Source organism: Acipenser ruthenus, chromosome 32 (genome assembly GCF_902713425.1).
Source record: "Acipenser ruthenus chromosome 32, fAciRut3.2 maternal haplotype, whole genome shotgun sequence".
NCBI classification, from domain to species: Eukaryota; Metazoa; Chordata; class Actinopteri; order Acipenseriformes; family Acipenseridae; genus Acipenser; species Acipenser ruthenus.
The window spans coordinates 14,377,715-14,518,604 of record NC_081220.1 but is presented as its reverse complement, the minus strand read 5'-3'; the positions used below and the strand labels follow the sequence as shown (position 1 = coordinate 14,518,604).

The 140,890-nt window shown below is 45.4% G+C and overlaps 10 protein-coding genes across 21 annotated transcripts in view; 2 read left to right on the top strand and 8 right to left on the bottom strand.

Moving 5' to 3' along the window:
* Window positions 1-7,030, bottom strand: part of LOC117971850 (ubiquitin-associated protein 2-like) — a 26,196-nt gene extending 19,166 nt beyond the window's left edge. For 4 of the 5 annotated variants that reach the window (XM_059006201.1, XM_059006203.1, XM_059006204.1 and 1 more), the window contains exons 1-6: window positions 6,633-6,945; window positions 4,151-4,298; window positions 2,848-2,925; window positions 2,156-2,266; window positions 1,837-2,008; window positions 599-691 (exon numbers count right to left, since the gene is read on the bottom strand). In XM_059006201.1, the coding sequence (XP_058862184.1) occupies window positions 599-691; window positions 1,837-2,008; window positions 2,156-2,266; window positions 2,848-2,925; window positions 4,151-4,258 (562 nt within the window). In that variant the 5' untranslated portion in view covers window positions 4,259-4,298; window positions 6,633-6,945. The other variant, XM_059006202.1, reaches the window with a different exon arrangement.
* Window positions 7,031-9,035: 2,005 nt separating this feature from the next.
* On the top strand, window positions 9,036-14,549 carry LOC117971841 (membrane-spanning 4-domains subfamily A member 8-like). The gene is made up of 8 exons (XM_059006248.1): window positions 9,036-9,103; window positions 10,002-10,046; window positions 10,138-10,354; window positions 11,218-11,328; window positions 11,604-11,660; window positions 12,472-12,624; window positions 13,294-13,413; window positions 13,528-14,549. Exons 3-8 carry the CDS (start codon window positions 10,175-10,177, stop codon window positions 13,672-13,674), a joined length of 768 nt encoding a protein of 255 aa, XP_058862231.1. The 5' UTR covers window positions 9,036-9,103; window positions 10,002-10,046; window positions 10,138-10,174; the 3' UTR covers window positions 13,675-14,549.
* An 8,308-nt stretch (window positions 14,550-22,857) lies between these two features.
* On the bottom strand, window positions 22,858-33,270 carry LOC117971852 (nuclear receptor subfamily 2 group F member 5). The gene is made up of 4 exons (XM_059006240.1): window positions 31,798-33,270; window positions 27,710-27,990; window positions 26,578-26,824; window positions 22,858-24,652 (listed from the first exon to the last, which is right to left on the bottom strand). Exons 1-4 carry the CDS (start codon window positions 32,186-32,188, stop codon window positions 24,330-24,332), a joined length of 1,242 nt encoding a protein of 413 aa, XP_058862223.1. The 5' UTR covers window positions 32,189-33,270; the 3' UTR covers window positions 22,858-24,329.
* An 18,036-nt stretch (window positions 33,271-51,306) lies between these two features.
* Window positions 51,307-56,125, top strand: LOC117395565 (bolA-like protein 1). 3 transcript variants are annotated; one of them, XM_033994534.3, is made up of 2 exons: window positions 51,307-51,465; window positions 52,532-56,125. In XM_033994534.3, the coding sequence occupies exon 2, from the start codon at window positions 52,562-52,564 to the stop codon at window positions 52,991-52,993; it is 432 nt and encodes a 143-aa protein (XP_033850425.2). In that variant the 5' UTR covers window positions 51,307-51,465; window positions 52,532-52,561; the 3' UTR covers window positions 52,994-56,125. The 3 variants fall into 3 exon arrangements, with proteins under 3 accessions (XP_033850425.2, XP_033850424.2, XP_058862238.1); XM_033994533.3 differs by having other exon boundaries at window positions 51,315-51,454; XM_059006255.1 differs by lacking the exon at window positions 51,307-51,465 and adding an exon at window positions 51,472-51,599.
* Window positions 56,126-56,451: 326 nt separating this feature from the next.
* LOC131703222 (synaptic vesicle glycoprotein 2A-like) lies at window positions 56,452-75,497 on the bottom strand. Its single transcript, XM_059006218.1, has 13 exons — window positions 75,294-75,497; window positions 68,610-69,464; window positions 64,701-64,881; window positions 63,620-63,771; window positions 63,214-63,347; window positions 62,707-62,796; window positions 62,417-62,527; window positions 61,702-61,790; window positions 60,690-60,854; window positions 59,797-59,930; window positions 58,648-58,851; window positions 57,877-58,036; window positions 56,452-57,615 (listed from the first exon to the last, which is right to left on the bottom strand). Exons 2-13 carry the CDS (start codon window positions 69,229-69,231, stop codon window positions 57,432-57,434), a joined length of 2,226 nt encoding a protein of 741 aa, XP_058862201.1. The 5' UTR covers window positions 69,232-69,464; window positions 75,294-75,497; the 3' UTR covers window positions 56,452-57,431.
* A 2,415-nt stretch (window positions 75,498-77,912) lies between these two features.
* Window positions 77,913-85,211, bottom strand: LOC117395401 (splicing factor 3B subunit 4). Its single transcript, XM_059006235.1, has 6 exons — window positions 84,989-85,211; window positions 83,321-83,449; window positions 81,405-81,947; window positions 80,387-80,578; window positions 79,354-79,518; window positions 77,913-78,323 (listed from the first exon to the last, which is right to left on the bottom strand). The coding sequence occupies exons 1-6, from the start codon at window positions 85,209-85,211 to the stop codon at window positions 78,151-78,153; spliced, it is 1,425 nt and encodes a 474-aa protein (XP_058862218.1). The 3' UTR covers window positions 77,913-78,150.
* Window positions 85,212-89,061: 3,850 nt separating this feature from the next.
* Window positions 89,062-103,569, bottom strand: LOC117971844 (myotubularin-related protein 11-like). 2 transcript variants are annotated; one of them, XM_059006216.1, is made up of 17 exons: window positions 102,952-103,569; window positions 99,213-99,282; window positions 97,569-97,702; window positions 97,023-97,095; window positions 96,578-96,711; window positions 96,261-96,360; window positions 95,305-95,452; window positions 95,103-95,190; window positions 94,016-94,104; window positions 93,635-93,759; window positions 92,947-93,025; window positions 92,334-92,404; window positions 91,913-92,085; window positions 91,456-91,626; window positions 91,127-91,342; window positions 90,503-90,781; window positions 89,062-90,063 (listed from the first exon to the last, which is right to left on the bottom strand). In XM_059006216.1, exons 1-17 carry the CDS (start codon window positions 103,006-103,008, stop codon window positions 89,794-89,796), a joined length of 2,277 nt encoding a protein of 758 aa, XP_058862199.1. In that variant the 5' UTR covers window positions 103,009-103,569; the 3' UTR covers window positions 89,062-89,793. The 2 variants fall into 2 exon arrangements, with proteins under 2 accessions (XP_058862199.1, XP_058862200.1); XM_059006217.1 differs by having other exon boundaries at window positions 96,276-96,360; window positions 102,952-103,567.
* A 4,625-nt stretch (window positions 103,570-108,194) lies between these two features.
* On the bottom strand, window positions 108,195-128,321 carry LOC117395499 (OTU domain-containing protein 7B). 4 transcript variants are annotated; one of them, XM_059006206.1, is made up of 12 exons: window positions 128,121-128,321; window positions 119,288-119,480; window positions 118,108-118,278; window positions 117,239-117,451; window positions 116,222-116,323; window positions 115,729-115,856; window positions 114,902-115,014; window positions 113,994-114,121; window positions 113,357-113,506; window positions 112,547-112,661; window positions 111,673-111,757; window positions 108,195-111,033 (listed from the first exon to the last, which is right to left on the bottom strand). In XM_059006206.1, exons 2-12 carry the CDS (start codon window positions 119,370-119,372, stop codon window positions 109,525-109,527), a joined length of 2,799 nt encoding a protein of 932 aa, XP_058862189.1. In that variant the 5' UTR covers window positions 119,373-119,480; window positions 128,121-128,321; the 3' UTR covers window positions 108,195-109,524. The 4 variants fall into 4 exon arrangements, with proteins under 4 accessions (XP_058862189.1, XP_058862190.1, XP_058862191.1 ...); XM_059006207.1 differs by having other exon boundaries at window positions 108,195-111,030; XM_059006208.1 differs by having other exon boundaries at window positions 117,239-117,448.
* Window positions 128,322-130,977: 2,656 nt separating this feature from the next.
* LOC117970827 (RNA-binding protein 8A) lies at window positions 130,978-136,579 on the bottom strand. Its single transcript, XM_034918595.2, has 6 exons — window positions 136,438-136,579; window positions 135,211-135,270; window positions 134,622-134,699; window positions 133,710-133,846; window positions 132,411-132,547; window positions 130,978-131,731 (listed from the first exon to the last, which is right to left on the bottom strand). The coding sequence occupies exons 1-6, from the start codon at window positions 136,499-136,501 to the stop codon at window positions 131,686-131,688; spliced, it is 522 nt and encodes a 173-aa protein (XP_034774486.1). The 5' UTR covers window positions 136,502-136,579; the 3' UTR covers window positions 130,978-131,685.
* Window positions 136,580-139,397: 2,818 nt separating this feature from the next.
* lix1l (limb and CNS expressed 1 like) overlaps window positions 139,398-140,890 on the bottom strand; it is a 9,373-nt gene continuing 7,880 nt past the window's right edge. The window contains exon 6 of one of the 2 annotated variants that reach the window (XM_059006242.1): window positions 139,398-140,417. In XM_059006242.1, coding sequence (XP_058862225.1) covers window positions 140,157-140,417 — 261 coding nt within the window. In that variant the 3' untranslated portion in view covers window positions 139,398-140,156. Of the gene's footprint in view, window positions 140,418-140,455; window positions 140,788-140,890 lie in introns of those variants that run through there. The other variant, XM_059006243.1, reaches the window with a different exon arrangement.

The window sequence follows — 140,890 nt, the reverse complement described above, 5'->3', positions numbered from 1 at the left end:
AACCAGCAAAATACGAGTCAACAACTTCAAACTGCACAAAAGAACACTCCCGTCACAAAAGAACAGGATCTGTCACAAAAGAACAGGATCTGTCATATTGTATTCTCTGCTGTTTAATCCACTTGGCATTATTACACGAGGGCGCTTTGGGACACTGTGTGAAAGGCGCTATATAAAATAAATAAACTTTATATACACAGTAGCGTGCAAATGTACTAGAACCACCCCACCCATTGGTTCTGTAGTAGTTTTGATTTGTTGTGTGTTTGAAAAGCAAACCCAGCTGGAAAAGGAAAATCTTGATATTGTTATAAGACAGATTAGCGCTTGTCTAATTGAATTGATAACTTTAATAGGCCACCCGTGCAATTGATTTAAAACAGTAAAGAGAAAAGGAACACAGAGCCACACACGGTAAAACGCAGGAGACTTTTTGGAAGTGGTTTAAGACGCCTGATTAAACCACAGAGCGGTGTGACATTTAAATAAATAAAATATTGTACCCTATGCACTTTAGGCAGGGATTGAAATATTAAGAATTTGGAGTTAAAACTGAAAGCACAAATCACCCAAAAAAAAATAAAATTTTAAAGTATACCTCTGCCTCGTCCTCGCCCCCTTCTCCCCCTCTCTGCACCCCTTCCTGTGGTTCCCCCACTCTTTCCATCGAGCCCGTTCTCCTGCCCACGGTCTGGGGGGGGGGAAGAGAAGCATTACGAACCACCGAACATTCAAATCAATCCGCAAGTGCAGGATCGTCCAGTCACAGTCCTGGCATGCAGACCCCCCTGTTCAGACTGCGCTTGTAGATCTCTGGATCCGCCCCTCCTGCTCTGCACTGGACTCGCCTGACCTCAGCACCACGTTACTGGATCCTCAGCTGATCTGCTATCCTTGCACTATTGCACTGCTAACATGTCACTGTAGATATAACTTGCTGTGATCCTAACTGGCTGCATCCTAGTTAATATTGTATTCTAGTAGTGTTATTATTATACATAGCATCCTAGTTCATATTGTATTCTAGTAGTGTTATTATTATACACAGCATCCTAGTTCATATTGTATTCTAGCAGTGTTATTATTATACACAGCATCCTAGTTCAGATTGTATTCTAGTAGTGTTATTATTATACAGAGCATCCTAGTTCATATTGTATTCTAGTAGTGTTATTATTATACATAGCATCCTAGTTCATATTGTATTCTAGTAGTGTTATTATTATACAGAGCATCCTAGTTCATATTGTATTCTAGTGTTATTATTTGCACTGACTGTAAACTACACTGTATTTAAATCTGAAGCTTGCATTGTAACCCTGTGCTGCCCTGCGACACCTGTGTGAGTCGCCTGGGATAAAGACGTCTGCCAAATAAATAATAATAATTTAGTGAAAGGTTGTGCTAAACAAACAGATTATTCGATTATCGTGATGGAGCTCTCCGCGGAAATCAGTGGTTGACAGTCAGGGTGAGGGTCTCTGGTGTGGATCGGGGGGCTGATTCACCGTTCAGAGTGAATTAAGAAACAGCTGCTTGAGTTTGTGATGATTTCATGCTGCTTTTCTGAGACTCTGTGGAGATCAGCGATCCACACAAACCCAAGCAGCCGTTTCTTACTTCACTCTGAACGGTGAATCATCCTGATCCATGCTAGCGACCCTCGGCTGTGGAGAGCTGGACCCAAATCAGTTTGTGCAGCACTGTTAAAGAGGACCTTTTTTTTTATTATTATTATTATTATTATTATTATTATTATTATTATTATTATTATTATTATTATTATTATATCTCCGTTGTTGAAAGCCCTCCCCCTCCCCTCCCCTCGTTACTCACACTCTCTCCCGCGGCTGGTCCCCCGGCCCCTCCTAGCCACGCCCCCTCGTCGGCGGTTCGCGTCTCGCTCTCTGTCGCGGCTCTCTTTGCCCTCCTCATTCGACTCCGACTGCCCGCCACTGTCCTTCTGCCCCGAGACCCCTTTCTTCTTCCCTACCATCTCCCACGAGTCCTGAGAGAGAGAGAGAGAGAGAGAGAGAGAGAGAGAGAGAGAGAGAGAGAAGGAGACAAGCAAGTTAACAAAACACTCTAATGGGGTAGGCCAGCCTTAAAAGCAGACAGGACCCTGCAGTGCAGCTGAACCCCTCAGGGTGCTCACCGTGTCAGGGTTCCCTTCCAGCAGCACATTGATGGCTCTGTTCACGTCTCCATTGCAGTCGTGCACAGCGATCATGCACTCATCCTGGTTCTTTCCTGTGATATCAACGAGCTGAAGGGAGAGAGGCAGGCAGACGGGCGATTAGGACCACAGCACAGCATCGTGACGGGCATCGTGTGGACAGCTGCACTGTGACACTCTACAGCCAAGAGCTTTGCAATCACCCAGAATTATAGCCTACAAGTACCTCCACTGTTTATTTTCAAACACACTTTCCCTTGAGAAGCGCATGTCAACATACCGACACACTGGGAAGTTGGCTCTTCTGAGCAAATTTTATATATATATATATATATATATATATATATATATATATATATATATATATATATAAACATAATTTTATATCTTATTTATCATGTTACAAAAAAGAACATAAAAAAAAATGCAAGATGTCGCACATTTCTACCGGAAGCCATGGTAGTGCAGTAGTATTTCATGTTCGATTTCGAAATGTCACATTTTTTTTTTCAATTTGTCAGGTTTTCCGTGAAGTATGACAAGGACAACTGACAAGGATTAAAACTAAACAGGTTAGTTAGTCGCGTTACATTTTGACACAGTCAATCAAACCAGGAACTGAACAGGGAAAGAGACAGACAGAGACGAAAAAGTCACACTCAGCCCATCACCTGATTTACTTTCTCCTCAAAATCGGCATCATTGTGGTCCGAAATCATCTGCGCCAGTCGAATCTGCTCTGCTGTGGCCTGCCAGAGAGAGAGAGAGAGAGAGAGAGAGAGAGAGAGAGAGAGAGAGAGAGAGAGAGAGAGAGAGAGAGAGAGAGAGAGAGAGAGAGAGAGAGAGAGAGAGAGGAGACAAGAGTTAACGAGCACAGCCAGCTGAACTGCAGCAATATTTTGCATTCCATCTCCCATCCCTGCATGGATGGAAATAATTGCTTCAACCTTTTTAAATCGTTTTCAGCTTTACACAGTTGCAGAGTTCGGGTTACTTATACAATGTCGTAGCCATAATGAAATCTACAACTGTTTAGGAGCAGAGCACAATTAAAGGTCTAATTAAACAGATGATCAGTTCAATTAAGGGTCTAGTTCAGGAATTGAGAGCTCAGTTGGATATGAAGACCAGCAGCCACACAGGGGGTCACCCAGGACTGGGAAGTGCTGGTCTAGAGTGTGTGTGTGAGAGAGAGACAGAGAGAACAAACCAATGAGGGGCAACGCTGCAAGCTAATGGGAGTTAAAGTGATTTAATATCATCTTCATTCGCGTAATGTATATTCTAGAATTTTTTACAATTTGGAAAGTTAATTATGCATGCAGCCGGGATGGGAATCAGACTCCTACTGCACAGCAGTGTGATCCAGTCCAGGTTTCACTGCTACCAGCTTGATCAGCCCCAGTGTGTCTAGCTAACAAGCTCAGGTGTGTCTGATTATTAAACTCCTAGTGAAACCAGGACTGGATCAACATGTGCAACGGGAGTCTTATTTCCCATCCCCTGTTATGTGAAGGAATTAATCAAATACATAAATAAATACATCCTCTAAACTTGAGAGGATTATCCATGCATGTTAACAAAATGTGAATGTTGATTTTTGCATTGTTTGTTATTGGTTTCATTGGGAGAGCAATGCAGTTCAACCAGCCACGGTTTTGCAAGGTCAGGTCGCATCTGGTAAGCAGCTCTGCAGTTTCTGTAGCATAACACTGTCCCCCCTTTTCGGCTACGGAGTCAGCCAGAAAGGGTCTACTGGTATGCAGGACATAAAATAAACATACATACACACACGCCTAAAACATAAGGCAGCTGTTGCACTACCAGCTTGATCAGCCCCAGTGTGTCTCGGTAACAAGCTCAGGTGTGTCTGATTATTAAACTCCTAGTGAAAGCAGGACTGGATCACACTGCTGTGCAGCGGGAGTCTGGTCTCCCTCCCTGATGCAGCGTCTTGTTTTCATCAGCGCTCACCTGTGGCCGCTGCTTATGCTGTGGCTGTGTCTGGCTCTGTGCCTGTGTCTGTGGCTGCGGCTGCTCCCAGGTTCCCCGGGCCCGGCTGCTGCCCACCGAAGTCATCATTTACAGTATATACAAATAACAGTATTTACAAGGAAAACACCTGCAACACAGCAAAGAGAGAGAAAGGATGTTACAAATCAACACTATACACACACACACATATGCATATATTTAAAACAGCAAAACACAAGGCTAACATAATGAACCAGCAAAACACAAGGCTAACATCATTATTATTTATTTAGCAGACGCCTTCATCCAAGGCGACTTACAGAGACTAGGGTGTGTGAACTACGCATCAGCTGCAGAGTCACTTACAACTAAGTCTCACCCGAAAGACGGAGCACAAGGAGGTTAAGGGACTTGCTCAGGGTCACACAATGAGTCAGTGGCTGAGGTGGGATTTGAACCGGGGACCTCCTGGTTACAAGTCCTTTTCTTTAACCACTGGACCACACAAAACACATGGCTATCATATACCGAACCAGCAAAGTGGTTGCATCTATGTTAAGGTTGGTTCACAGTTCAGAGCCCGACATAATCTGTGGTCTGAGTCGAGGGTCTCGGACCCTGGACGTCAGAATTACCTCATCTGCACTGCTGAGGCTTCGTGCAGCCTTATCTCACGCGTCTGCAAAATCGCATTGGGGTCGGATAATGTCGAAAAATTCATCCGCGACAGAAGAGTGAACCAGCCCTGCAGGGCTTCAGACCGGCAGCTGCTTCACTCAACACAACAGGTGCCGGGCCCACGAGGGCCATTTCTGAAATAATGTGCATTTGTTTTTTTAATAGTCTGGATCTAAATAAAAACTTACACCTTTTTTTAAGTACGATTTCTCGTGTGTTTTAATGTTCTCTCAAGTTAAATGAAGCCTGGGGTGGCTTCACAGACTCTGGGTAGCACCGATCGACCTTAAAGACTTACAGTGGGTAAGGCCACTTCAATGGCGCTTGGGAAATGATCGTTCGCCTTTATTTTGCATCGATTGGCTGCCAAGGTTTGCCAACGACTTTCGTTTTCAGAGTTTAGCTGTCAAGATTCTCGTTGCCGAAAAAAAAAAACCTGCATATTTACACACGTATTTTAGTTGAGGTGACCCATTTGTGCAAATGCAATAAAACCGAGCATTTACAGGATTAAAATAAAACACATGCAAAAAGTAACGCGTTCTTTGCTTTAAGATTTTTTAAAAAAATGGGGTAGGGCGATTTATATTACCGCCGTTTGTTAACAGCTAGCGCCAGTCCCCGCGATAAAAAATATCTCGTTTCTATTAGCAACGAACACCCAGCCGCCGGTCAATACTCTTAACAGAAATGTGTAAAATGACACAGAGAGAAAACCTCCCATCTCGGATCACCAGTTGGGCTGGGACACACACACACAGACACGACGCGATCTGTACTGAGAAACAATAGCCAACAGAAAGCGATCCATTGAAATCACTTCTAAAAAGACGTCAAATATTTAAATATATTTACACTATGTACCGAGCAACGACCAAGAGCGTTGGATATATGTTACACAAAAACAGCAATATTTACCACTTAAAAACTACTACTACTCACAAATAGCGAATCAATTTGTTTTTTCCGCTGTCATCCTTTTTTTGTATGTAAACATCAATCTCTCTTTCCTAACTTTCACCCTAACAGACCTCGGAGGGCTTGAACGCGTGTCGATTAGTTATTGTTTAGTTAGTCCAATAAAAAGGGTATCCGATCTCCTTCTCTTTGTCTCTCATAAAGTCGAATGTAATATCACTCCTATTAACCATGAAAAAAATCTCAGCTACTACTAGCTAGCTGTGTACTCGATCGCACAGCGCTGGCATACACGCCTAGAAGGCTTGCGAGCTACTTATATAAAATATTATTTATATACAGGGTCGGTGAATTAGTTGCATCGACAAAAAGGTAAGGAGGTTACATTTTCAATGTGGCAATACTGTAGCCGTACTATATATTAAATAAAAATAAATAAAAATTTAAAAAAGGCACTTTAAAATTTATCCCAGATCATGTTTATTTATTTATTTATTTATTTATTTAGGATTGTAATGTTTACAAAAAAATAATACGTCGCAACACAAAATCATTCATCGTTTTAATAACACTACCCTGCTCTACACAAACAAAACGATTGTACTGTTTCTAAAACGGCGATTTAAATGCGTGGTTGGCTTGTTATTTGTGTGGTCTTCATCCTGGTTTCCGCTTCATTATTTTATTTTTTATTTCCCCGGCCGTCTTCTCTGTGTCACTGCGAGCCTCATGGTCTGAACAGCGAGCAAGCAGCCATTTCGCTAACGTAACACCGCGCTTTGAAACCGAGAAAATAAAAACACCACCGCCACATTTCAGCACACAGGACTCCGCATCCCCATCCAAAATACAACAGAGAAGCCATTTCAAGTCTCTTTGCACTCACCCCCTGCGGTTTAGCCGTTTACTACAGTGTAAATACCCTTGCCCGCGCTGTTCCCGAATCCCTCTCCCGGCTCAGCATCAACCCGACACCGCGGCTTCGGCTTAGCCCGCTAGGCCCCGCTTAAACAAAAACAAAATCCTAAAACGAAATATGAATAGCCAGGGAAAACAAAACGCTTTTTTTTCGAGGTGTCAAACTAACGCAACAGCCTTAACGGCGATCTGGTTTCGGTTCGGAGCGTTTAAACCCTGCAAGCGAGAGAAATAAAACAGAAAAGGCAGGTTAGCGGAGACCACGAAACCGCCACCCCGGAGTTTACCTGAATCTCTTCCACTCTGACAAGCCCGGCGGCCGCGTCACGTGGTTAAAGAGGCCACGGCGGCTTCAGCAGGGAGACCCTCGTCATGTGACCAGCCGGTTTCCTCCACGTGACCCGTGTTCCCTTTGTTACAAAGAAACCCTCGTCTGGCTTCAACTGTCCCTTGTCATGTGCACCAATTATTATTATTTTATTTTCTACGTTAACTTTTTTTTTTTTTTTTTTTTTTACACAATGATGAAGTTCAGAATATAAGGTCTCACGCAAAATGTGCCTAGGTTTTTTTTTTTTTTGTTTTTAACACGCCAGAAGACATCAAATATTTATTATTATTATTATTATTATTATTATTATTATTATTATTATTATTATTATTATTATTATTATTTATTTCTTAGCAGACGCCCTTATCCAGGGCGACTTACAATTGTTACAAGATATCACATTATTTTTACATACAATTCCCCATTCATAGTTGGGTTTTTACTGGAGCAATCTAGGTAAAGTACCTTGCTCAAGGGTACAGCAGCAGTGTCCCCCCACCTGGGATTGAACCCACGACCCTCCGCTCAAGAGTCCAGAGCCCCTAACCACTACTCCACACTGCTGCCAATTATTATTATTATTATTATTATTATTATTATTATTATTATTATTATTATTATTATTATTAATAATAATAATAATAATAATAATAATAATAATAATAATAATAATAATAATTTTTTTCTTAACAGACATAATATCACATAGCAGCTATATTAAAAGTACAGTGAAATCAGAAGTATGATGCAAGTACTGGTACAACTGGGTGCCATACAGTCCAGTATAGTGGAGAGTTGTGAGGTTTACACGTGCTGTCTGAACAGGTGTGTCTTGAGGAGGCGCCGGAAGGTGCCTGAGCTGTACTGATATCCGTGGGCTGGTCGTTCCACCACTGAGGGGCGGGCTCTGGGTGTGCAAAAGTATTTATTCGAACAGAATAAAACCCTTGAGATACATATAAATCTCATTTTAAAAGAGGTCCTCTCGGCAAGAAATAATATTATAAAATTAACAAAGAGATGACGTCACCCGAACAGGACATAAACCTGCGGACAGCAGCATGCTAACGTCGAATGACGTGCACACTGACACCTGTCAATCACCAAAACCACGCCTACAACCATTTTTAACTGTTGAAGTGACGTCACCTATTACAAAAAAACCCGCGACTCTCCAAAACAATTAAAGCGACTCTCAATAAAACAAGCCCAATTATAAGCGGACTTGGTTATCAGTTACGTTGCTTCCACGTTGAAATGCAAAGTCGATTCAGCGTCATTTTTTTTCAACGTTGTGTGAACCACCAACCAACCCACCAACCAGCATGCAGCAATAAAAACGCTCAAGCAACATGGAAATCATTTGCAAACAACACAGCAACAAAAGCGACCTTTTTTTTGGTGCACGTGTTGCAGCGTGCAGGGGGTTAAGGTTTAGGGCTGGCAGGTGAGGCAGTCTGAACTTCAGGACATAAGCCCGGTTCTTTTGTACGGCGGTATGGGCGCTATGCTTCAGAGCGGGCGGTCCCGCGGGCTTTGCGTCCGCCTGCTTGCGGGACCCGAGGCACGCCTCATTGTATTTATTCACGACCCATTCCAAACACAACGTTGGATTTTGAAAAAGCCCCGTGAAATATCAGAAACTAAATAAACAAGTTCGATGGGTGCAAGTTAAAACGATCATAAAAACAGCAATACAAAACACAAGCACGACATACTGGAAGGAAACCATAATATTTGCACGGATTTCATGTTAGATTTCCAAATGTCGCATTTTTCCATATCAGTTTTTGGTTATACGGGGAAAACTACAACGCGCGTCATTCGATATGCTAAGGTATAACATTATTCAGCAGGTTTCCATTCGACTTTAGGAAGCAAAATTAGTTCATTCTACAGGGGGGGTGCAAAACGTTTTGTCCAGAGCTGTGTTGGTGTGCGGCTCGTGGAAACAACAGCGTCATATTTTCCTCTGTGTTGCTGGTAAACAAGGGCGCGACACTCCCTCGTGAACACACGGCTCAGGTAACGGAGCTCTGAGCGCACCTGAGACAGGACAGAGCAACCGAGAATCGCAATCCGTTTGCTTGCTTCTCGCAGAGCACCGGGTAAGGAACTGAAATATGGTTATATTGGGTTCAAACTGTACAGATCATGGAAGTGCAGTCAGAGCTAATATTTAGTTGTTATTAAACGGCATTATTAGTCAGGAACCCTAAGGGTATATTATTATTATTATTATTATTATTATTATTATTATTATTATTATTATTATTATTATTATTATTATTATGCTTTGTTGTTTTACTATTGTAAGTAACGTGGCATTTCTGATAGGGTTATATAGCAAATATTTCTGTCTTTCTTAAATATATAATTTTCTTTTTATATATATATAATTTTTATTAAAAAAAAGGAAAACGGGTGTGTACCAACAGGTGCAAAATGACAAAGAAAAAGGTTATCCAGGTAGACTACACAAAAAATGTGACTAGTTGATCTAAAATGTTTCTATCAGAACGTTTCGCACGACACGTCCTTCTCCAGGTAAAAGCCGTGTCGTTGATTTGATAAACTGTAGTTATTTAGAAGGAGCAAACCCCGATGTATCTTATATGGGCTTATATATAGTTTCGCGCATTTCCATTCTGCACGGCGCCCTCCAAGTTCAACCTGCGACAATCCGACAAGCCCAAGCCAAGCCGCGCATTGTGTGGAGATGCGGTGCGGCTGTCCGGTGTTAATGGCTGTGCGTGTGTGTGAGCGTGTCTGTGTGTGCCTGCATGCGTGGGTGTGTGCGTGCGTGCATGTGTGAGTGTGTCTGTGCGTGCGTGTCAGTGTGTGTGTGTGTGCGTGCCTGTGTGCGTCTGAGTGTGTGTGTGCGTGCGTGTCTCAGCACAGCTGCTCTTCATTGTAATAGAGCGCGATGCTGTTTAGCGTCCTGTTCTCATTAAGATAACAGTGGCGCTGTACTGAATAATTTAATCCTGTTCTGTTTTCATGAAGAAAGCTTTTTCTAGATTGCACCCGAACCGCAGCAGCGTTTCTTCGGTAAGTGTGATAAAGCAAACCTGTTGTATGTTTCTCACGTCAGTGTGTGTTTTTACTTGATCAAAACTCCCTGTCTTCCACACGGAACAAGACAGTACCTCTCTTCAGCTCCTCCGCTCCTGAAGACAATGTCCACGTCTGTCGGTGGGGTCGTGGTCGTCACCCAGTTTTACCCGCAAGCCCCTCCCGATAACGGCCCACCAGCTCCCGCTGGGGTTCCGAGGTGCCAAGTGGTCCCCAGCAGCACCCTGTGCCAGCCGTCAGGGCAGCTGAAGCGCTTCCTCAAAGGAGAGCCAAGGCCACTGGGGGTAAGCCTGTAAACCTTTATAAACGTTCCCCTGTAGCTCAAGCTCCTGATAATAACCATTTGGTTCCTGTCAGTCTGGTTAATAGCGTGCTGAAGACCGGTGACTTCACACAGCCAGGAACCTGCACTCCCCTGACTGTGTGACTCCCCCTGTACACCACGCGGCCGTGCCTTTACCAGGGGAGACCCTCGGGGACCCCTGCGCTCCCCTGACTGTGTGACTCCCCCCCTGCACACCACGCGGCCGTGCCTTTACCAGGGGAGACCCTCGGGGACCCCTGCACTCCCCTGACTGTGTGACTCCACCCTGCACACCACGCGGCCGTGCCTTTACCAGGGGAGACCCTCGGGGACCCCTGCGCTCCCCTGACTGTGTGACTCACCCCTGCACACCACGCGGACGTGCCTTTACCAGGGGAGACCCTCAGGGACCCCTGCGCTCCCCTGACTGTGAGACTCCCCCCTGCACACCACGCGGCCGTGCCTTTACCAGGGGAGACCCTCGGGGACCCCTGCGCTCCCCTGACTGTGTGACTCCCCCCCTGCACACCACACGGCCGTGCCTTTACCAGGGGAGACCCTCGGGGACCCCTGCGCTCCCCTGACTGTGTGACTCCCCCCTGCACACCACGCGGCCGTGCCTTTACCAGGGGAGACCCTCGGGGACCCCTGCGCTCCCCTGACTGTGTGACTCCCCCCCTGCACACCACGCGGCCCGTGCCTTTACCAGGGGAGACCCTCGGGGACCCCTGCGCTCCCCTGACTGTGAGACTCCCCCCTGCACACCACGCGGCCGTGCCTTTACCAGGGGAGACCCTCGGGGAGGCACTGAGTTTAGTCTTGGTTGATTTTTTCTTTTCACAGACCGTCCAGATAATTATGGGAGTGATAAACATCCTGTTCGGTGCGGTTCTGTCGAGGACGCTGTGGTCCATTGCAGGGATACTCGGAGCTCCCTTTTGGACCGGTCTATTTGTAAGCATTTCTAAACTGTCCTTGCTGTACCTGTGTCCTGTGCTGGTCCTATCACCGCCCTACTGACCTCGGGTGCAAATTACCATATATGGGCATATATATATATATTTTAATTATGCCTCGATTCTAAAATTCCAGGTGATGCAGATTTCTTTGGCCACAGCTGTAGAGCTGTGCAGCTCTTTTTAATCCTGAGCTGTCTGACACACAGACGCTTCACCTGGCTGTGTCTCGCTTCAGTATATCTGTAATAATACCTTCTTCCTTCCTCACAGTACATCATCTCAGGATCGCTCTCCGTCGCCGCGGACAAGACTCCCAAGATCAGCCTTGTGAGTAAAGTCATGCCGCTAGCCCTGGCATTAGCCCACTGTGAGCTCTGAGCCCACTGTATCATGAATGAGTCACTCAGCAGACGCTTTTATCCAGAGCGATTCACAGAGACTAGGAGGGTGAACTCTGCATCATCAACAACTGCTGCTGCTGCTGCAGAGTCACTTCCAATAGGAGCTTGTTTATTTTACGTCTCACCCGAAGGACGGAGCACAAGGAGGTGAAGTGACTTGCTCAGGGTCACGCACACCCACACACGCACACACACACACACACACACACACACACACACACACACACAGGGAGTCAGTGGCTGAGCCAGGATTTGAACCTCCTGGGGTAACAAGTCCTTTATGAAATATTGAAGGCTACATCTTGGGAACATTTTTTAGTAGGTAGTATTGGTCGTGTGTCTTTGATGACCTCCGTGTGCTGTTTTCATACCACTGATGCTCTAAGTTTGATTGTTTTTTATTGACAGAGCGATCAATACAACTGTACAGCTCTGGCCTGAAGTTCTGCATCACCTAGAATTTTATGATTGAGAAAAAAACCAAAAAACTATATGAACATAATTTAGGTTTTTTTATTTCACTTTTTTTTTTTTTTTTTTTCAGTATATGGAAAACTCTACACCGCGGCGACGGTGTGCAATTCAATATGTTAGTGTAGCGCTACTATCCCGCAGGTTTGCTTTCGACTTTGGTGATGCAGAAGGTTTCTCCAGCGCTGTCCGCCTCGTATTTAAACCAGAGGCTCAGAGGCGAGAGTTTGCTTTCCTCATCTTTCTGTCTTACTGATGTTTTGCAGATAAAGGGGACCTTGGCCATGAACATCCTCAGCAGCATCCTAGCGGGAGTTGGGATAATCATTTACCTCGTCGATCTGGCGGTGTGCAGCCGCTATAATTCTTACGCGTATCACTCCTATGACAGCGACACAGCTTCTCCTGTGCTTCTGAATGTGAGTTTGAGGTACCTCTTGTTGTTTTCTCGTCATCGGAACCCCTTGATGGAAATGACTTGTGTTATTGATTTTCACCGCACTGGGGTACATACAGCGATTAGCGCGACAGCAGAACCAGTCATGAGATCCGATCACCTCTATTAACCTGCTCGATAACGTTGCGGTCACATCTTGAATTACCTACAGCCGCTTTGTATAGTTTTTTTCCCATATACTGAACAAAAAACTGATCAAAATGGAAAAAACCGTGACACGGAAATACTGTAGCCTACTACTAACGGCTTCCTTGTGGTAGGATTTGTTCTTGTAGTTTGATTACATAATGTTTAAAAAAGTGAATAATTTAGATTTTTTTTAGCGATATCATTTTGTAGTTTCTTCGATTACATGATGTTTAAAAAAAGAGAATAATTCGGATTTTTTTCCTATCATTTTGTAGTTTCTATGATCACATAATGTTTTAAAAAAGTGAATAAATAATTGAGTTTTTTTTAGCGATATCATTTTGTAGTTTCTTTGATTACATGATGTTTTTTTAAAAAAGTGAATAATTCGGATTTGTTTTTTTTGTTTGTTTGTTTAAATGACTCTTCTAGTCGATGCAGATATCTTTGCCCGCGCTGTGCAGAGCGCTAACGCGTTGCTATCGCTGTTTCTTTCCCGCAGCGCACAGCTGAAGGGCTGAAGTCTGTCTTGCTTGTTTTCACGACGCTGGAGTTCTGTGTGGCGATCTCGCTTTCTGGCTTCGGGTGCAAATCGGTGTGTCACGGATCCCAAGATCAAACGGTATGACATCATCAGCACACCTCTGTCTAAAAACCCGCCCCCATGCTTTTTGGCTTGTCTGCAAACACCTCCAGCCAAAAAAATTTGCAACACGTTATTGTCTTTTTTTTCCAGCCTCTGGTGGTCATCCAGAGCGCCTACAACACAGCCAGAGCGCCCCCTGCTGGAGCGGAGAATATCTACAGCCTGGCTGCTCCCCCCTACAACCCGATTTACACACCCCAGCCTGTCGCGTTGAACCCTCCGCCCTATAAATCCTAAACGGAGCGGCTTGCATGGATTCAATCCGGAGCACACAGCGCGATGCCCATCAGACCTTCTTTAAAAATAATAATAATAATAATAATAATAATAATAATAATAATAATAATAATAATAATAATAATCATCATCATCATCATCATCATAAGGGCAGCAGTGTGGAGTAGCGATGAGGGCTCTGGACTCTTGACCGGAGGGTCGTGGGTTCAATCCCAGGTGGGGGGGACACTGCTGCTGTACCCTTGAGCAAGGTACTTTACCTAGATTGCTCCAGTAAAAACCCAACTGTATAAATGGGGAATTGTATGTAAAAATAATGTGATATCTTGTAACAATTGTAAGTTGCCCTGGATAAAGGTGTCTGCTAAGAAATAAATAATAATAATAATAACACACTTACATGAAGGCGCAAAGCCGTAGGTAGACTTATCTATAAAGAATATCCCCTTGAGTCACGGAGTGTATCATTTCTGGTTATGGCTGCTGGTCTCCGTATCCAACCGAGCTCTCAATGACTTAACTAGACCCTGAACTGAACTGATCGTGTGCTTAATTAGACCTTTTTAATTGTTCTCAGCTCCTACAGAGTTCCAGATTTCAAGTTGCTTATAAATGTTGTAGTTAAGTTGAACTCACCAACTGTTTAAGATGAAAACAATTAAAAAAAAAAAAAAAAAACGCTTAATTAAGCTGCTTAACTCAATTAAGAGTTTAGTTAAGAAATCGAGAGCTCAGTTGAAATGAAAAGCATTTGACACAATATGTTAAATAATAAAAAAAAATCAAATTGCAGTAAAAAAAAATACAAGCAAAGTAACCCAGCGATGATTTTCCTGTTGAAAGTTCATAGCCTTTCCAAAGAGCTTGTTGTGTGAAAAAATAAAATCTTTTGCCCCTGCCCGAGCCTCAGTGTTCTTTTGCCCCTGCCCGAGCCTCAGTGTTCTTTTACCCCTGTCCGAGCCTCAGTGTTCTTTTGCCCCTGCCCGAGCCTCAGTGTTCTTTTGCCCCTGCCCGAGCCTCAGTGTTCTTTTGTGTTGCCCGAAAAAAAGTTTGCTCGGGAGAAAATGAGTGATTCATTTCCATCGGGTTCAAGCGGGTCCTGGTTCTGTGCAAGTCCGGACCATCTTGAAGGAGTACGTGGGTCTGCCTGTCTGTGTGTCTCTCTGTCTGCCTGTGTGTCTGCCTGCCTGCCTGTCTGTCTGCCTGTCTGCCTGTGTGTCTGCCTGCCTGTCTGCCCGTCTGTGTGTGTGTGTGTGTGTGTGTGTCTGTCTGTCTGTCTGTCTGTCTGTCTGTCTGTCTGTCTGTCTGTCTGTCCGTATTTCAGTCACACCTGTGTTTTTTCATTTTTATGATCTTGGTGTTTGGGTGACTGGGATAGGGTTAGGTTTAGCGTTTGGGTTAGGGTTTGGTTTCTGGCCATGTTTAATTAAATGCTTATTAATTTGATTTTCTAATTTTACAATAAAACCATTAACATTTCCAGACACAATGGAGATGGATGATATTTTACACACACACACACACACACACACACACATACATACATGCATACATGCATACATGCATACATGCATACATACACACACTTACCAGTAAATATCCAGCAGACGGCGCTCGACGTGAAATGTAGACACGGCCGTCATTGCACTAGAGTTCCACCAGATGGCGCTATTTCCTAACTGTGCTTGTAGCATGACATACTGGGCCCGAGGCACACAACCTTGAGGTTTGTCAGCGTTGTTTTTGTTAAGGATTGTTTCTCGGAAGAGAGTGTCATTTATTTACAAAGAATAATAATAAAAAATGTAGATGTCTGTTTCTTTTGTAGTTTTTTTTTCTCTCACATATACCGGTATAGTATTTGGTGGCGCCTCCATTTGTTTTCCACCCCATCTTTCTGAAATGCCAGAATCGTCCGCTAATTACCCCTTACCCCGCTCCCCACACACCCTACCGCTTTTCAAACACGCCTCAACGGACTCCTATAGAAAATAATAACTATTAAAATAATAATAATAATAATAATAATAATAATAATAATAATAATAATAATAATAATAACCAAAGAGGTCTGGGGAATGCTGACAGCCCATATTGTCAGCTGGTTTAAAACAAAAACAAATCCACTCGCTTTTTAATCGAGGCTTGTTTCGGATAATTACCGTCCCGTACTGCGCCCCCCTCCGGCGCTGAGGTAGCGTGGCGGCCGCTGGGCCCGCATAATAGTCCTCACAAAGCCCAATTAAACCGCGGGAGAAAGCCGCTGTCAGCCCGGGCTGGAAAGTTTTAGCAAAATTACTGGAATCTCGCGGCTCTGTTCACGCATGCATAGTCAAGCTACCATCATCAGAGATGTGAGAATATATAAATAAATGAATACATAAATAAATGCCACCTTACACTATGGCACTGCAATGGCTACACCACCTGAATTTGTTTTCCTGCTCTTGTAATTATCACCCAGTCCCCTCTGCCAACCTTTCCAATTATTAAAAGGGGGTCGTTTTGAAGAGATGCGCTCTGAACGCGACCTCTATCCGCGGCGTGCAGACCCCTGACCCCTGCAGGGGGCGCCCTCTCTGCTCGGTGACAGCGTGATGGATGACGTCCCCAGCCGTTATGATTTATGAAAGAGCTTTTCGGAATCTCTCTCTCTCTCTCTCTCTCTCTCTCTCTCTCTCTCTCTCTCTCTCTCTCTCGTCTTATTTTTGTGCTTCTCTGTGTTATTCATTTCGCCTCACCAAAGAATTCTGTCTTGTTTCGTACTTGTGTTCGGTGCGTAGCTCTCAGTTTGTAGTATTTTTTTTGTGTGTGTGTGTGTGTGTGTGTTTATTCTAAAGGATTTGACACTCCGTTAGATTAAGGAAAGCTCTCAGTTTCTAAGCCCTGTTCTCCATTACGCTCGCACTTCCCCGGTCACCTCTGCCGTGTCTCCCAGGTCACAGTGCGTTCACGGCAGCAGACCCCCTGGATTACACTGTGGTGTATTTTTATTTTTGAACATGTTTTGTCTTGGGAGGCACTGAGGAATGCTGCTGGCTGGTTGAGTGAGATTGGGGGGGAGGGGGGGTTGGTTGAGGGGGGGGTGCTTCAGAGAGGCGAGACCACTCCATCAGTGGGGGTCTCAGAAGTAAAGTGTTGAAGCAGAAAATCCGATCCCCTCCATCGGGCTCTTAAGGCCTCACCAATTTGTGCGATTACACACTCTGCTGACTGACCGGGAGAGAGAGAGAGAGAGAGAGAGAGAGAGAGAGAGAGAGAGAGAGAGAGAGAGAGAGAGAGAGAGAGAGAGTGGAGAGAGAGAGAGAGAGAGAGACAGAGAGAGAGAGAGAGAGAGAGAGAGAGAGACAGAGAGAGAGAGAGAGAGAGAGAGAATATGAAGCATATTGTCTATGCTTTACCATGCCTCTCTCTGCTTTACAATGCTTCCCTATGCTTTACCAGACCTCTCTGTGCTTTACAATGCTTCCCTATGCTTTACCAGACCTCTCTGTGCTTTACAATGCTTCCCTATGCTTTACCAGACCTCTCTGTGCTTTACAATGCTTCCCTATGCTTTACCAGACCTCCCTGTGCTTTACAATGCTTCCCTATGCTTTACCAGACCTCTCTGTGCTTTACAATGCTTCCCTATGCTTTACCAGACCGCTCTGTGCTTTACAATGCTTCCCTATGCTTTACCAGACCTCTCTGTGCTTTACAATGCTTCCCTATGCTTTACCAGACCTCTCTGTGCTTTACCATGCTTTACCATGCTTTCACTGTGCTTTATCACACTTTGCTGTGTTTTTACTGCAGGGTAGAAAGGGGGCTCCTCTACTCACTGTAAGAGATTATTAAGTCACTGGCCATTAAGTCACATTAGCCCTTTCCAGCCCAGTGGAGTCGGGCTGGGGTAAGTGGCTCTCAATGCATTTAGAGGGAAAAGCCTGAGGGAGCTGAAGAATTAATCTTGTTTTGAAGACAACAGAGCAGCAGTCTAATCCTCAAATCCCACCTTCTGTCTCCTGAGGTCACTTCCTGTGTGGACAGGGCAGGACAGTGCTGTTTGCAACCAACTGTGCTCTATTAAATCATTACTCTATTTAATATCAAACAGTGTGTATTGTCATAGCACTGGTGTCTCAAAATACAAACATCTTCCCACTGGGGTCCCATTCTACCAGCCTCACCCCATTGTAGTGCTATTGAAGATCATTCAGGAAGGGTATAGTGAGCACACTGGGGTCCCATTCTACCAGCCTCACCCCATTGCAGTGCTATTGAAGATCATTCAGGAAGGGTATAGTGAGCACACTGGGGTCCCATTCTACCAGCCTCACCCCATTGTAGTGCTATTGAAGATCATCCAGGAAGGGTATAGTGAGCACACTGGGGTCCCATTCTACCAGCCTCACCCCATTGTAGTGCTATTGAAGATCATTCAGGAAGGGTATCGTGAGCACACTGGGGTCCCATTCTACCAGCCTCGCCCCATTGTAGTGCTATTGAAGATCATTCAGGAAGGGTATAGTGAGCACACTGGGGTCCCATTCTACCAGCCTCACCCCATTGCAGTGCTATTGAAGATCATTCAGGAAGGGTATAGTGAGCACACTGGGGTCCCATTCTACCAGCCTCGCCCCATTGCAGCTGCCCTATACTTGTGCTGCCATTGCCCCTCAGTGCAGAATCATTGCCACTGAATATAGGTAATTGTTTTCTTGTCTTGACTGAGCTGTGATGGGGAAAGTATGCTGCTGACGTGCATTCTGGGAAATGCAAGGATCTGATAAGTGATCTGTGTGTGTGTGTGTGTGTGTGTGTGTGTGTGTGTGTGTGTGTGTGTGTGTGTGTGTGTGTGTTTCATTCTAGATTATTGTATAATCCGACGGCTCAATTTTCCAAGGGAAAGAAATCCGAGTGGCATCTGTGGGGATAATTCTCTCTCCACCCCCCCAGGGGCTTCCCAAACCAGTGATCTCTGCCTCTTCTCTTGTCTCTTCTGCTCTTCAGATCACAGCTCGCTCTGAATTAAATAGAATGATCAGGACGCCCCCCCCCCGGCTAAGTGGAGGTCACGCCAAGGTCAAGCCCCATCGATCCAATCAGAGCCGCAGAGGTCAACGTTGGCCCGAGAGCGCGTCCCCTTCTTGGCACAGAGAAAATGATATTAACCTTTGCATGTCTCAGGTCATGTAAATACACATCGATTCTCTTTGTTATTTTTTCTGTCTCGCACAGAAATGTCTTTAAGTGAAGAGTCAAGCGGTAACCCAATTATGTCTCAATCCTAAAATTCTCAGCCACTGACTCCCTGTGCGTGTGTGTGTGTGACCCTGAGCAAGTCACTTCACCCTGGGAGTCCCATCCACAGTCGGCAATGGAATAGCCTGGACTCGAACCGGCGACGTCCACGCTATAGGGCGCATCCTGCACTCCACGCGGAGCGCCTTTACCGGATGCGCCACTCGGGAGCCCCCTGGCTGTGTTAAAACCCTGCTCGGTCGCGTCATGTGACACTCTGAGGTGGCACTAATTACCCGTCGAGGGCACTAATGAACCCAGCAGACGAGCTGTAAGAGAAAACCCAGCGGCTCGTTAATTTCATAAGACCACAGCTGCAGAACAAAACAAATTCGCTCCTCAGACGTGCAGCCGAGCGGAGAGAGAGCCAACGGTCGCTCTTCAAAACCCTCGCATCGCCTTTTTAAAAGAAACAGGTGCGATACGGATTCCAGCGCAGAGAACGGGAGCCTTGGAGCACCGCGAAGCAGGGAGAGAAAAAAAATAAAATCTACACCGGGTTGTGTTGAAAGTGTGTGCTAAGCTTATAACGGTCGAGATAAAGCTAAACCCAAGACGCTACTTCAGATTCAGCCCAGACAGAAGAACAAGAGGGTGTCAATGGAAGCTGAGTAGAGTTTCTCTCCCTCTCTCTCTTTCTCTCAGCTCTGTCGATCTGTATTAAGGTCAGGGCCTTGGCGCTTGGTGGACAGTCGCTCAATTTCGTGTTGCCTAGCGACGACCCTCGCTGCTCCTCTCATAAAATAAAGAAATTAAAAACTGTCTGGCCTACATGCACAGCTGAAGCCTGGGCCTTGATTTCCACCCCCCCCCTCCCCCCCTCCCTTTTTGTGATTGAGAGCGCTTTGACTGACACTGTGACCTTAACTCTGATCCCTTCAGAGCGTGGGTCATTTCACCTTGAACTCAATCACACAATGAGGTTACTTAACTGTGACCCGTCCGTCTCTCCCCTCGGCTAACGGCTTGAACAGAATAGCTGAATCAGGGCTCATGTTGTATTCTAGTAGTGTTATTATTATACATAGCATCCTAGTTCATATTGTATTCTAGTAGTGTTATTATTATACATAGCATCCTAGTTCATATTGTATTCTAGTAGTGTTATTATTATACATAGCATCCTAGTTCATATTGTATTCTAGTAGTGTTATTATTTGCACTGACTGTAAACTACACTGTTTAAATATGAAGCTTGCATTGTAACCCTGCGCTGCCCTGTAACACCTGTGTGAGTCGCCTGGGATAAAGACGTCTGACAAATAAATAAATAAATAATGTAAAAGCTAACCTTGTTTCTCAGAATCGGTGAGGATAAGGGTGGGGGAGTGGGGGTGGAAGTCACATAAAGGGAGCCAGGATGTTTCCAATATATATATCCACTCGCTGCAATGGCTAAGGGACTTAGCAGATACATATCTACACACATATACATACATAGACACAGAAACACACACTGTACAGACACACACTCACTCTAATACACACACACACAGACATGCACATTTACTCGGAAAACAGGAGCCAGTTGCCTGCCGTGGTGCCCTTTCGCAACCCTGCAGTAAAAATAACAGTGCAGTTTTAATACATCATTTCATTTGTGCTGCTTGATCCGACCAGCAAATCCCACAGCAGCCTGCTGACCTCGAAGTGAACCGAATGCTGAACTGCCGATGAACTCTGGACTTGAGAGAGAGAGAGAGTCCCGCAGACCGGGGGGAGGAGGGAGGGAGAGAGGGAGGGCGGAACACTGCAGAGCGCTCTAGCAGTATAGGAAAGAGAACTCCCCTCTCAACACTGCAGAGCGCTCTAGCAGTATAGGAAAGAGAGCTCCACTCTCGACACTGCAGAGCGCTCTAGCAGTATAGGAAAGAGAACTCCACTCTCAACACTGCAGAGCGCTCTAGCAGTATAGGAAAGAGAACTCCCCTCTCAACACTGCAGAGCGCTCTAGCAGTATAGGAAAGAGAGCTCCACTCTCGACACTGCAGAGCGCTCTAGCAGTATAGGAAAGAGAACTCCACTCTCAACACTGCAGAGCGCTCTAGCAGTATAGGAAAGAGAACTCCACTCTCAACACTGCAGAGCGCTCTAGCAGTATAGGAAAGAGAACTCCCCTCTCAACACTGCAGAGCGCTCTAGCAGTATAGGAAAGAGAGCTCCCCTCTCAACACTGCAGAGCGCTCTAGCAGTATAGGAAAGAGAACTCCACTCTCAACACTGCAGAGCGCTCTAGCAGTATAGGAAAGAGAACTCCCCTCTCAACACTGCAGAGCGCTCTAGCAGTATAGGAAAGAGAACTCCCCTCTCGACACTGCAGAGCGCTCTAGCAGTATAGGAAAGAGAACTCCCCTCTCAACACTGCAGAGCGCTCTAGCAGTATAGGAAAGAGAACTCCCCTCTCGACACTGCAGAGCGCTCTAGCAGTATAGGAAAGAGAGCTCCACTCTCAACACTGCAGAGCGCTCTAGCAGTATAGGAAAGAGAACTCCACTCTCAACACTGCAGAGCGCTCTAGCAGTATAGGAAAGAGAACTCCCCTCTCGACACTGCAGAGCGCTCTAGCAGTATAGGAAAGAGAACTCCCCTCTCAACACTGCAGAGCGCTCTAGTAGTATAGGAAAGAGAACTCCACTCTCAACACTGCAGAGCGCTCTAGCAGTATAGGAAAGAGAACTCCCCTCTCAACACTGCAGAGCGCTCCAGCAGTATAGGAAAGAGAACTCCCCTCTCGACACTGCAGAGCGCTCTAGCAGTATAGGAAAGAGAACTCCACTCTCCACACTGCAGAGCGCTCCAGCAGTATATAAAGAGCAACCTGCAATGGATCAAACTGCTGTGCAACAGGAGTCTTATTTCCATCCCTGAACACAACTTAATAAGGGGAAGATCCTGCCCACCTTGTTTGAGATGCTAATTCTAATTCAATTAGGAAATGAAAACCTGAACCGGCATTTCACTCTGCCAGACTGACATGTGTGGAAATGGGGCATCTCCCTCAACAAAAACAACAACAAAAAAAATCACACGCAGTCATAAACCTGCCTCCGTTTCTAGCTATGACCTTCCACCACTTAAGTGCCATTTTAGCTTGAAGCGATATCTGTCCCTTAGTCAGATCTCCAGTGATGCTGGTGATAAGACTGGGGGACAATAGACACAGCTGTCTCTCTCGTGGCTCCCCTGTTCTGTGCGCGTGAGAGATTTGGAAAGGCTGCTGCACCCAGGGCATGAAGGGTCAATCGTGCCCCCCGGTCAAGGGATCAGGATTAAGGGCTAATGGACTCCTGGACTGTCAAGGTTCAAAAAGCCAAAGGATTTCAAAACGGGGCTGTAAGCCGGCGAGGTGTCCGTTTCTGTTTAAGGACTGAAAGAGCGAAACGCTTTCAAACGCCAGGTGAAGTAGTAGAATCAATAACATTGGGAACATAACAAAGAAAAAAATGGATTAGTTAGTCACACCCCCACCCCAAACTTCTCTTTCTTCTTATAGATTTTCAGTATTAAGACCAGAGCGTTTTTTTTTTTTTTTTTTACTGAATATGAATAAAACAAACGAGCTCCTATTGGAAGGGACTCTGCAGCAGCAGCAGCAGCAGTTGTTGATGATGCAGAGTTCATCCCCCTCGTCTCTGTAAGCTTAATTAGACTTTTTTTTTTCACTTGTCTTAAACAGCTGCAGGTTTCAAGTTAGTTATAACATTGTTTGAACTCTACCACTGTTTAAGAGCTGAGCACAATTACAAAGGTCTGATTTAAGCAAATGCATGGGCTGCTTCTTACCAATACAATTTAGAAACAGTACATTTCAATCTGATAATAATTTAATTTTAATAACCGCTCACTGGTGTTCCTGGTCTACGATACTTCAATGGGACAAAAAGAAACTTTGAAATCTTTCAAATAAAGAATATATATTTATTACACCGCTTTTGCAAAACACAGAAAATATATTTTTTTCCATTTGCAGACAAACCAGCATTTTCACTCAAACATACTTTGCAAAACACACACATTTGAAAGGGGGGGGGGGGGGGTTGCAGAAATCTTAATAAAGGCAGAGGGATTTTCATTACCCCCCCCCTCCCCGTAACTTTAAAACAGATCTGAACAGAACCTTCCTTAATGACAGTTTAGAATGAAATCAGTAATTACAGCGCCGCCATAAATACGGCAGCGCTATATCTAGACAGTGCAAGAGGCGTCTCCAAAGCGGCCCCCTTTCACTCCTGCTCTGTGTTCCAAACCCTGTGCTATAAAGTTGTTTAATTGAACCAGTTAATTAAACCTCCATCCATCCAGACCCTGAAGTCGTTCACAATCTCATTTTACCTGGAATAACGGTCCCCCAGGACTGCGATTGACTGATTGATTGATTGATTGACTGATTGATTGATTGATTGATTGATTGGACACCCCCTGCTCTAGTGCCATGCAATATGATTTCTATCATTGTTAAATTGACATCAACAGCAACTGTAAGAGACGTCAGGGAACTTGAATGTGGCAATATAGATGCCTCCTACTGATGGCTCATAAGATAAGCATAAAGCTAGAAATGATGCCCAGATGGTGTTGCAACGTCCAAGCATTTAGTGTTCAAGTTGAGATTCACATTTCCTATTAAAAAAAACATCTCTGCAAAAAAAGTCCCCACTGGTTATGCATTCCAATAATAGGTAGTATTTCATTTTTTTTTTTACTGTAATTTTAATACATAACTGTTATTTTTTGTCATTACTGTACATAATAATTGTATTATTATTATTAGTAGTAGTAGTATTATTGTTATTATTGAAGATGGGTTTAATATTGACAGGAGTTATAAGGTATTTTGCAAAGGAAGATGTAATAAGTTTGTTTGTGTCTTGAAACTTTCACGGGATACAAGCGTTATAAAAATACAATAAAACAAAGTCAAATAAAATATTTGTTTTAAAAGCCATTTCCAAATACCCCTGGTGGGGTTCTGTCGGAGTTTCCTGTTTCAGATCATGCTGTTTAAAAGTTCCGGTTGAAAGGTTTTGGTTTAGGCTGCAAACCAATTAAAAAGAGGTTTGATTTTTTTTTTTTTTTTTTTTTAATATAATATACATTTCTATATACATTCCACACCCTACCGCCCCCACAATCCGGTATCCTTTGATTAAAAACAAAACAAAACAAAAAAATCAAAAAAACTGCACGATGCCGGAACCTGTCTCTCATTCGCAACCATACCGAAAGGGTTCAAAAACTCAAGAACGTAGCGTCTGTGCTTAGCTTTCCTCCCCGTCCTGTCTGTGATGCCCGCGTGTTTCCGTGCCTCTCTCTGCCTACGCAGTCCCAAGGCGGTGGTCCCAGTTCTGTTCGGACGGTCTGGCCTGGTATCAGTGGCCTGTCTCGTTGTAATGCAGCCCCAGGGCCCGGTCCCGGTCTCGCTGCATGGGGATGTAGGGCCAGTTGAAGCTGGATCCCGAGAGCAGCATGTCCCTCAGGAGGGTCTCGATGGGGGTCTTCCCCACCAGCCGCACGAAGAACAGCTGCTCGATGACGGGGGAGGAGACGATGCGCAGGGAGGGCAGCCTCAGGAGCAGTCGTCCGAACCTGTTGGGCTGGCTGGGGTACTGGTTCCGCACGTACTCCTCCAGAGCACACTGGGACTTCTCCTGGATGCTTTCCACGTGCGCCACGTCAGAGAGGCCCATTGCGTCTGCAAGGGAGCAGGGAAAAAAATAACGGTTAGGGTTTGGTTGAGGGGTTTCCCCCAAACCGTTTTACGGTATTGCTAGCAAGTGGATCATATTTAGTTTCGGACAAAAGCATTTTTAATGAGTCATTTAGCAAAAATTACAGAGACTAAGGGGTGAACAGGGCAGCAGTGTGGAGTAGTGGTTAGGGCTCTGGACTCTTGACAGGAGGGTTGTGGGTTCAATCCCCAGTGGGGGACACTGCTGTTGTACCCTTGAGCAAGGTACTTTACCTAGATTGCTCCAGTAAAAACCCAACTGTATAAATGGGTAATTGTATGTAAAATAATGTGATATCTGTATAATGTGAAATAATGTATAATGTGATATCTTGTAACAATTGTAAGTCGCCCTGGATAAGGGCGTCTGCTAAGAAATAAATAATAATAATAATAATAACTATACATTATCAACTGCTGCTGCTGCTGCTGCTGCAGAGTCACTTCCAATAGGAGCTCGTTTGTTTTACGTCTAATCCGAAGGACGGAGCACAAGGAGGTTCAGTGACTTGCTTAGGGTCACGCACACACGCACACACACACACACACACACACACACACACACACACAGGGAGTCAGTGGCTGAGCCGGGTTTGAACCTCCTGGTAACAAGCCCCTTTTCTTTTAACCGCTGGACCCCCCAGTGTCTTTAGCAGTGTGGGGATATTTACTTACGGACTATCCGTCATACTTCATCAAGAAGAAAAGTGGCAACGCACTGTTTTAATAATTAGCTTCAAGGATTTGATTGTATTTGACTAGTGAATTGAGGGGGTCTGTGTTTAATTCATGGTGACGGGACACGACACCCCCCCCTCCCACCCCCTCTCCTCCCGGGCTGCAGGGGTTATGTAGGTCACAGGAATCTAGTACTCTATGAACGATATGCATTATTCAGGCCGAGGAAGGGGGGGGGTCGCTTAAATTATGGATAGCAGCTCGGACAGAAATCATAGACAGAAGGGAGGAATGCATTTGGGATGAGCATGTAAAGGCAAAATATTTCTGACAAGCCAGCTTTTTAAAAAGCTCTCCCAGCCTGGCTAGTTTTCCTGAGTGCAAAATCGCCAGGATCAGTCATATTGTATTCTCCGCTGTTTAATTGACTTGGTAGGATTACACAAGGCACTTTTTGTTTTATTCTTGTATACACACGGCAGTGCGCAAATGTATCAGAACACCCCATCGCTTCTGGAGTAGTTTTGATTTGCTGTGCGTATGAAATCAAACCACTGGGACTGAAAATCTGGGAAAAATGTCTAGCAAATTAGTGATGGTCTAATTGAATTGATAACTTTAACAGGCCACCCGTGCAATTCATTTAAAACAGTAAAGAGAAAAGGAACACAGAGCCACACACGGTAAAACGCAGGAGACTTTTTAGAAGTGGTTTAAGACGCCTGATTAAAGCACAAAACGCACACACGAGTGTGTTTCTATATCACTGATAACTGAGCTGAGATTGAAATTCTCACACCCAGAGGTGTTTTCATGCAGGTAGGTATATAAAAGATATCAATGACACATCTGGAGGTGTTCGGATACATGTGCACTTGACTGTGTATATATATATATATATATATATATTTATATAACGTTTCAGCTTCTGCAGTCTTCAGATAATATGAAGATGAAATTAAGCTTACATAGGAAACATTATAGGTTTTCAATATAATTTATTAATTACTTCTAATCTAACGTGGTCATTTCCTGTGATTGATTTGTAATACATTTGCACACTGCACCACAATCCAGAAAGCAGCTTGCCATGTATTTTAGCAGCTAACCCCGATGCAGAACAGCTCCCCATGGCTTGCCAGCCCAGCCCTGCAGCTGCCCCTCCCTGCTGATCTCAGCCCCATCTCCCCCCTCTGCAGGACAGCGCTTACCGGAGGTGAAGAGAACGAGGGCCTTCAGGCAGCAATACTCGGCCGTGTCCACCTGCAGGGTCTTGAGCTTCTCCACCTGCTCCTGAAAGACCCGGATGTGATCCATGAAAGCCACAACCCGGTCCGCGGGCATGGGGGAGGCGTGGAGGCCGGCGGCGGCCAGCAGGGGGGCCACGTGGAGGGGCATGGAGCACTGCGCGGCGTTCAGGACAAACAGCTCGCTCCAGGTCATCCGCAACAGAGACACCTAGAGAGAAGCAATACAACACAATACAACACAATACAATACAATGCAGCTTAGACCTGTTATTATTATTATTATTATTAGAGAAGTGACGTAAAACCGTATACAGTAGTGTGCACATTTATTAGAACACCCCCAAACTATTTATTATTATTATTATTATTATTACTAATATTATTATTATTAATGAGTGATTTAGCAGAGTCACTTCTAATAGGACCTCATTTGTTTTATGTCTCATCCAAAGGACGGAGCACAAGGAGGTTCAGTGACTTGCTCAGGGTCTCACACACACACACACACATACACAGGGAGTCAGTGGCTGAGCTGGGATTGAACCTCCTGGTATCAAGACCCCTTTCTCTAAACCACCTGACCACCAAGCCTCCTTCTACAGTCTCTACACCCCTTCGAGTGCACAGCTCAGATGTTGGCTTATCTCTGTGTGTCGGCAGCATTTTGACCAGACCACTCGCTAGGACAGTTAAGGTCAATTCTGTTCATTTCATAGCCCCTTTCCCAGGCAATAAGACTCCCTGTCCCTGATAGCAGCACACACTGCTCACAAAACTTCATGCACCAATTAGGGTTGATATATTAAAAAATGACAAAAGCAGGGAAATGTGATGTTAGGGTTTTCAATCCTTACTCTGCCCTCCCCCCTTACAATCTGCAGAAGGGGCAAGGCAACACAAGCAACCACGGGCAGCCATTCTCAGTTAAGGACGAACAACACGCAACTCTCTGCAGATAACACAAGAGACATCCATCATCCATCATCCATCATCCATCATCCATCATCCATCATCCATCATCCACTGACACGCTTTCTCTCCTGTTCTCATGCAGTAAGCCCCCCCCCCCCCCCAGTCAACGTGGCTCAGGTACCTGGTCTGCGAGTTGCAGGTCTGGGAAGAAGGGGATGTTTTTCGCCCACTCCACAGCGCTGAAGAGCAGCCGGGCCGCTAGCTCACAGATATTCTCGATGCCCATCAGGTTGTTGGTCTGCATGCACTGGGTCCCGTAGCGGGAGGTGGGGTACGGCTCGGCCCGAAGGAGAAGGGAGATGAACCCCGACAGGTAGGCCTGACCATTGTAGGGGTCACTGCCGTTGGTCAGGTACTGTCCTGGGCTGGTCTGGGAGTTGGACATCCGGCCACGCTGGACAGCTGAGGGGAAGGACAGGAGAATGTTAGGGTTGGGGTTGGGGTTGTGGTTGGGGTTAGAGTTGGGGTTGGGGTTAGAGTTGGGGTTGGGTTTAGAGTTGGGGTTGTGGTTGGGGTTAGAGTTGGGGTTGGGGTTAGAGTTGAGGTTGGGGTTGTGGTTGGGGTTAGAGTTGTGGTTGATGTTAGAGTTGGGGTTGTGGTTTTGGTTGGGGTTAGAGTTGGGGTTGGGGTTAGAGTTGTGGTTGGGGTTAGAGTTGGGGTTGGGGTTAGAGTTGGGGTTGGGTTTAGAGTTGGGGTTGGGGTTGTGGTTGGGGTTAGAGTTGGGGTTGGGGTGGGTTAGAGTTGTGGTTGGGGTTAGAGTTGGGGTTGGGGTTGGGGTTGGGGTTAGAGTTGTGGTTGATGTTAGAGTTGGGGTTGCGGTTTTGGTTGGGGTTAGAGTTGGGGTTGGGGTTAGAGTTGTGGTTGGGGTTAGAGTTGGGGTTGGGGTTGTGGTTGGGTTTAGAGTTGGGGTTGGGGTTAGAGAGTTTTAACAGCTTGATAATTATTATTATTATTATTATTATTATTATTTATTTCTTAGCAGACGCCCTTATCCAGGGCGACTTACAATTGTTACAAGATATCACATTATACATTATACATTATTTCACATTATTCAGATATCACATTATTTTTACATACAATTACCCATTTATACAGTTGGGTTTTTACTGGAGCAATCTAGGTAAAGTACCTTGCTCAAGGGTACAACAGCAGTGTCCCCCATTGGGGATTGAACCCACAACCCTCCGGTCAAGAGTCCAGAGCCCTAACCACTACTCCACACTGCTGCCCCGATAACTATGCAATAGATTGCTGTAGCTGGCACGCAGTAACCCCTCCCTCGCCCCGTACTGTCTGTCATTAGGAGGCTTGATAAGGAGTTCTCGGAAACAGCACAGGCTATGCACAGTCCCAGATGTGCAGTTTGCATTGCGATGGGTTTTAATCATTAAACGATGGAGCCGCTTGTGCTGTGACTGGCTGGTTTAACCCATGAAGCGCCGTTGTCCTCATCTGAGGCCGGGCAACTTGTAATTATTTGGAGCATTTTTTTTTTTATTTTATAACTGCCGTCTATCTACCTGTTATTTAAATTTTCTCTTGAACTACACGATAACTTTGATCTGTTCTAAATGTAATTCTGCACATGCAGCCCTTCGGATGTTTTTATTAATGAGGCCTCGATATAAAATAAGAAACTGAAGCCTCAAAATGATCCATTTTTTGGTGTTGTCTTTCCACCCCGCAGTGATGATAAAGCAGCTCCATTTTCTATGTGTTGAGCTTCATAGCCGGCTTGAAATGTCACTGCTCTGAATCCAGGATCGCGTCTAACTTACTCCACTGTCCTCAAAACAGGACGCGGCAGTTTGTACCCAAAATGAAGGATTGCAATATATGTATGTGTGTATGTGTGTGCGTGTGTTTGTGTGCGTGTGTGTGTGCGCGTGTGTGTTTATAAATGTTCATTTAGAGCAGGGGTCTCCCCAGCCCTGGTCCTGGAGAGCCCCCATCCAGCAGGTTTTCTAGGTGTCTTTACATCATCAGTGGCTAAAGATCTGGAACATCTGTTAATCTTTACTAATTAAGCCAATAATTGGTTCAATTAAGTAACTGAGAGATTGGTTGAAATGAAAACCAGCAGCCCCAGTAGCTCTCCAGGACCAGGGTTGGAGAGCCCTGATTTAGAATGTATCAAATTTCATAAATACAGCTCGCGTTCTGATTTTTAATAACACTATACCTTTTGGTTATGCCGCGTAAAATAACAACAGGACATTTTTTTTTCCCCCGATAGAACTCCATAGTTGCTTTGTGGTCTTATTTTAAATTAGTTTATTTTACAGTCTCGATTGAATAACCGTCAGAGAACAACCTGCGGGGGTTCCACGGCTCGACCCTGCTTTGTGCATGGAAACCACGACGACAGTCTTTCCTCAGATTAAATTCTGCAGCGTTGTTTAATTCAACGTCGTTCGATAGTATAGCGTACGGGAAGCGGTGGACAGCCGTATAGTAATCATAAACATAAAAATCTAATAAAATCACATTTCATCGACACAGTGAAATTGCTGCTCTCGTTTTCTCTACTTTGACATTTATTTGGTAGTTTATAGACCCACGTATATTTTGAAGACTCTCCCGTTTATTTTGCTGTATAGTTTAGTCTATATTTTAAGAGGTCAGCGGCACCCCCTCTCTCTCTCTCCCTCCTCTATTAAATACTGCTGCGCGCCCTGTCCGTTATAAATACTGCCGTTATATAATGTAGGAGTTTGCAATATTTAAGATTTAATAAAACGTGTATGGCTTTCAGCTAAATATATATATATCAATCGCTCAGGGCTACAAGTTCATAACGTAAGCTAAGAAAACATTTCAAAACTAGTGGGACGTGTATTTTAAAAATCCAATCAAAGTGAAGCTAAATACATTCTGAAAACCGCGCTGTTATTATTATTATTATTATTATTATTATTATTATTATTATTATTATTATTAAATAATAAATACCGGTTTAGTTATTAAATGCAGATCGCGGTTCATGTTTTCGAGGAGGTGTATTATTTTCATCTCTTATTCCAAAGCCCCCTTCGAAACACATGTTTGAAAATTTTGCGAGTTTGTAGTTTTGCTTTGTGTGCGTCTGAAATCAAACCACTGGAACTGAACATCTGGGAAACTCGTCAATATAGGCACATTAGTAGCGATTGTCTAATTAAATTGATTACTTTAATCGGCCACCCATGCAATTCATTTAAAACAGTAAAGAGAAAAGGAACACAGAGCCACACACGGTAAAACGCAGGAGACTTTTTAGAAGTGGTTTAAGACGCCTGATTAAAGCACAAAGCGGTGTTTCTATATCCCTGATTACTGAGCGGAGATTGAATATATATATATATATATATCTCTCTCTCTCTCTCTCTCTCTCTCTCTCTATATATATATATATATATATATATATATATATATATATATATATCTCTCTCTCTCTCTCTCTCTCTCTCTCTCTCTCTCTCTCTCTCTCTCTCTCTCTCTCTCTATATATATATATATATATATATATATATATATATGGGATTTCAGAGGTCATTAAATATGAATCATAAGTCTTCTGCAAGGACCTGGTGTCTCAGTTTATATTTCTGAGCCAGCTCTAAGTACAGTGCTGTTTTAATGGGATATGAAACCCATACGGCGCTCCATCCACCGCTAGAACACAACCGAACACATCCCCAGCATAGTGATACACGTACGCCTTTAACTTTCACTTGGAAAGAAAGCATACACGTTTAAAACTGAATTCCTCCTGGACTCCGTTTAAAATAAGTTACATGAATAAATAAGTGGCATGCTTTGGAGCCAGGTTATAGGAATAGCAAGTTGCATTACATATTTATGGCTATTTAATACAGCTATCTCTCTAGATAAGATATATGTGTGTGACAGACAGAGATAGATCGGATAGATAGATAGAGATAGAGGGAGACAGACAATATCTAATAGGATAAGCAAGATACATTCGCATTATTTTGAAAAAATAAAAAAAAGACTGCGGGTTATCATCGAAAAATTCTGATTTTCACTATTATTATTATTATTATTATTATTATTATTATTATTATTATTATTATTATTATTATTGTTATATGTGTTTTTGTTGTTGTTATTATTATTATTATTATTATTATTATTATTATTATTATTATTAATTATCTACTCTACCTCCTCCACCCACCCCGTCTCCTCCTTTCCCCGGCTCACCTTCTCTCCTCATGCCGACTTTGAGGCACTTCTTGAAGCGGCAGTACTGGCACTGGTTGCGGTGGTGCTGGTCGATGGGGCAGTCTCGGTTTCCCCGGCAGGTGTAGCTCAGGTTCCGCCTCACGGAGCGCTTGAAAAAGCTCTTGCAGCCCTCGCAGGTAAACTGTCCGTAGTGCTTGCCGCTCGACTTGTCCCCGCACACCATGCAGTCGACATTGGGGGTCTTGTCCCCGGAATTTGAGTCATTGCCCGGCGTGGAAACAGGCGGGGTGCCCGGGGTTTGGATGGGAGTCCCCGCGGTCTCCTGGCCGCAGTGTGGGGCGGGGGCTGGGAGCAGGGAGCCGGGACCCGCGGAGATGCCTTCTTGCCAAGAATTCACTACCATTGCCATACTATCTAGCAGCGCTTTTATGGTTCATAAAACGTGTAGCAGCCTTTTTTGTTTTCTGTCTGAGATTTTATTTTTTATTTTGCGAGGTGGTGCTGATCCGTTTTGACGAAGTGAAAAAGGCGAGGTGTCCGTCCTGATATTAATCCAGCCTTTGAAATTACGAGATTTTTAATTCAGTCTTAATTCCTTTTGTCTCGGATCTCTTGACAAATCCAACGATTCTCTTTGTTTTTTTCAGTAGAAAGCAAGAAAACGTAAACAGAGAAATCCGTTTTGAAATTCTTCGATGCTTGCTTTTAATACATTTTTTAAAAAATATATTAAATATAATAAATCTCTCTCTCTCCCCCTCCCCAAAAAAATCCAAAACTGGACGAGAAAATGAAATCAGTTTCGCCAAGATAAGGTCCGTTCGACCCCGATACTGAAATCCATCTCTCCCGAGTTTAACTTTGGTGACGCTAGCCTGTCTGTAAATTAACAACGATAAAATACCGTTTGTGGTATTGCGATCATCTAAAACATAATGAATGAATTACCTTTATTTATTTTATTATCTGTGAAAAACAAAAACTGAACAAATATTTTAAAAAAGCGTCAAATACTTTACCCTATCGTTTTAACATTACAAAAACAGTAGCCTAATAAAACTAAAGCGGAACAAACAAAAAAAAAAAAGTTTTATGTTTGTATTATTTTTTATAAAATTTAAATGTAGTTATATAAGCGCTTATGCAGTAGCTTTTATTTGGTGGTAAAAGTCGAGAAACGTAATTTTCTCAATACTACTACAGCGATTGTACCACCACGCCGACTTCCTGATCACCGCAACACAGCCATGCACAGAAACATTTAAAAACCATTTATAATGCAGGTTTTGAATCGGATCCGACCCACCGAAATGTCCTGTTGTGCTATGAAAAGGATAAAAAACGTTGGGAAAAAAAAAATCTTTGCCTTTCTTTTTAAACCCTCTTAAAAAACAATGCACAAAAAAATAATAAAAAAAAGTTTACAGGTCTCAAGCTGTTGCCCCGACTGCTGTCAACTCCCTCACTATAACCCCAGTCCCGGGCAGCTCCTAAAAGTGACACTAAACATGCAACTCCTACACGTGGTCCAGCGGACACCTTCCTATTACGGGCTGGACCTCCTTATAAGGGCGTGGGCGGCTTCTCAGAACGGGTTTGACGCGTTCCGAAACAGCCGATTGGACAGGAGCGAAGAAAAGGGCGGGGCTTGTCCACAATGACGTCCAAGGATTCGCCTGCTGGTGATTGGTTAACAAGTATGTTATTTACGGAACACTTTTAAGTCCTAATGCCCGCCGGGTTATGAGAGCGGGATGCAGAAGCAAAAACGAACTAGTATTTTTTTCCATATTAATATTTTATTTTCTTCACAAAATAACAGCAAAACTACACATTACAGTGGTAAGTAGTTCTATGTAAACCCTATGGATTCTCATGAATTTCTTTGGAGCACTTACTTACTTGAACTCTTTCAACACCGCAAACTGGCCGTTAATAATGTGGGAAATAACATTAATCTTCGTTTGAGATTTTGTTTTCTAATTTGGAATGAATTCGTTATGGTGGGACAAGTCAATTTGCAAAATTAAAGACGTTAGGCACTCGTTACAACGCATTTAAAGCGCGTACAAATTATACATAATTGATTTTGAGAGTCGATATGGGTTCTTAGATTAACTGTTAAGGAGCCGGCACACTTTTTTTTGTGTAGGTTTAAATCTACATTTAAACAAATATAAACTTACATAATTATTCTTTTAACTTCTGAAGGCCGGCTGTGTTGTCCTCTCTCGTGGAAAGCAGATGTTGGTGAGTCGACATTATTTATGTATTTATTTATATTTTTTTTAGGTCAAAGTCTGGTTTTATAAACCAAAATATTCAAAGTACTGTATTTATGACACCCACGAGTATTTTCTAAACGTTTTTAACGGTTATTTTTAAATGACAGTTTTAAAAAAAAAAACCCTCGTGCATTGGAATGCTGGGTTTTCAACAGTCCCGCCATTAAATCGTTGCCATTAGCAACACAACAGTCTTTTAACAAAAATACGACAAAAACAATATCCCTGGTACGTAATTTCTTACTTGAAACCAAGTATTAGCCACACGTTAGTGTGTAAATGTACCTCTTATTAAAAAAATAATAATAGTTAACATTACACAGTAAAACGAATTGAAGGGTTAATATAAAAAATAAAAAATGATAATTGTCACAAATTTCTTTAAGTGTTTAGTTTAAATATCACTGTTAATTTTCAAATCACAGGAGTACTGTACCGCGTTATTTCTTTATTTCAACCAACTCACATTAAAAAAAATGCCAAAAGTAACAACTGAGCCCCGTTACAGTACTGAAGTCTTTGAAAATAGACCCCAAGACTACGCTGAAGAAAAAAAAAAAACAACAAAAAAACCAACGTATTTTTTCTAAAAGGATGTTAACTTTGAAATGCTTTAATCAGTACAGCGCATATATACTGTATGGTCTTTTGAAAAAAAAAGGGCAGAGAGACACAGGTTTAATTCACTAAATTTAGCCTCCTGGCTAAAGTCTAACCTTTCACTCTGTCTAATTGCATTCAGTTGTAACCCCAGCCCGCTCCCTGGCCCCCCAGCACATTTCAATTAGTCACCTTTCCTGCTTATAAAGAGCCCCCCGGTATAATTTAACTGACCAGTGTTTTTGCTTTAGAGACATTCTTTAGTGCCTGTTAAAAAAAGGTGCCAAATTGGAACCCTATCTCCTATTATTAGCACACTTACCAGTGCATCAGAGAAATAGAGAGGCTCTTATACTCTCTGAACAGCCTCCCTCTGCTCTGCGCTGGTGGATAAGAGAAAGAGAGGCTCTTATACTCTCTGAACAGCCTCCCTCTGCTCTGCGCTGGTGGATAAGAGAAAGAGAGGCTCTTATACTCTCTGAACAGCCTCCCTCTGCTCTGTGCTGGCGAAGCAGAGAAAGAGAAAGGGAGGCTCTTCTACTCTCTGAACAGCCTCCCTCTGCTCTGTGCTGGTGGATAAGAGAAAGAGAAATGGAGGCTCTTATACTCTCTGAACAGCCTCCCTCTGCTCTGTGCTGGTGAAGCAGAGAAAGAGAAAGGGAGGCTCTTATACTCTGTGGACAGCCTTCCTCTGCTCTGCGCTGGTGGATAAGAGAAAGAGAGGCTCTTATACTCTCTGAACAGCCTCCCTCTGCTCTACTGGTGGAGCAGAGAAAGGGGGGGGATTAAAATTAATTATTCTTATTTCAATCACTAAAGTATTGTGGTTATTTTTTGTTACTGTGTTAAGCTGCTTTGGCTGTGAGTTCATAGAAAGGCTAGATTAACTCAGCGCCATCTAGTGCACATCTAGTGTATTGCCAGCAAAACAGAACAAATCGTGCACCCAAAGTGGGCACTAGATGGCGCTGGCTCTCACGTCAATACAGACAGTTGGCCTACCCCTCCACCTATGGCATGGAACTAGAATCAAAGTGCAGCTGCTGAAATCAGGTCAAAACACAGTCTTATCAACAACAACAAAAAAGTATTTGAGCAATTGCGAAAGCCTCGGGAGCATCATAAAAAGTTCAGCAAACGACGACAAAGAAATTTCTCCCCAAAGGAAAAAAAAAAAAAAAAACACATGGGAGCTGTTTTTCAACAGGAGACCCGACACGCACACAAGAGCAACCATAAACAATGCCTCGACCCTGTGATTCGGAAAACAGGAAGACTCACATTGGCACGGTTTTCAATGTGGTGCCCCCTCACTGTCAACCCTTGGACTGTAGCCTTAAAATGACCCCCCCCCCCCCCCCCGCGGTCACGCGTGTGTAACCCTCAGAGAAGCCCTGCAGGAGACAGGACACAAGGGCACTGACAGCGGCTCTAAATTTAACAGCAGCAACTGTGTCCGAGCGGTGAGTGGGTCAGGCTGAGGGGAGAGGGGGGGCTCTGCTGATTTATTATCCAGGAGGCTGGTGAGGTCGGCGTCGCAGTACATTGAGAAGAGTCATGAGCACACGCTCTCGCAGCACAGCACGGCTCTCCCGGGGATGGGATAAAGAAGAATGCAGCCCCCCGATACCCACGGGCTGAAGTATTCCAGCCGTCGCCACTGCTGTCGTTCAGAGTGCAGAAGAAAACTTGGTTTAGTCTTTTTCAGAAGCAGCAGCGCTGGAAGAGTAAGCAAGCCAGGCAGCATTTTTTGGTTGCAAAAATCATTAAAAAAAAAAGTTAAAGGGAAGGGAAGGGGACAAGCATAAGAACATTGACGGATGTTTGCGGTTCTTTCCCAGCAAGCCTTGCGGCTAAGGTCAGATTCTGGCAGTACCATCCCAGCACGCCTTGCGGCTAACAGATTCTGGTACTTCTTTCCCAGCATGTCGTGCATCTGAGGTCTGATTCTGCCACTTCCTTTCCAGCATGCCTTGCGACTAAGGTCAGATTCTGGCGGTTCTTTCCCAGCATACCTTGCGGCTGAGGTCAGATTCTGGCAGTTCTTTCCCACCATGCCGTGCGGCTGAGGTCAGATTCTGGCAGTTCTTTCCCAGCATGCCTTGCAACTAAGGTCAGATTTGGGCTGTTCTTTCCCAGCATGCCATGCGTTTGAGGTTGCATTCATTTTAAAGAGAAAAGATAAACGCTGTCACTTTCCTTCCGATAATCCGAACAATTCTTTGGAGCTTTTTGACACACACAGACACACACACACACACACAGACACACACACACACACACACACAAAGACACACAACACACACACACACACACAGACAGACACACGGACACACAGAGACACAGACACACACACAGACACACACAGACAGACACACGGACAGACACAGACACAGACACACAGACACGGACACACACACACAAACACACACACAGACTCACACACACACATACACACACACAGATACTCACATCCCATCTCTGTCCCTAAGGGAACGTAACCCTAATTCAGCACATTATTAGATTAGTCAAAACATGCTCATATTTTCAAGTTGAATGCAAGAATAATAAACGATACATGAACTGCAGTTCAGCTTCTCTGAAAGCGATTGATATTCATTTTCCTCGCTCTGTCACGATTTAGGTCGCGAAGCGAACAGTTTTGAAAAAAGCGCGTGTTTTATCAAACCCGTGTTTCCAGGTAAAAAAAAACAAACAAAAAACGATACCTGGTACTACACTGGGTAAAGGAAATCTCTGTTTGCAAGCCACCCTTTCAGATTGCGTTGTACTTCCTGGGTCGCCTGGAGCGTGACATTCCAACCCCCCCACCCCCCCCCCCCCCCCCACCCCTGGAAGTGACTCTGCAGCAGCAGCAGCAGTTGTTGATGATGCAGAGTTCACCCCCCTGGTCTCTGTAAGTAGCTTTGGATAAAAGCGTCTGCTAAATGACTAATAATAATAATAATACACCATAGTGTAACCATTAAACTGTCCCCCCCTGCAACACCCTGTATTTTAGTTCCACTTCCATTAGATTTAGCACTGTTAAGGAAGGGGTTTCAGAAGATGCAATGAATCTAAGATTCTGCTCAGGAGGTGTTGGTCATTTGATGAAGTCGTTGATTTTTACACTGAAGCAAGACCTCCCCGGGAGATGACAACGCTTCTGGAAAACAGAGAAAGGGGCCAAAAAAAACAGCGGAGAAATACTGGCGGCAGGACGATACAGAGGAAAGCACCGAAACATCCCCCCCCAGTGCCAGGTCAGCACAGGAACATATAAATCTGACGAGTGGACGCCAAGCTTAGCGATATTTAACCTGGTAATTAACCCCCAGGCTTCGCGAGGAAACGATAGCACAATAACTTATATTTCTCCCAAATGAAAAAACAACCCACAAAAAAATACAGCAATCCCATGTTCCCACGCTTTGGGTTGGGGGGTCACTGCGGGGGCCAGCAGGAATTTCATGAGGTTGCGAATGAGAAAGTTTTGAAACTTTCGAATCTCCTTAGAATATACCCACAAGCATAATTCTATAATGAAAAGCTGTCGCAAATGAATGAGACTAAAAGTGAAGCTGTCTGTAGTGTGGCTGGTAAACGCTGTGAGGTAAGAATGACTTGCGAGCGTCACTTCAGAAGAGCAGAAGAAATACCAAATAGAGAGAGGACGAGAGGAGAGGAGAGAGAAGGAGAGAGGAGAAGAGAGAGGAGAGGAGAGAGGAAGAGAGGAGGGGAGAAGAGAGAGGAGAGGAGAGAGGAGGCTTAAAGGAAATAAATCTTCTTTCTCCTTCACTAGCTGGTCAGGTTTTCCCGGTTTTTGCTCACATGACAATCCTTGCGTTGAAAAAACCAAAAAGAAGGCCTTGTTCTGCCGTCGAAAAGAGAAAAAAAGAGAATTTCTTCTTGCCTGGGGCAAAGGTCACGACCCCCCCCCCCCCCTCCCGTCCCCGATTGCACCAATGATGTGTCGGGTCACGTTCCCGTTGAAACATTCCGGCCCTGCCTTTCCCCAGCAAGCAAAACCCTGCGTGTGGACGGGGGAGGGGGGAGCGGCCAGGACTTTTTTTGGTTTTCTGATTGTCGTGCCTCTGTCTGCCTGCCTGCATTGCCAGCGGAGATCGTCTGGGAAGGGTATAGTGAGCACACTGGGGTCCCATTCTACCAGCCTCACCCCATTGCAGTGCTATTGAAGATCATTCAGGAAGGGTATAGCGAGCACACTGGGGTCCCATTCTACCAGCCTCACCCCATTGCAGTGCTATTGAAGATCATTCAGGAAGGGTATAGTGAGCACACTGGGGTCCCATTCTACCAGCCTCACCCCATTGCAGTGCTATTGAAGTCATTCAGGAAGGGTATAGTGAGCACACTGGGGTCCCATTCTACCAGCCTCACCCCATTGTAGTGCTATTGAAGATCATTCAGGAAGGGTATAGTGAGCACACTGGGGTCCCATTCTACCAGCCTCACCCCATTGCAGTGCTATTGAAGATCATTCAGGAAGGGTATAGTGAGCACACTGGGGTCCCATTCTACCAGCCTCACCCCATTGTAGTGCTATTGAAGATCATTCAGGAAGGGTATAGTGAGCACACTGGGGTCCCATTCTACCAGCCTCACCCCATTGCAGTGCTATTGAAGATCATTCAGGAAGGGTATAGTGAGCACACTGGGGTCCCATTCTACCAGCCTTACCCCATTGTAGTGCTATTGAAGATCATTCAGGAAGGGTATAGTGAGCACACTGGGGTCCCATTCTACCAGCCTCACACCATTGCAGTGCTATTGAAGATCATTCAGGAAGGGTATAGTGAGCACACTGGGGTCCCATTCTACCAGCCTCACCCCATTGCAGTGCTATTGAAGATCATTCAGGAAGGGTATAGTGAGCACACTGGGGTCCCATTCTACCAGCCTCACCCCATTGCAGTGCTATTGAAGATCATTCAGGAAGGGTATAGTGAGCACACTGGGGTCCCATTCTACCAGCCTCACACCATTGCAGTGCTATTGAAGATCATTCAGGAAGGGTATAGTGAGCACACTGGGGTCCCATTCTACCAGCCTCACCCCATTGCAGTGCTATTGAAGATCATTCAGGAAGGGTATAGTGAGCACACTGGGGTCCCATTCTACCAGCCTCACCCCATTGCAGTGCTATTGAAGATCATTCAGGAAGGGTATAGTGAGCACACTGGGGTCCCATTCTACCAGCCTCACCCCATTGCAGTGCTATTGAAGGTCATTCAGGAAGGGTATAGTGAGCACACTGGGGTCCCATTCTACCAGCCTCACCCCATTGCAGTGCTATTGAAGATTATTCAGGAAGGGTATAGTGAGCACACTGGGGTCCCATTCTACCAGCCTCACCCCATTGCAGTGCTATTGAAGGTCATTCAGGAAGGGTATAGTGAGCACACTGGGGTCCCATTCTACCAGCCTCACCCCATTGCAGTGCTATTGAAGATCATTCAGGAAGGGTATAGTGAGCACACTGGGGTCCCATTCTACCAGCCTCACCCCATTGCAGTGCTATTGAAGATTTTCTGATTTCACAGCAAATCAGAACTCAGAAGCAATGGGCTGATTGTCCAATTGAACTGCTGACTGTAATGCTCAAGCACAGAGCGATGTGACATTTTCACACACAAGTGTGTTTCTACATCCCTGATTCCTGAGCGGAGATTGAAATTCTCACACCCAGAGGCGTTTTCATGCAGGCGGGTTTTTAAAGGATATCATTGAGAAATCTGGAGGTGCTCTAATACATTCGCATGCTAGTGCAGTAAAAAAAAAAAAAAAACAGTTAAGTACTCAAGCCATGGTCTCTAACTCTTCAGCTCTCCCGTCCCATAGAACTATGCCCTCCGCGTAACCTTAGGGACAGCCGACCCCCCCCCCCCACACCCCCCCAAATAGAACGCAACAGCTGTGGGTCAAGGGGTCGCCGTGCTGCTAAAGTCGTCGTCAGCAGGAATTTGGGAGAGAGAGTGGGGTCCTGTCAAAGCCAGGGGTCCCGTTCGGCTGAATAGGTCCAGTGTTTGCTCTGTCAAGGTAGCTCTTCTCTAAGTTATAAAAGTGCTACCAGGTGTTGTGGGCGGGGGGGGGGGGGGGGGAGAACAAGTGTTCGTTAAGGACTTTAACAACTGGGGGGACATTTTTTTACGGGGGCGCGTTACGACAAAGACAAGACGCGCGCTCGAGCCTTAGCCTACCTGGAAAAAAAAAAAAAGTTTTACTCCAAAAGAGAAAGAGACAGAAAAAAAATGTGATTTAATTAATTCGCTTACTTGTTAAAATGATCAAAAACCTGCACGTAAATATACCCGAGCCGTCTGAATGGTTCCACAGCCCCGATTTCTTTATTTCAGCTTCATCGACCCTTTCATGAGTGTTTGAACGTCTATCAAAAGTGTGTGATAATTTAGCAGCAAGACTGGAGGGGTGAGGGGGTGGGAGAGAGCCCTCCCCCTCCACCCCCCCAGTTGGTAATTCAATCTTTTGGCATGCAGCTCGGAATTCCTTTACAGCCCTGTGAGCTGACCCCTGACCTCTGACCCTGGCTTGTCGATTCGGAGTCCCTCCATCCCCCCCGACGAGTCAGCCCCTTCCCCAACGCGCGAACAAACGTCAGCCTGAATCCCTTCCAATTTTGGGGAGGGTCTCCTTCTCCAGTCCCTGCAGGGCAACGGGCAGAGGCACGCGCAATTCTTAAGCTCCGCAGTCTTCCGCGGATTCACCGTCTTCTGCAGCCACATCGTTCCCTCGTAATGATCAGAAACACTCCTGAAATATAGAGCTTGGCTGTCGGCTTCTAGTTTTGTTAAATCGACAGATGTTTTGTCTCCTATGAAAGGTCGGAGCTGATTAAAGGCTGGAGTCTTTGAAAAGGGTTTGAAAATTCATCTGACCGTCTCTGTAGATACGCTTGCTGTATTAAACTGGAAGCACATCACCCACACGCTGTTTGATGTGATGATGTTCACCTGATTCACGTTTTTAGAAGCCGTTTATTCACAGACACTAAAAGAGGCCGCGGAAAGCTACTGAAAATTCCCGCGGTTTTTTTTGCACATTTTCCCGTCGATTGGGACCGCCTCCTGCCATGGATCGGGCCAATCGGGAGACGGCATCTCAAGCGATGGACACACACCCCTGCACAGGACCTCCCTTTGGAATAGCCCACCCTGTCGTTCAGCAAAGTGGCGTTTCAGGCAAGGCAAACTCGCTTTAACCCTCCGATCAAAGCACGTCAACACTGAAAGCATATCTTACACCTGCGTTCCAATACCAGATCATATCATCCAGTCGTCGTGCTTGATATAGAAAAGCATATTAGATCTCAATTGAGGGATTTTTGAAGTAGGTACATCATTTGATCTTGGCGCACAAGTAGAGTTGCATGTCTCTAAAGCTGAAGGGACACGAAGCCACGACTCTGCGGCTTGGAGCTTGGTTTCAGGAGACTGTAGGTTTCAGGCCGCTGCGCGGCACACCAGGCAAGGAGATTGGGGGTTTGATACAGCAAACCTCAAACTAGGTCTCCCGGGGGTCTCCTGGAACCAGCTTTCAAGCTCCTGAAAAAATGGCTTCGTGTTCACCTCGGCTTTACAGAGATGTGAGGGAACTTGGAGCTTTTCCAGACTACTGCCGCCACAGAACTGAACAAGAGCTAACTTGCTTACATACCGAGATAGGTTCACGTTTCGAGACTAAGGAAATCGCTGGAGAGGGCAATTTATCAAGCTGTCCTTCACCGTGCATCCCTCAGAGCTGCCTTTTGTGTCCAGCCTAGCAATCCTTCACTGCCCCTCAATAGAGGAGAGCAGCCAGGCAGGCAGGCAAGCCTTTTGTTTCGTTGCATTGAAACACCCCCCCCTGAGAAGTGAACAGCGAAAGTGATGATTACCCCAGATAGCTTCATCACTGTCCCCTCCTCCCTCTTCTGGGACAAGCAGCCTCCCCACTCTTTTGTCGTTGAAGAACGGACGGGCCTTACTTAGTTTGAGACACACAGCTCTGCATGGTCTGGGACCCGGTCTGGACTCCCGGAGGCAGGGGAGTCAATTTATCAAGCTGCCCGCCCAGGGGTGCTTGCGTGGCAGGCGGTGGGGGAGCGGGGGAGCGTATACAATAAAATTATTATTTTGATAGTAAGAATATATATTGTTTTACTGTACATAACGTCAGGAACGTGTGGTTTGAAAGCTGGTTCCAGGAGACCCCCGGGAGACCTAGTTTGAGGTTTGCTGTATCAAACCCCCCAAGTCTCCCTGCCTGGTGTGCCGCGCAGCGGCCTGAAACCTACAGTCTCCTGAAACCAGACTCCAAGCCGCGGAGTGTCTCTGTGTTCCCTCAGCTTAAGGACAAGGATCTTAAAACTAAACAGGGCTAAACAAGAGTGGGTTCACAGAGGGGGCCTGAAGCCGAAAAGGGCTGCCCCTACAAATGCCTGACTGGATCCTGCCGAGGACCCCCCCCCTGTCCTGTTTGAAGTGTTAAGCTGTCGCCCCTCCCCTCAGACACAGGACAAAGGAGAGCCTCTTCATTAGCCCTGCACCCCTGCTGTGCTAATGGCAGGTTTCACCCCCCTCTCTCTCTCTCTCTCTCTCTCTCTGCTCGGGGGATTGCAGTAAACTCCCACCCAGCCTGGCTCGCTTCTGGGGGATACCCGTGACTCTCAGTGTCCAGGAATGTGTCTATACTGCACAGGCAAGCCCTACAGAGACACACAGTACAGGACTTGAGAAAATAACCTCCCCACGTGGCCAGCAAGGGTTTCTCTGGTGTATTATAATGGGATGGGATTTTTTCTTTTTCTTTCCTGTAAGGTTGATGTTGACTTTACACCGTTGTGATTAGCAGGGCCTGATAAGCATAGACGTGTGTGTGTGTGTGTATGTGTGTGTGTGTGCGTCTCTATGTGTGTGTGTGAGTCTCAGTGTGTGTGTGTCTCAGTGTGTGCGTGCGTCTCTATGTGTGTGTGTGTGTCTCAGTGTGTGTATGCGTGTGTGTGTGTGTGTGTGTGTGTGTGCGTACGTCTCAGTGTGTGTATATGTGTGTGTGTGTGTGTGTGTGTGTGTGTGTGTGTCTGTGTGTGTGTGTGTGTGTGTGTGTGTCTGTGTGTGCGTACATCTCAGTGTGTGTATATGTGTGTGTGTGTGTGTGTGTACAGCTCTGACCAAACTTAATCCGGGTGTTTCCACAAGAGGAAGTGAGCTAATCCCAAGGCGTGCGTCACGCTCACTGCACCCCCATAGGAAACGCTGCCCGGTCGCACGCGGTTCCGCTCCGCGCTCCAGCGCCAGGACCCCACCAGGTGCGCTCCCCAAATCCGGCAGCGACAGCCAGCGAGAAGACAGAAACGATCTCCAAAGAGGAGCCGTCCCGCATCTTAACGCGACCCGCGGCACTGCATTGAAATGGAAATGCAGGACCTGCCGCTTGACTGACGGCTCAAAGGAGAAGCCGGGACAATGGGAACTTTTCTCTGAGGCTGACGTGGGCGAGAGACCGTCCGCTGTCTTCATTTCATTGTGAAGACAGCTGATTCTGTAGCTTGCTTCATCTCTGAAGATGCTCAGCAACCTTGTGCAGCAGCAGCGGTGTTAGTTTTTTGAGATGCGTACCCCCCCCCCCCCCCCCCCCCAACACCCCCACACCCCCACACCCCCCCACACCACAGGGCACAGTATAGCAGTCCAGTTCGATGAACTGCTGCTGCCTGTTCTAAAAAAAAAACCTCTAAAGATTCTGCCTTCTAGAATCTTCCTTGGCATTCCAGTTCCTTTTGTTACCTCACTGTTGGAATGCCCTGCTAAGGACTGACCAGCAAGGCATTGACGCCCGCACAGCTAACAGTGGGAGCTTGGCTTTTTGCTTGGATGGGTTGATACAAAGAAGTGGAGGGGCGAGACCGAGGCTTCTGTTTTGTAAACAGGGGGAAAGCTAAAACGGGATTCCATTCTTCGGCCACTCAGAAGGAGAAGGGCAGAAATAAAGAGGCTGGGAGGGGCCGCGCCTCCGTCAGGGTGCGTCCCGTCTCTTTTAGGACCACCTTTTGGAATCACATCGTTCGGGTACTTCTCTGTGCTTTACAATGCTTCCCTATGCTTTACCAGACCTCTCTGTGCTTTACAATGCTTCCCTATGCTTTACCAGACCTCTCTGTGCTTTACAATGCTTCCCTATGCTTTACCAGACCTCTCTGTGCTTTACAATGCTTCCCTATGCTTTACCATACCTCTCTGTGCTTTACAATGCTTCCCTATGCTTTACCAGACCTCTCTGTGCTTTACAATGCTTCCCTATGCTTTACCAGACCTCTCTGTGCTTTACAATGCTTCCCTATGCTTTACCAGACCTCTCTGTGCTTTACAATGCTTCCCTATGCTTTACCAGACCTCTCTGTGCTTTAAAATGCTTCCCTATGCTTTACCAGACCTCTCTGTGCTTTCCAATGCTTCCCTATGCTTTACCAGACCTCTCTGTGCTTTACAATGCTTCCCTATGCTTTACCAGACCTCTCTGTGCTTTACAATGCTTCCCTATGCTTTACCAGACCTCTCTGTGCTTTACAATGCTTCCCTATGCTTTACCAGACCTCTCTGTGCTTTACAATGCTTCCCTATGCTTTACCAGACCTCTCTGTGCTTTACAATGCTTCCCTATGCTTTACCAGACCTCTCTGTGCTTTACAATGCTTCCCTATGCTTTACCATCCCTCCCTGTGCTTTATTACACTTGGCTATGCTTTTACTATGGTCTCTTTTGTAAGGGTTAGTTGGTAGACAGTGCGATGCTAAAGGGCTGGGTTGGACTTTTCCCTCTCCTCTCAGAGATTTATGACGGCTGGCTGTGTGGAATGCAGGGTCGTGCCCTGGGGGTGGGGGGGGGGGGTGGTGGTTAAGAGCGCTGGACAAAAAATTGAGAACACCTGTCCTAAAACCTGAAACTTGAATATATCAAGTCGGAATTATCGTTGTTTATTAAAACATATATAAATAAATAAAGCGTTGGAAATGATTCTGATTTTGGTTCAATTGCCCTGGCTTGGGAAATAAAACAGAGGCAGACCAGCAGCAAAATATTATATAAAAAATATAGAAGGATGGATTTACCCACAACAATTCCCATTTCTATAACACCCTTTCAACACAAGGATATCAAAGAGCTTCACAAGAGGAAGAAGAAGAAAAGACAATGGAAAAATGAAACCACCCCATTAAAAACCATCTATTACAGAATCTGAAGAAAGAAAGAAAGAAAGAAAGAGGGAAGAAAAGAAAGAGAAAGATAGAAAGAAGATAGAAGGCTGCAGTGTGGAAGGCGTTGGGTTTGAGAAGCTCAGTAAAGAAGTAAAGAAATTAAGAAGAGAGAGAAAGCGAGCGAGAGAGAGAAAGAAAGAAGAACGGGAAGGAGAGAAAGAAAGGAAGAAAAAAGAAAGAAAGAAAGAAAAAAGAAAGAAAAATAAGAACAGGAAGGAGAGAAAGAAAGAAGAAAGAATGAAGGGAAGGAGATAAAGAAAGAAAGAAAGAAAAAGAAGAACGGGAAGGAGAGAAAGAAAGAGGGAAGAAAAGAAAGAGAAAGATAGAAAGTGCTGGGCTGCAGTGTGGAAGGCGTTGGGTTTGAGAAGCTCAGTAAAGAAAGAGAAAGATAGAAAGTGCTGGGCTGCAGTGTGGAAGGCGTTGGGTTTGAGAAGCTCAGTAAAGAAGTAAAAAAATTAAGAAAAGAGAGAGCGAGCGAGAGAGAGAGAAAGAAAGAGAAGAACGGGAAGTAGAAAGAAACAAAAGGGAAGGAGAGAAAGATAAAAGAAAGAAGAACAGGAAGGAGAGAAAGAAAGAAGGGAAGGAGAGAAAGAAAGAAAGAAAAAAGAACAAAGGGAAGGAAAGAAAGAAAGAAAAAAGAAGAAAGGGAAGGAGAGAAAGAAAGAAAAAAGAAGAAAGGGAAGGAGAGAAAGAAAGAAAAAAAAGAAAGATGGAAAGAAAGCTGAAGGTAACTCAGCAGTCTCAGCATCCTGGAAATAAAAAAAGTTGCAGTTTTCTTTGTGCTGTTTCTCTTTGTGTCCCCCCCCCCCCCCTCCCCCCACTGATTAATGGGCTGCCCTCGGAGCTTTAATAAACACAAGGGGGGGGGGGGGTGAAAGTGAAAATCAAGCCGGCCTGGTCTCCCTTTCCAGTGTCCAGTCTCTCCTCCTTTCATGTCGGGTGAAAGCAGCCTAAAAACAACAGCTATCCATCCGTGTCCCACACTCCCTGCCCACCTGTCCAAACACGCTGAGCCGGTGTGCTTATCTTATCTGAGAGAGAGAGAGAGAAAGAGAGGGAGAAAGAGGAAGAGGGTGAGAGAGAGGGAGAGAGAGGGTGTAGGAGGGAGAGGAGAGAGGGAGAAAGGGACAAGCTTGACCTATCCTCTCTCAACTCCAGTGCCATCAAGACTTTTAAAAAAGTCCCTTCCCAGCCTTCTCTGAAGTGATGTGATTAATCAGATCCCTCCCCCAAGTCTATCTGCCTGGCTTCCCAGTTCTCTAGAATCACTCAGAAGACACACAGAGGAGAGTCAGTTCATTCTATGGGGGGGGGGGGGGGGGGTGCAAAACTTTTGGCCAGAGCTCTGCAGAAATGTTACCCCTCTTCCAAATAATCATCAGATCCTGGTACCTGTGTGTTTCCAAACGAACGCCCCGCTTGTGATCAGTGTGAACGGGACGCAAAACTAGACAAGCTGACATTTGCTGTCGTTTGCGTTTCAAAAACCTTGCTGGGGTCGTGCAAGAGCTCTGTGTGTGTGTGTGTGTGTGTGTGTGTGTGTGGGGGGGGGGGGGGGGTGTGTGTGTGTGTGTGTTTTGAAACAAGACCCTGTTGTCATGGTTACAAATGCCTCCCGCGACCAGGCCCTGGAGTTATCAGTCAAGCCAGCCCTGCCAGCCCGGGGCAGCCCCCCCCCCCCAACCTGTCCAGCCTGCTTCGGAGCTTCTCCAAGCACAGAATAAATGGAGCCTGTGACCTTGTGGGGAGCGGCTAGGCTGAGCCCTTCTCCCCACGGTCTAATCGCTCACCGCTCTCTCCTGCTCGGTGTCAAAACCCAGAAACCATCGGCTTCATATCCAACGCCTCCCGTTACAGCGCTACAGCGAAGGGCGTCCTGGTAACCTTTACCGAAGCAGAGCAGGGAAAAGAAAGAAAGAAAGAAAAAAGGATGCGAGTTTAGAAAAAGGTTTTGTTTCAAGTCTGTTGCAACCTGGAAAACCAGCAAGGGAACTGGAGTCTGGGGCTTGAGAAGCTGTTGCCCTGCTTCCCTCCCTCCCAGTCCCTCCTCAGCTCCACTAGAGCCACACTGCCTCCCTCCCTCCCAGTCCCTCCTCATCTCCACTAGAGCCACACTGCTTCCCTCCCTCCCAGTCCCTCCTCAGCTCCACTAGAGCCACACTGCCTCCCTCCCTCCCAGTCCCTCCTCTGCTACTCTAGAGCCACACTGCTTCCCTCCCTCCCAGTCCCTCCTCAGCTCCTCTAGAGCCACACTGCCTCCCTTGGCTTGTGTCCCCAGTCTCTCCGTCTGAACAATGAGAGAGGTCAGTTTGGCGCTTGCTGAGACACACAGATCACTTAACTCTGGTCCTGTCTCAGGGTTTTCTGTCTGCTTCAGTTCCACATGGCTGTCCTTCTGCTACCTGGAGTGAAGGAACTCACAAGCCCATTTGGCACATTCCACACACAGCTTGCGATTGGACTTTAATAGACCATTAACCACTCCCCCACCCCCCCCACCCCCCACCCCCCGAGGGCTGTAAATCAGCTGGAACAGGACCAGGCCGCGGGAGTGTATGTCCAGTACAGCTTACAAATGAATCGGTCCGCTACGGCTCACAAAACCAGCACCTTGTGCCAAATGATCTTCAGTGGCAATGCAGACAGACACACAGACAGACAGAGGCACTGCAATGGTTCTGTATTACACTGAGGGGCAATGGCAGCACAAGTACAGGGCAGCTGCAATGGGGTGAGGCTGGTAGAATGGGACCCCAGTGTGCTCACTATACCCTTCCTGAATGATCTTCAATAGCACTACAATGGGGTGAGGCTGGTAGAATGGGACCCCAGTGTGCTCACTATACCCTTCCTGAATGATCTTCAATAGCACTACAATGGGGTGAGGCTGGTAGAATGGGACCCCAGTGTGCTCACTATACCCTTCCTGAATGATCTTCAATAGCACTACAATGGGGTGAGGCTGGTAGAATGGGACCCCAGTGTGCTCACTATACCCTTCCAGAATGATCTTCAATAGCACTGCAATGGGGTGAGGCTGGTAGAATGGGACCCCAGTGTGCTCACTATACCCTTCCTGAATGATCTTCAATAGCACTTCAATGGGGTGAGGCTGGTAGAATGGGACCCCAGTGTGCTCACTATACCCTTCCTGAATGATCTTCAATAGCACTGCAATGGGGTGAGGCTGGTAGAATGGGACCCCAGTGTGCTCACTATACCCTTCCTGAATGATCTTCAATAGCACTACAATGGGGTGAGGCTGGTAGAATGGGACCCCAGTGTGCTCACTATACCCTTCCTGAATGATCTTCAATAGCACTGCAATGGGGTGAGGCTGGTAGAATGGGACCCCAGTGTGCTCACTATACCCTAAATGATCTGCAATGCAATGCAGACAGAGAGACACACAGACAGACAGACAGACAGTGGCACTGCAATGGTAACGCGATGGTTCTGTGTTGTAAGGAGGGACAATGTTTTCAACAGAAAGGCACAGAAGATCGTTACATCATTAACCACGTAGTAAATGACATCACAAACACGTTAGCAGAGATTTCAACAGATATAAGGGAGTGTAGCATCGAAAGCCTTCAAACGCCTCCGCTGTTTGTTTTCAAACACGCTTTCGCTTGACCGAGGCGTGTTCAACATCCGGAAGACAAACGGAATGCGTGTTAATATCAGCGATCGGTTAACATGCTGTTGAGGTCGGTTAAGTGGTGTTTGGCAGCGCTGTGATCCGTAAGGAGATCTATTGGAATATCGAGCGCTTCACGTTCTCTTGTGGCTATGGTTACTGACGGCGCGGATTCTATTCAGTCAAGCCTTCGGGTTCTGTTGTTGTGAGCGGTAACCCCCGTTGCAGGATCGCGGGGTGTAATTTGGATATAATAGGACCAAGACGAATCGATGACGACCCCCCCCCCCCCCCCCCTTTCTATTAACCGGTGTTCTATTAACTTGCGGTTTGACTGAAAAGCATCACTTTTAAAAGTTTAACATAAGCGACCCCACCCCTCGTCCGAGGTGAATTTGCACGGTATTTTGGCGCATTCCCCAGCTTACCGTACATTACAGTACAGTGCGCATTGCGGTGTTTGCCCGAGTTTTAAAATGCTGCTCTATTTAACTTCGCCTGTACGTTTATGTATGTGCTTATTTGACAGGGATGACGTAGAGTTCTATACATTTGTGACACGTCATCAGATGCACGGGACCCCCAGACTGAGCCGGGAGCTCGTTTTATTTAGCAGTCCCGGGCAAAACACAACAACAGAAAAAATACGAAAAAAAATAACATTTATACAGAAGAGAATAAAACAGAGAAATAAGATGAACAATGAGCTCACGAATAAAACAACCGAACAACACAGAACCCGCCTCGGCTCAAAACGAAGACATGTGTTCTGCCTTTAGTTGTAAATTCCTATTAATATATCTTTTTTTTTTGTATTTTCCTTTAGTTGGATTTATTTTTGTATATATTCTATACCTGTGGTGGCATTTTTATTGCCTGTAATTCATTTATATACTTTCATGTTTTGTTTAATTTCTGTACGTCGCTTTTGGATAAACGCGTCTGCTAAATAATTCAATAATATTAATTAATTAATTCGTTCATATGTATTATTAACCTAATAATAATAATAATAATAATAATAATAATAATAATAATAATAATAATAATAATAATAATAATAACATGAATAACATGTATGGTTCAGTTGACTGATTATTAAAACGAATGTGTTCCTAACAATTTGGAGAAATGCATTGTGACGTTTCGATCCCTGTTTTTGCAGATTCGGCGGTTTCTGTGCTACTAGGAGGCTGTGTGGTCCAGTGGTTAAAGAAAAGGGCTTGTAACCAGGAGGTCCCCGGTTCAAATCCCACCTCAGCCACTGACTCATTGTGTGACCCTGAGCAAGTCACTTAACCTCCTTGTGCTCCGTCCTTCGGGTGAGACGTAGTTGTAAGTGACTCTGCAGCTGATGCATAGTTCACACACCCTAGTCTCTGTAAGTCGCCTTGGATAAAGGCGTCTGCTAAATAAACAAATAATAATAATAATAATAATAATAATAATAATAATAATAATAATAATAATAATAATAATAATACTGCATTCAAATGCATCCCATTCGCCTCCAGACCGTCAACCTGCACATGCTGGCGTGTGCTGCCCCCACGCGGTCTCTCATAGAAACGCATCTCCAGTAAAATACCGCTCAGCAAATACACGCAAGTGCTAATAATGGTTTGAATCACAGACACCCCACCTCGTGGGCCCAAACGCGCTGTTACCCACATGCAGAATGTGGGTCATCTCACGTAAGACGACGCAGCAGGCAAATCGCCGCTCCTTCATTTGTAGTCCACGCGGTTTTGTTACAGCAGAACTACATTTCCCACGACGCATTGCGCGCACGCCTGCGACAACGCAGAGAACTCGTCTCACAAACAAGATATTCTGTACGCTACAAAAGCATAGACCGGAGCGCCACTGGGAAGGTGAGGGGATTGTATGTTTGTTAGCTTATTCGTTGTTGTTAATTAATTTTGCGATAACAGTTATTGATTTAGCTGCTGCGGCTGTATTACAATGTTTAAATCGTTTTGTTATTGGGTGTATGGCTGCGTTTTTTGTAACGTGAAGGTACGTTCACAGCGTCTGAATATATTTCTGTTATTTACTGTACTTAGATTTAACATACAACAAAAAATATACAACAGTTTGTTCCATTGTAATCCTGCATGTCGCCCAGTGTAAACTTTAATTAGGCTGATAAAACAGATTCAACGTTTTTTTGTTTTGTTTTGTTTTAAAATAATCGTCCTCTACACACATTCACATTGTCAAACGTGTGGTAAAACCGCCTGCGTTTGTTATAGCAACTTATAATAAATTCAACGGCGAAATATTTTTGGAAAAGACGCTGAAAAAGACTTCTCGTCGTTGAAAACGTTGTGTGTTGTTGAATTTATGACGTTTCTTTTCGTGTCTCTACATTTTCACAGCAAAATTGGGGGAGGGGGGAGGGGGGGAGGGGGGGGGGGGAGGTATGCACGTGCCTGCAACATTTTAAATATAATTATTTAACTCGTAAGTTGAAAAACTGAAATGACACAGAGAACTCGCCAAACCGAGCTTCCGGTCAAAGTAACTTCCAACTTGCATTCTGGGTAACGTAGTTCGAGCAGCACGTACCTTTGGAGGGAAATACAACTCCCAAGAGCTCTGCGGTTTCAAGCGCGCTGCGTCAAAAAAAAAAAAAACATCTCCACATTCCCTTTAGATCGGAAATATTTCTGGCTGCTTCATCAACAACTGCTGCTGCTGCTACTGCAGAGTCACTTCCAATAGGACCTCGTTTGTTTTACGTCTCATCCGAAGGACGGAGCACAAGGAGGTTCAGTGACTTGCTCAGGGTCACGCACACACACACACACACACACACACACACACACAGGGAGTCAGTGGCTGAGCCGGGATTTGAACCCCCTGGTAACAAGCCCCCTTTTCCCCCAGGTGTGGGCTAATGCATTGTCAATGCGATTGCTGTCTCAGTGCTGTTTGTCTCCCCACAGGAAGCTGTCTCTGTCTAGCTCTCCACTCTCATGCTGCCTCTCTTCCGATTGGCCCGCGGCCCCCTGACCAGCCTCAGACTCCTCCCCCTACGAGCCTGTAGCCACACCCCCATGGACCGACCCGTGGAGAGCTCCATCCGAGCCAAGCTGAGCCGGACCCTGGCGCCGACCCACCTGGAGGTCCGGAACGAGAGCCACCTGCACGCCGTGCCGGCCGGGTCGGAGTCCCACTTCAGGGTGCTGGTGGTGAGCCCGAGCTTCGAAGGGCTGCCCCTGGTCCAGCGCCACCGCCTGGTCAACGAGGCTCTGCGCGAGGAGCTGGCGGGCTCCGTCCACGCCCTCTCAATCCAGGCCAAGACCCCCCAGCAGTGGAGCTCGGACCCCAGCCTGGCCAAGAGCCCTCCCTGCATGGGAGGCTTGAAGCACGACCCTGGCATGAGGCTGCGGAGCGACAGGGAGTGAATCGGAGATGGGAGGGAGATCTGAGATCAATTGCAATCGCTTGTGGTGACTCCCCGTTGTTTGTTTGAAAAAAGTTATAATGTATTTGGTTTCACCCAGTCCAGGTTTTACTACCAGCTTGATCAGCCCCCAGTGTGTCTAGCTAACAAGCTCAGGTGTGTCTGATTATTAAACTCCTAGTGAAACCAGGACTGGATCACACTGCTGTGCAGCGGGAGTCTGATTCCCACCCCTGTAGATAGATAGCCATTGGTTGAAGGCTATATTTATATAGATAGATCAGGGATGGTAATCAGACTCCTATTGCACAGCAGTGTCACCCAGTCCAGGTTTTTCTACCAGCTTGATCAGCCCGCAGTGTGTCTAGGCAACAAGCTCAGGTGTTAAACTCCTAGTAAAACCAGGAGTGGATCAAACTGCTATGCAACAGGAGTCTTATTTCAAGTCAGTGTTTGGACATTAATTTGACATGCATTCAATTAAAATGCCAGCAGTAGCTATGAATGAATAACAGATATATGGGGACCATCTTCGGATTTAGTTCAGGCTGGTATTATATTGGTTCTCTCTGACAATGGGACTGAAGACTGACTAAAGCAATGCTATTGGTTTAGTTCTCTTCATGAAAATGCAGGTTCCAGTTTTCTCGGGCCGAGTCCTTCAGTGGTCTCTCGCAGGTATTAATGAAGCGAAGGGGAGCAAATCTTTGTAATAATCTGCCGTTTAGCACCGAGGGTGCTGAAAACGAAATGGAGAAAGAGATTGTGGATCTAGCTGAGGTATCGCGGTGTGTAACAAAACACGAACAGCAATAAAAAATGATGAGAAAAAACAAACAAGAAAACAGTTTTTTTACAATTATTTAATTTTTATTGGAACGCTGGTAAGCTTAACACAAGTAATGTACAAGAAAAAACAGAAACTAAATATATATATGTGTGTGTATATATATATATATATATCTCACACAAACCTTAATACTGCATCTGAACGGAGCTACACTGAAATATTTCTATATCTATTTATTTATCCATGTAGTCAATTTATTTTTCATTTACAAAACAGGCAAATTAAAAAGACAAACATACGATAGTAACCAGTCATTTTTTTTGTGTTTTTTTGGTTGCTTTTTCACAGATTTATACTTTTACTTAAACATCATATACAGCTACATCTCCACACGAGATAACGCGGTCGTATTTCAATCGCGTTAAAAAATAAAATTAAAAAATAAATAAAAGGCCACGTTTTTGACTTTAAAACAGATTTAGCATTCATGTTCTCTACCGTACCAAAAATACGACACACACACCTACCTACGGCTATTGTAGTATTATTATTATTATTATTATTATTATTATTATTGAAGAAGGAGAGAAGCCGAACGTAAAAAGTAGAAAAATATTTGGCAGTTAACAACAAAGTGACACAACATGCGTTCTGATTGTCACCAAATCGTCTGGTGACAAAAAAAAAAATCGGAAATGTACCTGGGGGGTTTGTTAAGGTGGCGCGCACACACACACACACACACACACACACAGGTGAATGGAGCGCGTGGGGGTGGGCGTGTCTAGCGACATACCTGTACAAGATACCTGCACTGCAACGGGTTTGGAGTTTGCTTATAGTTAGAGTAGCTACAGATTATATATCTCTTTTGTTTTTACTTTTCTGGCCTCTGAAGTCTGGATCGTTTTTTATAAATCGTTCCGAGCGCTGCAATCGTACAAAAAAAATAAATAAATAAAAATGTTATTTCTTTGATGAGTCTCTAAACTGCTTGGGGTACTTGAGCGCTTGTAGTGGTTTCATCTTAAAAATGTATTAATTATTATTTAGGCATTTAGCAGAGGCTTTTATCCAAAGCGACTTCCAGAGACTAGGAGGGTGAACTATGCATCATCAACAACTGCTGCTGCTGCTGCTGCAGAGTCACTTCCAATAGGAGCTCGTTTGTTTTACGTCTCATCCGAAGGACGGAGCACAAGGAGGTGAAGTGACTTGCTCAGGGTCACACACACACACACACACACACACACACACACACAGGGAGTCAGTGGCTGAGCCAGGATTTGAACCTCCTGGTATCAAGACCCCCTTTCTCTAACCGCTGGACCACTAAAGGCTACATTCGAGAGAGCGACTCAGGTATGACGAGGAGGAAGCTGACAATTCGGATGTCCAGTTCCGACCCGTCCCGTAAATTTTAAACCCTGTTTCGTGCCCCTCATTGCAAAAAATAAAAATAAAAAGGAAGTTGGCATAATTTGAGACGCAGATGAGAATTCACCTCGTATGTTGCTGGTATGTCCCAGGTGCTGAATAATCCAGATCACTTGTGCTGTCAGTTGATTTGAGGTGTCTTAATCTTAGCCCCTTATCTGTGCAGATTAGACACGTGTGCTTTTTGCACCCTGTTGAGTTTAGGGGGCGGCTCACCGGCTAGAACCCGGATGCCTCTGATGGGCCGAGCCCGTTTTGAGTTCTTGTGCTTTGCGTGGGACCGCGTCCGTGCCTCCCTGCGTGTGCCAGCCACGTTATCAAACCCCCACGCCCTTAAAATTAAAAACTCATTTACCGAACAACACCACCTACTATTTACAGGTTTGTTTGTTTTTCTGACGGAATATCGCGATGGGAAAACGAAAGGACCGCCGATGGACGATGAAATCCGACGATGAGAAAACCGCTGGGCTGACGTGATCCGGCGGATTTGGGAGACGAAGTAAATACTGTATCTCCCGCAACGCGATGTAAAAATCTACCATTGATATTTTTTCGACACCAGTTCTGTGAAATGCATTAGGACGTTTTTTTTAAAACTATAAAACATTACCGACTCTGCACGCACGCACTTTCAAACTCGTTTTCTTGGCAAAGACATGATACCGAAACAAAAACGTAACAAATACTGCGTGCCAACAAGATTTGACGTCTACCTACAAAAAAAAAAAAAAAAATTATGGAAGCTATCTAATACAGGTTACCACAAAACCTGATATCGTTTCTCTTTTTTTATTTAATTATAATTTAGTTAGTTCGTTTTATACATCCTTAAAACACTACTAGATTTTTAATATTTAAAATCTTTTATATTTATTATACGGCTACGGCATATCTACTTTTTTGTGCTCTTTTTTTTGTATATGTTTTGTGTTAATTAATCTTTTTAAATTAAATTTCCATCTATAAGCGTGACGGTGGGTGTGGCAATCAGGAGACAGCCCCCCTGGGGGTGTGGCTATCCAGCCACACCCCCTGAGTGGGTGTGGTTAAAAAGGAGCTTGGACCTCAAGCCCCGCCCCGAATTCTAAATTCCGAACATTGAAATTCCTTTCAAAAGCTACTGAACAATCCCGATAGTCAACAACAGCTTCTCCAGAGCGTTTAAAAATCAACATTACAAGCAGGGTGAAAGTGGAGCTCGTTGGTAGAAAACGTTTTTATTTTATATAAAATAAAATTTGAAGGTGTTACTTTGTGCTTTTAAAAGATGACTTTTTCCTGATTAAACATATAGCCAGACTCTCTCTCTCTCTCTCTCTCTCTGTAAGAGCAGTAGAAACTGTGCCATGATCAGAATCATGCCGACTGCAAATCTAGTTTACGTTTTTAAATGGATTGATTCAGTACAGACGGAGCATTAAGACGCTGGTGTCTGGAGTCAGCGTTACAGGTCCATTCGGACGACGGGCTTTCGAACTGGAGAGAGTTTACTGTTGTTTGAAATGAATGCGAGCGGGTTTGACCATTCCCTTCGCTTCTTTACCCCACACAGAGAATTATTCTACGATAAATACATGTGTGTGCGATTCAGGGGCAGTGTATGTTTTAAAAACCTGGTACAGTTAAATAGCAGACTTAACAAGCCCTCCGTCACTGGAATGTAATCAGAATTAATCCTTAAGCTGACTGCGGAGCTTGAAAGCTGGTTCCAGGAGACCCCCGGGAGACCTAGTTTGAGGTTTGCTGTATCAAACCCCCCAAGTCTCCCTGCCTGGTGTGCTGCACAGCGACCTGAAACCTACAGTCTCCTGAAACCTGAAGCTCCAAGCCTCAGAGTCGTGGCTTTGTGTTCCCTTCAGCTTCAAAAGACTGCTGGGGTGTTTTATTGCAGACTCCTACAGGCTTAGCAGTCCATAGGTTTAAAAAAAAAAAAAAAAAAAAAGTCAACGATGGCTTGTTTCACTGGGTAACCCTATGGACTGTCGTAAAGTTACGGGGGAGTGTGTGGGTGCGTGTGTGTGTGTGTGTGTGTGCGTGTGTGTGTGTGTGTGCGTGTGTGTGGAGGGGGAGTCAGGAGTGAAAAGATCACCACGTGTTGGGAGATCAGGGATGACGAAGGACAGATGGTTCACAGTGTTGACTGTTGACACTCTGGCTCCTGGGCCCTCCTGCCTTGCCCGCCCCACCCCCCCTGCTGGCGGATCCTGCTCTACTGCAGCACCCGCCCGCGCGTCTCGGGCAGTTTCAGTGCCAGGAAGCTGCCGACCCCCAGCGCGACCGAGGCGAACATGATGGGCATGGCTTTGGTGATGCCCACGAAGGAGGTGAAGATGCTGATGCCCAAGACAGCCGCCAGCTTGCACAGGGCGTTCAGGAATCCGAAGGCTGTGGTCCTGCAGAACACAAAGACACGCCTATCAAGCAGCAGCACAGCTGATAAAACCATTCCAGAAATCTCTGCGCTGTTGCATTCCCCCGCACCCCCCCCCCCTCCCCCTCCCCAAGACCTTTGACCCACAACAACAGAGGACGCTCTGTACTTTTATTCTCAGGTTACGGGTGCTTGGGTCACTTCGTCTCGGCGGGGGGTGGGGAGGCGTCTGGGGGGCAGTTCAACAGAGAGGGAAGCGTCCGATTGGCTGTTGCCAGGTTACCTGATGTCCGAGGGGTAGAGCTCGACGGTCAGCACATCCAGGGCGTTCCAGGACGCGATGCTGATCCCACCGAACAAACACAGCAGAGCGATCATCGCCGACTCACTGCTGCCGAAGGACAGGAAGAAGCAACTGATGCAAGACATGACGCTCGAGCCGGCTGTGGGGAGACAGACACAGTGTCAGGCAGTACACAGGCGCCACCTGCTGGTCATGCAGTGCACTGCACGGGCTAGAAACTCAAACGCTAGTCCTGCAGCCGGTCTGAGGGGTACGAAACTTACAAAGGGTACATAAGGACCTTTTTATTTTATTGTGTTACATATTCCCATGTGTTGATACAACTGTTTACGTACGGTGTGTGTATTGTTTTATTATTTTTTTTTACATTTTGACCACTTTTTTTAACTTTTAAATTGCATTCCCTGCCTCGAGATGGCTTCACATGTACCCGCATGGACCTCTCAGAACTACATTTCCCATCATCCTCCTCCTGCTCACATAGGTAACTGAGATGGATTTACCAGTGAGCAGGAGGAGGATGGGAAATGTAGTTCTGAGAGGTCCATGTGAAAAAAAAAAAGTTCCCCACTTTCTGATCTCAAAGAACGAATCAGAAATAATTCATGATTTAGTATTCTTGGAGATGGGGGTTGGGGGGGGATAAATGATTAGAGGGACACTTAAAATCCATTCGGTGACCCACTGGCAACCAACGCAAGGACCCCCGCACGGGGGTAATACGCTGAGGAAGACGAGACCGCTGCTCACCCAGCATCCTCAAGCGGCCGATCTTATCCATGAGGAGGGCGGAGACTATGTTGCCTGGCAACACCGCGAGCGTGCCCAGGAAGCTGACGAAGTAGATCATGTAGGCGTTGTTGTCGTCGCTGAAGTCCAGCATGCAGCCCTCCTTGTTGTGGAGGAACGTGCTGTTCACCAGCTTGCTGTCGATAAACCTGTATTGGAAGAGGTCTAGCGGGCCGACAGAGAGACAGACAGACAGACAGAGAGAGAGCGAGACATGCAGACGCAAGGTTAGTGAAGTGTTCATTACCTAACCCAGGCGTGTCAGACTCCAGTCCTCGAGGGCTGTAGGGTCTTCTGGTTTTGATTCTGACTTAGCCTCTCAATTAACTCATTTGATCTATTTATATGTTCAATTGGAGGTATTGAACCCTCCCCTCCCCATTATTATTATTATTATTATTATTATTATTATTATTATTATTATTATTATTATTATTATTTATTTCTTAGCAGACACCCTTATCCAGGGCGACTTACAATTGTTACAAGATATCACATTATTTTTTACATACAATTATCCATTTATACAGTTGGGTTTTTACTGGAGCAATCTAGGTAAAGTACCTTGCTCAAGGGTACAGCAGCAGTGTCCCCCCCACCTGGGATTGAACCCATGACCCTCCGGTCAAGAGTCCAGAGCCCTAACCACTACTCCACACAGCTGCCCATTATCCCTCCACCCCCCGCCCCCCAAGATCTTTTACAGAAACTTGGGTCAAGGTACATGATGACCTACGAAACATTTTGAGGCCTGGAGGTAAGCGTTTAAATGTGTCCAATCAAACAAATAATTAGACCAGTTAAGTAATTGAGAGCTTGAAGGCGGGGGGGTGGGGGGGGGTTGACGAAAGCCAGAAGACACCCCCCCACCAGGAGCCGAGTCTGACACCCCTGCGTTAACAAAACAAAAATTATTCTGCGTCATCTCGTGCAAGACAACTGGAGTGAATTCGTGCATTTTCTAGTGCCGCTGTCTACCTAACCACTAATAAAATGGGATCAACTGTTAGGGATGCCTGTCCGTGCTTGTCACTCGGGGCACACCCCTGCGGACCCGATGCCTCTCTCTCTGCGCTCGGGAAGGCTCTAGAGGCTCTAGGCTCCTCACACCTGTGTTGTAGAAGAGGCTGGAGACGAAGGTGCAGTTCTTGAAGAAGGTGTTGCTGGAGGTGATGTCTTCGAAGTAGCATTCTTCGAACAGGGTGTCTTCAAACAGCACGGACTTCATCTTGAGGTTCATGAACCTGGAAAGATGAGCAAGCAGCCGGGTAGCAACACCATTGACCATTTATTATTATTATTATTATTATTATTATTATTATTGATTTATTTGGCAGACGTCTTTATCCCAGGTGACTCACACAGGTGTCACAGGGCAGCACAGGGTTACAATGCAAGCTTCATATTTAAATACAGTGTAGTTTACAGTCAGTGCAAATAATAACACTACTAGAATACAATATGAACTGGGATGCTGTGTATAATAATAACACTACTAGAATCCAATATGAACTAGGATGCTGTGTATAATAATAACACTACTAGAATACAATATGAACTAGGATGCTGTGTATAATAATAACACTACTAGAATACAATATGAACTAGGATGCTGTGTATAATAATAACACTACTAGAATACAATATGAACTAGGATGCTATGTATAATAATAACACTGCTAGAATACAATATGAACTAGGATGCTATGTATAATAATAACACTACTAGAATACAATCTGAACTAGGATGCTATGTATAATAATAACACTACTAGACTACAATATGAACTAGGATGCTGTGTATAATAATAACACTACTAGAATACAGTCTGAACTAGGATGCTATGTATAATAATAACACTACTAGAATACAATATGAACTAGGATGCTATGTATAATAATAACACTACTAGAATACAATCTGAACTAGGATGCTATGTATAATAATAACACTACTGGAAAACCCCACACCCCTAATCAGTAGCCCCTGACCCCAGACCCACTTGTCGTTGAAGTACTCTCCGTTGCGGTGAACCTGGTTCTCCAGAGTGAAGTTGAAGGTGAAATGCTCCACTCTCTCCTTGACGAAGACCTTGGTGCGCAGAGCGTAGTCCTGCTTCTGCATGTGTTTGATCATGTCGGGGAACCACACTGTGAGGCCGTAGTAACTGCAGAGGGAGAGAGGGGGGAGGGAGAGACGGGAGACAGAGAGAGAGGGGGGAAAGGGGGAGAGAGAGAGAAAGACCCTGTCAGAGGCAGCCCTATCAAGCGGTTTGTATCTAATACCATTGCCATTGAAGATCTTCTTGTGTAGGGTATAGTGAGCACACTAGGGTCCCATTCTACCAGCCTCACCCCATTGTAGTGCTATTGAAGATCATTCAGGAAGGGTATAGTGAGCACACCGGGGTCCCATTCTACCAGCCTCACCCCATTGTAGTGCTATTGAAGATCATTCAGGAAGGGTATAGTGAGCACACTGGGGTCCCATTCTACCAGCCTCACCCCATTGTAGTGCTATTGAAGATCATTCAGGAAGGGTATAGTGAGCACACTGGGGTCCCATTCTACCAGCCTCACCCCATTGTAGTGCTATTGAAGATCATTCAGGAAGGGTATAGTGAGCACACTGGGGTCCCACTCTACCAGCCTCACCCCATTGTAGTGCTATTGAAGATCATTCAGGAAGGGTACAGTGAGCACACTGGGGTCCCATTCTACCAGCCTCACCCCATTGCAGTGCTATTGAAGATCATTCAGGAAGGGTATAGTGAGCACACTGGGGTCCCATTCTACCAGCCTCACCCCATTGTAGTGCTATTGAAGATCATTCAGGAAGGGTATAGTGAGCACACTGGGGTCCCATTCTACCAGCCTCACCCCATTGTAGTGCTATTGAAGATCATTCAGGAAGGGTATAGTGAGCACACTGGGGTCCCACTCTACCAGCCTCACCCCATTGCAGCTGCCCTTATCTAGCGATGCCCCCGGGACCCGGCTTCCCTTCTCTCTCACCTGAAGGACATTGTGAACCACACCGCCATCATCATGAGAGTGGTGCGGCGATATTCCGGGGAAAAACACTCCAGGAAGTTATTCCTGACCTACAGGGAGAGGGAGAGGAAGAGAGGGGGATGAGGGAGAGGGAGAGGGAGAGGGGGAGGGGGAGATATAGGAGGTTTGTTGGTACACACTGTTACTCCTTTCATATTAAAGCCCGTAGGCTTGTCTCTGAGTACAAGCGGCCCCAAATCTAAAGATCAGTGTCAATGCCAGGCGTGGGATCAGAAAGCTTGTGAATCTGCATTACTGTACAGCCAGCTCGGAAACACTGACCCTAACCCAAAAACTAACCCTAATCCCAACCCCAAACCCCCAACCACCAAACCCCCCACCCCCAACCACCAACCCCAACCCCATTCCCAACCACCAACCCCCAACTCCACCCCCACCCCCAACCCCAACTCCATCCCCAACCCCCAACCCCAACCTCCAACCCCAACTCCAACCCCAACCACCAACCCCAACCCCAACCTCAACCCCCAACCCCCAACTCCAACCCCAACTCCATCCCCCAACCCCATCCCCGTCTTTACTTCAAGCGGGTCCTCAATTAGTTAATGGCCTCTCAGCAACTTCAATGAACTATTTTGGAACCTGTGGGAGTAAAAACCTGGACTGGATCAGATCTCTAAGGAGCAGGATTGAGTAGCACCGTGTCGCACTGTACCTGGTGGAAGAGGCAGGAGAGACGCATCCTCCATCTCCGGTGCAAGGTTCCGGTATTGGCGTCCATCTCCACCAGCTCATCCAGCTGCTTCACCGTCTTGATGGTGGTGACCTGGGGAAGGGGCGGAGCAACACACAGAGGGGCGGAGCAACACACAGGGGGGGGGGCGGGTCAGACAGGAGAAGAGAAGCATGCGTTTCTAGGCTGTAATTCTGCGCTTTTATAAGAACATAAGAAAGTTTACAAACGAGAGGAGGCCCCATTCAGCTGCACAGTCAGGCAGTACTCACAGAGAAGACCCTCTCAGGGTGCCCCTTGGCTCTCATGTTGGTGTCATGGACTTGCTTCAGAATCATCCAGGCCTCGTCGTGCTTCCCGTTCTACCAGCGAGAGAGAGAGAGAGACACAAACCCCACTTCAGCACTGAGCACACTGATACAGACCTCAGAACAATCAAATAAGGTCAGTTTACCCTGGTTCCCTAAGCTTTACCATCCCTCTATGTGCTTTGCAATGCTTCCCTATGCTTTACCAGACCTCTCTGTGCTTTGCAATGCTTCTCTATGCTTTACCACACCTCTCTGTGCTTTACAATGCTTCCCTATGCTTTACCAGACCTCTCTGTGCTTTACAATGCTTCCCTATGCTTTACCAGACCTCTCTGTGCTTTACAATGCTTCCCTATGCTTTACCACACCTCTCTGTGCTTTCCCATGCTTTTGCTGTGCTCTGTTACACTTTGCCCTGCTCTCCCCTCCCCTCCCCGCTCTCCCGCCCTGCCCCCAGAAGGCACTGACCTCCAGGAAGAAGCGCGGGCTCTCTGGCATGGGGGTGAGGGCAGCGATGGCAAAGACCGACGGGAACGCGCACACCAGCACGAACACACGCCAGCTGTGGAACTGGTAGGCAGAGCCCATCTGGAAACTCCAGCCTGACAGACAGGGAGTGGAGCGAGAGGGAGAAAAGGGGGATGAGAGAGAGAGGGAGAGAGGGAGGGAGGGAAGAGGTGAGTGTTTGTTTATTAACTAGTAACAGCTGATCTTCAAAACGCATTGCGTCGAATGCAGTTGCTTTGCCAAACGGATTTGAAATGCAGATGCGGTGTACGTTTGTGGAACGCATTTAAATGCAAATGCACTTGAACCCGATCCTGATGAAGACCCAGCCCTGCTGTGCCCCTGTTGTGCCCAGCGATGCTCGTACCGTAGTGGGGTATAATTGCCCAGGCCATGGCAGAGGCGTAAATCCCTCCGATCATCCAAAACATGCAGAGCCAGCTGAGGTGCTCCCCTCGCTTCTCCTGAGCCAGGAACTCCGAGAAGTAGGAGAAGACGATGGGAATGGAACCACCGATCCTGGAGAGAGAGAGAGAGAGAGAGAGAGAGAGAGAGAGAGAGAGGGGGGGAGAGAGAGGGGGGAGAGAGAGGGATGGGGGGGAGAGAGGGATAGAGAGAGAGAGAGGGAGAGGGAGCGAGAGAGAGAGAGAGGAGAGAGAGAGAGGGAGGAGAGGGAGACAGAGAGGGATAGAGAGAGAGAGAGAGAGGAGAGAGAGAGAGGGAGAGGGAGAGAGAGAGAGGAGAGAGAGAGGGAGAGAGAGACAGAGAGGAGAGGGAGACAGAGAGGGATAGAGAGAGAGGAGAGGAGAGGAGAGGAGAGGAGAGAGGGAGACAGGGAGAGAGAGACAGAGAGAGAGGAGAGGAGAGGGAGAGAGAGAGGAGAGGAGAGAGGCAGACAGAGAGAGAGGGAGACAGAAAGAGTGGGAGAGAGAGACAAGACAGGGAAAGAGAGACAGCAGAGAGAGAGAGGGGCAGAGAGTGAGAGGGGGGACAGAGAGAGAGGGAATAAAGAATGGGGGTCAATTCCTGTTTTTCAATTTCCAATTCCTTTTTAATCAATTCCAACACGTCATCATTGATCAAAATTTGCAACGAGCGCCGTTCTGTTAAATAAAACGAGCTCCTCACAACAGTGGCAACAACATCCCTTCAAAACGAAGTCGCTGTTTGCGAGCCAGTTAAAACGGAAAGCAGTTGAACAAAATCGCAGTGATTATTAAATGTGTCTAAAAAATAAAATAAAAGTATCAATTCCAGTTCCTTGCAATTTGAATTGGGGGGGGGGGGGCTGATTTAAAAAAAAAATTGAACTAGGAAATCAGAAATAAATTAAAAGAAAAAACATTAGCAAATATTTGTTTCCTTTTGGAGGGGGGTACAAATATTCGCTGAATACTCGTTCCCGGGGGGGAACCAATATCCGGTTACACCGCGTGTGAGTTTCTTACCCGACTCCGGAAAGCAGGCGACACAACAGGAAGGTGCTGTAGCCCTGAACGAAGGAGGAGAAGAAAGCGAAGACGCTGTTGATGGACAGGGAGATGAGCAGACACTGTCTGCGACCGATCCGATCCGCCAGACCCCCCCACAGGAACGCCCCCACCATCATCCCCAGGTACACAATCAAACCTGCAGCAGCAGAACGGCCAATCAGAGGACAGCACACACACACAAGGGGGCGGGAACAAGACTCCTGTTGCACAGCAGTGTCACCCAGTCCAGGTTTTACTGCTACCAGCTTGATCAGCCCCAGTGTGTCGTGGTAACAAGCTCAGGTGTGTCTTATTATTAAACTCACAGTGAAACCAGGACTGGATCAAACTGCTCTGCAATGGGAGTCTGATTCCCATCCCTGTAGATAGATAATTGGTTGAAGGAGGATTTTATGGAGAAGACAGCTACAGTATTTTGGTGGTAGTAGTGGGATATTTAGACAGACAGATCAGGATTGAAAATAAGACTCCTATTGCACAGCAGTGTCACCCAGTCCAGGTTTCACTGCTACCAGCTTGATCAGCCCCAGTGTGTCTAGGTAACAAGCTAAGGTGTGTCTTATTATTAAACTCACAGTGAAACCAAGACTGGATCACACTGCTGTGCAACAGGGAGTCTTATTCCCATCCCTGTGATGATTTTAAAAACCTGTGTTTACCGCAGTAGTCCTGCAGAGAATGCTTATGAGGCAACATGACCCAGCGCTGTGGAACAAGAGAGACTGTACGTGTGAAAGCCACGCTAAAGGGTTAACGAAAGACCAAAGACCCCAGCTCGAGACAGAGACAGCCTCTATCCGGGTCTGTACAGAGGCAGCTAATTTTAGCCCCTTATTCTCTCTCGTTCAGCAGCTCGTGCGTCAGAGGTGACGGCCGCCGGGAGAGAAAACGCAGCTATTTTCTGTACAGAGGTCTTTGTTTCACAAGTTCGGAAAAAACGACCTTCTCTGCTGTTTTAGAGATTTTGCCTTTGATAATTTTAGTATCTGCTGTTCAGCCTTTCAAAGCCTTCTTGTTGGAAGGGAGCTTGCCTCCTTCAGAAAGTCATTCATCCAGACCTCTGCCACAGCGGTCCAGCTGGCTAATAAAGCCATAAGGTTTTCTGCCCTACCGTGATGTGACCTGCAGCCGTGTGCAAAGTAGTTATCAGAACACCCCGTTGCTTCTGTAGTTCTGATTTGCCGTGCGTCTGAAATCAAACCCCTGGAAACTGAGCATCTGGGAAAACACAGAGCCACATAATTGAAATTCTCACACCCCGAGCCCATCTTGCTTGTTTGGTTGTTAGTAGCTTATTGATCCCAGAATCTCATCAAGCAGCTTCTTGAAGGATCCCAGGGTGTCAGCTTCAACAACATTACTGGGGAGTTGGTTCCAGACCCTCACGATTCTCTGTGTACAAAAAGTGCCTCCTATTTTCTGTTCTGAATGCCCCTTTTATCTAATCTCCATTTGTGACCCCTGGTCCTTGTTTCTTTTTTCAGGTCGAAAAAGTCCCCTTGGTCGACATTATCAATACGACATTGTCTCCATGCAGGCGGGTGTATAAAGGATATCAATGACACATCTGGAGGTGTTCTGACACATATGCACACGACTGAAGGTCGCTTGTGGTCATATATTACTATAACTAAGAGCAGCGCTTTCTAGAAAACTGCAAGACCCAGAACGCAAGTCATCTGAGTGAAGCGTATTGGAAAAACGGAAACTACCAAGAAAGACAAACCATTTTCATGTTAAATAATGTGAGCAATTCACAGACATTTAAAAATGAATTAAAACATGAAATGGTAAATAATTTGGCTCGATGCGTCGCTGTGATGAATGAGGCGTCTTGCAGTATAAACTCCAGCCTAGCTCTGCATTGACAGCTTCTCATTAAAGAAACGCCAGGCTGAAGAATAACCTTGAATAGATTAGAGAAGGCAATCCCTCTCAGAGGCAGCTCTAATTTAGTAGTTAGTACAGTAGCTTCTCCTCCCTGCATTACTTGTAATTGTCTTTAAAGCCGAGTTGAACATGAAGCCACTTCCTCAGGATCTTGAAAGCTGGTTCCAGGAGACCCCTGGGAGACCTAGTTTGAGGTTTGCTGTATCAAACCCCCAAGTCTCCCTGCCTGGTGTGCCGCGCAGCGCCCTGAAACCTACAGTCTCCTGAAACCTGAAGCTCCAAGCCTCAGAGCGGTGGCTTCGTGTTCCCTTCAGCTTCAGTGTGATTGGGCTTGTTCAACTGAACACCATGAATCATTAACAGGCGTTCTGTATCACTTTAAAAAAATCCACAATTTGTTTAAATTACATTCCAGTGATAAGCGACAGACTCATGGAGATTTAGGAAGAGCCAAACATTAAAATGGAATGTAATTGAATGCTAGTGTGGTTTTCATTATTATTATTAATGAGTCATTCAGCAGACGCTTTTATCCAAAGCGACTTACAGAGACTAGGGGGGTGAACTATGCATCACCAGCAACTGCTGCTGCTGCTGCTGCTGCAGAGTCACTTCCAATAGGAGCTCGTTTGTTTTGCATCTCATCCGAAGGACGGAGCACAAGGAGGTGAAGTGACTTGCTCAGGGTCTTTAACCGCTGGATCACCAAGCCTAATTAAAACGGCACGCTTTTAAAACATGCATAGATCCGACTAGCTGGTTCAATGATAATGTCGGTCGATCTTTGTAGCGGTGCGAAAGGTTTTGTTTAGAAGGTGGGGTTCAGGCTGTGCGGTGCTGGAGTCAAATTTCACGCGCTGTAGGGTCACGGCAGCTTTGGAAAACAAACACAGAGCGACCATCGATCTGTTTGGAAGATAACTGCTGAGCTGAAGCAGAGAGGGATCGAAATCCACAACTCGTAAAAACGGCTTGGAGAGGCTCCAAAACGTCCGGTTTGAAATCGGGGTACGAAACAATCCATGCAAGGACAGAGATTTTGCACAGTCTTACCCAAGACGAATGTCTGTATTTTCATAGCGTTTCCCCCCCCCCTCCCCTCCCCAGGTCTTTATCAACAGCTGTTGTTTTACGAGGAGAAAACTCCATGTTAACAGAAGCAATTGGGAGGCCTTGAATTAATAAGTAGCTATAGCACAGAGTCTTCTGAACCTTGGTCCTGGGGATCCCTGTGGTCTTCCAACTGAGCTCTCAATTACTGAACAGAACCCTCATAATTAGCTTAATTAGACCCTTTTTAATTGTTCTCAGCTCTTAAACAGTTGCAGATTTCAAGTGAACTTTTTTCTGTGACTTGAAAACCGGCAATTTTTTAGGAGCTGAGAACGATTAAAAAAAAAAGGGGGGGTCTAATCAAGCAAATTAATTAGTTCAATTAAGGGTTAAGTGATTGAGAGGTCAGATGGAAGGAAAACCTGCAGAAAAATCGACCAAACAGCAGCCGTGATCGAGAAAACCACTGAATTAGAAAAAAGTTGCAAGTCAGACAGGCAAACGTCCTTTATAACTGCCTCCAGTGTACCGAACTCAGTGAACCGGGGCTGTGTGCAAGTCTATCAGCGAACAAACACGCCCTTCGTGAAGTGTCATTTACTTACTGCTTGTGTTGTGACTGGGGGTAAACTCAATAGCATTTCTGTAAATGGGCAGCAGTGTGGAGTAGTGGTTAGGGGCTCTGGACTCTTGACCGGAGTGTCGTGGGTTCAATCCCAGGTGGGGGACACTGCTGCTGTACCCTTGAGCAAGGTACTTTACCTAGATTGCTCCAGTAAAACGGTATAAATGGGTAATTGTATGTAAAAAATAATGTGATATCTTGTAACAATTGTAAGTCGCCCTGGATAAGGGTGTCTGCTAAGAAATAAATAATAATAATAATAATAATAATAATAAAATGGGTCGTCAAGCACTTACCCAGCATGCCCTTGTTGGAATCGGACAGACACATGTCCTTCTCGGCGCTGGGCAGCACGAAACCCACCACGAAGATCTCCACGCCGTCGGCCATGAGCGCCAGCCCCAGCACGAAGTAGAGGGTCCACTGGAAGCGGCCGTGGCCGCACTCCTGCAGGATGGCCTCGTACTGCTCCGCCAGCTCCTCCTGGTCCTTCCGTCGCTCCGCCGCCTGGGCGGCGAGGTCGCGGTAGCCGGGGGCGACGGCTGGCTGTCCGTCCGCTCCCCCAGCTCCGGCCCCCTTGCTCAGCCCGTCCGCCTTGGCCTTGGGGATCCCTTGATACTCCCCTTCGTAGATCTCGTCGTCTTCGTCGTGGCCCTCGGTGTCGTCGCTGGAGGCCCCCCCGCCGTCCCCTTCCTTGTCGTCGGCGGCCGCGTCCTGGTAGTAGCCGTCCCGCGAGGCGGGGTAGTCGTCATCGTCGTCATCGTCCTGCTCGAAACGGGTGTAGGAGCGCCTCGTGTATTCGTCCTGCACCTTGTCCACGCTTCGCCCCACTTTCTTGGCCGCGTGCCGCTTCACCTCCTTGGCGATGTCTTTGGCTCCCCGGATGAAAGCCGTCCGGTCCCTGTAGCCGTCATCCATTTTTTTCTTAAGTAAGTTACAAAACTTTTCCTGGCTTGCCTAGAAACTCCAAAGGCATGGACGGTGGTGTTCAGCACCTGGAGTGAAAGACAGCTCCCGAAGGGACCTCAGCACCCAGGATCGCTCCTCTGTTAGAAAAGGGGAGGGCTGTGCGATTATGCTTGACTAGCCGTCTGGCTTTCTTTGATCGAGTCCAACAGCTTGATTCAGCACCGGCTGGGCCTGGACAGCTCCTGAAAGGGGAAAAAAGGAAAGACTTCTTGATGAAGCGTGCAATATGTTAACAAGGGAACATTATTCAGCAGCTTTCATTGGACTCTATGAAGCTGAGGGAGTTCATTCTATATAGAGGGGGTGGAATTCAATATGTTAACAAGGGAACATTATTCAGCAGCTTTCATTGGACTCTATGAAGCTGAGGGAGTTCATTCTATATAGAGGGTGTGGAATTCAATATGTTAACAAGGGAACATTATTCAGCAGCTTTCATTGGACTCTATGAAGCTGAGGGAGTTCATTCTATATAGAGGGGGTGGAATTCAATATGTTAACAAGGGAACATTATTCAGCAGCTTTCACTGGACTCTATGAAGCTGAGGGAGTTCATTCTATATAGAGGGGGTGGAATTCAATATGTTAACAAGGGAACATTATTCAGCAGCTTTCATTGGACTCTATGAAGCTGAGGGAGTTCATTCTATATAGAGGGGGTGGAATTCAATATGTTAACAAGGGAACATTATTCAGCAGCTTTCATTGGACTCTATGAAGCAAAACCAGTTCATTCTATAGGGTGATGATGCAAAAACTTTAGCCAGAGGGAAAGAGAAAGGTAGACTACAAAGCTGCCATGCAGATGCATCTTTTTGTGCAGTCGTCATGGACTGCAGTACAGATATAAAGCAGGCACCGTTTCACAAGCACTAGATTAAATACACAGGATGCTTTTTGAATGGAACCTCCCTGGAATCTGCAGACTAAGAGTCAGTTGAAGTCTGCTGCACTGGATTTGAATTTCTGCAGCGAGCAACAGCTACAAAACGCCTCCTAAACTCCGATGGAATAAATCAGAGGCAAACGAGCTGGCGGCAAAAAAACATGCAAACTATTTTTATTGGCATTTCATCTCCCGCGTTAACGTGCCCTAAGAAAATGAAAGATATCTCAGAGCGTTTAATGTGACTGTGGAGTGTTTTCTTCGACAGCCTAGCGTTCCCAGCTGTGCAATATCTGTCCCAGTAAGTGGTGAAGGGTTTACTAGAGATGGAATGCTGGATAGCTCAACGGGGATTATGAAGGCGTGTGTCTCGTTACAGAAGATCTATTTTGGTTTTATTGCGTTGTTGCACAAGCTGTTCTGTGTCACGCACACGCTTCAAGTCAACGGTGTGTTAAAAAAATAATACTACTGGTCAAAGTCTTTTAAAAATAGAAAGACTTCCCCATTCTCTTTTATATTTTTCAACAAAATAATACACATTATTACACAAGTGCTGCCTTAACTACAGAGGTTCGATTAAAAAGCCCCAAAAGCTAAACATTCAAAGAACTAAACAAACATTTCTTACAAACCAGTCTGTAAAAGCAGGTAAGGACCTCACAGGCCTCCCTTAGCAACAACCAGGGCAGTGCGGGCCTTCCTTAGCAACTGCCAGAGCATAGGCCTTCCCTAGCAACAATCTCCTGACTCCAAGCCATACATTCTGAAATCCTGTCAATAACAGGACTGAGGATTCTCTCCACTCAATAAAGAAGCTGATGTGGTCTCTCCAGACTGCTGAACAGAAATATATTATTTACAGTTACAAGCAGCCGCACTGAAACGTCAACAAACTGCAGTATAGGAGGTTTGCTGGTCCAACGGTCAGAGAAAGGGTCTTGATACCAGGAGGTTCAAATCCTGGCTCAGCCACTGACTCCCTGTGTGTGTGTGTGTGTGTGTGTGTGTGTGTGTGTGTGTGTGTGTGTGTGTGTGTGTGTGTGTGTGTGTGTGTGTGTGTGTGTGTGTGTGTGTGTGTGTGTGTGTGTGTGTGTGTGTGTGTGTGTGACCCTGCGCAAGTCACTTCACCTCCTTGTGCTCCGTCCTTCGGATGAGACGTAAAACAAACAAGCTCCTATTGGAAGTGACTCTGCAGCAGCAGCAGCAGCAGCAGTTGTTGATGATGCAGAGTTCACCCCCCTAGTCTCTGTAAGTCACTTTGAATAAAAACGTTTGCTAAATGACTCATTAATAACAGTCAAGGTATAGGGACACTGGGGAGAGATTCTCAGATAAGAAATAATGCTGAAATACAATTCTAAAACCAAGAAGAAATAAAACAGACCATAATACCCATCTGAGTTTATTTCTGGTTAGTTAACGTTACAGACTTGTGTACCACAGGCCAGATCAGCCACAGAAGTAAAAGTCAGCACCGTCCATCTACTTTGGATCAAGTTTCCTTTTGTGTTGCTGGCAGTACCCTAGCTGTGCACTAGATGGCGCTGGAGCCACTGTAAAGACACTAGCCCTATGTTACATATGCACAGAATAAAGAGCAACCTCGGAACCCTTAATGAACAGACAGGCAGAGACGTCTATTCCGACAGACAGACAGACAGACAGAGAGACCGACATTCTGATGTACAGACAGACAGAGAGAGAGACCGACATTCTGATGTACAGACAGACAGACAGACAGACAAAGAAAGACTGACATTCTGATATACAGACAGACAGAGACAGAGAGAGAGACCGACATTCTAATGTACAGACAGACAGACAGACAGACACACAGAGACGTCTATTCCAACAGACAGACAGACAGACAGACAAACGGAAATTCCGACATAGACAGACAGACAGACCGACATTCTGATGTATAGACAGACAGAGACAGACAGCAGTTGCCAGACTCTGTGCTCTAATCTATCTGGAAAGATACAGAAGCAATTCTGCAGTGTCACGTTATTTTCCCCTCCCAAACTGCTTCCAGATGACGAGAGTCCCATTTATTTTTTATTTATTTACCACCTGTACTCCGCAGTCAGAAACCGCTGATAAGCTTTCAGCTGTGTGTGTGTGTGTGTGTGTGTGTGTGTGTGTGTGTGTGAGGTGACAAGCGCTGGGCTTATCTCTCTAATCCAGAGGCTTGCATTGAGCAATGGGATTAAACCTGGAAATCAAGGCAGACAGTTGCCTTCTGATTTCAAATCAACCCAGCGGCTTGGACTTTGATAGGGTTAAGGCAGTTTGCAGGACAGATGGGGGGACGCAGCTAATACTGTACATGGTCATGTACAGCTCTGGTCAAAAGTCTTTGCATCACCCTATAGAATGAACTCGTTTCGCTTCACAAAGTCGAACGCAAACCTCCTGATATTCTACATGATGCAAAACTTTTGGCCAGAGCTGTACTTAAAAAAACAAAACAAAAAGAACCAGATTGCACCATTAGCTCACAGCAGATGATCTTATTATAATAACTCGTAACAGCCTGATCCTTACACCGCTGCCAGATTTCAGCACGAAGCAGCCAGTGATATGCGGGACAGCAGCAGCCACGTGATTTCGGGGAGGCTGCAGATCAGCTATGCAAAGCCCGGCCACTTTATTAGGGAACTGATTTGGCATTTCGAGGTGCATTTACCTAGGCACTGGGACGAAGTTTATAGTAGTGAAACCTGGACAGGGTGACACTGCTGTGCAATAGGAGTCTTATTCCCATCCCTGATCTCTGTCTAAATATCCCACTTATACCACCAATATACTGTAGCTGACTTCTCACTAAAATCAGATAAAAACCTCCTTCAACCAACTATCTATCTATCTATCTACAGGGATGGGAATCAGACTCCCGCTGCACAGCAGTGTGATCCAGTTCTGGTTTAACTGTGAGTTTAATAATCAGACACACCTGAGCTTGTTAGCTAGACACACTGGGGCTGATCAAGCTGGTAGTAAAACCTGGACTGGGTGACACTGCTGTGCAATAGGAGTCTGATTTCCAGTGGTACTGGTTTGTGGGTTTGTGGGTTTAGATGTGCACGTGGCAGTGTGAATGCTCAAGTTATATATTTGAGAACGGGGTTGTATTATAAGGGTTGCACGGACAGGATGTTATTTAAAAACGCGATAAAAAATATTTCAAAATAACCAACAAGCTGACAGTGCCAATGAGATTGGATTTTTAAAGGCAGGGTTAGCGTTCCTTTAAGGGGAGTGAGTCATGGACAGCTCTCTCTCTCTCTCTCTCTCTCTCTCTCTGCATCACTGCCCCTCACGCTTTGCTGAAGAATGTCTCCAGCACTGAAGGCAGCTCAAAAAAAAAAAAAAAAAAACACAACAGTGTGCATGAGTATCCACGATTCGGAGAGGGGGGGGGGGGGGGGGGGGGGGGGGAATTGAATCATTAAACTCACAGGAAAACAGAAATCCCAAACCGGGAATCTGTCTGTCTGTCTGTCTATCTGTCTGTCTGTCTGTCTGTCTGTCTGTCTGTCTGTCTGTCTGTCTATCTATCTATCTATCTATCTATCTATCTATCTGTACAGCTATCTATCTGTCTATCAATCCATATGAAAAAAAATGTAACGTTTGTAAAGAAGCTATTGGGTTTATATACACTGGCGATCATTGTAGGAACGTTGCAAAAATACTGTAGAATACAGATGAGAGGAAAAACAAACGAGGTCCTATTGGAAGCGACTCTGCAGCAGCAGCAGCAGCAGTTGTTGATTATGCATAGTTCACCCCCTTAGTCTCTGTAAGTCGCTTTGGATAAAAGCGTGTTAAATGATCAAATAATAATAAAAATAATAATACAGCCGGATTGTAACCCGCAATCCTCTCCTCATCACAGTTGTGTGTCACAGGAGGATGCGTGTCTTGTTTGCAGAAGGCAAGGTCACTGGAGCGGAAAAGAATGGGGGGGAAACACACACACACACACACACACACACACTTCGGTATTATTGTATCAATAACCGCGTCTTTATAATAACGCAGGATAAACACAGTCTCTGTGTTTGTGTGTGTGTGTGTGTGTGTCGCTTCGCGCAAGGTCATTTAGTCCCGTTGAAAAAAAATTGTTAAGTAAATATCTATCTATCTCTCTCTATATAATCACGTCGCGATGTCTTTTGGTTGGCATTGTGTTTTTTTTCCTCTCCAGAACGCTCCACACGACACCGCAGAGCCGGAGCGGGTATCCATTATTCTATAGACAAGGTCACAGTACTGCCATACGAATGAATGAATGAATGAATGAACACGCAGAGCGCATATCCTATTTTACACGTTCAATCGACACATCCGACCTCCACCCACCCACACCGTACAACGACAAGCCACTTAAAAATAAAAACGCTTCACGCTTACAATATAAAAGCATGTGCAGAATTGCCTTCCCGTGAACAGAAATACCGCAGCGAACCGGAGCGGCGTGTACTCCGAAGAGCGATTCAAGAAGATATCATTTTCCATTGGGTTTATGGAAAAATACATATTCAAAAATACATATTTTTCGTCAATGCAGAAGCTATAAATAGCTCCAGTCTGACAAATAACACCTACTACGCAGGAGAGACGGGCTCACCTGCCGATTATAAATATGATAAAGTATAATTCAGTTTGAATCATCATTCCCCGCATATGCTAACGCGGTTAAACGCCAGTGAAATAAAATATTCATGCAAGCTGCCTGCAATCTTTTTATTTATTCATTTTTTCAAATAGGATTAAAATAATAATAATAATAATAATAATAATAATAATAATAATAATAATAATGGAAAAGTGTAAGTACATCGTTCTGCAAAAAGGGAAACGTTTATATATATCGTTGTTATATTAAATGCATTTTAATAAATTTAAAAATAAACAAAAAAACAGCAACGATTTAGCTGTACAAAATGGCTACATGAACTAGAATTATATATATATATATATATATATATATATATATATATATATATATATATATATATATATATATATATGTTTATCGCATTAAACAATTGGACTTTCAATTCATCTTTGCTTTCCTCGTTTATAATATAATATATATATATTTTGTTTTTACCTTGATAAGTTTCTCGTGCGGCGTTTCTGTCGAATCCGTGCGTCAGATACCGAGACGGCGACTGAGTGAGAGAAGGAGCCGAAAAATGCCGGTTGCCTTTTTTTTTTTTTTTTTTTTTTACGGAAGATAATGAACGCTTCACCAAGGCGACTGTAAAAAACAAAGGATGCTCTGGGTACCAGAATATAATTCAGCACGGCTCTGCCTCTCGCCTCTCTCTCTCTCTCTCACACGGCACCGGGGGACGCGCCACTGAGCGAGCAGGGAAAGGGGCGTTTGGGCTGGAGTTGGGGATGGGGGGCGCGTGTTAACGCCTATCCTGGTTTTTATCTCCCCCTCAGCTTGTGCACTAGTAGTATATTCGACGTATTTGTTGCAACATGACTTTTTGCACATTTAGTTTCATCCGTTTGCAGCTGCTGTGCAAAACAATTGCGAATGTGGAAGGGCAATTATTAAACGGTGCACGTTATTATTATTATTATTATTATTATTAGTTTATTTAGCAGACTAGGGTGTGTGAACTATGCATCAGCTGCAGATTGACTTGCTCAGGGTCACACAGTGAGTCAGTGGCTGAGGTGGGATTTGAACCGGGGACCTCCTGGTTACAAGCCCTTTTCTTTAACCACTGGACCACACAGCCTCCTATAAAAACCTGTATGCCAGCATCTTGATCTTTAATCGATATATGTGAGCACTCTTCATTTTTTTTTCAATGTGCATTTAGTTTAGCTGGCCCCGTCTTTTCAATGACGTTTTTCCTCCCGCATTTTTTTTGGTAACTGTTGACAGTCCAGTTGGTGTACATGCCCCAACTATTTATTATTTTTTTTTTAAGACATGAGGTCTGGTAGTCCAAGGGTGGCGCTCATTCAAGTACGTTGGATGGATTTCAACGTCCTCTGCAGCCATGGTCTTCCACAGCCAGTCACTGCACACTTCGGACCGCTCTCTTATCTCCTTAGTAAATCAGTCAGTTGCCATCTCCCTTAAAGTGCACCTCACAAAATTATCATCATTATTATTATTAATTAGTCACTTTAACAGGCGCTTTTATCCAAAGTGGCTTACAAAGACTAGGAGGGCGAACTCTGCATCATCAACAACTGCTGCTGCTGCTGCAGAGTCACTTCCAATAGGAGCTCGTTTGTTTTACGTCTCACCCGCAGGATGGAGCACAAGGAGGTGAAGTGACTTGCTCGGGGTCACACACATTGAGTCACTCAGTGGCAGGGGTGGGATTTGAACCCGTGACCTCCTGGTTACAAGCCCTGGACCACAATGCCTCCTCAACAAACTACTTCAGGGTCTGGATGGATGGAGGTTTAATTAACTGGTTCAATTAAAAGATTTACAGATTTGGAACAAAGACCAGGAGTGAAAGGGGGGGACCCCCCCCCCCCCCCACACTGCATTCGTCCAAACTCAAAAGATTAGCTCAGATGAACCCGCGGCAGTCTCTAGGTGTCGACGCAACACACACCGCTGTGTTCCAATTATCACCCCTCTGCAGCAGCGTGACTCTCTCTGCATAGATTAACACCCTCAGCCTGCTCGATGAACAGCGTTCAGCGCCAACGCGGTGTGTGCCCTGAAGAACACGGCCGAGGCTTTTCTAGCAGATGGATTGGACACCCTGTTTTTTTAAAAAGGCGGCTGGTGTTATCTTTTTCAAAGTCAGGTTGAAAATGTCGCCCTGGAGCTTTAGAGGTGCGAAGGATTTTGACAGGCAGGGCAGTGTGATTTGTTAATCGTTTAAACCTCTTGTGTACGTTAAAGAGAAAAAAAAAAAAAAATTCGTAGAGAGAAAAAATTATCGCCATCGGAAACAACACTGCCTGAACATTATTAGGACCAACATCCTGTCGCTGTCTTCTCTATAAAATCAGCTAAAAACCTCCTTCAACCAACAACTATCTATCTACAGCAGGGGTGGGCAATTCCGGTCCTGGAGGGCCGGTGTCCCTCCTGGCTTTTGTTCCAACTTTGCCCTAAATTACTTAATTGGAACAATTATTGGTCTAATTAAGTAATTTAGAACACAGTTGGAACAAAAGCCAGGAGGGACACTGGCTCTCCAGGACCGGAATTGCCCACCCCTGATCTACAGGGATGGGAATGAGACTCCCGCTGCACAGCAGTGTGATCCAGTCCTGGTTTCACTAGGAGTTTAATAATCAGACACGTCTGAAATCAGGGTTGTTGTGTGCAGGAGATGGGAGGGGTACCCACCTGCCACAACTCTCTCAATGGAAGCCAGATCAAAAGGAGCACAAATAAAAAATAAAAAAGGCATGCAGGTTCACAAAAGTGATACATATAAATTTCTTCAACAAAAATTAAAGTTGAACTAAACGGTGACAAGGCGAGACATGAAAAAAAAAAGGTGTTTTTTTTAAAACGTCATCGACCTCGTCTGCTGGAACTTATACCAAATCTGAACAAAACAAATAAATAAAAAAAACCACCCCCATCAGAGCATTACAATGCAGGGACCCCCCCCCCCCCACACAGAGCATTACAATGCAGGGACCCCCCCCCCCACACAGAGCATTACAATGCAGGGACCCCCCCCCCCCCAAACCACAACCCACAACCCACACACTCAGAGACTCATCCAAGTCAACACTGTATTAAAAGTTTTATTCCTTGACAACACACACATCCATCCATCCCATAATGTACGTGCGCTCGCTTGGTCTGTACAAGAAAAAAAAGCCGGCCGCCGCATTCCTACAAACAATCCGCGAATCCCTCCCAGCCGCGGCCGAGTAAAACAAAAGAAAAGGAGGGATGAACAGAAAAGCAGATGGATCATTAAAAAGATCGGGTTGAGGGGGCGACAGTCCGGAGTTCACTGGGGCGGGGGTCCTCTTGGGGGGCCCGGGGGCCGGTTGTTGGGTCGGGGGGGCATGGGCGGTCCTCTCTGGTAGCCGAAGTGAGGGGGCCGAGGGCCCCCGTAGCCTGGGGGGGGCATGGGAGGTGGGGGGCCCCTCATCCCTGGGTGTTGCATCGGGCCTGGGTGACCTGTAGAGGGGGGGAGGGGAACGAAAAGGTTAATCAAAACCTGCATGTGTGATGAAGGCATGACAGGAAAGACCTGGTGCAACTGAAATAGCACAGCAGTCATGAATATGAAGGACACAAGAAGCCTACTCTGCAAGGATTGGGAGGTATTGATGTTTCACAGCAGCGGTTACCTCAAACCCCAGTCCTGGAGACCCCCCCGGTCCTGCTGGTTTTCATTTCAACCAAGCTCTCAAATTACTGAACTAGCTAAGACCCTTAATTGAAATGATCATTTGCTTAATTAGAACCTTTTTCATGGTTTTTTTTTTTTTTTTTCAGCTCCTGAAAAAGGTCACAGCTGACTTGAAATCGCAAAGAGCTGAGAACTGGAAAAAAAAGGTCTAATTTAGCAAATTATTAGTTAAATGAAGGGTCTGGTTAATTTGAGAGCTCAGTTGCAATGAAAACCAGCAGAAACAGGGGCTCCCCCTGGACCGGGGGTTGGGAAACCCTGTTTTAGAGACAGTATTGCTGCGATCGTTCAATTCTGTTGCCTAACAACTGAAACTTGCTGCCACTGCGAGAAGCTAATTTTAACACAATACTGCAAATCTCAATTCTGATCACCGACGATGCGTTGGATTTGATGAAACAGGGACAAAGGGAATGGATTTTAAAAAGGAACTCCAGTCCTCCAGGGATGCACGGGGGGGTCTCCTGGTTTTCATTCCAACCCTAGCTCTCGATTACATTATTGATCTCTATTTGTTCAATTGGACAGGTTTAATATATATATATTTTTTCCTTTAAACAGTTGACTTCAAAAACACAGTTTAATCAAAGTGCGCTACTACCTATGATACATTAAGGTCTGGAGAGAAGTGGTTAAATTTGTCCCAATGAATCAAATAATTTGACCAGTTAAGTAACGGAGAGCTCCGGGGGTGGGAGGGGGGGTTGAACGAAAGCCAGGAGACACCGCGGCCCCCCTCCTCCAGGATCCGAGTTGACCCAACCGAATTCACATCAGAGAGGGGGTGCCACTTACCCATGTGTGGTCCGAAGGGCCCTCGGGGGTGCATGCCCATGTGTGGGGGTCCGGGGGGGTGCATGCCCGGCGGGTGGGGGTGGTGCTGAGCCTGGCCTCCGGATCCAGGGGGAGGGGGCACCATTCCTGGGGGGCCAGGGGGGTGCATCTGCATCTGAGGCATTCCTTAAAATCAGGAGAGAAAAGAGGTTCAGTCATTCACGGTCCCTTCACCCGCAGCATCTGGACCACGGCTGCATTAAAAAAAAAATAATAATAATTTAAGAACCCACCACGCGTTTACCACAGCCAAAAGTTTTGAGTCATATAGAATTTTAGGACTGAGCCCATTATTATTATTATTATTATTATTAATTTTTTTGAACATAATTTAGATATTTTATTTAACATCATGCAATCAAAGAAATTATAAAATTATATTGCAAAAAAAAAGTCTACTAGAAGGAAGTCTTCACAGCAGTACAGTATTTCATGTTAGATTTCAAAATGTCACATTTTTTAATGTCAAGTAAATGGAAAACTATTCAATATGTTAACAAGGGAACATTATTTAGCAGCTTTCATTGGACTCTATGAAGCTGAGGGAGTTCATTCTATATAGAGGGGGTGGAATTCAATATGTTAACAAGGGAACATTATTCAGCAGCTTTCATTGGACTCTATGAAGCTGAGGGAGTTCATTCTATATAGAGGGGGTGGAATTCAATATGTTAACAAGGGAACATTATTCAGCAGCTTTCATTGGACTCTATGAAGCTGAGGGAGTTCATTCTATATAGAGGGGGTGGAATTCAATATGTTAACAAGGGAACATTATTCAGCAGCTTTCATTGGACTCTATGAAGCTGAGGGAGTTCATTCTATAGTGATGCAAACGTTTTAGCCAAGCCTTACTATGCTTTCACTGTGCATTGTTACACTGTGCTGTATTTAAATACACATGCATATATAATCTGTTTTTTTTTGTATTTGTCTCTATCTGTAACAGTTTGATTGCACACACGTGCTAACAGAACAGGTGTAGCTCTCTGACCTGGGTGCATGGCTCCGTGGGGGAAGGGGGGCGGTCCAGGGGGGGGTCCCGAGCCTGGTCCTCCTCCTGTCGGGGGTCCCTGGACTCCAGAAGAGGGGGGCATCGAATGAGGGTGCATCCCGGGCATCATCCCGGGGGGCATGGAGCCGGGAGGGGGGCCCGGGGGAGGGAACGCGCCGGGAGGGGGCATGCCTGTGAACGAGGACAACGGCACGTCATGGGTTAAAGCTCCGCCCCCTCACGGGCGATGATGTCACACAGCTCAAAGCGGCTCAGTGGACTGCATGTGTTCTTTCTGTTGTTTAGATTCACTTAATGGACTAAAGCAGAAAGTGTAATAAAACCAGAGACAGAGAGAGTGAGGGAGTCAGAGAGCAAGAGAGACAGAGAAAGCGCCAGACAGACAGAGAGAGACAAAGAGAGAGACAGACAGAAGAGAGAAAGAGAGAGAGCCAGAGAAAGCCAGACAGAGAAAGAGAGCGACAATCAGACAGAGAGAGCCAGAGAGACACACAGTGAGAGACAGAGAAAGAGAGAGACAGACATAGGAAAGAGGCAGAGAGAAAGAGAGGCAGAGAGAGAAAGACAGAGATAGAGAGACACACAGCGAGAGAAAGAGACAGACATACGAAAGACAGAGAGGAGACAGAAAGACTTATTGATATTTGTAATAAATGTAAATAGTTAGATATAATATATATTATATATCTCATTTGTTTTATATGTGTTAACGTGTTCCAGGGATGGAAATCAGACTCCCGCTGCACAGCAGTGTGATCCAGTCCTGGTTTCACTGTGAGTTTAATAATCAGACACACCTGAGCTTGTTACCTAGACACTCTGGGGGCTGATCAAGCTGGTAGCAGTAAAACCTGGACTGGATCACACTGCTGTGTAATAGGAGTCTCATTCCCATCCCTGTGCTTGCAACTAGTTAAAATCTCTAAGCCGCCTGCATTACCAAACCCCTCCCCAACAAGGATTAAAAAAGCAGGTGGGGACGGGACAGGGGACTAACCTGGAGGCGGCATGCCGGGCCCCATGGCGGTGATGACGGGCGAGGGGGCGGAGAGGGAAGGGGGGGCGTCGGCGAACAGCTGGTGAGGCCGGTCGGCCTGGGAGAGCGGGTTCTGGGCGGCCAGCAGCCTCTCCGCTGCGGAGCCGTGCCGCTCCCCCTTGGAGTCCTTCTTGAAGGCGTAGGACACGGTGATGGGCCGGTTACACAGGTACTGCCCGTTCATGGCCTCGATGGCCGCGTCGGAGGCGTCGAAGCTGGCGTAGTTGATGAAGGCGTACCCTTTCGAGTTGCCCGTGTCGGGGTCCCGCATGATCTTGGGGGTCTGGAGGATGACCCCGAAAGCGCTGAAGGTGTCGTAGAGCAGCTTCTCGTCGATCTCGGGGTCCAGGTTGCCGATGAAGATGTTGGCCCCCACGTCCAGGTTCTTGTTGTGGGCCGACGCCTTGTTGACGCGGATGGGCTTCCCGTACAGCTTGATCATGTTCATGATTTTGATGGCGTAGTCAGCGTCCTCCTCGCTGAGGAACTCCACGAAGCCGTAACCTGGGAGACGAGAATAATAACAAATACAACATGAACCAGGATGCTCTGTATAATAATAACACTACTAGAATACAATATGAACTAGGATGCTATGTATAATAATAACACTACTAGAATACAATATGAACTAGGATGCTCTGTATAATAATAACACTACTAGAATACAATATGAACTAGGATGCTCTGTATAATAATAACACTACTAGAATACAATATGAACTAGGATGCTCTGTATAATAATAACACTACTAGAATACAATATGAACTAGGATGCTGTGTATAATAATAACACTACTAGAATACAATATGAACTAGGATGCTATGTATAATAATAACACTACTAGAATACAATATGAACTAGGATGCTGTGTATAATAATAACACTGCTAGAATACAATATGAACTAGGATGCTATGTATAATAATAACACTACTAGAATACAATATGAACTAGGATGCTCTGTATAATAATAACACTACTAGAATACAATATGAACTAGGATGCTATGTATAATAATAACACTACTAGAATACAATATGAACTAGGATGCTCTGTATAATAATAACACTACTAGAATACAATATGAACTAGGATGCTGTGTATAATAACACTACTAGAATACAATATGAACTAGGATGCTATGTATAATAATAACACTACTAGAATACAATATGAACTAGGATGCTGTGTATAATAATAACACTACTAGAATACAATATGAACTAGGATGCTCTGTATAATAATAACACTACTAGAATACAATATGAACTAGGATGCTATGTATAATAATAACACTGCTAGAATACAATATGAACTAGGATGCTATGTATAATAATAACACTACTAGAATACAATATGAACTAGGATGCTATGTATAATAATAACACTGCTAGAATACAATATGAACTAGGATGCTGTGTATAATAATAACACTACTAGAATACAATATGAACTAGGATGCTATGTATAATAATAACACTGCTAGAATACAATATGAACTAGGATGCTATGTATAATAATAACACTACTAGAATACAATATGAACTAGGATGCTATGTATAATAATAACACTGCTAGAATACAATATGAACTAGGATGCTGTGTATAATAATAACACTGCTAGAATACAATATGAACTAGGATGCTATGTATAATAATAACACTACTAGAATACAATATGAACTAGGATGCTCTGTATAATAATAACACTACTAGAATACAATATGAACTAGGATGCTCTGTATAATAATAACACTACTAGAATACAATATGAACTAGGATGCTATGTATAATAATAACACTACTAGAATACAATATGAAGTATTAAACGTTCGTCCGGTCAGCTTTGCTGAGCCCCGCTGAAGCAGGCTTACCTTGATGCTGCCCGGTCACTCTGTCTTTGGGCATGTGCGTGTTGACCACCGGGCCTGCCTGTAGGAACAGTTCCCATAGCAACGGCTCGGACACTTTCTCATCCAGACCTCCCACGTACACCGTGGCATCTGAACAGATCAAATAAAAACAGTAATTAGTGTAAACTAATCCACAGGCCAGCCAGCCAGCATCGGACTTAACACATACTGCGAGCATAAGGGTTTAGTGGTTAAAGAAAGGGGCTTGAAACCAGGAGGTTACAGGTTCAAATCCCGGCTCAGCCACTGGCTCGCTGTGTGTGTGACCCTGAGCAAACCTGCCGGATCATTTCAATAATACACCTGAACAAGGGGAGCTCTGAACCCCAGGACTGGGTGCAGCAGCAGCAGCAGCAGCAGGGCTAGTGTGAGTTTCTAACCCTGCTCAAACTCCTGGCTCCTGATCATTTCAATATTAATAATAATAGACTTCATTGAGGGGAGCTCTGAACCCCAGGACTGGGTGCAGCAGCAGCAGCAGGGCTAGTGTGAGTTTCTAACCCTGCTCAAACTCCCGGCTCCTGATCATTTCAATATTAATAATACTAGACTTCATTGAGGGGAGCTCTGAACCCCAGGACTGGGTGCAGCAGCAGCAGCAGCAGCAGGGCTAGTGTGAGTTTCTAACCCTGCTCAAACTCCTGGCTCCTGATCATTTCAATATTAATAATAATACTAGACTTCATTGAGGGGAGCTCTGAACCCCAGGACTGGGTGCAGCAGCAGCAGGGCTAGTGTGAGTTTCTAACCCTGCTCAAACTCCTGGCTCCTGATCATTTCAATATTAATAATAATATTAATAATAATAATAATAATAATAATAATAATAATAATTAGACTTCATTGAGGGGAGCTCTGAACCCCAGGACTGGGTGCAGAGGCAGGGCTAGTGTGAGTTTCTAACCCTGCTCAAATTTATTTACTACAGTATATTCTCTCCCCATTTTGTTCCCCCCTATACAAACGGGAATCATTTATAAACACACACGTTTTTGACTTCCTTTATAAAAGGTGACATCTTTAAACGCTTAATGTGAACAAACTCTCAACGTGGCTTTTAATATAACGTGCTAAAAACAAACGGCAACCGACTTTACAAATACCAAGCTCAGCGCTTCAATACTTTCACAAAAACGTGGGTTCTCTCGTTAAGCCAACAATAAAATCACATGTCCTTTCAAACAACCCTTCTATTGTGAAAACCGCTTTAAATGTGAAAAATGGCTTATTATTGTAGTTCAGTTCAACCAAAACCTCTCGACACCATGCAAATACTAGCTAAGCCAACACTTCCCAATACGACCCCTCGTATCCTAGTACTGTTATCGGGACGTGTTAAACTTATTTAAAAAGGTTTCTGGGTGTTTTGGTTTCGATTTAGGCACTTTCTTTTTCGGATAAGACACGAGAACAGCAGGCTAATCCCTAAAATAAAGTGACTATATAACAAAACCATCACGACAAAGCTTATCGTCAACCCAACAACACGGCGACCGTCCTCTGTGTGCTAAAATTACGCTTTCTTCCAAATAAAAACGTTTCCTTCGGCGCCCTGCTTAATGTTCGCCTCGTTTCCTTCCCCCGGTCGCCGGTGTTTATTTCATTCGTTTAGTTTATTAAAATCGTTACCTTGGTTTCGCTCCGAGATCGGTCCCGCTGCCATTTTGAAAGCTGCGTGCTGCCACAGCGGCGTCCGCAGGAAACGCTCCACAAATCGCCACGCCCGCCAAACCCTTCTGCCTCTGAGCACAGCGCCACCTGCAGGGCCGGGTGACTTCTTACAGCAATGCGAACACGGCTGCAAGTCGCACGCCGGCGCCGGATGAAACTCCATCTCGTTGGATCGGATCATATTATTATTTTTGAGAAAATAACATACTTTTTTTTTTCCCGACAACAATTTCAGGATGGCAACACCACCCGTAAACGCCGACACCTGCTGTTAATTTGGGAGTCGTAATTGTAATAATACAGTCGATGGTAAGGTAAAAAAATAAATAAACATATTATTTGCGTGCAACAATATTGTCTGTCTGAAACGTTTTTTTTTATGTATTTATTATTATTATTATTATTATTATTATTATTATTATTATTATTATTATTATTATTATTATTAATTGTTTTGTTAGATTATAAATGTTTAAAACAGTAACGTTAGATTTTCTGTTTTTGAGTGGACGCGTCTATTATTATTTGATTACTGTGTTTCGGCTATGCAGTAGAAGGATGCATTACCGGTAATGGATTTTGTATAAATAATTAATTCAATAATGTTTTTTTTTCTAGAATGAAATTCTTGTTGACGCATCGCCGCCGGGTTACATTAATTGACATGTCTCTTATGACGTCACAATTGCCGCTTGGCCGGGTCGTTTTATTCTGTATCGTCGGTTTGATGTTGATGTATCGAAGAGGAACCAAACCCTCGTCCTGTGTTTCTGAATAATTTCTTTTTATAAGCTTTTTTTTTATTATTATTGTGTATAAATCAAACGAGCTTTTGTTTTGTTTTGTTTTAAAAGCTTTAATATTTCGATTAATTTTCATTTTAATAGATTGTTCTCGTCCTCCCCACCCCAAAAATGTGCCGTGGTGTGTTTGATGAAGCGCGCAACCCCAGCGCCGACTCTCCCCACAGCCGTCATGTCTGCGGAAAAAACAACTCACTCAACCAGTTTTGTAGGAGGATCCTATCCGCGTTGACAATCGCCTGTAAAAGAACTTCTGCATCGGCCAATGCCACAGAAAGGTGCGTTACATTTATTATATTTTAAGATATATCTGTGACAAACAAGACGTAAAACAAACGAGGTCCTATTGGAAGTGACTCTGCAGCAGCAGCAGCAGCAGCAGTTGTTGATGATGGATGCATAGTTCACCCTCCTAGTCTCTGTAAGTCGCTTTGGATAAAAGCGTCTGCTGAATGACTCAGTAATAAGAACATAAGAAAGTTTCCAAACGAGAGGAGGCCCCCATTCAGCCCATCTTGCTCGTTTGGTTGTTAGTAGCTTATTGATCCCAGAATCTCATCAAGCAGCTTCTTGAAGGATCCCAGGGTGTCAGCTTCAACAACATTACTGGGGAGTTGGTTCCTAACTATAATAATAATAATAATAATAACAATAATAATAATAATACTACATTTGGTTCGGCCTGTTGTTTTACGAACGCACCCATTGTATTTTCACACCGAATATAACCCATATTAAGCGATTTTATTGATGAGATTATCAGAAAGGATGGAGGTTTGATAAACTATCTAAGTGGATACACCTTGCATGGAACTAATAATAATAATAATAATAATAATAATAATAATAATAATGTAATTGTATGTAAAAATAATGTGATCGTGTAACAATTATAAGTCGCCCTGTATAAGGGCGCCTGCTAAGAAATAAATAATAATAATAATAATACCATAGGCCGCATTTGCTTAAATGAACGTGTCTATCGTCATTATTATTATTATGATGATGATGATGACGATGATGACGATGATGATGACGATGATGATGATGACGATGATGATGATGACGATGACGATGATGACGTATCGAATCCACGTCATGTTCAGTAAGCAGGCTCTGTTGTTTTGCGCCTCCGAGCTGTGATGCATGTTATAAAATATGACGTCGTCCACAGAGGGGCGCTCGCATCGCGTGCACGTATCGACAACACGAACAATTCCGTGTTACCCCAAAAAACGCACGGCCGTTCTCTTAGGATTAAACCAACTTCCATAGTTCATAATGTGCAGAGAAAAATGCCATTTCATAGACCATTTGTCCTGTGGCTGTGAAATTAAGGGAGGAGTTTGATTAGCTGTACGGCTTTGTTACTGTATTAATTAATACTGTAGATGGGGGGAGACAATACACAGACGTCCTTATCCAGGGCGACTTACAATTGTTACAAGATATCACATTATTTTTACATACAATTCCCCATTTATACAGTTGGGTTTTTACTGGAGCAATCTAGGTAAAGTACCTTGCTCAAGGGTACAGCAGCAGTGTCCCCCACCTGGGATTGAACCCACGACCCTCCGGTCAAGAGTCCAGAGCCCTAACCGCTACTCCACACTGCTGCTAATAATAATAATAATAATAATAATAATAATAATAATAATACTACGACATTGTCATGGAATTAAGATGTTGAATTTAGTAATTAGTAATATCATTTTTAGTAATTATTTAATATTTATGTAATTCCCGGTTTGTCACATCTGTAAATTGTGTGTGTGTGTGTGTGTGTGTTTCACATGTACAGACCCGCTCGGGAGGAGATCTGTTTTAAAAATGGAGTCGGTTTGGAGCACAACGCTAAGAGCGGCTCCGGCGAGCCGAGTCTGCTGGTCCCCTGCCCGGCCTGCGAGGGGCCCCTGCTCGGGAAGGTCCGGAGGCTGGCGTGCGGTCACAGCTTCTGCCGCCGCTGTGCGCTCCGGATAGTGGACGAGGCGTTCAGAGACATCGAGGGGCTGTCCAACTTCCCGTGTCCCGTCTGCAACAGCTTACCGAGGGCCGAGATGTAAAGAAAGATTCAAATAATAACCGCCGTTAGCGAGTCACGAATTACGTACCGTGTTTGTTAGTGTGTGTGTGTGTTTTTTGCTTCTTTGTTTTTGTAATATATACAATTGTATTCTTTTAAAAAAAACATTTAAGAACACTTATTTCTACTTGTTTTTCTTATTTTTTTTTTAATTAAATGTTTGCATCTTGTATCGTGTTTACAATAAAAAAATATTAAAAATCTTTTTTTTTTCGTCCCAATATCTGTTTTAATTTTTGTTTTTTTAACTGTCATGCATTTATGGAGTAACTGTAACAAGAAAAAAACACTGTGAAAATAATCACAATGTATGGGATCGGTTTGTTCCAGTAATATATCCCGGGCATTGATACTGGTTTAAAAGCACGAATCTGGACGTGAAGTCACAATGTTCCGTTCTCTAGTGATCTGACAGCGATCGACCAAAAACCAACGCAACAAAACCTTGTTCATAGCAAGACCTTATTTTTCTTCTTTCTCTCTCTCCTTAAGAGAACACAAAAAAAGTCTTTAAAAAAAAAAAAAAAAGCACGGAATTTTAAAACAAAGGTGAAAAATAACACCATAAAATGATTTTTTACACATCACTATTATTATTATTATTATTATTATTATTATTGCTATATACAAAGTACAAGTCCATATGAGTACCAGCAATATAAAAAGTATATATTTTTGGATGAGAGTCACTTCACCTCCTTGTGCTCCGTCCTTCAGATGAGACGTAAAACAAACGAGCTCCTATTGGAAGTGACTCTGCAGCAGCAGCAGCAGTTGTTGATGATGCAGAGTTCACCCCCCCCCCCCCCCCCCCTAGTCTCTGTAAGTTGCTTTGAATGGAACGAGGGAGAGCGTTCGGAACCCGACGCTTGGAGTTCTCAAGGCAACCTCATAGCCCGACCCGGATTCAGAAAACTCCGGATCGGACCAACAGAACCGCCAACGACTGCAAACGCTCATCAAACAGTAAGCAGAATGCACAGGACAGCAATGAAAAAAGTGTGAGGCAGCAGCCTTAAAAAAAAAATCCATGCTTGCTATAACTAGGTGTTTCTTTCCAAAGTGCACATTTCAGAGCTCTGTACAGCTGTGGTCATAAGTTTGGCCTCACCTTGAATTTTAGAAAAAAACTAAAACATTGATATTTATGAACATAATTTAGATCTTTTTATTTAACCTCATGTAATCAAAGAAACTACAACATGATATCACTAAAGTCTACCGGACGGAAGCCATACCAGAGGTACAGTATTTCAGGTTAGATTTCAAAATGTCACATTTTTCATTAAGTATGTATGGGGAAAACTATACAGTATGTAATTCAATATGTTAACAAGGGAACATTATTCAGCAGCTTTCATTGGACTCTATGAAGCTGAGGGAGTTCATTCTATATAGAGGGTGTGGAATTCAATATGTTAACAAGGGAACATTATTCAGCAGCTTTCATTGGACTCTATGAAGCTGAGGGAGTTCATTCTATATAGATGGGGTGGAATTCAATATGTTAACAAGGGAACATTATTCAGCAGCTTTCATTGGACTTTATGAAGAAAAATGAGTTCATTCTCTATAGGGTGATGCTGCAAAACCTTTGGCCAGAGCTGTACGTGATGCATCGTAATACAGGTCTGTATCATTTGTGATACAAGACCACGGCATAAAGAACTACAGCTCCCATAATCCTTCACCACTGCTGCAGACGCAGAGGCATGCTGGGAGTCGTAGTCATATCCAGCAAAACGAGTTCACAGGGTGATGCATAGCTTTTGGCCAGAGCTGTAGCTATTGGAAGGGTAAGATTTATTGAATGATCATGCGTTAGCTTCAAACAGGACCCAGTCTTATGGCAACTTCACAGCCAGCAGCTGTGCTCAGGGTGGCAGTTTGGGGTGCTTCTGCCCCCTGGTGGGGGTCTGTGTGTAGCGCCGCTCCGGGCAGCAGCCCGTCCTGCCATTGCCATCGAACAGAAAGTTGTGGTTTGTGGTCTCCTGCCTGGGCTTCTGATTGGTCCCCCGGCTCTCCGCCCTCTTGCAGTTGCCGTGGCGATCCAGCCCCTTCGCCAATGCCAGCCTGCCTCGCAGGCGCTCCACCTCGCTGGCCAGGAAATCAACATGCAGGTGGGAGGAGACTGGGGGCGGGACCTGGCAGGAGCAACACAGCCAATCAGGAACATTCTACCGAGAGATCTACAAATCAGCAACAGCTTCTTTTCAATACAAATTGAACATACTCCAGAGGTTAGAGAAAGGGGGCTTGTTATTCCCAGGAGGTTCCTGGTTCAAATCCCGGCTCAGCCACTGACTCCCTGTGTGTGTGTGTGTGTGTGTGTGTGTGTGTGTGTGTGTGTGACCCTGAGCAAGTCACTTCACCTCCTTGTGCTCCGTCCTTCGGATGAGACGTAAAACAAACAAGGTCCTATTGGAAGTGACTCTGCAGCAGCAGCAGTTGTTGATGATGATGCAGAGTTCACCCCCCTTAGCCTCTGTAAGTCGCTCCGGATAAAAGCGTCTGCTGAATGATTCATTCATTACAGGTCAGGCCCCCTCTCCCCCTGGTGTATATCTCGGTGTCCCATCGTACCTGTATCTGCAGCGCCCCCCGCAGGTAGCAGCCCCTCCACACGCGCAGGCAGGGCCCCAGCAGGAGGGGCAGCAGGGGCCCCCGGGGTCCCAGCGGCTGGCCCTTGAGGGCTCTCTCCAGCCGAGGCAGCCCGTCACAGGAGGGGGCTCGACGGTGATTCTTCCAGCTGGAAGCCGCTCCTCCAGCATTCCTCCAGGGCAGGAGGTGAGGGGCCGGGACCAGGCTTCCCTTGGAGAACAGGAGGAGCAGGCCGGGCCCACTCCCACTGCAATCACTGAGCTGCAAAGAGAGAGAGGGGGAGGCTGGGTGAGGACTCTGCCGAGGACTGGAAACTCACACCTGCTGCTGCTGCTGCACCCAGTCCTGGGGTTCAGAGCTCCCCTCAATTAAGTCTAGTATTATTAATAATATAGAAATGATCAGGAGCCAGGAGTTTGAGCAGGGTTAGAAACTCACACTAGCCCTGCTGCTGCTGCTGCACCCAGTCCTGGGGTTCAGAAGTGGGGTCTAACGAGAGCATTGTATAAATCTCAGCATGACTTCTCTAGACTCTTGTTATAAACTTTTCGCAATGCTTTTCTAAGCAGTAACTTCAATTCAAAATCCAGCAGGTCTTTCTCTTGCCTCGTGGGAGGATGGCATTTCTGAATTGCCGTTCGGGGCGATCCCGGAAGACAGGGGGGCGTTGGAAGGTTTTCGGAAGCTGTCCCGCCTCTCCGGGGTGCAGTGCAGGGCCCAGTCCCACACCGACGGGAAAGAGGGGCCCCCCCAACCCGGAGCCAGACCCCCGTTCACCAGCTCCTGCCAACCATTCACTGGAGTGTAGCTCTGAGAGAGATGCTGAGAGGAGAGACAGACAGAGAGAGAGAGAGAGAGAGGACTGTACACTGGCCAACAAACTAATTAGAAAAAAGCCCTATTACGCAGCACTCTGTCTCCCCCCGGTGGCTCACCTGGGTATTGCGGCCCCGCTCGCGCTGGCAGTTGAACAGGAAGGTGCTGTAGAGAGGCAGGTGGGCTCTGTCGTGCAGGGTCAGCAGAAACACCTCCGTGATCTCAAAGCGAGAGGGGAACTGCTGAAGGAGCTGCCACACACAGTCCAGGAAGAGCAGGAACACAGGAGACTGGAGAGAGGGGGGGGGGAGAGACAGAGAGAGAGACAGAGAGACACAGACAGAGAGAGAGAGAGAGAGAGAGAGAGAGAGGGGGGAGAGAGAGGGGGTGGAGAGAGAGGGGGGAGAGAGAGAGAGAGAGAGAGAGAGAGGGGGGAGAGAAAGTAGCTTTAAATCATATTTTCTTATTTGACTGTTTTTTGCTCACACTGTCCCTTGTCCCCTGCCTCACCTCCTCCTTGTACCTGTCCCCTGTCCCCCTGCTTCACCTCCTCCTTGTCCCTGTCCCCTGTCTCACCTCCTCTTTGTCCGAGTCCCTGGTATAGTTGTTCCGGTGAAGGAACCGGAAGCCGGCAGAGACCCACTCTTTCTGAACCAGGTTCTGGAAGCCCGGCAGCGTCCGGCAATGCGGGTCAGACATGATCTGGACCAGACTGGAGACGACACAGTTCAGGTCCCGGTCTTCAGCCTCTGAGAAAGAGGGGCAGGGTTAGGGGCAGGGAAGGGGTTCGGGGGTTCCTCTGTGCCAGACCGCACCGGATCCGAGATCGACAGGTTAGGATCACAGCCGGTTCTATCTACAGTGACACGTTAGCAGTGCGATAGTGCAAGGATAGCGCATCAGCTGAGGATCCAGTAACGTGGTGCTGAGGTCAGGCGAGTCCAGTGCAGAGCAGGAGGCGAGGAGAGGAGGAGATCAGCAATAGAAGAGTCCTTACCCTGCAGCACAACAGCAAGATCCCCTTCTGCTAAGAGACAGGAGACCTCTGCAGATCTTCTGAGACAAGACCTGGAAGAGAGAGTGAGAGAGCGATACCTGGAGTGTCACAACATCTCACAGAACAGGGATGTCAAAACACAAAACACACACAGAAGAGAGTCTAATGAAAGCTGCTGAATAATGTTCCCTTGTTAACATATTGAATTGCACCCCCTCTATATAGAATGAACTCCCTCAGCTTCATAGAGTCCAATGAAAGCTGCTGAATAATGTTCCCTTGTTAACATATTGAATTCCACCCCCTCTATATAGAATGAACTCCCTCAGCTTCATAGAGTCCAATGAAAGCTGCTGAATAATGTTCCCTTGTTAACATATTGAATTCCACCCCCTCTATATAGAATGAACTCCTTTTCATTTTTTTTATTAATGTCTCAATCCTAAAATTCTAGGGGATGTGAAACTTTTGGCCACAGCTGTGTATATTACAATGGGCACGTTTCTCACGGGAATCGTGAAATCCACGAGAGAAATCCAGCCCGACTCGTAACAAGCAACGAAACAAACAGGCCTCCGAGCGCATCCCGAATCCCCAGGGGCCGGGTCCCTACCTGACGTGATCGAGCCAGCGAGTCGCCTCCAGAGAGGACAGCCACTTCTCATCCGGGACCGAGAGCGACGCAGGAATATCTGACGAGGAAAACGACAGACAGGAAATCCGTTAACCCCGTTACACCTGCAGAGGAACTGATTGGTGTATTGATTAGTCTAAATATTATTATCATTATTATTATTATTATTATTATTATTATTATTATTATTATTATTATTATTATTATTATTATTATTGAGTCATTTAGCAGACGCTTTTATCCAAAGTGACTTACAGAGACTAGGAGGGTGAACTATAATAATCATAATAATAATAATAATAATAATAATAATAATAATGGGGCTGGAATAAAGAGATTCCCATTCTTTCAGGTTAGCTGGTATCGATCAGTGCCCTAAGGTGGCCAGGAGACATTACGATTAGCTAACTAAAGCCGAGTTGAACCTCTTTTTCAGGATCTTGAAAGCTGGTTCCAGGAGACCCCCGGGAGACCTAGTTTGAGGTTTGCTGTATCAAACCCCCAAGTCTCCCTGCCTGGTGTGCCGCGCAGCGACCTGAAACCTACAGTCTCCTGAAACCAGGCTCCAAGCCTCAGAGCGGTGGCTTCGTGTTCCCTCGGCTTGCCAAACACCAGGTCTTTGCGGTGGAAGGTTTATCCCAGTGTTTCCCCAGCCCGCTGGTCCTACCTCCCAGGCAGAGGGCTCGGAGACGGGAGTGGGCAGCCTGGATCTCGGAGAGGGGGGGCATGTCCTCCCCCACCTCCACAATCACACACTGGGGGTGACGCCCGAACAGCAGAGCCTCCAGGTTCCTGAGAAACACAACAGAGAGGCAACGGGAAGATGAGAGAGAGAGAGAGAGAGAGAGAGAGAGAGAGAGAGAGAGAGAGGAGGAGAGAGACAGACAGAGATACAAAGAGAGAGACACACACACACACACACACACACACACACACACACACACACAGAGATAGATAAACAGACACACACATAGACACACTCTCTCTCTCTCTCGCTCTCTCTCTCTGCAGTGCGGTGGCGCCCCGCATTGGGCACAGCGTCTCTCACCGGGCATCGTGCTTCTCATGGTAGATGTTGCTCTGGAAGCTGGCGGCTCGGAGGAGGTCACTACCCTCTGGGTGGCGCCAGCACCAGCGCTGGCAAAAACAACAACACCGAGCTGTCAACACTCACTCAAACCCTGCTGGAACCCGTGCTCCTATACACATCATTACTATCATCATAATTATCATCATCATCATTACTATCATCATTACTATCATCATCATCATTACTATCATCATTACTATCATCATCATCATTACTATCATCATCATTACTATCATCATTACTATCATCATCATCATTACTATCATCACTACTATCATCATCATTACTATCATCATCATTACTATCATCATCATCATTACTATCATCATTACTATCAACATCATCATTACCACCATCATTACTATCATCATCATTACTATCATCATCATTACTATCATCATCATTACTATCATCATTACTATCATCATCATCATTACTATCATCACTACTATCATCATTACTATCAACATCATCATTACTATCATCATCATTACTATCATCATCATTACTATCATCATTACTATCAACATCATCATTACCACCATCATTACTATCATCATCATTACTATCATCATTACTATCATCATTACTATCATCATCATTACTATCTTCATTACTATCATCGTTAATATTACTATTATTATTATTATTATTATTAATGAGTCATTCAGCAGACGCTTTTATCCAAAGCGACTTACAGAGACTAGGAGGGTGAACTCTGCATCATCAACAACTGCTGCTGCTGCTGCTGCAGAGTCACTTCCAATAGGACCTCGTTTGTTTAATGTCTCATCTGAAGGACGGAGCACAAGGAGGTGAAGTGACTTGCTCAGGGTGACACACACACACACACACACACACACACACACACACACGCACACACACACACACACACACACACACACACACACACACACACACACACACAGAGGGAGTCAGTGGCTGAGCCGGGATTTGGACCTCCTGGTATCAATCATTTTTTTGTCTTGTTTTGGGGGGGGTTGGCACAGTGGATCACTGGGATATTATTGATCCTTCGTCTTACCGGAACACGCCCCTCAGTGAAGTGGGCAAACGATCTCTTCAGCTCGGTGTCCAGAATCCTCTGAGGAACCACGTTGAATTTGGGGAGGCTGCAAAAACAGGAAGAGACGCCTCAGACCGGGGACAATGAATCCACCGTCACCGATCTGCCTTTACTTCACTAAAACCAGCAAAAAAAAAACACAACAGGGACCCGCGCGTACCTCGTGGCCATTTCAAAACGATCGTTCACTGAGCTCACTCTCCAGGCAGTAGCCCCAGTCCGTGCCAGTTCCCTCTCCCAGTCCTGCAGCCCTTCAAACCAGTTCATCTGGGGGTCCGTGCCTCGATTACTGAGATACTGTTTCATCTCTGTGTAAAGAAACGGCCGGTCAAGGGGGCTGCACAGCACAGCGGATCAGTCCACTCACCTCTAACCCATAATACAGGCGTGACCCCTCACCCCCCTGAGAGAAAGGGGGCTCCCTCCAGTCCAGGGCAGGCTTGAGGCACGGAGACTGAACTGCTCCCTCCCTCCCTCACCCCCCTGAAAGAAAGGATGCTCCCTCCAGTCCAGGGCAGGCTTGAGGCACAGAGACTGAACTGCTCCCTCCCTCCCTCACCCCCCTGAGAGAAAGGATGCTCCCTCCAGTCCAGGGCAGGCTTGAGGCACGGAGACTGAACTGCTCCCTCCCTCCCTCACCCCCCTGAGAGAAAGGATGCTCCCTCCAGTCCAGGGCAGGCTTGAGGCACGGAGACTGAACTGCTCCCTCCCTCCTTCCCTCACCCCCCTGAGAGAAAGGGGGCTCCCTCCAGTCTGGGGCAGGCTTGAGGCACGGAGACTGAACTGCTCCCTCCCTCCCTCACCCCCCTGAAAGAAAGGATGCTCCCTCCAGTCCAGGGCAGGCTTGAGGCACGGAGACTGAACTGCTCCCTCCCTCCCTCCCTCACCCCCCTGAAAGAAAGGATGCTCCCTCCAGTCCAGGGCAGGCTTGAGGCACGGAGACTGAACTGCTCCCTCCCTCACCCCCCCTGAGAGAAAGGATGCTCTCTCACATATACCTCCATAACTACAGACATCCCTAGACTCTGATCCTCATAATAACCTGTGCATACAGACATCCAGAGAGACAGACAGACAGACAGAGAGACAGACAGACAGAATGCATTCCTCACCCACCCCACCCCTCCTCACCCACACTGCCCAGCGCGGATCTCTGGAAGGAGGAGAGGGATGCTGGGACAGAGGGCTGGTACACCCTGGCGATGGCGCTCGTTATCTGAGACAGAGAACACAGACTCTTATTATTTGTTAAAAAAAAATTAACATAAAATGAATACAATTAAATTAAAAACAACATGAATAAAGTATATTTTTTAATAAATAAATGTATATATTTTTTAAAAAGTCATTTAAAAAAAGCTAATAAAAATAATAAAGAAATAAAGATTTTTTGATTTTTTATTTTAATGACACCCCTCGGGGTCTCCCCTCACCTCGGCCGTCCCGGCGCAGCTCTTCTCAAAGTGGAACCGCAGCACCCGCAGGTCCCGACAGAACAGAACCAGCTCCTCGGGGCGGAACCGGAGCGACGAGCGGGCCGACAGAACCTTCCATCGGGACGGGCTCACTGAGAGAGAGAGAGAGAGAGAGAGGGGAAGGGGAGAGAGAGAGAGGAGAGAGAGAGAGAGAGAGAGAGAGAGAGAGAGAGAATCGTCAAACAACACTGCCTGAACATTATTAGGACCAATATCCTGTCGCTGTGTTCTCCATAAAATCAGCTAAAAACCTCCTTCAACCAACGACTATCTATCTACAGGGATGGGAATCAGACTCCCGCTGCACAGCAGTGTGATCCAGTCCTGGTTTCACTAGGAGTTTAATAATCAGACACGTCTGAAATCTGGGTTGTTCTGTGCAGGAGATCGGAGGGGTACCCACCTGCCACAACTCTCTCAATGGAAGCCAGAGCGACATCATGCTCCCCCAAAAACACAGGAACTGAATCCCTGTCCTGCACAAGGAGGATACAAACACGGCTATTATTATTATTATTATTATTATTATTATTATTATTATTATTATTATTATTATTATTATTATTATTTGTAGTGCTTTAGCAGACGCTTTTATCCAAAGCCACTTACAGAGACTAGGAGGGTGAACTCTGCATCATCAACAACTGCTGCTGCTGCTGCTGCAGAGTCACTTCCAATAGGACCTCGTTTGTTTTACGTCTCATCCGAAGGACGGAGCACAGGGAGGTGAAGTGACTTGCTCAGGGTCACACACACACACACACACGCACACGCACACGCACACGCACGCACACACACACACACACACATGGAGTCAGTGGCTGAGCCGGGATTTGAACCTCCTGGTATCAAGCATCCTTTCTTTAATCGCTGGACCCCCAAGCCTCCTATCTTATTCCATACCAGCAGATAAATGCTTTAAACGTGCGGTTAAAGCGAACAAACCAACCTCCGTCTTGGAGACGCCCTCCTCGGGGACAAACGCCACCCTAAAGGTGGTACACAAGAGGGCGCCGGTGAGCGAGCTTCCTCCCCCAGCACGGGGCTTCCGGACGGGCTGAGTGCGCTGAAGAACGCGCTCCCCTGGAAACAGAGGCAAGAGAGAAGAAAGAGAATTCATGAGCAAACGTGTTTAATGCACATTCGGATTTTACTGTGGTCTGGTCAGGGTCACCTCAAGTAACAGACAAAGTCCGAGGCAATAATAATATAAATCTATTGTGGTACAGCAGGGGGGGGGGGGGGGAGGAAAGAGGGGAAAATGTAGTCCGGGGGGGTTAGTACAGGACTACATTCCCCAGCATGCCTCGGGGCTATGAAGCCAATAACGAGGCAGAATAGCTTATCATAGACACATTGTTTGCTTCCTTTATCCTTTGTGTATTGTGACTTGTCCTGAATGAGCTAGGCCCCGTTTCCAAGGAGACGGAGCTCTCTGTTACCCACGGCGACAGGGAGAGGGAGAGAGAAGGCCATTGTGAAAGGGGGGGGAGGGGAGCATGACTCAAGCGGATTTTGTTTTGTAATCGTAACACACGGCAGGCTACTGTCCCACATATCAACACTGAAGCCCTGAGAAGCCGAGTCGTTCTGAACTTTCAAGAGACGTTGTAAAAGTTTACAGCTGCGCAAATGTAAAAACGCAATTTAATCAAAATTAAAAAGAAAAGGGGGCTAGGTTACGCATGCCGAACGTGAGGCAGTCCAGCTGCTCAGGACGACAGAATGCTTTTTAAAATCAATTCCCAGACGCTAAACACGCCTGTGCCAAGGGAAAGAGTGTCTGAAAATAAACACCAGAGGGGCTTGTAGGGCTCTGATGCCATGGCAACCACACTCACTTATTCATAGTGAAATCTGTTCATGGGCTTGTGAGGTCACTATACATATTTAGAGAGAGAGAGAGAGGGAGGGAGGGAGAGAGAGGGAGAGAGAGAGAGAGAGAGAGAGAGAGAGAGAGGGGAGGGAGAGGGAGAGGGAGAGGGAGAGGGAGAGGGAGAGGGGGAGAGAGAGGGTGGGAGAGAGAGAGAGGGAGAGAGAGAGATAAAGGGGGAGAGAGAGAGAGAGGAAGAGAAGGAGAGGGAGAGAAAGGGAGGGAAAGGAAAAGAAGGAGAGGGAGAGAAAGGGAGGGAGAGAGAGAAAGAGAGAGAGAGACAAACACAGTTTACACTGAGTAATGGAAACAATGGACAATTCATACAGCATTGAGAGAGAGGGAGGGAGGGAGAGGGGGAGGGAGGGAGAGAGGGAGAGGGGGAGGGAGGGAGGGAGGGAGCTGGCAGTTTTCGTGTAGAGGTGCCACTGCCAACACTTGAGTGAGGAGAGCACAGGTCAGCCCAGCAGTGCGGTCAATACAGCACCTCACAGCTCACAGCTCTCTCACACACGCACGCACGCACGCACGCACGCACACACACACACACACACACAGGGCTGCCTGACCTCGGACGAGCACAGACCACCCTGCACATGCACACCACACAGCGCTGCACACGCTGACCCCCACCACCCTGGAGAGAACCAAAGGGAATCAGTCCCACCCCGAAGGGGGAGGGCGGTGGCCTGCAGGTTTGTTGGTTTTGGTAGAACTCACCCGGGAGGCATGTGAAGTCCGACGTCTCTCCGCTCCGCAGGGCCGTGTTGCTGAAGTTCAGGGTTTTGTCCTGGAGAGAGAGAGAGAGAGAGAGAGAGAGAGAGAGAGAGAGAGAGAGAGAGAGAGAGAGAGGGAGTGTCAGGTATCGCAGCTGGAAAAGCAACGCAAATGTGGTTAAATTCGTCTGTGATGTCATCATTGCCAACTCTTACTCTCCTTCACAAAGCCCTTTCTATTTGGAGATATTTTCATGCCATGTCTATTTCCTCTTATTATGTAACTATTTTCCATCTCTCTCTCTCTTTCTTGCTTTCTGTTTTTACTTTCTTTCTCTCCTTTCTTTCTCACTTTGTTTTTAACTTCTTTCTTTATTGCTTTAATGTTCTCTTCTCTCACTTCTTTACTTTGTCTTTCTTTCTGTCTGTCTCTTTGTCCTTTCTTTCCCTCGATCTCTTTTCTGCTTTCCCTTCTTTCTCTCTTTCCCTCTCCAGTCTCCTCCCTGCCAGCAGTTCTTCACATTACAGTAATAAAACCCTGCGCTCGACTCTCTTGTATTTTATTAACCCTCTCATTTCATTTCAGAAGCGTGTTCTTCCCGGTAGAACACGTGTGAGGCGTGGAGACCCGTCACGGACGAAGCCTTGTTTTCACAAATTCTTGTTTCATAACAACAACAAAAAAACAGTGGGGTGTTTCAGTGGGTTAATTTCTATAGTTCAGTCTCCGTGCCTCAAGCCTGCCCTGGACTGGAGGGAGCCCCCTTTCTCTTAGGGGGGTGAGGGAGGGAGGGAGGGAGGGAGCAGTTCAGTCTCCGTGCCTCAAGCCTGCCCCGGACTGGAGGGAGCCCCCTTTCTCTTAGGGGGGTGAGGGAGGGAGGGAGGGAGCAGTTCAGTCTCCGTGCCTCAAGCCTGACCTCAAGGTGTATTTGATTAGGGTTTGGAAGGTGGGGGTGTGGTCTAATCAGTCCAAGCCTCTGGCACTTGGCTCACAGACTCTCCAATCCCACACGTGGCACATCTGCACTGTCTGAGCCGGTCAGACTCTGAGTGATCGATGGCTGGCTGGCTGGCTGATCCTTCTTTCTTCTACAGCTGGAACTTTCCAACCTCCTGCATTCCCGAGCAGCTCGGCATCCTCTCCCTAAACCCCGACCCGAGACGAGGAAAAGCAACACGCACCAGGACCGAATAACGTGACCAGCGTTCACACAGCTCCTAATAAAGTGACCAGCGTTCACACAGCTCCTAATAAAGTGACCAGCGTTCACACAGCTCCTAATAAAGTGACCAGGGTTCACACAGCTCCTAATAAAGTGACCAGCGTTCACACAGCTCCTAATAAAGTGACCAGCGTTCACACCGCTCCTAATAAAGTGACCAGCGTTCACACAGCTCCTAATAAAGTGACCAGCGTTCACACAGCTCCTAATAAAGTGACCAGCGTTCACACAGCTCCTAATAAAGTGACCAGGGTTCACACAGCTCCTAATAAAGTGACCAGGGTTCACACAGCTCCTAATAAAGTGACCAGGGTTCACACAGCTCCTAATAAAGTGACCAGGGTTCACACAGCTCCTAATAAAGTGACCAGGGTTCACACAGCTCCTAATAAAGTGACCAGTGTTCACACAGCTCCTAATAAAGTGACCAGCGTTCACACAGCTCCTAATAAAGTGACCAGCCTTCACACAGCTCCTAATAAAGTGACCAGGGTTCACACAGCTCCTAATAAAGTGACCAGCGTTCACACAGCTCCTAATAAAGTGACCAGCGTTCACACAGCTCCTAATAAAGTGACCAGCGTTCACACAGCTCCTAATAAAGTGACCAGGGTTCACACAGCTCCTAATAAAGTGACCAGCGTTCACACAGCTCCTAATAAAGTGACCAGCGTTCACACAGCTCCTAATAAAGTGACCAGGGTTCACACAGCTCCTAATAAAGTGACCAGCATTCACACAGCTCCATAGAAACATGGATTGCTTTAAAAAAAAAACAACACTCTCCCTAAAAATAGATCTTAGAAAAATGAGTTATGCTTTGCATGCGTTTCCATGGAGACTACCACAAGGTTATTAACTGGAATTCCATGAGCAGGCTCACGTGATAGACACAGACGGCTTCTGACTACTGCTTTCCCTCAGGAGCAAACAAGGGAATTATTAACAGCCAATTACCCAGGCCTGTCCCTTAGACAGGGAAACACCCGCCAACCGAACTCCTGCCATCACCCCTCCGTCAAAGTCTGACGGATCTGCTGCCTTGACCGTTTCGACTGGCCCAGGCCTGGGACAGGGAGATGCATCTTTTCTGTAATGCAGAGCTATGGAGGAACGAGGGACTGGCCACGGAAGGATGTGTAACATATGGCGGGTGAGTGGCAAGCTTTCTCTTTGAAGTGGGTGTGTGTGTCTGTGTGTGTGTGTGTGTGTGTCTGTGCCTCTCTGGGTCTGCGTGTTTCAGTAAGTGTCTGTGTTTCAGTATGTGTGTGTGTGTCTCTCAGTGTCTGTGTTTCAGTGTGTGTGTGTGTCTCTCAGTGTCTGTATTTCATTGTGTGTGTGTGTCTCTCAGAGTCTGTGTTTCAGTGTCAGTGTGTGTGTGTGTCTCTCAGTGTCTGTGTTTCAGTGTCAGTGTGTGTGTGTGTGTCTCAGTGTCTGTATTTCATTGTGTGTGTGTCTCTCAGAGTCTGTGTTTCAGTGTCAGTGTGTGTGTGTGTCTCTCAGTGTCTGTGTTTCAGTGTCAGTGTGTGTGTGTGTGTCTCAGTGTCTGTATTTCATTGTGTGTGTGTGTGTGTCTCTCAGAGTCTGTGTTTCAGTGTCAGTGTGTGTGTGTGTCTCTCAGTGTCTGTGTTTCGGTGTCAGTGTGTGTGTGTGTGTCTCAGTGTGTGTGTGTGTTTCAGTGCCTGTGTTTCAGTGTCAGTGTGTCTGTGTCTCAGTGTCTGTGCGTCTCTGTGCTTGGCTGATTTGACCAAACCAAGCTGTTCACCCGTTAGTAAAATAACGCATCTAATCTTTGAACCCGTCTGTCTGGTCAGCGTTATAAACTTCATTAATGTGTAACTCCACAGTTAGAGATTTCAAACCACTCTTTGCAAGACGCGGCATATTCTTTTCCTCAAAATCATAAAGGACCCGCGTAATGACACGTAGTTATATACGAATGACATTATTGACTTGGTACTCTGTGTGTGTGTGTGTGTGTGTGTGTGTGTGTGTGTGTGTGTGTGTGTGTGTGTGTGTGGGGGGGGGGGGGGGGGGGGGGGGAGAGACATAACAAACTCACAACAGAAGTAGCATTCTAGGGGGGGGGGGGGGGGGGCTGTATTTTCGGATACATAACAAAATAACACTACGATTAATGCCAAACGTAAAATATAAAAGTAACCAACACATTTATTAATTTGGCATTCGTTTATTTTGTATGTATTATTATATACCGTACTACAGCAAGTAGGTGACTATTGACCGCACTGCACACTGGGTAAACTACGGTACTCTTTCTATACCTTAGCATATGTCGTGTGGTAGTTTAACATTACAGACAGGTACAGACACAGACTATACAGTCTGGGGACATAGGAAAGTTTACAAACGAGAGGAGACCCCCATCCAGCCCATCTTGCTCGTTTGGTTGTTAGTAGCTTATTGATCCCAGAATCTCATCAAGCAGCTTCTTGAAGGATCCCAGGGTGTCAGCTTCAACAACATTACTGGGGAGTTGTAATATTCAGAAGGGCTTACCTTGAAGTCAGGGACGAGCTGTTTAATTTTGAATGAGGTTTTGGATCCCGTTAACATTTTTTGATCTTTTAATGCTCCATCATCATGTTTTTTTTTTTTTTGTTTTTTTTTTTTTGCGATTTACAAATAAAATAATATAAAATAATATAATAGAACTAAGAAAATCGAATCCAATTTAAGTAGTTTCTCACCGCGATCGCTCCAGAACAAAGCTCCATTTGTAGCGAGTAAGTTATAAAAGACAAACGGTTTTTTTTTTTGTTTTGTATTATTATAATTATTATTATTTTTTGTCGTTTCTTCCCAACTTCGGTTCACAAAGCAAAGCTGTTTACAAATAACTGGCGCGCACGCACGCACAAGCTGTGCCGTCGTTTAGTGAAATATTCCTTGGGGGAAAAAAGTAAAGAAATTAATGACGAAAGCATTTCGGCAACTCCTCCTTTTAAAAACGCCGAGCTCTGCGGTTTGTAACAGGACGGTGTTAAGTACGTGTGTGTTTTCCCCCTCGAGTCGCCTTGTTTACACGCTCGCCACAAAGAGACGGACTCTGTCGTTCCAAAGCTACAGTCCGACCCACATAGCGCGCTCTCCGCGTCTTAAAGGGCCAGCAACACCCTCCTCGCCTGTATTATAATCACGTTTTTATTGCTGACAGATGGTACAGGCGAGGTTTGGGGAGGTCTCTGGCCCGTAGCCAGATCCAAACTCTCTCCTCTGAGAAGTTTTTATAGGTAGCCAGCTGTAATAGTTTTTTTTCCCCTTCTTCTTTACATATCAACAAAAATCTCTGTTTTCTCAAAAACAGCCTTTTCAGCTTTCTCTAAGTAGGCTAAGGCAATTTACTGTGTGTATGTTCATGACAAAACCAGAAGCTAAAATTAACACGTTTCCACACTTCAAGTTATAAATAAGTTATTATTATTATTATTATTATTATTATTATTATTATTATTATTATTATTATTATTATTATTATTATTAAATGTGTGCCCCTAAGAATTTCGTGCGATGATTATGACATAGTTTAGACGCCCCATATACCAGTATAACCAGAATCCTTATCCCAGTCAAGTCAGACGCTAGTGAAACGAAACGGGTCCGACCACAGCTCCTGAGTGACAGCCATAACTCGCGGTGCTGCATTTAACATTCCAGAACACACGGAATCAATTACGTCACCGCCGCACACACCAAAAGCCTCTATTATAAAAGCGAGGTCTGTCATTAATACAGTCAGTATAGACTGGCTGGCATCGCCTCGGCGCTGCTTGTAAAACCAATCGCGACACACCCTGTCCCACAGCCTCAGGAGGAAACCTACCCCGCCGCTTAAAAGATATTTCAAGCCAGTACTGCTGCCTTTTAAATTATATATATATATATATATATATATATATATATATATATATATATACACACATACACACACACATTGTCACGTGGTTTGAATGGAACGCGCAAGCAGCAAGCCCAGAAATTCAGGGTAGCGACAGGACAGAGAAATATCATAACAACGCGATATCTGGAGTCACAGGACGTGCAGCGGCTCAGAATAACTGATAACAGTATTAAAACAAACAAACAAACAAAAACGTTTATTCCTCGGGAGAATGGAGCGACTGTGTAAATGTACTGCACGTTTGTTTCTGTCGCCCCCTTGTGGCTACTCTGCGTATTTATTATTTGCACATACTGTAAACTACACTGTATTTAAATATGAAGCTTGCATTGTAATCCTGTGCTGCCCTGTAACACCTGTGTGAGTCGCCTGGGATAAAGATGTCTGGCAAATAAATAATAATAATAATAATAATAATAATAATAATAATAGTTATTTGTCTTGGCATGTTAACTGGCCGTGCTAAAACCCGCGTGCCTGGCTCAATGCAACCCACCTGCAACTCTGACTTCTCTGAAAACATTTTAAGGGTTAGAGAAGCAGGGGTGTCGGCAGACACAGCGGTATGCCGTCGTCATCATCCGCCCAGCAAGGGAGAGACAACGCGAAGGAATTCCAAAGCTGGCGGAAGAAGAAAGCGATTTCTACCCAGCCTCGCCGGCCCGCAGATGCGAGCCGATCTGCAAGCGACGGTCATTGGAATTGCAAGCAATCCAGCCTCGCCACAGTCTGTTTCCGAAGCTCTATGAACTAGTATAATAAAAAAGCAAGCGTGTAAGCAGTTTGTAAAAGAAAAGAAAAAAAAAACGTTTGATAAAATAGAAGCTAACACAGCGACTTCCGTTTAACGTGTGGCCGCTGTTGCGAGAAGCTCATTTGAACTGCATGCTGCGGATTGCAATTCTGATCAATGATGTTGGAATTGATTAAAAGGGTATTGGAATTCAAAAGCAGGAACTGACCCCAACCCAGGAAATAACTTCAACAGTATGTACTGCGGTCTGGCGCTCGCTTGTAGTTCTTTCGCAGTACGCTTTTGCTCAGGGCTGTGTGATGTTTTTCATATATTTACATATAATCTCCCGTTTTTCGTTCCACCCCGAGTTCTCAGTTACTTGACAGTCGATCATGTTCTTACTTGGTCAACGCTAACAGTGCTTGTCCAGACCTTTAGCCATTGAGAATTTAGAGACACCCAGAAAACCTGCAGGATGGTGGACCTGCAGAACCAGGGCTGCCCCGCTCCACCTCCCCCTCCTGATCAAGTACATTCCAGCATTGATTTGCATTGAAAAGACACAGAAAAAACAGATTCGATGCAGTAGTATTTTATTAATTTTGAACCACACGCCCCCCCGCCCCTCATTGCAGTAACACAGGTGCGCTAAAAACCGCATGACAAAAAACAAATTAGTCTGCATAGATTATACTTCAAACTTCTATATACAAAGATGCATTGCTCAGGGAAAAAAAAGGTTGCATTGTATTATAATTATTATTATTATTATTATACAAACATTAGTTAGAAAAGTGAGGACAATGATACAGTATCCAGAAGGTCTGCAGACAAAAAAATAAGTTCTTGTCGCTTTATAATAACATTGTGCAGGTTTTGTTTTTTTTCAATCCTTTCAAAAACTTTCTCCTCGTCTCTATAAAATAAAACATGCCCAGTAACACACACACGCACTCTCTTTTTTCTTTCTTAAAAATAATAATGATAATAATAAAAAATAGTATTTGTTCAAACTTTTCAACTTGGAGCCAAACACACGATATTACATTATTTTCAAACACTCTTCTGTTATATATATATATATATATATATATATATATATATATAAATTCCCTGGCATCTCATTGGTTAGTACCCTTGGCAACTTAACTTTCAATAGATGCCCGGGAAATAAAGTTTCAGCACACGTGTCTTTTCACCTGGACAATCCTTGAGCCACCTCATTAAAACCACAAAACTGGTCTTTTTTCGCCCTATAAGTTCCCCATTTTCTAAGCGCACAGACCCCCCCAAGGCGCTAGAAGCCCCTCTGCCTGGGTCGACGGTACGGCGGCACCCTCAGCTTTCACGAGAGCCTGGGGCGTTCATCTCCGGTTGCATATACATTTTTCATACAACACGCTGTTATAAAGCGTGGGATGGAGTGGTGAACATTTGGCTTCAAAGAGAAAGTCACTTCACTTTCTTTTGTTTAAGCAGGTATCTTGTGTTCAGAGCATCGCTATCTTCACTAGGACGTGTCTGTTTATGGTTGTGTAGATTACGCACGCACGCACCGTTCAAACGCTCGTCTTTCCATTCATTCAGCATTTGTATGTATTTATTTACATATCCCGAGGTACTGGATTCCAGTCTTGAAGCGAGACTTGATTTAAACTGTGCAAAACTTTGGAGAGAAAACACTGAAACAGACATCCTTCCCTTGAACCAGGGATGGAAATTAGGCTCCTATTGTACGACGCGCTTGATCAGCCACAGTGCGTCTAGGGCAACAAGCTCAGGTGTGTCTCGCTGGAGCTCACAGTAAAACCAGGAATGGATCACACTGCTATGCAACGGGAGTCTGATTTCCATTAAAGAGAATTAAAATAAACAGATAGAGGCCAGTTTTAAAAATTACAAAAGGCAGCCAGTCCTCAAATAAGGACGACGGCACGTCATGGGTTAAACCCCCCCCCCCCCCCCAAAGGCGATGACGTCACACAGCTCAAAAAACGGCTCAGTCAAAATGAACTGCGTGTGTTCCAGAGTGAAACGATTTCTCTCTTCTCCATATATACACAATCAGACAGCACGATCTCTCTCCATTCTCACACTGAGCACAGAGTCAATAGCATTCTGCATTGCTAACTAGCTCGACTCACACACACACAAGTTTAGTGTCCAACACGATACAATCTTAAATCTTTTTTTTTAAACATTCGTCACTTTTTTTCTTCATTTGTTCATAAACAATACATGTTTATATCAACCATAAACATCACACTGTCACTTTACTTAGATATATTTTAAAAACACGCTTTCAGTAAACTCTGCACCCCAGTCTTCGTCTCTCCCTGCTTGCTGTGTCAAAAAACAGCATTTCTTTTCAATGCGCACTACTGCATTCCACCAGCAGGGGGGAGTGTGTGAAACATTCATCCTCTTCGTGTGACAAGCTCGCCATCTGCCGGACACATGGTTGAAATGCACATCGCTAGAAGTACTAATATTATATATATATTTAAACCAATTACAATCCTTGCCAAATTCGATTCAAATTTCCCCTTTCCTGGATTTTAAGGAAGAATAAAAATAAACTAAAAGAATAAATACCCTGTCTGACCAGAAGCTTTGGACTAGAGGCTACACACCCCGCGACAGAAACCCAGTACAGACTGTGCACCCCACCGCCCTCACCCTCACCCTCAAAAAGAGCTTAAGAATTATTGCTTTAAAAAAAAAAAAATTGAACACAGTAAAATGAAAGCAGCCAGGCGAGGAGAAGCTCAGGTGTGTTTTGAATCAGGGAATTGAATCAGATGGATAGTTTTCGGAGTTGGACTGAATGGAATTCAGACAGACTGGTTTGCTTGTCTGGGCTCGTGTTTTGCAACAGCAGGTCGACTTTTAAAATGAATGTAAGGGATCGTGTACAAACTCCAACACTTTCAAGTAACGTGTGAAATCAAATTATATATATAGACTTTGTATAAAAAGATAATATGGAAGGTTTTGCGATTGTTTTAAAGCATATTGGGGTCTTCTATCATTTATCACCCACCAGAATTGAGAAGTAACGTCATTAATATTTACTGCACCTGAAATTGTCTATTTGAACCCCCCCCCCCCCCCCCATTAAAAAGATGAAACAATCAGGGCTAATAGTCTAAACCTTTACAAGTGAATCTTTTATCACCTGTTACTTTAACTACTCGTCAGCTATATTGCTCCGATAACCTACTTGCTCATTTCTGATAACCGCAGAAGCTAGCATCTATATGCAACGTATCAAATGACGTCAATAAATACTTAGATTTTTTTCAATTAATAATTAAATTACATTTTTAATCACATGGGTAAGTCGTCTTTTTACCGCACCCTCTCATTTTATCAACTTGAAAAGTTATTTTACCTACTGAAATGTAATCTGAAAAATCAGCCTCACCTATCCGCTCTCTCGTGCACTTCACTTTAGCCCCATTAGATGGTGCTAAACTGCAGGTAGAGATTCATAGCGCCACTAAAAAATACAGTCAGGTTTTGAATACATACGGGCTAGTGTTTGATTTGTACCAAGTACAGCAGCCATAACACACAGTATGTTATGTCTGGAAACCCCCAATGTTAAATTCAGTAATATCAAATGGCAAATTTAAATCAGGAATCGCACACGAAATACTGCCTTTTGAATGTAATACTACACATATAAAATGTTAAAAATATGAAATGCTTAAAAATGTCCCTTAAATAAATGAATTTAATTTAAATATATATATAATAAATAATAATAAAAAATAAAAAAAACTTAATTTTTTGTTGTTGTTCGTCTCTGTGAAAATGTTGCAATTTGTACACGATCCCTGGAAAAATATTTTTTTGTTTGTTTGTTTTGGGGGGACGGGACAGACAGATCAAGATACCGTTGAAGAATTAAACTTTCAAATCCCTAGAGATTTAAAAACAGCAATATTAAAACAAATCACCGATTACTAATGGGTGTAAGGGGAGGGGGTGGGGGGGAGGGGGGACATTTAAAAAAAAAAAAAAAAAAAAAAAAGATTGTCCTTGAGTGCGCGTTACTAACCCCACTCCCAAGTCCCTTTCTGTCATCCAAAACTTCAAAAACTCTCAAAATCAGAAGGTAAAAACTGCAACAAAACTCAAAAGGGACCCTGTCACGTCCTGGTGTAGTGATTCACACAGCGCAAGTCAGGCTGCAGACGTGTGTCTCTCTCTCTCCATCCCCCCCCCCCACTCCCCCATCATTAGACTTCATTATTGCATTTCCCTTCATCCGTAGAAGGGTGGGCGTCCTGTATGGAAGGAAGCGGAGAGGAATTCAGAACGACAAAACCGTTCAAGCCTAACTAAACCCTCCCCGTCCCCCTCTCTCTCTCTCTCTCTCCTCCTCCTACAGAGAGAGAGAGAGAGAGAGAGACAGAAGGAGGGAGTTTCAGAACCTGTGCTCCAGAGACTCTCTTTCCCTGCGGTTCATCTCCTCTCTGTAACAGTACGAGCAGTAGTGGCCCGTCTCCGGGTGCCCATAGTAGTTGCAAGCCGGCATTTTGCATTTCGTCTGCTGAGCAGCGTAAAAATTCCTGCCGGGCGGGGTCGCGTTTCTGTCCGAAGAAGAAGAATAAGAAGCAGGAGGAGGAGGAGGAGGAGGAGAGGAGGAGGAAGGGGCGAGGACCCCACCTCGCACATCCCGGTACCCGTTGCTGTACCCGCCTCCTCCTCCCCCCCCCGGCACTCTCTCCTCCTGCCTGTAATCTGGAGGCTGATCCTCCTCCTCCGTCTCTATCGGCGAGCAGCGTGACGGCCGAGCGGGGCTGCCCGCCGCGGCAGGAGGGGGGCGGTACTGGGAATGAGGGGGTCCGAGGGGGCAGCGTCTGGGCAGGGTGGCGTACGATGGGAGGCAGCTGTAAGAGGAGGAGCCCCCAGCCAGCTGCCGCCTGGTCTCCTGGCTGCAGGCAGGGTGGGCCGCGGGCAGGCTGGAGTGGCCGAGCAGGCTGGGGCGCAGGCTGGGTCGCGGGATGGTCAGAGTCCCCGAGTAGCTGTTGGCGGGGAAGGGGGGCGGTTTGAGGCCGCTGTGGTTGAAATGGGGGCCCTCCGGCTCCTCTTTGGGGTCGAAGGGCTGGCGGTAGCAGTCAGTCGGGTCTTTCCTTCCCAGGGTCCCGTTGGAGATTGCCGCGGCTGGGGCGGAGACGGGGAGCGGCGCTCCTTTCCTCTCCGCCTCCCTGTGCTGCTCTTGCTCGGCTAGGAAGCGCTCCTCGGCGTCCGCGAGATAGCGTTGGATCATCTCCTCCTGGAAGGGCTGCCGGCTGCTGGTGGTCAGCAGGCCGGCAAAAATGAACCTGCGTTCCCCTTGCATGGCGGCCCGCAGGATTCCCAGACTCACCTTGACGTCGCTGCCATACTTGCATGGCTCTTGCTGCTGCTGCTGCTGCTGCTGGGGGGAAGAGGTTTGTCTCTCGTCCCCACCCCCAGCCCCTCTTCCCTCGCCACCGCTGCTCGGAGACCCTTCCTGGCTCCCCTTCCTCGAGCCTTTCATCATCATCATCTTTTTCTTCTTCTTCTTCTCTTTCTCCTCCTCCTCCAGGCTCTCCTCCCCCTGCTTGCCTCCGCCAGCTTTGCCGGTCATCAGCCCGCCCATGTTTTTCTTCAGCCTGCTGCCCAGGGTCTTGCCAAAGCTGCCCAGCTTGCTGCCCACCGAGTCGGCCCGCTTCTTGTCCTTCTTGGCTGCCTTGTCCTTCCCCTCCTTGCTGCTGCTGGTGCTGCTGCTGCTGCTGCTGGAGCTGCTGCCCCCAGAGGCGGTCTTGCCCCCTCCCGCTCCTCCTTCACCCCCTGTCCCGTTGGAGCTGCTGCAGACAGATTCCTTGTCGGACTCCCCCGAATCGGGAGGGGTGCGAGTTTCGTCTCCAGCAGAGGCAGTAGGGGACTCGGGCTGAGCCAGCGGGGCCTGCTGTGGAAGAGAAAGAGATGAGAGACGAGAGACGGGAGAGCGCAGCCCACGAAACGCTCTTTCTGGTTGAAATACTGGATTGTTAATTGGAAAAAAAAACAAACGAAAAAAAACTACCTTTTATTTTTAATTTCGATGTGTTTTTATATAAACTGGAGCTTACAGTTTGCGGCTTGAAAGGCGCTATATAAAAACACTCGTGTATTGTATTGTATAAAATGCTACGGCAACTGTTTCAAGTCGATTGTCGCTTCTTTGAGAATAAAAACCGCATGTACAGCTATGGCTAAAAGTTTAGCATCACCTATAATTTTAGGATTGATATATAAATAGAAAATACTTATATATAAATGTATAATTTAGATTTATCATGTAAATCAATTATACTGCTTAAAAGTCTACCGGAAGGAAGCCATAATAGCAGTACAGTATTTCATGTTTCGAAATGTCACATATTTTCCATTTCAGTATATGGGGGAAAACTATACAGAGTGGCTGGTGTGTAATTCAATCTGTTAACGTGACATTGTTTTCATTCGACTTGATGAAGCTAAATCGGTTCATTCTACAGGGGGATGCTAAACTTCTGGCCAGAGCTGTGTGTAAAAGACAGACCATCGTCGAATGCTGGCGACATACCTGGGCTTCGCATGGGAGTTGCAGCCACGTCACAGTCATGTAGGTATGCAGCAAGCTCAGTTTAGCCTCCAAGGATAACGTCACACTGCAAAGACAAGAGAGGAAAAACTAAAAACACACTTCGTTATCAAAACCAAGCTCAATCAGAACTCTAAACCCGAGGGAACACGAAGTCACCGCTCTGAGGCTTGGAGCTTCAGGTTTCAGGAGACTGTAGGTTTCAGGTCGCTGCGCAGCACACCAGGCAGGGAGACTTGGGGGGGTTTGATACAGCAAACCTCAAACTAGGTCACCCGGGGGTCTCCTGGAACCAGCTTTCAAGATCCTGAGAAAGTGGCTTCGTGTTCAACTCAGCTTAAGGGAAAACAAAGAAACTGGACGGACTAGATTCTCAAAGTTTGATCTCATACAGCTGACTGTGATCTAAATCAAGATCTGCTAATTTGTTTTGCATTAACCCATTAAGTATCCAATAAATAACATGTTCTTTGAAAAATAATAATAATAAATAAAATCAGATAACTAGCTATATTTATGTCATTTGACACGTTTCCAATAATTTTTTGCCAGTTATCATAACGATGTAGTTACAGGAGAAAATTAAAATCAGCAGCGATAGACGGCAGTAAAAAAATAAAATAAAAAAAAAAACAACAACACTCCAGAAATTTACAGAAGTAGCCCGTCCTCAAATAAGGACGACGGCACGTCATGGGTTAAAGCTCCGCCCCCTCACGGGCGATGATGTCACACAGCTCAAAGCGGCTCCGTGGACTGCATGTGTTCTTTCTGTTGTTTAGATTCACTTAATGGACTAAAGCAGAAAGTGTAATAAAACCAGAGACAGAGAGAGATGGGGGGGGGGGTTCTGTACTTGGCCAGTCGGGCGTTGTCGTTTTCGTCTTTGCCCCAGTCCCAATCCCGACCCGGATCCACGGCGAAGTGAACGGGAAGCAGCTTGTGTTCGGAGTCAGTCAGCGGGATCACGGCTAGGGAACAGAGCAAGGCGTTCAGAGACAGAATATTATTATTAATATTATTATTATTATTATTATTATTATTATTATTATTATTATTATTATTATTATTATTAATGAGTCATTTAGCAGACTCTTTTATCCAAAGTGGCTTGCAGAGACTAGGAGGGTGAACTCTGCATCATCAACAACTGCTGCTGCTGCTGCTGCAGAGTCACTTCCAATAGGAGCTTGTTTGTTTTAAGTCTCATCCGAAGGATGGAGCACAAGGAGGTTCAGTGACGTGCTCACGGTCACACACACACACACACACACACACACACACACACACACACACACACACACAGGGAGTCAGTGGCTGAGCCGGGATTTGAACCTCCTGGTATCAAGGTGTGATAATAAATAGTTGTGATGTTCAGCTGCTTCTTTCATTGGAAGCCAGTTTAATTGACTCACAAACAGCGACTTCAATTGAAGTCATGCGTTTCCGCTGTTGTGAGACGGTCATCTTAACAGAATGCTGTGAATTGATTAAAAAAGGGAATTGGAACTGGGAATTTGTGAGGCTGTTTTAGCTAGCCACGTTTCCAGACGGTCAGTATTTTAATGCTGGTTTGATTACAGGGATGGGAATAAGACTCCTATTGCACAGCAGTGTCACCCGTTCCCAGGTGCAGTCTTATTCGCCCCGTCTCCCAGTGGGTTACCTTGCTCTCTGCAGTTGTCTCTCTGCTCCATGGAGACGAGGGCAGAGAAGTGGGCTTGGTCGTACGCCAGGACCAGGGGAGAGCGGTGGCACTTGGCGGAGGGCACCTCCAGGGGCAGGTAGATTCCTCCGAACGGGATGGGAGCGAAGGCTGGGAAAAGGGGGAGGGAGCGTCAGCACACGGATCAGATCACAATTCATGGAATACTGTGAAACTTTTATTATTTTGGACAAAAAAAAATTTGAGAAGCTTATTTTTTAGGTGTTAAGTTATACACACACACACACACGAACCAGGTTTTCATTCAACTTTATGAAGCAAGAGGAGTTCATTCTATAGGGGGATGCAAACATTTTTGGCCAGAGCTGTCAACTACTGCTGTGCAGTCATTTAAAACACCAGGTACATACATTAGGGACACTTGATTAGGACCTGAAGCTAACGTTTGGGAAGGGCCACCGTTTGCCCGGATCACAGCCTTGACAGCTTGGCACAGACTCCACAAGCTGCTGGAAGGCGTCGTCTCAAAGGGAATGCTAATATTTCTAAAGCCTCTCATACGATCGACGAAGCTGGAGGACTAGAAAGGCAGCCAGCGTCTGTGCAAGGCTGTGATCTGCAGGGGAGAGACTCTCACCTTCCCCACCGGAGTCCCTCAGCATGGTGTCAGCCACCACCACGATGGGTCTCCTCAGCACGTGAGCCAGAACGAAGACGTGGAACTCCTCCAGACTCTCATAGACAGGCTCCTCCGCCTGCTCCGCTCTGCGCGCGCACACACACACACAGAGAGACAGAGAGAGCGACACACACAGAGAGAGACAGAGAGAGCGACACACACAGAGACACACACACACACAGAAACAGAGAGCAACACACACAGACACACAGACAGACAGAGAGAGCGACACACACAGAGACAAACACACACACAGAAACAGAGAGCAACGCACACACACACACACAGAGAGACAGAGAGAGCGACACACACAGAGAGAGACAGAGAGAGCGACACACACAGAGAGACAAACACAGAGAGTGACACACACAGAGACACACACACAGAGAGAGCGACACACACAGAGACACACACACAGAGAGACAGAGAGCGACACACACAGAGACACACACACAGAGAGAGCGACACACACAGAGAGACAAACACAGAGAGAGCGACACACACAGAGACACACACACACACACACAGAAACAGAGAGCAACACACACAGACACACAGACAGACAGAGAGAGCGACACACACAGAGACAAACATACAGACACGAACACAGAAAGACAGACAGACAAAACACACACACGCGCACACACACACAGAGAAACAGAAAGAGAGACAGACACACACACACAGAGACACAAAGAAAACACAACCAGTGGTCATTTTTCTGCTTCTCAATTATTGTAATAAACAATTCTAACCGAATACCCCCCTCCCTCCATCCTCCCCTCTCCCACTCCCCACTCCCCACTCCCCACTATCCTCCACTCTCCCCCTCTCTCCCTCTCCCCCATCACAGGCTTCCTCCCTACCCTGCACAGTTGTTTGCGTTGGTGCTGTAGTGTATCCTGGGCTCGCTGGACGCCAGTTTGATCAGCTCGTTCCACTCCTTCTGCCACTCCTCCTCGGTGTACACCAGTCCTGACTGCAGAGCAGGGATCAAGGAGAGGGGAGGGGGGCGTTATTACAGCATCCAGGAGGCTTGGGGGTCCAGCGGTTAAAGAACAGGGGCTTGATACCAGGAGGTTCAAATCCCGGCTCAGCCACTGACTGTGTGTGTGTGTGTGTGTGTGCGTGTGTGTGTGTGACCCTGAGCAAGTCACTTCACCTCCTTGTGCTCTGTCCTTCGGATGAGACGTAACACAAACGAGCTCCTATTGGAAGTGACTCTGCAGCAGCAGCAGCAGCAGCAGTTATTGATGATGCATAGTTCACCCTCCTAGTCTCTGTAAGTCGCTTTGGATAAAAGCGTCTGCTAAATGACTGATTCCTTAATTAATCCAAGCACTGGTCGAATAGGCTTTGATGAACCTGTGCAGTTTGGTCTTGTCAACCTTTCAAGAATTCTTTGCACTTTTTTTTTCACTCTGCGCTGCAGTGGACAAATAAAAACTACCAGCACTGTCCGTAACGGTCAGTGAACCAGACCGATTTGTAAGTTAAATCTAACCCGGGGGGGGGGGGGGGGGGGTCAAACTCGGTTCCTGGAGGGGGCCCTCAAGGAATGGAGTCTGACACCCCTTGATCTCGCAGGTTTTTTTCATCGAACACGAACGATGACTCCCGATGCGAGCTCTGTCTGGTTTTGAAAGCCTGTCCCCGGACCCTCTCCCCTCCCCGATTGCTTTCTGAGAGTTACCTCTTTGTTCTGGAGGGTCTGTTGCCAGCGCCACCTCCTCAGAAGACCCTCCTTCTCCACCCCCTTGTCCATCAAGCTGTGAAGGGACTTCCGCAGCATCAGATCCCGGTCATGGAACCCCCACATCCCTGACGATGGAAACCACAGGGGGGGAGGTTAGGGTTTGGGGTTCGGGCACACCCTCCGACATGAATACCCCCCAAAACGGGACCTAGGGCTCTTCACATTTCCAAAAATGTTCTTCAGAATCTAAAATGCATACTGCATTCCAGTACATCACAGGGATAGAAATAAGACTCCTGTTGCATAGCAGTTTGATCCATTCCTGGTTTTACTATGAGTTTGTTAAGGCTGGGCTAAATTAGTCTCAATACTAAAAATTCTAGGCGATGCAAAATTTGGCCATAGCTGTAGATTAAAAAAAATAAATAAATAAGGGTTTGCCGATGAAGCACCCTGCCCTACTGCAATAGTAACACAGCGGACCCCTTACCCAGTGAAGCCGCATGCAGGAGGCAGTTCCCATCTCCAGTGGTGGCTAGAGGAAGCAGGGTCTGACAGCTTGCACCGACGCTGGTCCACCAGTTCAATCGACCTGCACGAGACAAGGGCAGGAGAGGAACGTCATCTCATCTTTAGCAGAGCGCCCACAGGCTGACGCGATTACAAAATCGTGGGCGTTCAGGGGAGCTGAACACAAAGCCTGCTTATTTTTTTCCCAGAAAAAACAAGCAGGCAGTCATTTCAATATTGCTTTGCATTGATGGAAAGCAAGCCACTGATCAAGTTATTCAGCTTTCATGTCTGCACAGCTCTGGCCACAAGTTTTGCATCTCCCGATAGAATTAACTAGTTTTGCTTCATAAAGTCGAATGCAAACCTGCCGAATAATGTGACGTTAACATACTGAATCACACACCACCGCTTTGGATAGTTTTCCATATACTTAGCAAAAAAAACTAACAATTGAAAAATGAGACCTTTTGAAATCGAACATGAAATACTGTACTACTATAATAATAATAATAATAATAATAATAATGAAATAACATTCCAGTATCATTTTGTAGTTTCTTTGATTGCATGACGTTACATAAAAAGATCTAGGAGGCTGTGTGGTCCAGTGGTTAAAGAAAAGGGCTTGTAACCAGGAGGTCCCCCGGTTCAAATCCCACCTCAGCCACTGACTCATTGTGTGACCCTGAGCAAGTCACTTAACCTCCTTGTGCTCCGTCTTTTGGGTGAGATGTAATTGTAAGTGACTCTGCAGCTGATGCATAGTTCACACACCCTAGTCTCTGTAAGTCGCCTTGAATAAAGGCGTCTGCTAAATAAACAAATAATCTAAATTATGTTCATATATATATTTTTTTCATTATGTCTCAATGGTGATGCTATGCTACTGGCCGCAGCGGCAGTGTGAATGCCAGGGGAAGCGGCAGTGTGAATGCCAGGGGAAGCGGCAGTGTGAATGCCAGGGGAAGCTGCTGAGTTTTTGCAGAGCGGGTACCTGCGTGCTCCAGAGCCAGCAGCATGGCCTGCTCGATGAGGTCTCTCTCGATGTAGCTGCGGAAGTCATCTCTGTACACAGTGAGGTCGGGCAGCTGGAAGGTGCACAGCGGGGTGTCCAGGAGAGGCTCGCTGCAGCTGGAGACGTGAGAGCGAGCCAGGGACACGATGGAGGAGCTGGCGTGGGAGATACCGCGAGACAGACGCTTCTCTGCTAGAGAGAGAGAGAGAGAGAGAGAGAGAGAGAGAGAGAGAGAGAGAGGGAGGGAGAGAGAGAGAGACGTGAGAGCGAGCCAGGGACACGATGGAGGAGCTGGTGTGGGAGATACCGCGAGACAGACGCTTCTCTGCTAGAGAGAGAGAGAGAGAGAGGGAGGGAGAGAGAGAGACGTGAGAGCGAGCCAGGGACATGATGGAGGAGCTGGTGTGGGAGATACCGCGAGACAGATGCTTCTCTGCTAGAGAGAGAGAGAGGGAGGGAGAGAGAGAGAGACGTGAGAGCGAGCCAAGGACATGATGGAGGAGCTGGCGTGGGAGATACCGCGAGACAGACGCTTCTCTGCTAGGGAGAGAGGGAGAGGGAGAGGGGGAGGAAAGAGAGCGAGAGGGAGGGAGAGAGGGAGAGGGAGAGAGAGAGGGAGAGGGGGAGATGGAGAGGGAGAGAGAGGAAGACAGAGAGAGACAGGGAGAGGGAGAGAGGGAGAGACTCAGTCCGAGCTGAGGGAACACTCCCGTTGCATAGCAGTTTGATCCATTCTTGGCTTTACTAGGTGTTAGGCCACATGGGGGAAAACCTTCAGGCAGTTTTACAACAGAGTCGTTCAGTACGGGGGGAAAAACACAAAACATGGGCTCACTCAAGGACAGTACCTTGCACTGCGTCATCCTGCCTGTTCAGCAGGGGGCGCCCCACTCTGGGCATCTCCTTTTCGGGGGGGCGGAAGCCCCTCTCCTCCCCGAAGGAAGACTGCAGCGTCCCAGCATGCACCTGGCGGAGCTGCTCAAAGTCATTCAGAGCGGCACAGAGGTCCCAGTTCTTCCCTGCAGAGAGAGAATTCCTGTTTCTCACTTGCTTTTTAGAATCAGTTCCAATTCCCTTTTAGAATCAATTCCCAATTCCTCTGAAGGAACTGGAATTGATATTTTAAGAGGACGTGATAATTGAACACACATAGAACAGGGTGAATCGGGTACTTTTCAAAAAAAATCTTATTTTGACAACAAATTCAAAAACACAGTACCAGCTCGATAACGTATTGCGTCTTCCATTTAGTACGGATTTATATGTAGAATAAAAAAGGATCTTCTTTTTAACTATACCAATCAAACACTACATCACAGGAATCATTGGAAGCAAATGTAAAGCTTGCAAGATAAAGAAAGAAAAGAGAAGAAAAAAGAAAGAAGAATGAAGAAAAGAAAGAGGAAGAGAAAGAAAAAAGAATAGAGAGAAAAGGAAAGAAAAGGAAAGAAAAAAGAAAGAAAACAAAGAATAAGGAGAGAAAAGGAAAGAAAAGAGAAAAGAAAGGAAGAGAAAGAAAAAAGGAAAAGAGAAAGAAAGAAGATAGAGAAAGAAAAAAGAAAGAAAAAAGAAAGAAAGTAAAAGGAGAAAGAAAAACAAGAGAGAGAGAGTGAGTGAGAGAGAGACACACGTTTCGTAATTCATTAATAAGGCAGCGGTGTGGAGTAGCGGTTAGGGCTCTGGACTCTTGACCGGAAGGTCGTGGGTTCAATCCCAGGTGGGGGACACTGCTGCTGTACCCTTGAGCAAGGTACTTTACCTAGATTGCTCCAGTAAAAACCCAACTGTATAAATGGGTAATTGTATGTAAAAAATAATGTGATATCTTGTAACAATTGTAAGTCGCCCTGGATAAGGGCGTCTGCTAAGAAATAAATAATAATAATAAAGTCTGTGTAGCTGATGGACTCCATGGCAGTGATGGCTGTGGAGCTGATCGCTGTGTGCTCCTGTAGGAAGGGCAGCCTCCTCCGTGGGTCCGCTCAGCGGGAACGTAACCCAGCAGGAGGGGCTTCGTCCCACACTCACCTTCCAGCAGGTCCCTGGCGAGGCCCGGATCAGCTCCCGTGGATCGAACGAAGTCGGACAGGACCGCGTCCATATCCAAGGTCATGTGATCATGAATTCACACTGCACGGCCGCCACCGACAAAAACGAGAAAAAAAAACAACACAAAAACGCAGCCTCCTGCAAAGACAGGCCAGCTTGCTCACACTCGAACCTGCACAGACAAGAAAAGAAAAAGGACTCGCGTTATTTTACAATCTAAATCTTTTTTTAGATTTTGTTATTCAAATTTCATGACGTTTGATTTTATTGATACAAACTTTTTTTTTTTTTTTTTTTTTACACTCATACACTCGCTTTTTTTAATTGCTGTTTTAAACATCTTCATTAATAGTAACAATCTAATTGTTGGTAGCTTTGTGTGTGTGCGACACGCCTTGGGACCCTCCGACAAATGCATTTTATTGTGATGTTCTTTGCTTTGTATTGTACAATGCTTTGAAAGACTTTTTTTTAATATGAAAGGCGCTCTATAAATACAATTTGATTTGAGATCTATGGCTCCTTCATAGCTTCTAACCAACACACAGTTTCATTAAAGCTGATCTTCAGAGTCTCAGGAAAGCAGCGATCATCACAAACCCAAGCAGCTGTTTCTTAATTCACTCTGAACGGTGAATCAGCCCCCCGAGCCACACCAGAGACCCTCACCCTGATCGTGAGCCCCTGATTTCTGCGGAGAGCTCCATCACAATAATCCAATAAAACAGGGGTCTCCGACCTTAATCCTGGGGGGCCGGTGTCCCTTCTGGTTTTTGTCTTCTAACTGTAAACTAATTAAATGGACCAATTCAGCTTCTAATAAGCACTTAGAGCTGGTTCAATTAAGTTATTTGGGGTACAGCTGGAGAACCCAGCAATACGCAGTGGGTGCAGCACTAGTATCTAAACACTTAGGGCTGCTTACTAAAACAGCTGGGGACTCTGAAAGCAACGTGATAGTGCCCGAAGGACACGTACTGAACGAGACCAGCATGGCACGTACTGAACGCGGGCACACTGGCATCGCAAACCGAAACTCCTGCTGTGAGACGAAGGATGCTTTCCTAATAGATTTATTTTATTTACAGTGGTTTGCAAATGTATTAGGAACACCTTAAGATTTGTCATTTTATGAAATGCCTTTTTTAAAACACCGGCCTGCATGAAAACACTTCTGGGTGTGAGAATTTTCAATCTCCGCTCAGTAATCAGGGATATAGAAACAACAGGCACTCGTGTGTGAAAATGTCAGACCGCTCTGTGCTTTAATTAGGCATCTTAAAACGACAACTATGAAATCTCATGCATGCAGGCAGGGAGGAAGGCATGCAGTGAGGCAGAGAGGCAGGGAGGCAGGGAGGCAGGGAGGCAGGCAGGGAGGCAGGGAGGCAGGCAGGCAGGGAGGCAGAGAGGCAGGCAGGGAGGCAGGCAGGGAGGAAGGCAGGCAGGGAGGCAGGCAGGGAGGCAGGCAGGGAGGGAGGCAGAGAGGCAGGGAAGCAGGCAGAGAGGCAGGCAGGGAGGCAGGCAGGGAGGAAGGCAGGCAGGCAGGCCACTCCTCTGTGTGCAGGAATGCCAGTGGGAGTTATAAACTCGCAGGAAAACACCCGTCTCGAAGAGGGAGCTCAGCTTCAGAAATACAGCGCTTCCCAAAAATCAGAGAAAACCTTCAACTCTGGACAACAGAACGCAAAAAAAAAAACACACCCACAGGCAACGGTTTGTAAGCTGCGGGGCGTTAGTTTTGTGAGACCAAACTAACTAACTAAGTGTCCCACTCAAGGCTAAATTGAGATCACATCTAAAACAGAGTGAATTTATTACGTGAAGAGGTTTATAAAGCATGCCTCGATTTCAGTGCTCCATGACTTCAGTGAGTCATCTACAGTATGTAACGTAATTAAGAAATGAGACGCTGCAGTCTTACAGGTATGAGCGATTTATGCTTTCCAGGGCGGTGACATTAGTAAGCTATTTCAATTCTGTCTTCATAAAAAGAGCCTTTGAAAAGAAATCATTCTGTAAGAAGCAGTCAGACTGGATCACGTCAGCAAATGGCCAAAAGTTTCGCATCACCTAGAATTTTAGGATTGAGACGTCATTTAAAAAAAAACACAAGGACGGAGCACAAGGAGGTTCAGTGACTTGCTCAGGGTCACACACACACACGCACACACGCACAGTGAGTCAGTGGCTGAGCTGGAATTTGAAAAACAGAATGCGTGTCAATTCAAGTCAGATGAACTCACAGATCTCCCTTTCTTATCTATAAGGACTACGTGCGGGTCACTGTCAGTTTTAGTTAGCAGTGCATTCTTTGAGAGAGATTCAAAATGCTGCAACTTCCTCCCCAAGTGCCTAGCTGCGTTCTTAAATGCTTTCGTGGTTTTAAAGGTTCCATTCTGGTTAAGCGTTCGGGGCGGGGGTAGGGGGGGGTGCTGCAGCCAGGCTACTTGCAAAGTGCAAGACCACTGACAAAACAAAACATCAACCAGACAAGAGCACAGAACTGAACACGCAGCAAAAATCAATATCCACCCCCTAGTGAAAGACTGCTGCTTTTTATAATCCCGGTTCTTTTTAAAATTCCCTTTTCTTTTTTTTTTTGGTTTGGATTAAAAAGGATGCTAGCCGCTACATCCGGGGTACTCAAAAAAAAAAAAAAAAAATGACTTGTTAAGTTTTTAATGCTTAAAACCTACAGTACGCACTGTACTCAAAAACACGACTGTGGTTTTATCACGAAGTTAAACAACGACCAAAATGATATGAGAGAGAGAGAGAGAGAGAGAGAGAGAGAGAGAGAGAGAGAGAGAGAGAGAGAGACTTCTTTCTCAAAGGAAGTGGAGCTACCTTGTCCAGCGCTGTGTGAGGGGTGAGCTGTAATGGGTTGGGTAACTTGGCAACATGACCTGAAGTGATCTCACTGGCTGCTGATGCACAGAGTCTGGAGCTCAGCACTGAGGCCAGTCTGCATGGGGGGCTGTGTGTGTGTGTGTGTGTGTGTGTCTGTGTGTGTCTGTGTGTGTCTGTGGCCAACAGTTCTGCATCATCTAGAGTTTTAGGATTCAGGTATCATTAAAAAAAAAAAAAAAAAACCTATATGAACATAATAATTTAGATATTTTATTAACATCATGTAAATCAAAGAAATGAGAAAAAAAGTTTGACTTTATAAAGCAAAATGAGTTCGTTCTGCAGGAGGATGCAGAGCTGTATGAGTGTGCGAGAGTCTGAACCGATTCCTTTGAATTTAAAGCAGACTCCTTTGATCGCTTTCCGTTTGATTCGCACTGTAAAACAAAATCTCTGCTGCAAAAGAAACCAGTCTTGACATTGGACTGACATTGTCCTCCTGACTGTGCATAGCAAGCTAGGGCTGAGCTACCCCGCCCTCCGTCTCCCGGGAAACGCATCCCCTGACTAACACAACCACTTCTCTGACGCCTGGAGCTCCTCCCTGGCTGGGGCTCGTTCGGAAGAGACTGTCTGGTCAGAGTTGAATTTTTCAGCAAAGCTCTTAAAGCTGAAATCGACCCCGCCTGCCCTACAGATCAGACTTTGTAAACACTTACCAAAGGGCTTTTGGAGGAGCCCCAGGCAGCGCACTCAAAAACCAATAGGTTTTGCAGCAGAATATTTTTCACAGCACGGCTGCTTTTCGTTCTTGTGTTACCACAGAAACGGCGCACGCCTCCACTACGCTGCGCTCTCCAAAGAAAGCACCGCGGTTCACAGGCACAGAGGCTGCTTCACAGTGCAGAGTGTCCCACGACTCTGTAAAATCGCTAGCACTGCAGTAAAAACTGAAGGGTTATAAATAAATACATTTAAAAATACAGCATTTATCTCTGCCTATCAAACCCGCCTACACCACTGACTTTGTATCGAAGCGCTACAAACTCCTCCACTTCTCACCCAGCCTCCGTGCGACTCAACCCACGCGTCTCCGTCAAGACCAAGGCAGACAACGGTGTTGATTTCCGTGATGAAACTGGGTGTACAGGTGAACTGAAAGAGAGCTCGCTGATACGCCAAGCAAGGACAGCGCTGCACTGCGCAATGCTTTCACAACTGTAGGGAAAGAACGGCTGCACTGGGCAACAGGAAAGCCATTTCTGTGTGGAGCTCCCAGCGAGAGGTTGAGTAGCTCTGTTTAAAAACCAAAAAAAAAAAAAAAGGGGGGGGGGCCTGTCATCTCCCAGGTACAGATCACACACCCGCCTCTTTAAAAAGAAAACCTGCCGGCTGGCTGTGTTTATGGTTTAGAACATAACATAAGAAAGTTTCCAAACGAGAGGAGGCCCCATTCAGCCCATCTTGCTCGTTTGGTTGTTAGTAGCTTATTGATCCCAGAATCTCATCAAGCAGCTTCTTGAAGGATCCCAGGGTGTCAGCTTCAACATCATTACTGGGGAGATGGTTCCAGACCCTCACAATTCTCTGTGTAAAAAAAGTGCCTCCTATTTTCTGTTCTGAATGCCCAGAAAATACGACGACAGGGCAACCCTGGTGGCTCAGTGGTTAGAGAAAGGGGGCTTGTTACCAGGAGGTTCAATCCCAGCTCAGCCACTGACTCCCTGTGTGTGTGTGTGTGTGTGACCCTGAGCAAGTCACTTAACATCAACGTTATAAAAAGCTGCCTGACTGGGTAAAAAAACTACAGCAGCAACTAAAGGAAAGTCTGGTTTCAGTGCGGTCTGCTTGCAACATTCCTGTCTGCTCCCTGCTACAGAATACGCTGCAGGGTCATTCCATTAAAACGCTCCGTTCGTGAAATGTCATCGACATCCGAAGAACACAATTGCCTGCTGTAGGTCCTTCTGTAATAAAGAGGAGGTTCAATCCCGGCTCAGCCACTGTGCGAGACCCTCAGCGAGTCACTGAACCTCCTTGTGCTCCGTCCTTCAGATGAGACGTAAAACAAACGAGCTCCTATTGGAAGTGACTCTGCAGCAGCAGCAGCAGTTGTTGATGATGCAGAGTTCACCACCCTTAGTCTCTACAAGTCGCTTTGGATAAAAGCATCTGCTAAATGATTAATTAATTAAGTATATTCCATCACAGCACTGTGGAGTAGTGGTTAGGGCTCTGGACTCTTGACCGGAGGGTCGTGGGTTCAATCCCAGGTGGGGGACACTGCTGCTGTACCCTTGAGCAAGGTACTTTACCTAGATTGCTCCAGTAAAAACCCAACTATATAAATGGGGAATTGTATGTAAAAATGAAGTGATATCTTGTAACAATTGTAAGTCGCCCTGGATAAGGGCGTCAGCTAATAAATAATAATAATAATAATAATAATAATAAATAAATTGCATAACTTTGCCATAATTATGAACATAATTTAGATACTTAAATTTAACATCATGTAATCAAAGAAACATCAAAATGAGATCGCAAAAGTCTACCAGAATTAAGCCGTAATAGTAGCACAGTATTTGATTTCAAAACGTCACATTTTTCAATTCTGCAGTTTTTTTCCCCTGGGTTAACTATATGGAACACTATACAAAGCGGCGGTGTGTAATTCAATACCTCAACGTTACATCATTCCAGCAGGTTTTCATTCGACTTCATGAAGCAACATGAGTTCATCCCACAGGGTGATGCAACGCTTTTGGCCAGAGCTGTATATTCCATTGTATAACTTTGCTTCAACCAGTCCCTTTATATAAAGCACTCCTCAGCAGGGATCAGTGAAATAATTAAGAAACAGGTTGGACTGGACATGGTTTACTTCCAGCACACCTGCATCATCCTTCTACACAAGCCCGATCTCTGGAGAAGTCCCAGGTTTGCTGGTACAGTATTTTGCAGTTCCTTACACCGTGAAGCAAACAATCCTGTTCATGAGTCTGGGGCACACAAACAAGACAGCAGAGACACACAGCGATGAATTACTCCAAGCCCACAGAGTATCAAACACATTACTGCCAATGGATTATTTAATATTTTTTTTTAAGCATCATTGAGTGACTGATGATGAATGCACCTTCAGTTAACTTCAAACGCTGAACCTCTTTCCATGAGTAAAGGCAGCAGTGTGGAGTAGTGGTTAGGGCTCTGGACTCTTGACTGGAGGGTCGTGGGTTCAATCCCAGGTGGGGGACACTGCTGCTGTACCCTTGAGCAAGGTACTTTACCTAGATTGCTCCAGTAAAAACCCAACTGTATAAATGGGCAATTGTATGTAAAAATAATGTGATATCTTGTAACAATTGTAAGTCGCCCTGGATAAGGGCGTCTGCTAAGAAATAATAATAATAATAATAATAATAATAATAATAATAATAATAATGAGTTAGAAGCTGAAAGAGCAGACAGGTTTGATTATGGGGGGCTGCGTGGATTTCGTGATGAAGCCTCAAAGTGTATGCTGGGGCTCCAGGAATACCAGGAGTAATCCACAGTCAAGTTATTCATCTTTCTGCTCATTTTTTAATGACTTTGCAAAGCTACATGTATGCATTTAATCCCCTACAGATCCGAGCACGAAAACCAGTCAGACTTCCTCAATTATCAGCGCTTTCTCGCTGCCAGTTAGCTGCGGCAAAACTGATGTTCAGAAAGCTGAAATGACACAACTCCCCGTGCTTTCTGCTTGTTTAGGATTGCATCACGGTGAGTCAGTCAGCTGACAAGCCTTTCACCTCTGGAGGACTCGCTTCCATTTACAGCTATGGGCAAATGTTTTGCACCTAGAATTTTAGGATTGATACAATTAAAAAAAAAAAAAAATTATATATGAACAATCTTATCTAACCACTGAGCTACTCAAACCCACTGCAGCCCTGCGCTCTAACCACTGAGCTACTCAAACCCACTGCAGCCCTGCGCTCTAACCACCGAGCTACTCAAACCCACTGCAGCCCTGCGCTCTAACCACCGAGCTACTCAAACCCACTGCAGCCCTGCGCTCTAACCACCGAGCTACTCAAACCTTCCATAAACTGCAGCTGAGATCACTCACTCTTTCTTTCTCATCGCTGCAAGTTTTGACCCACTGACCTGAAATCGGATCTCATGTCTATTTACTTATTTATCAAAAACGCGTCGTCTGCTAACAGGAAGATATCCGCTGGGAATGCAGCTTGTGCGTTCTACCAGCCAGCCCCCCCCCCCCCCCCCCCGGCACCCCCCGGCACCCCCCACTGGAGTCAGCACCAGAGGAAAATACAATACTGCAAGTCAGCGCCCAGCAAACTTCAACCAATAAAACATCACAGCTTCACAGCACGACGCTGTTGAAAACGTCAGGCTTCAAACCGGTATTTCACTGGTGTGGCTGGTCCACACAAACTATAATTAAGTTCTCAGTTGACTTGGGAGACCAAAGCTGAAGGGATCACGAAGCCAGCGCTCTGAGGCTTGGAGCTTGGTTTCAGGAGACTGTAGGTTTCAGGGCGCTGCGCGGCACACCAGGCAGGGAGACTTGGGGGGGGGGGGGGGGGTTTGATACAGCAAACCTCAAACTAGGTCACCCGGGGGTCTCCTGGAACCAGCTTTCAAACTCCTGAGAAAGTGGCTTTGGTGTTCCCCCAGTGTTACAGTCATACCGCATGAAGACTGTACCAAACCGAGATTAGGGAGACAGCAACCTTTTGAACTGCAAAAAGGTTTTTAATTCAGTTACATCAGATGATACTGCATACACATAAAAGGAAGTAATATACATTTACACACCCAAGTCTGAGAGAACACGAAGCCACTTTCTCTGCCTGGAGACCTAGTTTGAGGTTTGCTGTATCAACCCCCCCCCCCCCCAAGTCTCCCTGCCTGGTGTGCCGCGCAGCGCCCTGAAACCTACAGTCTCCTGAAACCAGGCTCCAAGCCTCAGAGCGGCTCTCCCTGTTTTCTGAGCTATAACACTGAATAAACAACCATTTAAAACAACTGCCAGTGGTACAATCTATGTAAAGCTTATGGAGATCTGAAGCAGTGTTTCATATCTATGTAAAAATCATTAAACTGCGATAATGATCACACACACATACACACAGCGACTCCCTACATTCATTCAAATCACTACAATACATACTATTAGAATCCCGTGTCAAGTTTCGTTTACGGTACTTTTTCAACGCTGTATGTACCGGTAAACAATCATGTTCGGTTTTTTCGCATTCTTGTAGCAAGCTGTGCTGAGCTTTTGTTTGCATTAAACAAAAAACCGCAACCCCTCCCCATTGTGCGAGTGGGCAGGTATTACTATCAACGTGCGGATCAAATTTGAGAAGATCTCCCTGCAAAAAAAAAAAAAAAAAACAAGACGTTGTGGGGACGTCCCGACTTTCTAAAACACCTTTTTAAGAACTAAATATGCCTATCGTGATAATCAATGAGAAATCCCCGCAAACACAGCAATGCAAACATTGTGTGTGTGTGTGTGTGTGGGGAGCAGATTTTGTAATGCGATATATTTTGTAACAACTGTGAGTCCCTCCCTCCCCCGGATAAGGGCGTCTGCTAAGAAATACATAATAATAATAATAATAATAATAATAATAATAATAATAATGAGACACAACATTGAGATTTTTAAATCTCGCAGTCGTTATCCCGAGCGGCTCTCGTTATATAAATACAAGTTAACGATCTCCTCCGCTGTGTGTGTGTTTTTTTTTTTTGGGGGGGGGTCTAGAAAGAATCCATTTCCAAACGCAAGCCATATTTTCTTTTTTTTCTCTCTTGTAAACAGCCCGAAGTGTCCTGATCTCGGTTTTAAACCTGACGACTCGACTACAGTCCGTTTGAATACATTTAATTTTAGGCCAAAAAATATCCCACAGAAAAACTAACCGCGTTAACTTACCGTCGCCGCCCCCGCCCGCAGCTCTCTCATTCTCAGCGCGTCGTCCCCGGTTAATAATGACTGTAACGGCAGTTTTAATAACCCGGTGTCTCTCCAGTCGTTATTGAATAAGTATAGAAATTAACGGCGTATTAAAAAATGGATCGCCTAACAACAACAATGTCACGTCAGGAGAGCGCCGTTTCGACCCGCCCACCGCGGGGGCGGGCACCGACAAGAGTTATCCAATCGCCGACCGGTGAGGCTCGGATGGACAACCACGAGAGCCAATGCGTGTGGAGATCCTTGCCCGCTGATTGGGTGGCCGAAGTAACATCAGCCAGTCCCACACGGGGATTTTCGCAAGATTGACAGTTCTGTGGATCGGCGTGTTCTGTGGAAGGGTTGCTATTGGAGATTGGGGAACGTGGGGGGCGGGTGTAGATGTAATACATGGCAGTTGGCGTGGCCAATAGGAAGGCTGTAAATTAGGATTGCGCGGATTCCATATTAGTAAACGAGAGAATGAGGTCATCAATTCTGTAACGCATCTTCGTGATGTAAGCAGGTAACGCACATTGTTCTAACAAGCGCAAAATATTTAAATGTTTTTTTTTTTAATTATAAATCACATTTGGCAATTTATGTTTTATATTTCACCACTACCACCAGAAAAAAAAAAAAGTTTGCATCCCTTGCAAAAATATATTAGTGAAAAATGCTGTATTTTGGACACGCTGTTGATAGATCTGCTTAATATTGCTGCAGATCCGTTGACGAGTGTGGAGAGAGCGTCTGGAAACAAACTACATGTCCCAGAATGCACCACCAGCTAACACGCTTATGGGTACTGTAGTCCCAATTTACACAGACTGCACAGAGGCTGCTTTGGGGAATTTTGTGCAAAAAGAATTCAGCTCTTGCGTACCCATACACGCACTGCGCGTCATCACGCATGCTTTTACGTCTATATCAAATTAACTGTAACTATAAATTTGCATTTTGTGATCTTTACCGATATCCTTCTATCGCTTATCTGCAAGTTTCTGCGTCGAATCTACAGCTGTGGCCAAAGGTTTTGTATCACCTAGAATTTTAGGATTGAGACAATTATATATATATATATATATATATATATATATATATATATATATATATATATATATATATATATATATATATAAAACTACATGAACATAATTAAGATATTTTATTTAACATCATGCAATCAAAATAAACTACTAAATGAAATCGCTAAAAAAAAAAAAAAAGGAAAAAAAAACTATGGTAATACAATATTGCATGATAGGTTTCGAAATGTCACATTTTTCCATTTTTGTCAGCTTTTTTCGATAAGCATATGGAAAACTATACAAAGCGGGCGGTGTGTAATTCAATATGTTAACGTCACATTATTCAGCAGGTTTCATTTCGACTTTATGAAGCATCATAATAATAATAATAATAATAATAATAATAATTCGCCGTCTGTAAAATTGCTCTTTATAACTAAGGGATACACTGCCCCCTTGTGGTCATACTCTGCTATGACCTATTCCGAGCAATTTCTGGTGCTTTCTCATCAATTACAACACGTTTAAAAACGCCATAGTAAAAACGGTAAAGTTGAAAACATCACATCAGTATTTCGTGAAATGAATTGAAAAAATGTGATATAAAAATTGCAGCAAAAGGTAACATCGAATGAGTTTTCCATCCATACATTATTTCTTTTTTGAAAATGCAGTGCAGTTGTAAATTGCTCAACTCCTTTCATTTGAAGAGACGTTTAACTGACTCACAAACCGAGACTTCAATTGAAGTAATTTGCTGCCGCTGTTGTGAGAAGCTCATTTTAACAGGAAACTGCCAACTGCAATTTTGATCAGCGATGTGTTGGGATTGATTAAAAGCGAATGGGAATTGGAAATTGAAACAGGAAGCCATACCCCCCCCCCCCCCCCCCCCCCGTTCAGACCGCGCTCGTAGATCTCTGGATCCGCCCCTCCTGCTCTGCGCTGGACTCTCCTCTCCTGTATTCTAGTAGTGTTATTATTATACATAGCATCCTAGTTCATATTGGATTCTAGTAGTGTTATTATTATACAGAGCATCCTAGTTCATATTGTATTCTAGCAGTGTTATTATTATACACAGCATCCTAGTTCATATTGTATTCTAGTAGTGTTATTATTATACACAGCATCCTAGTTCATATTGTATTCTAGTAGTGTTATTATTATACACAGCATCCTAGTTCATATTGTATTCTAGTAGTGTTATTATTATACAGAGCATCCTAGTTCATATTGTATTCTAGTAGTGTTATTATTATACATAGCATCCTAGTTCATATTGTATTCTAGTAGTGTTATTATTATACATAGCATCCTAGTTCATATTGTATTCTAGTAGTGTTATTATTATACACAGCATCCTAGTTCATGTTGTATTCTAGTAGTGTTATTATTATACATAGCATCCTAGTTCATATTGTATTCTAGTAGTGTTATTATTTGCACTGACTGTAAACTACACTGTGTTTAAATATGAAGCTTGCATTGTAACCCTGTGCTGCCCTGTAACACCTGTGTGAGTCGCCTGGGATGAAGGAGAATGCCAAACACATTATATGAAATTTCAGTTACAGAATCTGTTGAGGAAATGAGCCAGTGAAAATTCCTTGCGTCTGCCGAGGTTAAGATTAATAATTTCTCAACACAATAAAACTGAAAATTATAGTTTATAATTCATCCCCAATATACTTTGATTTTGTATTGGTTTATGAAAAGGCTTTTTTTTTTTTTTTAAGATGCATTTTATAAACAAATTAGCTAGCTTTGACATTCACAACAGATTTTGAAAGAAAAGCCTAAGAAACAGAAGTATTTCTTTTATTAAAAACACATTTTAATCTCCCCTCAAAAGAAAACAGATACCCAAAACGTACAAACCAAACCATTACTTCGTTTTATTTTAAGGGAAACTTTTACACCTTAAAAAAAAAAAAAAAGTTTCAAGTGACACGCACAAAAATGACACGGTTTGAAACATAATCCACCTTATTTAAACCACGCTGCAGTCAAATGAGAACTGTGCTGCAACACTTATCACTGGTTTCACAGCCCGGGATCTCGTTTCACATGGGCTTAGATTAGAACTAAAATCAAGGCTTGTGAAACTAGCCTTTTTTTAGAGTATTTAACCAGTTTCCCCAAAATACTGGTCCTCAAGATTTTTAACCAATTACCAATTATGAAAGGCTTGGTTTGCTTTATCCACAGTTTATTAAAATCTCGCAGCATGAAGACAGAACGCTCCTGCAGCGAACGGATTCCACGACTTGTTTATTAGTCCGTTAACGACAGGGCAGTCATTTTAACTCGGGTTTGGGGGGTTTACTGTCTTATATGTTGCTGGTATTGACAAGGCCAGACTACCAAAAAAAAAAAATTAAAAAACTCCCCACTTTGAGAGGAGAAAAAAAATTTAATAAAAAAAAAAAGGTAACAGTCATTCTGCCTCTTGATTGGAAGGCTGGTGTCTACAGTGTGAAGTCAACCAATGAGAGAGCAGGATGAGAAGCTTAGCGCCGCCTCCTATCAGGACTCCTGCTTCGTCTCCGCCCACCTCTGCAAGAGACAAAATAAATACATTACAAACAAACACACATTACTGCTGTCAATCACAGACCAGTCTATTCCTTTATACCGGTGGTATTCCACTCTGGCACTCCAGATCTAATCCAGTCCAGGTTTTTACTCCAAGCAGGTTCTAATGTAGTTAACTGAAGCTGCCAAGAGGCAACTGCCTAATGTAGGACCTGGTTGGAATAAAGACCAGAACTGGAGTCGATCTCGGGGCTGGATCACGTCAATGGTTTTTTAAACACTGCGGGACACGAGGTTATTCAGAACAAACAGGTTCAATGTGTGGAGTTTTTTTACATTACCTTTCAGTGCAATTGCAATTATAATTACTGCAGAATAATTATGAAAAAAAAAACCCCAACTGGTGATTTAAACGCTTTTATCCAAAGAGACTTAGAGACTAGGGGAGGGTGAACTCTGCATCAACAACAACTGCTGCTGCTGCTGCTGCAGAGTCACTTCCAATAGGACCTTGTTTGTTTTACGTCTCATCTGAAGGACGGAGCACAAGGAGGTGAAGTGACTTGCTCAGAGTCTCACACACACACACACACACGGAGTCAGTGGCTGAGCCGGGATTTGAACCCGCTCCTGGTATCAAGCCCCTCTTGTGTAACCTCAGGGGGTCTGGTGCCCAGCGCACCACTGAGCCGGCACTCACCTCCTCTTGCTCTTGGGCGGCCCTCTTACGAAGCCCCAGTCCACGTTGATGGGCTGACCCATCATATCCTGGCCGTTCAGCCCCTCCATGGCTGCCTGGGCTTCTTTGTAAGTCTCGTACTCCACCAGCGCATAGCCCTGAAGACAAGCAAACCACACAGACTTCAGAAAACACACCATGAGGAGGGAAGACACATGACACGCTAGCACTGTCCATGCAAGTGAGGCTCACATCGCCGGGTATTTACTTAATAAAACAGGGGCGCACTTCCACAGTTACAATGTGATCATGCAGAGTTACAAACGCCTTAATAAAACAGGGGCGCACTTCCACAGTTACAATGTGATCATGCAGAGTTACAAACGCCTTAATAAAACAGGGACGCACTTCCACAGTTACAATGTGATCATGCAGAGTTACAAACGCCTTAATAAAACAGGGGCGCACTTCCACAGTTACAATGTGATCATGCAGAGTTACAAACGCCTTAATAAAACAGGGGCGCACTACCACAGTTACAATGTGATCATGCGGAGCTACAAACGCCTTAATAAAACAGGGACGCACTTCCACAGTTACAATGTGATCATGCGGAGCTACAAACGCCTTAATAAAACAGGGTCGCACTTCCACAGTTACAATGTGATCATGCAGAGTTACAAACGCCTTAATAAAACAGGGACGCACTTCCACAGTTACAATGTGATCATGCAGAGTTACAAACGCCTTAATAAAACAGGGGCGCACTTCCACAGTTACAATGTGATCATGCAGAGTTACAAACGCCTTAATAAAACAGGGGCGCACTTCCACAGTTACAATGTGATCATGCAGAGTTACAAACGCCTTAATAAAACAGGGGCGCACTACCACAGTTACAATGTGATCATGCGGAGTTACAAACGCCTTAATAAAACAGGGGCGCACTTCCACAGTTACAATGTGATCATGCGGAGTTACAAACGCCTTAATAAAACAGGGGCGCACTTCCACAGTTAAAGCCTGCTATGTTAACCTATCGAATTACATCCTGCTACGCAATGGGAGTTTAAATTTTCCATCCCAGGACAGTATGAAACGCAAGCACATCTACAAGTTACAACACGATACAAAAATAAATACAGAAAACCTGACTTCATTGTATGTTTCCGTACCGCGACAGAAACATAAAGTCCTGCTGGATTTAACATTCCAAATTTGCAAGGGATGACGTGAAGGTCTGGAAGCATGTACTGATATTACAGATTATTATTATTATTATTATTATTATTCTAATTAATAAGCAGCTCTGTTTCATACCTTCAGGAATCCTGTCCTCCTGTCCAGATTCAGGTGAATGTTCTTGATTTCTCCGAACTCTGCGAATTTGTCGTGGATGTCTTCTTCAGTGGCTTCCTCGTGGACTCCAGTCACAAACAGAATCCAGCCCTCCACAGCTGCGAGCAGAGAGACGGGGGGGGGGGGGGGGGGGGGGGTCAGATTCGGCTTCATTTCAAGCAGGGGGAGGCAGACTCTAGTCTACTTCTGGTTTTCATTCCAACTTGAGCTCTCAATTAACTTTTAATTGATCTCATTATTGGTTCAATTGGACAGGTTTCATGTCTGTGTTCCCCCCTCCCCTCCCCTCCCCTCCCCAAGGTATTTTACAGTTGATTTAAAAAAAACACTTGATTCAAGGTACACTAGCTACGAAACATTCTGAGGCCTGGAGAGAAGCATTAAAATTGTCCAGTTAAGCAATTGAGAGCTTGGGGTGGGGGTGGGTGGAATGAAATCCAGAAGACACCATGACCCCCCCCCCCCCTCCAGGAGCTAAGTCTGACCCCCCTGATTTGGGATTAATGCTGCATGAGCCCAGATAAGAAGTTCAGCTTAGCAGTACCATGCACATGGAACAGAACGCCCCCCCCATTGCTTCTGTAGTTCTGATTTGCTGTGCGTTTGAAATCAAACCACTGGGACTGAAAATCTGGGGAAATCGTCAATATAGGCACATTAGTAGCGATTGTCTAATTGAATTGATGCCTTTAATAGGTCACCCATGCAATTCATTTAAAACAGTAAAGAGAAAAGGAACACAGAGCCACACACGGTAAAACGCAGGAGACTTTTTAGAAGTGGTTTAAGACGCCTGATTAAAGCACAAAGCGGTCTGACATTTTCACACACGAGTTTTTGAAACGGTCCGTTGTTGAAAGGTCAGTCTCTTACATCTCTGTGGGCCCGGCTCATCCCCGTCTTGCTCCACTGTGTCGTAATCCTCACGCACTCTCGACCTCGCGCCCTCCTCTGTGTGGAGAAAACAACCGCATCAGCATCGCCATTCAGGGGCGTCGCCTGGGACTGGCTATACCCCCGCTGTGTGCAGCTCACAAAAGCGTGGGTGTGCCTCGTTGAACTCCTGGTAAAACCTGGAAAGGATCGAAACTGCTGCGCCAGTGGAACGCAACTCCTGATCCAATCCAGTCCAGGTTCTAATGTAGTTCATTAAAGCTTCTACGAGACAACTAGATTTAGGACCTGGTTGGAATAAAGACCAGGACTGGAATGGATCTCGATGGCCAGAGAGGAGGACCACTGTGCTATGCAACAGGAGTCTTATTTTAATCCCTGTAGTATTTAGGGTGGATAGTGCTAGGGTTTCCCACACCAGGCCTGAATAATAATATCATCATCATTTATAATTATCATCATCATCATTTAATAATAATATCTGCCTTTAGCCACAATTTTTTATTTGCATTTTTAGAAATCTCTCTGAGTTCAGTAAGTTACCTTAACAGGATCATTTCCCACTCACCTGAACCAAAGCCTCTTCCCTTTCTCCTCTTCGCTTTCTCTTTTAACTTGTGGATGGTTTCTGTGGGGGGGAGGAGGAGAAAGATTGCAGAGATCAAATATTAAAACATCACACACCACAACGTGTCTGTTTAGATCACTCCTCACTAGGGATGATGCACTACTTAATCTGCAGGAACTGTTTCTGCTGAGACATCAGCAATCGCAAATTCAGGGGCATTACTTGGGACAGGTTACACCCCCACTGTGGAGGCAACATGCTTGGGTGGGTCTTATTATAAAAGCTTAATAAAACCAGGAATGGATCAAACTGCTACTCAAACAGAGTCGTATTTCTGTACCTGTAGTAGCGCTAGGGTTTTCCACACCAGCCCTGAATAACAATAGTAAATACATCTACTTCTCTCTCTCTTTTGGTCCCCTTTTTTTTTTTTTTAACTAATTTTAAAAAACATGTTGTGTGAACCCTGTGGAGGTCGATATGACTGCCCTGCCAAAAACAAAACAATAATACATTATGCATTACATAATTATAATACTGACACATTGATAGGAACATTAACATGGTATAACTGTGCACACCAGTGACTGAAGCCAGGGCATATACAGTAATTCGCCTGATATTTTCGGTGAGAAAATAGGACAGCATGGTAGGAGACAGAACCGTGATTCTTGCAAGCGAAACCGAACGAGAGTTGACCGCACCGCGGGACCGATTACGGTAATTGCACTTCGGTATATTCTCGTCTAACTGGACAGACGGTTTGGATAGGCACGAAAATAGAATGGTCAATTTTTTCCCCAGGTAATACTTAACTGTTTTGAACACTATTTTATTTTATTTTTTTTACGGACCGTGACGCATCTTGTTGTAAAACAACAAACTGAAGGACTTCTCTAAAGAACGCCTACTGCCGGTTACGCTGTAAATAAGCGTGAAAATAGTTTATTTTTTCACTCACCATAATACAGAAATACTTTAACGGCGACTATAGTGCTTTAATGCGACTATAATACTTTAATGCGACTATAGTAAAGTATATTTCAAACGGTACTACTTTTAAAAACAGCAATACAGCCACAAAACGAATGACTACAACAAGTTAGGCCCCGACTCCCAGATAAACCACACGGGGTCTGGGCGCCTAACAAACCCCGAAAACGACCACATTTTAACGCCGCCGGGGGCTACCCGCTGTGTATTAAAAATAAAATCAAATCAAACTACCATCTTCATCCATAGGAAAATCCTCGGCCCCGGCCTCTTCGTGCAAATCGAGTACGTCCGCCATTTTCTCTGCCTCTTGTGTGTGTGAGAGAAACCCGCGTCTGCCGCACGGAACACTGGGATACTGGAGGTGTCGCTGTGCGTGAGACGAGCGCCGAGAAGAAGATGGACGGCCATCTTGAGAAGGTCGGGTCGGAATGGACTGCGACGGCAAAAGGTCTGGTGACACAGTAAGTGAGGTCAAAAAGTAAAGGACCGCTATCTATCTCTCTCTCTCTCTCTCTATATATATGAGAAAGATATGTACAACATATCGAAACGTTGGACAGCTGGCTCTTTGAGATAATATATCTATATATTATTATTATTATTATTATTTATTTATTAGCAGACGCCCTTATCCAGGGCGACTTACAATTGTTACAAGATATCACATTATATATTATTTCACATTATACAGATATCACATTATTTTACATACAATTACCCATTTATACAGTTGGGTTTTTACTGGAGCAATCTAGGTAAAGTACCTTGCTCAAGGGTACAACAGCAGTGTCCCCCACCTGGGATTGAACCCACGACCCTCCGGTCAAGAGTCCAGAGCCCCTAACCACTACTCCACACTGCTGCCTATATAGATATATAGATATATAGATATATTAGTGACGTGTACGTACAAACTAGTCGGCCTACATCATATAGAGTAAGTTAATCCTTAAAAAGATATAGGCCTATCAGAATTAAATTACTGCTAAATAAATAAATAAATAAATAACTAAATGCAATGCAGCAATGTGGACAGTCGTTAGATTTCGCTTACTAGGCGTCTATAATGACGTATGCAACCAATATTTTACCAGTACAAATACTGTTGAAGATACACGACCTGTAACACATTTTACAGCCCTGGCCCTGCAGAAACCCGTACCAAGAGACTGGCGCTGGATCCGACCGCTTCTGCTCTCGTTGATTCCAGGACGCGCATCTCCTGTCTCATGACCCCTTCTCGTCTTCCCCAGACAAGCCCCGTTTTAAACGACAGTCCTTAGCGTCCGCAAATCGACATAGACTCGGGGCTCCACTCCGCTCCCACAAAGCAATAACCACAAAGCCAATTTTTCATGTTTTTTTCTCTTCTTATTTGTGGTTTTTATTATTTTTTTATTGCATACAAAAGAAATGTACATACAAAAATTACTTCTATATATAAAAAAGCACACATTTAAAAGCACGTATTTATATCAAATATATAGTTATGTATATACTGTATAAAAAAAAAACACACATTACACACATATACTAAATCAAAACAAGGATAACATTGAAGGAAAAAAACTGTTTGGAATCATTGCATGCAGATAGCATGGTTGAATATGAGCTTAGAATAATTTCCTGGTACCGTGTCATTTCCTGTGCTGTGTCACCCAGACCAAATCAGAGTAAAGGAAGTGATTAGGTAGCAGGAAGTAACTTAAAATCTATGTTTTTTAAAATAAACAAACAACAAACAAACAAACAAGGGGTTCTTAAAAGTAAGTAAACCCAACTTCAACACTCAAAGCCACAGGTACATTTTCCAAGAAAATACAGAAGCAGCATTTTCTTCAGCTCTGGCCAAAAGTTTCCCCATCTCCCTGTAGAATTAATGAATTTTGCCTCGTGGAGTCGAATGAAACCTGCTGGCATAATGTTATGATAACATGTTGAATTGCACACCTCCGCTTTGTAGTTCTCTTCCATATACTTAATGATAATACGGACAAAAATGTTTAAAAAAAAAAAAAAAAAAAAAAAAGACATTTTGAAATCTAACATGAAATACTGTCCTGGTATTACGGCTTCCTTCTGCGCCACGGTAACTTGTGGTTTCATGCAGAATACTCTATTAACACTTGGGAGCGTTAACAAGACAGATTTGAAATGACAAAATCTTTCTAAAAATTCCTGAAAAATGATAAAAGTTTATAGCAATGCTATATCACATGACCCTGTATACATCAACACCAAGAATTAGAAAAATTGAGATTATTATATATATAAAAAATTTAAAAAATAAAAAAATACATACAAAAAAAAAAATGATAATACAGAAATCAAAGAAACGCATGACAGATGATTTCAGCTGCACAGAGAAGCCTTGAGCTGTACGCAGAGTGCACCTGGCGATACGGCTGTCTTAAAAACAAAAAACAAACAAAGAACAGCGAAAGGATGTTGCTGAGCACTGAAGACGCTGCTATCAGTTTTAATTATTATTCTATTTTTTTTTACAAGCGCTTTCTGGTTATATTAAACTCACGCGGCTTCACGCTTGTGGGGTCACGCGTCGCGGTGCTTTCTACCCCGCTGTGAGGGTGCAATCGAAGCGCTCTGGAAGGGGGGGGGTGGGAGGGTAGGTCGGTAGGTAGGAAGGTGGGGGGGTGGGAGGGTAGGTCGGTAGGTAGGAAGGTGGGGGGGTGGGAGGGTAGGTCGGTAGGTGGGGGGGTGGGTGGATGGGTAGGTAGGTAGGTAGGTAGGTAGGTGGGTGGATAGGTAGGTGGGTGGGTGGGTGGATGGGTAGGTAGGTGGGTGGATAGGTAGGTGGGTGGGTGGTTGGGTAGGTAGGTAGGTGGGTGGATAGGTAGGTGGGTGGGTGGTTGGGTAGGTAGGTAGGTGGGTGGATAGGTAGGTGGGTGGGTGGTTGGGTAGGTAGGTAGGTGGGTGGATAGGTAGGTGGGTGGGTGGTTGGGTAGGTAGGTAGGTGGGTGGATAGGTAGGTGGGTGGGTGGTTGGGTAGGTAGGTAGGTGGGTGGATAGGTAGGTGGGTGGGTGGTTGGGTAGGTAGGTAGGTGGGTGGATAGGTAGGTGGGTGGGTGGTTGGGTAGGTGGGTAGGTGGGTTGGTGGGTGGATAGGTAGGTGGGTGGGTGGTTGGGTAGGTAGGTAGGTGGGTGGATAGGTAGGTGGGTGGGTGGTTGGGTAGGTGGGTAGGTGGGTTGGTGGGTGGGTAGGTAGGTGTGTGTGTAAATGCTTTATATCGGTACAGCCTGTGATCTTACTGCTTGGGTGAAACACCAAACACTCAATTTTGTGCAGATCCACAGCGTCGAGTCAGCAGATCATGCTGTGGATCTCGCAGCAGGAAAGCCAGCTGTTTAGCAGGCCTGTGGGGATCAAAAGTGTGGTTTTTTTTCAGTGTTGGGCTCTAGCAGTGGGTGTGCCGAAGTCTTTATTTCCGTTAATTGGGAATGCAGGGTTGTTGCTGGCGTTGATCTGTAGCCGAGGAAGTCCGTGGTCCTGCTTTTTGGGCTCTGGTGGTTGCACGGCAGGGTGCTGGGGTTTAAAATCAAGTCCAGGGGTGTCAAACTCAAATCCTGGGGGGGGGGGGGCCCGCAGTGTCTTCTGGCTTTCGTTCCTCCCCCTGACCTCCTCCACCTGAGCTCTCAATTACTAAACTGGTCTAAAAAAATCGGACAAACATAACACTACTCTCCAGGGTTCTATAATGTTTTTACAGGTCGTGTAACTTGAATCAAATGCCATTTTTTTTGGAAAACATCAACTGTAAAAATACCTTTTAAAAAAAAATAAAACAATTAATGAATTAAATATAGATTCATTAAGTTAAGCGAGAGCTTGAGTCGGTGGTATGGCAACCAGAGGTACCCCACGGTCCTCGGGGTCTGGAGTGTGGCCGCCCTGCTCTAGGGGCTGGTGTTCAGGCTGTTCTCTGTGGGCTCTAGTGGTGGGAGGGCAGGGTGCTGCTGCTGCTGGAGCTGCCCAGCTGCCCCCCCATGGCCAGCATGAGGAGGTCTTTCTTCTCCTTGTGGAAGCGCAGCTCCCGGCCGGCCAGCCTGGCCTCCTCCAGCTCCCTCTCTGCAGCCGCCAGCTCCCTGCTGACCGCCCCGCGGGCCGCCTGCTCCCGGCTCACCCAGTCCGCAGCCATCTGAGTGCGCATGTCATCATCCAGCGCGCGGAGAGAGTAGTGAGCCAGCACCTCCTGAACACAGAGAGAGAGAGAGAGAAGACATCTGAGTGTGCATGTCATCATCCAGCACGCAGAGAGAGTAGTGAGCCAGCACCTCCTGAACACAGAGAGAGAGAGAGAGAGAGAAGACATCTGAGTGCGCATGTCATCATCCAGCGCGCGGAGAGAGTAGTGAGCCAGCACCTCCTGAACACAGAGAGAGAGAGAGAGAGAGAAGACATCTGAGTGCGCATGTCATCATCCAGCGCCCGGAGAGAGTAGTGAGCCAGCACCTCCTGAACACACAGAGAGAGAGAGAGAGAGAGAGAGAGAGAGAGAGAGAAGACATCTGAGTGCGCATGTCATCATCCAGCGCGCGGAGAGAGTAGTGAGCCAGCACCTCCTGAACACACAGAGAGAGAGAGAGAGAGAGAGAGAGAGAGAGAGAGAGAGAGAGAGAGAGAGAGAGAGAGAGAGAGAGAGAGAGAGAAGACATCTGAGTGTGC

Bases quoted from the DNA above. Each gene is read 5' to 3' on its own strand.
- LOC117971841 (XM_059006248.1), top strand. From the start codon at position 10,175: ATGTCCACGTCTGTCGGTGGGGTCGTGGTCGTCACCCAGTTTTACCCG. The intron at 11,329-11,603 runs GTAAGCATTTCT...CCTTCCTCACAG, and splicing joins CCTTTTGGACCGGTCTATTT to TACATCATCTCAGGATCGCT. The intron at 12,625-13,293 runs GTGAGTTTGAGG...TCTTTCCCGCAG, and splicing joins CTTCTCCTGTGCTTCTGAAT to CGCACAGCTGAAGGGCTGAA.
- LOC117971852 (XM_059006240.1), bottom strand. From the start codon at position 32,188: ATGGCAATGGTAGTGAATTCTTGGCAAGAAGGCATCTCCGCGGGTCCC. The intron at 27,991-31,797 runs GTGAGCCGGGGA...CCTTCCCCTCAG, and splicing joins AGTCGGCATGAGGAGAGAAG to CTGTCCAGCGTGGCCGGATG. The intron at 24,653-26,577 runs GTAAGCGCTGTC...GCTCCCTTGCAG, and splicing joins CCTCGTTCTCTTCACCTCCG to ACGCAATGGGCCTCTCTGAC.
- LOC117395565 (XM_033994534.3), top strand. From the start codon at position 52,562: ATGCTGCCTCTCTTCCGATTGGCCCGCGGCCCCCTGACCAGCCTCAGA.
- LOC131703222 (XM_059006218.1), bottom strand. From the start codon at position 69,231: ATGGATGACGGCTACAGGGACCGGACGGCTTTCATCCGGGGAGCCAAA. The intron at 63,348-63,619 runs GTACGAGCATCG...CCTGTCTGTCAG, and splicing joins GGCAATTATACCCCACTACG to GCTGGAGTTTCCAGATGGGC. The intron at 62,797-63,213 runs GTCAGTGCCTTC...TCTCGCTGGTAG, and splicing joins GCCCGCGCTTCTTCCTGGAG to AACGGGAAGCACGACGAGGC.
- LOC117395401 (XM_059006235.1), bottom strand. From the start codon at position 85,211: ATGATCCGATCCAACGAGATGGAGTTTCATCCGGCGCCGGCGTGCGAC. The intron at 79,519-80,386 runs GTCAGAGAGCTA...CCTGATTTTAAG, and splicing joins CCACGGAGCCATGCACCCAG to GAATGCCTCAGATGCAGATG. The intron at 78,324-79,353 runs GTAAGTGGCACC...CCCCCTCTACAG, and splicing joins GCCCTTCGGACCACACATGG to GTCACCCAGGCCCGATGCAA.
- LOC117971844 (XM_059006216.1), bottom strand. From the start codon at position 103,008: ATGTTAACGGGATCCAAAACCTCATTCAAAATTAAACAGCTCGTCCCT. The intron at 96,712-97,022 runs GTGGGTACCCCT...TCTCTCTCTCAG, and splicing joins CATTGAGAGAGTTGTGGCAG to TGAGCCCGTCCCGATGGAAG. The intron at 90,782-91,126 runs GCAAGAGAAAGA...CTCTCTTTGCAG, and splicing joins AAATGCCATCCTCCCACGAG to CTCAGTGATTGCAGTGGGAG.
- LOC117395499 (XM_059006206.1), bottom strand. From the start codon at position 119,372: ATGACCTTGGATATGGACGCGGTCCTGTCCGACTTCGTTCGATCCACG. The intron at 117,452-118,107 runs GTACTGTCCTTG...CTCTCTCTCTAG, and splicing joins GCAGGATGACGCAGTGCAAG to CAGAGAAGCGTCTGTCTCGC. The intron at 115,857-116,221 runs GTAAGGGGTCCG...TTCCATCGTCAG, and splicing joins CCTGCATGCGGCTTCACTGG to GGATGTGGGGGTTCCATGAC.
- LOC117970827 (XM_034918595.2), bottom strand. From the start codon at position 136,501: ATGGCGGACGTACTCGATTTGCACGAAGAGGCCGGGGCCGAGGATTTT. The intron at 135,271-136,437 runs GTAGTTTGATTT...TCCCCCCCACAG, and splicing joins TTTTCCTATGGATGAAGATG to AAACCATCCACAAGTTAAAA. The intron at 132,548-133,709 runs GTATGAAACAGA...GCTTGTCTTCAG, and splicing joins GGAGGACAGGATTCCTGAAG to GGCTATGCGCTGGTGGAGTA.